We start from the raw sequence: 144,179 nt of genomic DNA, 5'->3' as shown, positions 1-144,179 counted from the left end.
AATTCATATAATACATTACATTACATTCATTTAGCAGATGCACTTATCCAGAGAGACTTGCAGCACAATAGAACATAAATTCATCCATATTATGATAAAACAGGACATTGTGATGTTTGTGTTTAATGGTGGCAGTAGTAGTAGTAGTATCTAAGATGTTTGATCTAAGACAGTTTGAGTTATATGCACGTTTTCTCTGTGTCCATGGCTTTGCCAAAGGAAATGTGCTCATCTGCTGCAAGTAACTTAAGTATTTAATTATGGAACTGCACTGCAAGCATCTGGGTTTGCATTCCACTGTGTGTGGCCCTTCCAGTCAGCCTCTGAATCCAATGCACATCCCAAGACCACCCCCAATTGAGAAAGAATGCTGGCACCTAATGACTGTAATCAATGCGCCTCCTTTAGTTCCATATGGCATAAGAACATTTCACGCCGTGTCTGGTTCAGATTGGTTCTTTGTCGTGTTTGTCTACATTGCAAAAATCTATCGGTCCTCAATCCAGCTCGAAGATTTGTGGCCCAGCACCTCATTTGGGTTTGGGCCTTGCTAGAGTCAGCCTGAGAGAAAAAAAATTCCTTCCTTGCTAATGTTAGAGTTAATGTTACATCTGTGTTGCACATGAGTGCCATTGTGGGCTCATGCGGAGCATTGCGGTGGGTAACAATCAGCGGGCTGATTTTGTTAATAGCTGGAGCTCACTGGATGCAGAACACCCAGCTGAGAGAAGGTTGTATTTCCATTCAACTGTGAATTTAAAAACCACCTTCAACACGTCTTGTGAGACACACCTGTGCGTAACAGGGTATAGATTTTGGTGGTGCACTAAAGGTCATTTTCTGCACATATGCATGCTGATTGCTTCCACATTAGGAATGCACTGGGTGCGTGCTGTTGTGGGGTCTTTCCTGTATACTGTGAGATAATGAGAATAAAGACAGGTAAGGTGAAGCTGCAATGTTTTACTCAGGACTGAAGGAACCCGAGTTTTTGGACAATAAACATCCACAAAATGAAGTGTGTGCTGTGTTGGACTGCCTTTAAAATACCTCTTCTCTGCTTCTGTGGTTAGAAAACACGTATTCCTATTTTAGTACATCTTCTGTGCTATATACTGAAACATGTTATGTGTGATTGCCAGAGCTTCAACAGACAAGAGAGGGAGAGTGAGCAGCTACATTACATACAATATTGTCATTTAGCAGATGCTCTTATTCAGGAGCAACTTACATAGGCAACAATTTTATCCATTTATACAGCTAGATATCAAGGCACATGTCTACGTGTGTTAGACAACAGACAGTACAATAAGAGATTAAGAGATGATCTGGAAAGACATGTGAGTGAAAGCAACAATTTCTCTTGTAATTATTGCCTCTCCCTCTTGTTTGCCCCTTGGTTCTTTGGCTCTTCCTTGCATTGTGCAATTTGTTGAACTACAGCAACACAACTACAACTTTTGTTCGCAAAGCATTGAAATTGAAACGACTATGCGGGATTTCTGGAATGTTCCTCGGTTAGGAAGTTCTGTTAACGAAGTCGTGGCTTCAGGAACAGGAACATTTGTCTCTGCTCCTGTAGGTGTCCCATGCTACGGCACAGTTGAGGATAACATGACGCAGGAGGTGAGGACAAAAGTAGGACAGAACAGGACAGCTGCGCATAGTGTCAGCGAAGGTCAGGTAATGGCTGGGGGGAAAGCCCTGCATTTTCTCAGGGAGACCCAGAAAATCTAATAACAAAACTTACAAGACAATATTATTAAGAGCAAAGCAAACAAGAGGTCACAACAATTGAATTAGCCGCGTACGTGTGGGGCCGTGTGGAATGGACCATCTGGCTTTAAGACCACTCAGTGTTTTTCTTAGAGGCTGGCCTCGGTGTTCTCCTGAGAGTTTGGCTTGGGCGATCGATCGGTTTGTTTTTAATAGCTCTGCTGCGGAGGGATTTGCTTTGACGTGGCTGCGTAACAGATCGACAGGAACATCGGCGGGCAGACAAAGCTGAGACCAATTAACCCTTAATAGCACACAAGCCAGAGTCGCGGTGGGGGTACCTTGTGGGTCGTGTGCCTTCTCTGACGCTTGTGTTGTACCATACATCAGCGCAGCTTTGGGGGAGACAGTTCACTGACTTGCATGTTGAGAAACAGAGTTATAAAAAAATTTGACAAATGTTCCAGGGATGTATAACTTGCATTGAGTGAAATGTAGAGCTGCTGTCCAGTGTGCTGCACAGTGAACATATACTTTTGTTTTCTCACACAACCTTGCTGCGACGTTGCAGCAAAGAGCAAAGCAATGATTTTGACACAACATTATTCTGAAGCACGGCCTCCCTCTTACTTGACCTAGATGGGTCTTCACTTTCAGGTGTGATCCTTACAATGAAAGACACTATGCACGGTCACATGGAGATGCATGTGATTGCACAGGCTGCTGCTGTCATAGTGAAAGGACTCCAGTGTGATCTTGTCCCATAATTTCAGCTTCCCCCCACACCCCAGCCCCCAATCCCCTGACCCCCCCCCCCCCCCCCCCCCCCCAGGCCCTTTAGATTCCAGGGGGCTGAAGGCACTGTGGAGCATCTCCTCCTGTCACTGAGGTCGGATTATCTTATCTCCCATGATGCATTCCTCCCCGAGGAGGTTTTGGCCCGCGTGCGTAGGTGTGAGTCAGAGGTATGTGACGGTCGCCGCCTCTCCAAGCCCCGTGCCCTTTCTCCTGGCCCCGCGTCATACCGCAGACATGTAGAACACGGAGATAAAAACAGACAGCCCTGAGTTTCCGAGATGGATTTCCGGGAGACACCGGTACCAGGGCGGGGGCTGCCACATTGCGATCGTGCCATTCGCCGGCAAGGTTGGGAGGGGCACGGTACAACATCATTGGGGTCTTATTTTATGATCGCGACTTCATGAATATTATTTATGATTTGCCGTGCACATTTTAGGCTTTTAATCAGTCCTGCAGCTTACATCATTTAGAGAGGAGAGAGTTTACTTTCAGTTTTTTCTACTCAAGTCTATCTTTAGGGGAGACTCCTGGACATTCCAGGAAACTTAGGCTGCCTGTTAACAACATACAGTTTTTGAATCTTGCAAAGCTAGTGTTAAAAAATCATATTGATAATAGTTGTTAACAACCTATAAAGCAGTCTGCTTCATAACTTCTTATGCCTTCCTTAAAAAGGCTTCTTAATCTTTAAAGTATGGTTGTCTGTCACTCAGGTGTCAGGCTTTTAGTAGATATTTGCCTATGAGAAATAGAGCAGTGCTTTTTTGCATTTAGCTTAAATATGTCTTCTTAATGAATGCGCTTGCATTCTATCCACACAGTTTGGTTATAATGCTGGGAGTGTGTGGCTTTGTGAGCAAAGTGTTTTGAATCAGCTGTCTTCCTTTTCTCATTTACTATGAATAATGGTGGGAAACATTAGTAAAGCACTGTTCAGTCACCTGTAAACCGTGAGAACATGATGTTCCTGGCATGTATACCACATACCTGGGTTACATTCAATTAATTAGTAATTGTTAAATTCAGGTTTTTTGTGTCTCAGATCATTTTATACTAAGTTTATATGCGATGGAGAGGTTAGAATCCTAATTGCCAGTGCATCCTCATGAGATCATCAGCATGTCAGCCGAAAGACTGTTGAAATCAGTAAAATGAAATTAAAATGGAATATTGATCCATCTGATTAGGTTTTTTATTTTTTTAAATTATGTTAAGGACATTATTTATTTGTCCTCTTAAGATTTTGAAGCTGTCCTGGAAGAAGGGTGTCTGCAAAATAATATAAATGAAAATAACGGTTGGTTACTGAGGAGTGACTTTTTATGGAAAGCAGTGTACAGAATTTGCATCTGTGGAACAATCTCTGAAATTTAAAGTAATAAATAGTGTGGTAATGCTAAAGAAATAATTAAATTAAAAAAGAACTCTGAAATTGCTCATTGGTTTACGTCAGCCGACGCCTCCGAGCGGAATCATCTGTGACTAATTAGTTGTAGCAGAGAAAACAAAAACAATCATCCTACAAATATGCAACTGATCCGGTTGCTGGTTGGCTGAGGATGAGCTTCCTGTCTATGCTGGTTGTGGTGCATTCCTCTCCTGGATTGTCAGTGGGGAATTGCTGATCTTTTTTCTGACTGGCTGAGACAGGAAACCACTTTTATAGTTTCCCCACATTGCACATATACTGAGAGGCATTAAAAACTGGGGATGTACTGAATCCATATTTTTGGGATTTGGCCTGATACCAAATCCAGCCCTTGAGATCCAATGGAACGCTGAACCGAATGCAGAATCTCATGCATATTTAAGAATGCAAAAGCAAGTGAAAATGAGATGGAAAAAGAAGAATAATGTGTTCATTGTTATTATTTACCAATCAGCATTTTAATTTTTCACCTGAATACTTACTTACTAGTCATTATCCCAAGTAACAAATTCGATCCTTGTTCCCTGGTGCCTGCCACCAAAAGCTTCACTTCGTAAAACTGCAATTCTGCTATTTGTTTTCTGAGGCAATTCCATAGTAGGACCTGTGGCAATTCCATGGTAGGAATAGATGAATCACGGCAACTGCTAACTGTAGCGGGCCTTTTACCAAGCAAACGTACTTTCAAACATGTTACAGATGCAGAAACTTTAGAAATGGCAAAGTTATGTTTTCTTTTGCCTGCTTCCCACCATTTGATAGTTATGCATGGTATAAAGTGTACTTTACTGTACTCAGATCACACTCTTCCACACCAAGTGACTTTTTGCCTCCCATCACAAAGCTCACTGGTTATACAGTACACTAGAATCCACAATAGGTCATGACTACATTGGGGTGAGCAAACGTCTTCCTGTAGTGCCAGGGATGTTTCCCTTTCTCTGTTCCTTCCAAGCTCTTAATCACATAATTAGATTATTCCACTAAATTAATGCAGGTGACCGTTTGCTCGAGGTAGTTGGTATTTCCGCATTCAGACTGAATCACCTGCATCATTTCAGCTTAATAACTGATCCGTGTAATGAAGATCTGTGATGAACCAAAAACCACAAACATTTTCTGCACTCCTTTGCCAGGGCCGCATTCCTCAGATCCACACCATTTCCACTGTAAAGGGTAACAAACTTTTTATTTAATTCAATTAAATTTTTCCATGAATTGATAATATTACTTTTTGTTAATTGTGCTAGTTGTGTTAATTATGTTACACATTCTTATATATATGTTTCATAAATTTATGTTACCTTTGTGTCCTTGGTAGAAGGTACATTTAGCATGAAACAAAAGTCATTAAGCAAGACAGGCAGTCTTCAATATAAGTGTTTTCTTATAAGCATAAGCATATATCTTAGCATATAAGTATAAGTACTTTACAGATCGCTTTTTACTTCTACAGTCAGTCATGTGGCTAATTTAATTACTGGGAATTCAGTAGAAATCACTTGTGAAGCTTGTTTTTCTAGTTCAGAAGTTTGATGAGTAAAATGTGACTGTTTACAATGCACAATTCATGTTTTTCAAGGTGAATAGTTTGTGCAGGTGCGGCCATGGGTGTTCAGTTCTTTTTAACAGCCTCCCCCGTGTCCCACATTAACATTACACTCTGTCTGTTAACTACAGAGTCGAGCCTGTAAAACTGAACAATTACAGAAAAAATCAAACCATGCAAATTTTGTGCAGCCCTTTGATTGGCTACTAACTTGCTACAATAACTTAACCACAGTGACAACGCCACTGGTGTAACTTGGCCAGTGGTGTTGCTCCTGTTATTCTTGCTGATATGATGTAAAATAACCACATATAGCACTGTTGTGGATGCACTGTGTGCAGCCAAGAAAATGTAAATAATTCAGTTTGACAAAAAGTAGCAAGGTGAAAAGTACTATATTTTATTTAAAATGGACTACAGTGAATGTAAAAGGTATCGTTTAAAAATACTCAAAAAATACAGATCCTGGAAAAAAACTACTTGCAATCCATTACTTTACACCGCTGCCTTAGAGGGCCTTAACTTCAACACCTAAAGTGGCATTGTCAGGGGTGTTATGGACATGAGCACAACACATTCAGAAACAAACATAAAATATCCATCAGACAGCCTTTAACCACTGAACTCCTTACTGAGGGGAAAAAGAGGCTTCTGCTCTACCATTAAGGTTTAAGCACAGGATGTGCACTTATGTGGTTTGTATTTTTTTAAGATACCCTTCATTTTGATAGATTTTTTGATGATGTGGTGGGAGGAATCAATAGAACGCAGCCAGTACCAGGAAAGTAGGGTACATTGGTGCAATGTTAGGGAGTACTGAGAAATGAGTGTTCCTCAGCTCTGCCCCCTTCCAGTACACATTGAAATCACTGCAGAAAAAAACAGAAGGATGCCAGAAAGAAATCAGACAACATTATGTAGCTTGGTGAGTGCGCATACATATGTCCATACGTATGCAGGTGTATGTAATTTTTGACCGATGCACATCTGTGACAGATGGGCTTCAAAGATTTCCCTGAAAAGAGGTTGAATTCAGCACATGCAGATCAGGGACATGTGGACTTCAGACATTTGCCACGAAAAAGGTAAGTTTCTGTCAAATTGGCTTTAACTGTACTTCTGCACTTGCAAATACTTATATGTACTTCGGGATCGGTTTTAACCGATAACTGGAAAAACACCCGATAGCTTAGTTTAATTGTTTAAGTTTCATTTACACCAAATTAAAGAAACGTGTGGTACAACATTTAACACATGCATTACAAATTTCAGTCCAAGATGTGTAGACATTAGGCAAGTTGATTGAAATTTTTTCCCCCCATTTAGATCATTAATCACAAGTTTGTTTTACAATACATAGTAACACAAGAGTGTTTGGAAATTTGGAAAGGCAGTGCCCCTTTACTTGATATGCTTCATCAGGGTTTACAGTTATAACTTTCTGATTAGCTCACATAACATTTCTCATCATGCTATACTGGTGAAGTTTTTCAATGATTGCATTCATGGAAAATGTATTGTTTTAATTTCTGAGATTTGTGTATACATTTTGTATAAATATTCCAATCGGTTTTACAGTTTTACAGAGCTGCTCCTTGAATATAATGAACAAACTAATGTTATTAATTTAGCAAAAACAGTGAAGAAAGAATGAACAAGTTTCATCTGCTCTTAGCCATTTTACTGTGTGTGAGTCACGAAATACAAGCATTCCACACTTTGAGTGAGCGATAAGTCTGGGTTATCACTGATAGGTAACATTCAATTATTGAGTTATTTAAAAGGTTTTAAATACAAAACCTAACATGTAAGTTAGTGAAGTATTAATATGAATGCACTAATAATCTCAAATTTATCATGATAGATTAGCAATGGTAATAAAAAGTAACCACATTGTTATGGACTTGGATGAGAAGTACGTATTTTAAAGGTGGATCCATTTGACCTCTTATCCACGGTGTCCGTCCATCACCTCTCTCTCATCATTCTCAGTCCTGCCTCTGGCTTCCTGCCGCTTGATTAATGCTTTCCCCAAACATCAGGTCTGCGGCTGCTTAAACTTGCACTTGGTTTTAATTTAGATAAAGGGGAAGCAAGACCCTTTGACAAGAACAAGACCAGGAAGCGTTTGAATGGTGGGACTGCGCCCCCATTGCGATGGGACTGCAGCATCGGGAGGTAGCGCTTCAGGAACTGGGCTCGGGGTTCAAGGGTTTCGGTGCAGTTTCTAATTAGATCTAAATGATCAAAACATACATATGTAACTTTATCTTTCGGAATCAAAGACAAATTGCTTTGCATCTAGATTAAATCAGAGCAAAAGTGTGACACAGGGCCTCCAATGCTTCTTTAGTGCAGATCCTTGTCCAATCATTGTCTGATGAATGGAAGAACATGCACATTAACCTTCCTACCATTCAGTTTGCCCAGGTATTCACTGAGTGCAATCTGTATATTCCCACCCTCTGCTCCGTCTCAACCTGCGTGAAAGTCCCATGTGATGGCAAAATGTGCCTTCTGGCTTTACATAGCACCGGAAAAATAAACCTATTGTGATTTCCAGCATTTGCTGGAGCTCCTTAAAAGGGCAAGGTCATTGCCACAGACCAAATCACTTTTATCACTTCAAGATCCTTTAGAAACTGGGGTGAGTATATTGTGAATATGACAATAGTATCATTGTATCAAAATTAAATAAATGAACAAGATAGGATGGACTACAGCATAATTATCGAAATTAAATAAAGTAATAAACGAATACAACCTGAGTCCGCGACAGTGACCCAGGCAGAGCGGCATTCTGAATGCACAGGAATTCTGGGATAGCTTGACTGCCAGCCATTGATGGAAGGACTGGTTGATTAATGGGCTGTTTGTAAACGAAGCCCTTGAAACAATGGAGAGCATAAAGGGAAGAGATAAGAACTCTTCCAGTCCAGTTTGGCATCATCCCTCTTCCATGAACGACCTCTACTGTCAGCGTGTGGCGCTGGGGGCATCTGCTAGGGTGAACACAAAAGCACACCCTGACATGCACATCCATTCTGTAAGTGAAAAGAGGTAATTGAAAGAAAGGGATACTGCTTTAGTCTTTGGATAACTAAAAATGTATGACCTGCCTGAAATATGGACAATGCCATCACTGATTTAATTTAAATAGCTTTGTATTATCCTGCCCTCCGGCAAACCTGTGTTGAATGTTAAGATGGCATCCAATTGTGAGCACAAAACAAAAATGGAAAAAAAAAAATGCAGAGCATCTCCCAGGAAAAAAATAATCCAACACACACTAAGGAAGTCATTGTCATGCAGCACTTATTCATTTTATTGTATTGGTTTACATATTTATTTTTTCTCTTTTGATATTTCTAGCCCCCACTTTTGGGTGGAGGGTGAATAAGTGGCTATGCCCTGCTTGACTCACTGCCACACTTCCTGTGCCCACACAGGAAACACTCAGTAAGACTTTTGAACTCCTCCAGTGCACTTGCCCATGACGCCAATGGTCATATTCCACACTATAACACTAAGCCGCACAGTGACTGTAGGAGTGGGGCATGTTTCACTGATGACAACAAGTAACGTGAAAGCATAAACTATTCAAAAACAGCTAGCCTACTGACATAAGCCCTCCATACCATAGTGGCACTACCTATATCTATCTATCTACCTATCTATCTACCTATCTATCTATCTATCTATCTGTCTATTTATCTCTCTCTTTCTCTCTCTCAGGGGAACCATTGTAAATCAAAGCCTGTGTGTTTTGAGTGGGCAGTACTGTGAAAGGGCAATCAGCACACATTTCATTTTGGAGTATATTGCTTGAGGCCCCAGGGGCCATTAGTAATATAGTCTGCTGTTTGTAAAGCTGAGAGTAAACACAGGGGATGAGGGGTATTGTTTAAATAGGTTAATAGCACTGTGTTGGCGCGTGAGCCTGTGAGTAGCGATCCATGTGTTTCAGTTGTGCTCACATACAAAGCTCACCTTAAGAGAAACAAATCAGGGATTTAACTCTAATGCCAATGAGTACCTGTGTAATAAGTCCAGTCAAATGAAACACCATATGTGTTTTCAAAGTAACTACTTCCTTATTTCCACCCTTCCATGAGTATCACTCAAAATTTAAATAGGAGCCATTAAAAATGCAAGCAGAAAGAGTAAGAAAAAATATCAGACTGACCAGGACCCGACCTCTAACCCATGACCCTCTGTGGGATGCTGTGTGCTGACAGAAAGGGTTAGAGTTGACCTGATCTCATTTAGATGTTTCCTGAACGGATCACTAATGGGGCACCCCTGCTGTCCACTGCGGTGACACAACCACTGATGGCTCTGACTGCACGGCTAACAGGTTTACACTGTGAGGCCCAGGCACACCTACACTGAGGTCTGGCAGCTGCAAGAGCCATCAGGTCTCTAACGGCACTAATGTTATTCTTACATGGATACTGTATTTTCTCTGGAATCCTTTTGTAAATGGAATGAATAAGTACGTCCATTGTTAGAAAAGAATATATGTATATACACACATATTACATATTCTTTTCCAGAGACTTCTGATGTTTCTGTAACTTTTAAACTTCTATCAGTTTTCTGCACAAATATGAATATAATTACAATTTCTATGCTATCAACACTCAGAGCATTATTTGAACCTCCAAAATGAGTATTTGCGGTATGAGTATCCTCCTTTGACCTTGATGGCACCGAGGAAATGATTCCTCAGGAGGGATCTTTGTTATGACTTCTCCAACTCAGATTCCTGGAACCTGCGTGTTAGCTGCTTTCATGAGTCAAGATGGGCGATCTTCTATCAGACTGAGGTCTTTAGATTGCAGTGGCCAGTGTTGAGGGGATAATGTGATCTTTTTGAGTTGTGTGAAGAGGCATTCATTCTGTTAACCCAGCCACGAGCAACAGGTTCACGCATGGATTGCAACATGGATTGGTATCCTGAAGATCCTGAGATTACAAAACTTTTCTTAAGAAAGCTTAAGTATGAGTTTTCCCTCTGAATCATTTTCCTCACAGCATGCTGCAGTAAAGATTTTCTTGAATCCTCTTCCTGGCAAAGTACTGATCATCTCAGTAACTTTGAACCTATTTATAATGGATTGTAGAGTGGAAACTTCAGCTTCAGGTTCCAGTTCTTAAATTTTCTTTTTTGTATAGCCATCACCCAAAGACTGTCTGAATTAAATTTTCAGACATCTCTCTGACTTGAACCACAACAATGAATGCTACTGATGGATTGCATTACCTTCTTTTATTCTTGATGGCAAGGGTTTCCAAGCTTTTATGAAAAATCTGAAATTCCAGAAGCCTCAGATAATAGGACCATGATGCAGGGTTTTACACTGAGATCATTACAAGACAAATACATTTTACTATTCTGTTTTTGACAAACATGAAATTCTTTGTGAAATATATGTTATTGCTTGACAACTTTAGTTGAGCATTTGCATTTCATTGTTTCATTAACTAATTGTTAATCACTCAATACAGGATTCTCCATTCCTGAAGTGGGTGAGAGTTCCCTTTCCTGGAAGAGGAAAATAGCTTAATGAATGTATTCTGGTTGCTAAAAATAAACAGTGATAGAAATTGACAGGAAAATGTTTGCCCACCATTTTGTCATTTTAAACATTAATCTATTTGTGTGTCCATACCAGAATTCACAAGCAAATGATTTAGCTGTTGGTGAGGTAGATAGTCCCATTTCACCTTGGTTATAGTTATAGTACCATTTCACCTTGGTAAGGACACCCTGTAAGAGCACAGCAGGATAATTTTGAAAACAAGAATTTTAAATTCTATGACTATTGTTTTAGTGCAGTGTATACTAGGGCTTATTCAGTTGTGTGAAGTATAATATTACTGAGGACAGGGTAGTAAGGATGGAACACAGATACATCTGTTAAACACACTAACATTACCCGTATTTTTATTAAATTACATGAAAGGAAAGCACTCCTACAGCCTCCCTCTCAAATATTTTTGATATGGCGAGATGGGTCTGCCTGACTCTATATCAATATCACAAGGTGTGGTGGGATTGAGAATGAACTCCTCAAAGTTCCACAGTGATGTGCTCGCTGTATTTCAATTAACATCCATCAAAATTAAATTTCAGAACATAGAGTGTTTCCAAGCACAATGTATATCAGAATACAGATGATACTACAAATGATTCTGATTAATCAAAATGGACATAGATGGATGGTCTCTCTTTAATGCTTTGCTTTATGAAAAGGAATATTCTTGCATACAACAGTTTAAATTAGTTCACTACAAAGTCCTGATGAGAAAAGATTTTTGTTAGTGACAAATGTATAATTTCAGATTTTATAATTCTTTTTATTGTATTTTTTTTATATATATTATTTTATAACATTTTTTTCAGTTGACAGGGGAACAATAGTGGCAATGCAGTAGTTAAAAAAATTAATCAGTGACACTTCGTGAATTTAGGCATTTAGCATCATATTTGCCTAGTACAAGTACAAAATTCATCTGTTTGGATCTTCGTTACTGAACTCTAATTGCTCTACCCCTTGATAAAGAGACTGGGGCTGATACCTCTCTTCCACACAAAGAAACATGCTTAAATAATGTGAAATTTTTATCCTTTTCTTTATAATTCATTTTTTAAGAATTTACATCCTAATTAAAATTGAAATCATTCTATATTGATATGACAGATTATGGCAAGTGCACTATATAACATTTCCAGTCTTGTGTCACAGACTGAAAACCCGCCTCATCAGGCTACACCTCTGCGCCCCTACCCAAGCATGATCCTTTCCTCCCCTGATGTGTAATTACATATGTGGACGTGTACTTCAGAGTTATGTATAATCATGTGGCGTTTGCTTCAGAATGTATGCAATGTATTTGCAATGGTCCCCCTATTGTGTGTATTGTTGTGCTTGCTTGTTGATCTAGGCACACACTTGCAGTTTCAGTGCTATCTTTGGCACTGACGCTTGTTCATATGTGGTTAGTGGCGACCTGTTTGTGCAACCTGTCACACCACTTTAGATGCAAGTTACAAAAAGCACATTCAATAGGATTAGGTGAGCAGCTGTATCGATAATGAATAATTAGTGCCATTTTTGGAAAAATTGCCACAAACAGAGTGAATGCTTTCATAAGGTGCTGTAATGGAGTGCATGTCTGTTACATGCAGAGGTGGACACCTCGGCTTCATAAAGTAAAAGTCCTGCCACGTATTTGTTCCACCCATGCACTACACCAACTGAATTTAATTAGCACAACTCTTCAGCCAGGTAGAGGAGCTAATTAGTGAAATCACCTTGTTTAGTGAATGGCTAGAACAAATATGTGGCAGGACTTTTACTTTCTGAAGCCAGGGTGTCCACCTCTGTTTACATGGACCTAGGTCAGCTAAGCAGAATATCTGGGACAAACATAGCATGGTACCATCTACCATCCCCATTTCATTTTACCGGCTCCTTTGTTTGCCTCCTCCCAAACACACCCAAACCACTGACTTTACAAACCAACAAGGACAGGCGGAATGTCTTAACATGCAGGGCGGCCAACTGAATGATTGAGCATTTCTAGTCATTTCTTTGTCATTTGCACCTCAACACCTCACCTTTACAGTTAAAGAAATGTTTGTAGTTTGCGGGGGGACAGGGCCTACCTGTACAACCAAGGGAACCAGCAGGACGGACTCCATCAGCCAAAGGACCCGAGGGCTGGGGGCTGATGGGACTTGTAGGTTTGGGAGAGTGCAGACAAATGGGGCTGACCAACATGGGAGGTGACTGTGGGGGAGTTTCTGGTCGTTGCTGGTTAATCTTTTATAACTGAAGCGTATTGGGTTGTAAAGAGCAAAAATACCCATGAAACATTTTAGATGTAGTAGGGTGATATTAGTATGCCAGTATTTACTTGATCATGGCTTTTGTTGAGTTGATTGATTTATTTCAATCTGCTTAGTTTAGTCCAAGATGGCTGATTGCCTTTATAAGAGCAACTTTCAGTCAGTAGGACAGAGGCTGGTGGAGAGTGTAGTGGGATTGATAATTGCAGTATAATTGATGTGGTCTCTTTTTGCCTGCTTAGGCAATTATTGTTTGTGTTTTTCTTTCTTTTTTTTCCCCCCCTTTCTTCTTCTTCATTGTTAATTTATTATTATTTGTTGTTACTTTCACTGGTCATGGCTTGGGAGAAATAAAACACCATCACCTCATCATCAACCCTTTTGACCTCATCAGTTTTTTTTTCTTTTCATCGCCTCTCAGTCATTCTACTACAGTGCACAACCACATACAACTGCCTACATTTCTATTCCACTTTTTGTGACCTGACCTGTTTCTTACCACATGCACCTTATAGCAAGGTCTCACTTTGCGATTCAGTCTTATGTTACTCCACAGCCTGAGTGTGAAAATAGGCCTGACGTTATCCTGATGCCTAATGTGCAAAAAAAATGACAAGAACCAGCACAACAAACCATTACGGGAAACTCATTCTTTTATCACAGTTTTACAGCTGGTAAGCATTACCTCATTTGCATTTACTTTAGTTTCTGTATTTCTTTCATGAATTTAATCATAAAAAGGACATATTGTAATGTGCGTGACATTTTCAGCTGTAGGGCAGTTTAAGATAAAATGAGTTACCATAAGTGACTATGTACTCTTCTCACCGAAGAGATCAGTAGTTTTCTACTTACATAACAACCTATAACTATACATATTACTTTATTTCCCAAAACTATTTTCTGCCAATTTGTCACAAAGAGCATACACTTAACACAGAATATGGGCAGTTACTAAAACTGATTATGCATGTTTTCTGCCAAACTAACCATTAATTAACTACTTACAGCATCACTAATACATAACTATGAGGACTGCTTTGCTTCTCAATGTCAACATTGCTTCATCCTGGCACTGGGGCTTTGGAAAGAGACATTTCTTTTTTGGCTGTGCAGGAGAGATTTCCCCAGACTGTTTTTCACAGTCCAAAAAGCTGTGAAAAACCCACTCTGCTGCCTCTCCCCCACAACTTAACCTCTCGCAGCCTCCTCAGCATTCATCAATACCCAGAGCGTTTTCAGGTGCGCTGGCCGAACATTGCCAGGCTTTGCCGCCTTCGCTCTCTCTGTAATGTAAGCGCGTGACCTGCGTGTCCTTCCTTCCCTCTGTGCGGTGAATGCGCTCCTCCCTGGCTGGAGGATTGCTGATGAATCATTAAGGTGGTATCGGGGTTGCGGGTTTAAGTTTCTGGTGTTGGCTGGAGGGCAGGAAGGCTGCCTGCTATTCTTTGCGTGCGGCCGCTTTTCCCTGCTCATCTTTAATTCATCCCGCGGTTCATTTATATTATATGGCGAGCGAGGTGACCGGGTGTGATGCATGGGAGGCGCTCACCTGTTTCTCCAGCTTTAAAGGGAGGAGGGAGGAGGTGAACGGTGCCTAGAGGAATCACTGTGAACCCACAGACTCAGCAGCACGGCAGGTGCCAGGCTTCATTTTGCCAAGGTAGTCAAACCTCCTGCCATGACTTAAATGGCATTTTGATTTAAAAAAGGGTATTATTTCCCGAATGTTTCATGTTTTCCTTTGAAAGGAAACCCTGAAGGTACACTGCTTCACACTCCTGTGTTATACAGGCTGGTAAATGCAGGAAAAAGTCTAGTAGCTACAACACAAACTACTTGGCAACCCACACACAAACCTTATGCGGTGTATATTATACTGCAGGGCTATCCATCCAGAGGCCTGTGGGCCAAATACAGCCCACGGTGGATGAACTGTTCGCTCTTTGATCATGTGAGGAACAGAAGATTACTTATTACTGATACGAATAAAAGATTGCAACTACTTGTAACACCAGAATATAATTATGTATGGTCAGGACACTGCACCAATAGTATATACTAATCGCCCATGTTTCTCTTATTAATATGCACTGTTATGTCTGTTGGTTTGTTTTATTAGTTGTGTTGACTGTGGATTTGACAATTTTTCCAGTATCCATTTATTAAATAAGCACTTAATTACTTCTAAATGTATCATTTACCACACATGAGGAGTGAATAGAAGGTAATAAAGCTTTATCCCGATTGTGAGAAGTAAAGAGATATTCACTCTGAAAGAATGTAGATAAGTATGTGTTAATAGATAAGTGTGTTGTTTTACACATATACATTCCAGGGGAGAGATATGATTCAGGGAACAGAAAAGAGAACCAGAAATTTTGAGAGCAGCAGAATCAAAAGCTACATGTTCTGGAAACAAAAATGTTATTTTTAGTTTCTTATTTAAGTTTTTCAGTTCTGAGGAATATTCACAAAGATTCAGAGAGCTAAGAAAGAACTGTCCACTGGCATGTGAACGGTGTCCTCTATGTTTTTGACAAACACCTGTTTAACTGTGTTTAACCAACGACGTCCCAGCCGTTCTGTCCTACAGCTCTTCAGGTGCCGTAACAAGTTGCTACTAGCAATACACCCTCCTGCAGGCTGCAGACAGAAGCTCGCCTGTGCAAATGTATAATTATGGTACAGCATTACAAGCAGGCCTATACCTAGTTTTTTTACATCTACATTCCTTTTTAATGTATTTTTTAGATGGCTTCACCTTATAAAAATGTAACAGGCCTTGCAACTGTCTGCATTAAAATTTTGCAGTTGGCTCAGTCAGTCTAAGCAGTGTGTAGACTAAAGTTTTCCCTCCCCCTCTCACTGTCATAAATGTAAGACTGTAACTACCTGCATCTTACAGAGTTACTGGTTGCTGGACAGGTAGATTGGGCAAACATTTGTGAAACAATCAGCTGTAGTATGCAGCTATATTTTAGCTGTCTTTTTTTTTTTTACCAGATAATCTGCTACTCTACTAATTTAGGGAGGAATATTGCATCTTTACTGGAATCATAAGAACATGAATGTTGACAAACTGTGTCCAAAATACGGAAAAACATGTAATGCACCTTGTACAGGTCAGGACTCCTGCCTCCTATCAGTGGTGATCAGCGGTAACAGCTTCATCATGAAATGTCTACAATGAAGGGGTGCCATAAATTACTCTTCAATACATGATACAAAGTGTTACACTGTATGTGTCACACTTTATTCTACAGCACCTGACAGACATCATATTTTCATCACATAGGCAGATTTACAGACAAAATTTAGTATTACGGTGTTACTAGAAATCAGGCTTTTGAATATTTTTATTATTAGTCGCTGGACTAGCTCTTATTGTACGCTTTCACTTTAAACATTCTTTCTTTATGTTTCATATTTGTTATGTAACTTAGAGTGATTTCATCATATTTTTTATTTTGATTTCATGAACACTGAGTGAACAGAACAGCCTGGCATTCCAATGACCCTTTATTCAGCCAGGAAGAATTTGGATTTTAGTATGTTTCTGATCAATGGGAGTGACTTAATAACAAACAGGAATAAAATTATTTATGTCCAGTATGTATGTGTTTTATAGTGCTTTTTGAGGGAGATGTTTTAGATTTGAACAGGCGGTGTGTGGTCACATGGCCCTCTTATGCCATGGTGCATTATGGGACTAATGCTAGTAACTCATCTAGCCTGCCAAAGGAGGTAAAATAGTGATGGAATTAGTAAAGGAAAATTTTTTTTGTTGGAAAAGGCCAAACCCCGGCCAACCTGCCAAAAACAAGTCAAGTTTCAACAGGTTCAAACTGTCCAAAACCGCCTTTGAGATTGTGTTCAAAGATATTTTTCAAGTTCCAAATGGAACCCATTTTTAACTCTCGCATTCTCTCTCACTCTCTTTTTTTGTTGTTGAAACAGTTGCTCCTGATTAGGGCTCTGTCACAAAGCTGTAGGAGCAAAGTGGGAGAGTGTGGTTGGGGTGGAAACATCAACGCCACAGCTAGGTTTCTTGCTCTCCCTTTTGTCTTTTTCCCTTTCTCTTTCTCTGCTTTTGCCACGTCCCCTCTCCATCTGCAGCCTGACCTCTGCTGTTCTTCCCTCTGATTTTGCTCCTTCAAAGGCCTCAGGATGTCAGTAATTGGAGGGGATGTGATGGGCTGGGGCCTCTTGTCTGGGCAGGGAGGCCCGCCATGGCAGAGAGGTCAGAGGGAGACTGTCTCACTCCGACATGCAGGCTTGAGCTATGGCTCCAGCTATAACAGGCCCTAGGCAGCTGCAGCACAGAGACACTTTCTGCAAGCCATGTGTCTCAACGAGCAACTCAATGGTAACATAACACTAATGAGTAACATTGTTTTGTGTATGCCACGGTCTGGGCTCTCTCTCTCTCACTAGCGCGTGCACACTCACACACAACAGGCATATAAATCCAGGACAACTGAGAAATGTTTCCATTTACATGCATTGATATCACAACGGTCGGGGTTAAAATACATATTTCTGAAGACTCATAACAACCTGACAAGTACGTAGCCCAAAACAGCCCTTGGGTTGATATAAACCTCTGACGTGGAGGTCTGGGGGTGGAAGGCGAATCCAGATGAGTCAACGGCCTCAGCGATTTGGCAAGAGTTAGGGAGCAGTCTCCGGTCCCCGGGGGGCGCGGGGTGGCCGCCTCATTCGCCGCTGCGCACGGCCTGACGGGTGCGGAAAGAGATGAGGAGGCGTCCGTCTGTTTCTGTTTTCTCGCTGTCCCCCCCCCCCACCCCCCTCCCCCGGCACCGGCGGGCAGAAGCGCCGCTGACAAACGGGTCACTCCAGTTCACGAGCAGCTCAGGGACAGAGGGAGCCCTCCTCCTGCACTGACTGTCGCGGCCACGGCTGGGCCCTCCGACAGGCGCGACGTGAGCCGGGAGCCGATTCTCCGACACGCGCTCGTATGCGTCACTAGCACTGAGCGAAGCGTCGCCATTTGTTCTTTAGCTCAAAGGAAAACTCCCCGAATACCTACACATTTTTTTTTTGTGAGTGCGTTGGTACAGAATGTGTCTGTAATCAGATTAAGACAAGAGGAATCCTGCCTCTCTCCCAAGATGTTCCACCAGACACTGAGGGTGATTACCGCACCTCCTCAGGCTGGCTTAAACCACAGCAGTGAGAAAAGCTGCGCTAACCGGCTCACTTGTTGGCTTAACAGCATACATAATAATGCTTACCTTAAATAAAGATGTCTGGGAAGTGCCTGACAAATATACATACATACGCATATACACACACATCCAAGCACTCACACAGGCACGCGCACACACAATCTTCTTGTCTTTAGCATATGTCACCCTCAGCAGTTTGCTTTGAAAGCTATTAATGGATTGAACAAACTTCGCATAAACCCAGCAGTGTTGTAATATGGAGCCATGTGTGCTAAGCATTACCTGGGGCTCTTTTCGTGCCAAGTGGAATTAAAGGAGGCCACATCAGCCTGTGCTCGACGCCACCCTCCCAAAGGTCTGCTGCTTTTGGCATTTAGATTAATGCCAGATCCGAAACAAGGAAAGGGCCTGACGCGTGTGATGCTGGCTCACGTCCCCCCCCCCACTCCCCCACGCCCCCACTTTCTTGTGACCATGCCGAGTGACAGTCACGCCTCTCCCTCTCTTCAGGAACAAGGTCTCCTGTCACTTCCTCCCCCACCCCAGTCACCCCTCGCAGTCTCCTGCAACCTCCCACTCCCTTTCCACATTTCCAAAAAGCTTCAAACGGCTCTCACCCTTCCTTCCGGTCTGCCCACCATTTTATTATTTGTCTCTTCCTCTGTCACCATGTCTTTGTTTCATCTGTCCTTTCTTGTTTTTTATATCCTCTGATACCTCCTTCAGACAGAGCTTAGTGGTTCATGCTGTTTCAATAGCAGCCTATGAATGGTATATAAAGGTGGAGTTTTTAAAAGGAGTTGCTCTTTTTTGCATTTTTTGGATTTGTGTATGTGCTTGTGTGTCTGTCTGTGTGTGCAAGAGTGTGGAATTTATCTCACATCTCGGTAAATTTTATGATTGTTCATTTTTGTGTAAGCTGAGTTGTTTTCCTGTGTCACTCTTACTGGTAGCTCAGTGTGTGGATGGTTCACAAGCATTTGAGAGAGCTGAGTTCATACACTATCGGGAACAAACACATATCTAGCATGTATGGAAAATGGGTTTATGGACTGCCCACCACTTTAGAAGATTACACTCAAACCAATGTAAAAACAAAGCTGCTCTGCCAGTGGTCTAACATCAAATCGCCACGTGGAGATGTATTTCAAGAACACATTTAGAATGTATGGGTTTACCAATCAGCTCCACCAGGTTAAATTGTAAGGTTTTTTAAGGACAGTATCTGATGAAGAAACGGAAACCCAGTTAGAAAGAGGGGCCAGTCACGCTACCAGGCCACCAAGTGGAGGTCAATTCCATTTCAGTTCAGTCAATTCAGGGAATTAATCGGAATTCAATTAATTAATTGAAAATATTCATAGAAAACGATGGGCAATTTTCAATTCATTAATTCAGTTTCATTTCATCCCCTGAAGTGACTCAACTGAAATGGAAATGACCCCAGCTCTTCACCAAGGGAGCTTTGTTTTCGCCAAATAACCCCGACAGCTGCATTGCTGCTGGGATGAACATTATTACATTGGTTGCAGTTGGGTCTGCAAGGGTACATAGAGTTGACTTTATCCTTTGGGGGGGCCCCACCTATCAAAACTTGGATCTGGCTAAGGCTTCAGATGCCAAACCCTCCCATGAAATATGAACAGGTCAGTGGAGCAAAGGTGAGTCAGATGTGCTGTCCATGACAGCAGAGGGCAAATCTTCAGGGTATTTTTAAACGTTTTGGTCAGTGATAGCAAGTGACATTATTTCATATGCAAATAAAACAGGAAGTCCCAGCTGACCTTTGGCATTTACACTCACACGCATTAGTTGTGAGTGTAAATGCCAAAATTGTGAGTTGTGAACCACTTAAACAGCATTGACGACTGATTGCAGCCAACGAATAATTCAGGAAATATAGAGCAAACATCAGCTTAATGCTTCATTCTGATTTGTCAAATACTCCGTTGAACTCTGGCCTTATTGGCAGAGAAGTGCTTAACAATGACTCAGTCCGTCAACGAACCGCCTGGGCTGAATCACTCATTTTGGACCCTGTTTGCAATGTCCCTGCCTCTTGGCGTGTCCCCTATTCCGAGTCTGTTCCGAGGGAACAGAGACCCGGGTCCACAGGGCAGGACCAGGCGTTCTGAGGCCTGTGTCATTAAATAACAGTGGCCCACTTTTGGCTTAAGTGAAGCATCGCTGCTCAGAGACCCCTATCCATGCACATGGGCATGAGTTGTGAAATAATAGCACACATAGCAAAGACGGGACTGGGGTGAAGCATGTCCAGGGAGAGAAATTCATCCATTGTTCCTGAGCTTCACCCCCAAACAGCACTTTTCTCCCGCTCTGTCCTAACAGTTCCCTTTCAGTTCTGTGATTGTAAAATTGCAAGGGAGAGCAACACAATCATTTAGTAGTGTTTATAAAATAAATATGCACTTAGACATGTTTTAAAAAATAACAAATCATAGATTGTTAATCACTGTCTAAATATTTGTTGTATCTTGAGGAAAATGTACAGTTCCTATCTGTATCAAAGGTAATGCTGAGAAATCAAACAAAAGTACAGTATGTCAGAGATGTCAGAGATTCCAGGAAACTAGAGCAGCAAAGAGAAAGAAAAAAATATCTACAGAGGAGGGAGGAGGGAGGAGGCAGGGGGCAGGGGGTGTACAGAGATATTGGGCAATCCACTGTACAAGACCAGAGACAGGATGCAGAGACTGAGTGTCAACACTGTGTAAGTGATGGGGTGTTTTTAAGTAACAGTGTTTGTTCGGACAGGGATAGAGCAAAAATATAAGGGGGATGCAGGAGGCAGCAAGAATGAGTGTGATGCGGGTAAGAAGAAAAGATATAAATACAATGCTGGGGACAAGCAGAGATGGAAAACATGCTGTGAAGAAGGCAAGCCAAGCCCAGATACATGAAACAAAACATACCACCAGGGACATACTGAGTCTCTCAGTGGCTATGTTGGCTTAGTGCAAGTTAGGAAAACTTTTAAACTTTTAGGAAATGTTTCTTTTCTCTTTATAAACACAATATGCAATGCTTACCAGACGTGATTACTGAGAATAGAATAGTCCATGTTATGTTTGGAGCCTTAGACCCAGAGCAGTCACAAGCCTTTGAGAGAGCAGTAATTTGCTGTCAGAAACACCCTCTCAAACTTAATCACCTGCTAAAAGGTATGGGTGTCTTTACGACTGGATCTGCAATGTTCTGGGTAGTCATGTTAAGTGGTGTTGAGTGATTTGGCGTTAGGTGTCTGTGCTGTGACCATTGATCCATATCCTCTGTTCCAGGTGTAAAAACATTTTGTACAATGTGGTCTCCCTCTTTTCTCCTTCTGTCTCCCTCGTTCCCTGTTTCCTGGTAAAAGATGCTCAGAATAAGAGAATCTATGTCTGCAGCATAGCTCCAAGGCTCATGTAATTGGTCCATTAGTGGTGATCAGGTTTCAGGTCAATACTACCACTAGAGAAATGCTAGACTTACAGTACAGAGGAGGTTTGACATGAACACAACAATCTCCCATTCCTTAGAGCCATTAATCTTAGTTGAATGGCTGCTATAGCAGAAGGTATTCTTTTCTCTTCATTGTCACATTGGTCAGCTGTTTTGAGAAGGTTGATATGCAAGTTAATCGATGATGACTATGGCAAACCATAACAAATGCAGTATGTCTGAGTCTATGCCTCTTACCCCCCCATGTGATTTCTCTCTCCTTTCCATATCTGTCTAAATGTGAATTAATGCACCTTGTACTGTAGTGAATTCTTCCAGAGAGCAATACAACGATCTAATATTAAATGCCTGTCTTATACAAAGCATGCTTCATATGAGTTTTCACCCATTTTGTTGGATGTGACAGCTGACTGAGTATCTGCAGAGTGAGACTAAATGGACCAAAGTATGTGCGTGTGTGTGCGTGTGTGCGTGTGTGTGCGTGTGTGTGTGTGTGTGTGTGTGTGAGCTGCTGTCTGACTGTATCCCATTACCACTGCTGATTAGCAGCAGCATGGCAGTGACCTGGGATAGAGCAACACAGATCTGGCCATTGGCAGAGGTCATTAAGAAAACGATGGCACTGTGGAAATGAGGAGTAACACATTCCTCATCAGCTTTCAGCAGCGGTTGACTGTTACGTCACTGCAATTGGCCAGAGGGGATGGATCGAGTCTCTATGCCTACGTCCTAGCTTTTTCTGAGACACCCTGGCCCTGCACCTTTGGCACATAACGCTTTGGATCAAATGAGCTGAAGAAACAGGCCACATTGTGCACTGGGGGAGTGGAGTTACATCAACACATTTCTGGATTGAAGAACTGCAAAAACTCATTGGCTTCTTTCCTTGCTTCAAGATTATTATATAACTCACTATGCGCATTTTTAGTTTTCAGAATCATTTTGCCATGATTTCTCACAACAGTTCCCATATTTCTCAGCTTTTTTAATTTAAAAGGGGATCTATCCTCTCAAAATGTGATTGAGGAAGATTAATTGTATACATTTGTATAAAAAAATATCAGACATTTTATTTTGAGTGAATTATGTTTACTCTATTTACTATGCAAGTCCTAGAACCAAAAACTCTCACCTCAACTAACAAATACCATTGGCTCCTGTATGTCCTTAACCTAACTGCATCTTTGGTAGGGTGACTGCATGGCTGATAGCAAGACAAAACTTAAACCAAGCAACAGCAAGCAAAGACGTTGAAGAATTTACTACAATTTATCAGCTGTTGATACCATACATTTTACATAATTGTGCAAAACCCTCTCATGTATGCATGATTGAAAATTGGTAAGAAAAACCACTCTTATATTTTGCATACATCTGGATCAACATTATGTCCTGGAGTGGAGTTTTGTTTTTCTTCTTGTGTGGTTAAATATTCTGTCCACTTTTACCATCGATTTTCACTGTTCACAAAACACATAATAAGCAATGTATTGACAAAAAAAGCCACCAAGACCAAACTGTCATGTGTGTCTGTGCAAACAGTTCATTTCCAGGTAAATGGAAAATTTGTTCCTAGCTGTTTGCTCATAGGTCGCCACTGTCAACTTCTGTGCTTTTAAAATGACCATTTCATATTTACTGTCTTAAATAATTCTTTCTGATCCCTCTCTCTGAATCCAAAATTCCCAGGGTCTGCAAACCAGGTGGAATCGTTGATTGTTTTACTGCAGCTTTACTGATCGTTTTATCAGATCTAAGCTGATAATCTCTCCAAAATGGTTCAAGCAGCACCATAACATCTACAAAGTGAGAGAAAAACCAAAAAAAAAAAAAAAAAAACGACACGCTTAAAAAATCTTTGTAGTCTTTAGCAGGAATCTTTCAGGGACAGTAATAGGTTGCAGCTTTGAGTAATCCTAGCAGCTGCTTCAAAAACCCAGAATGTGCTGCTGGTTTCAGTGAGGTTGGAAGGAGGGAGGAGGGGTACATACAGATCTTTGATTTTCCTTAGACAGAGGTCTGGATGACCCGTCATCTGTGTGGTTGCTGGCCCTCGAGTCCCCACAACTCAACCAAGATTTCTGAGCTGCTTTCAGGAGCCAGGGAGACTGTTTGGTAAATGTGTTTTTATACAAAAATAGTGTGCTGTAACAAATAAGTGCCACTACATAGTTAAATATTTTCATCAAATATGCAGCTTGCAAAAAAATATGTATTCTATTTTGATAAATGCAATTCTTTTACAAAGTATTTTACAAGCAATTTGTATTCTAACTTGTATATATATTAGTTGCATATACATACAGTATGTATCCTAAGCTATCCTAGTTCTCCTCATATCTAAAGGGAAACACTGGTGTTTCCACAGTCAAATATACTATTATGATATGTGATTGGGTCAGCTCATCTTCCAGAAATGATTATCAGAAGAACAAAACTTGAATCAGAATGACCCTGTTAGAGGTCAGTTTTGCAGCTGCATTCTGTTCGACAGGTGAGAGAGAGCTCCCAGGCATGTGTGAGTGTAATTCTTGTGGACGACCATCCATCCATCCATCCATCCAACCTTCCATCCATCTCTCTCACTGTCTCTCTCTGCCGGTCTGGTTGAATGTCATCGCCAGGGGCAGGTACTTCCAACCCCTTCACCCCACAGTCCACCACAAGCACCACGACCCTCTGGGTATTTTCCCATCAGCCAGTGAGCATTCCTATCTCAAAGGTCAGGCAGTAGAGCAAGACAAGTGTCTGACATCCATCCCTCAAGCACAAATGACATGCCCCTGTAAGCTCCTCGATATATCAAATATAAAAAAAAAATCAAATGCATTTATCAAATGCATCCGTGTGTGAAAATGCCATTTAACACAATGTGCTGTATGAAACTAGAGGCCTACAAATCCATTGAAAGTGTCTCTACTCAATGACCTGGTTCTGATCTCATAGCCCAGATACAGCATGAATGGGTTAGGTCACTGGCAAACATTCCTGATCATGTCACGGAGAAGATACATCTACTTTCTTCTTTGTGAACTATTTTGGGTACTCTGAAATTCTTTTTTTTTTTTTACTATGAAGAGATAACTAAAAAATCTAACAGGGACAGGCTTGCCTACACCTTCTTTTGGTGGATGCTATGTCTCACCTCTATCGTCTGAAGAATGGACTTTTAACAGACCTATAATCTTCATCTGTTTTTGCTGGAACGATTGTAATGAAGATTATACTTTGGCCAAGTGTGCAGTTATGACGTGATGCCTAATACAGCACACTGTTTATATATTTTAAAATGATCATGGAACGGGCTAGAGTTGAGGAGAGGAGCATTTATGTTAGCGTGCAGTGAAAAAAACGGATTGGAGTCTACTGTGTACTAACATGTGCAGAAGAACATGCTGTGTTGGCTGACACACAAGAGCATTGCTAATGATCTAGTCCCTTAGGTGCAGGAGTGTTAACCCAAGGTCAGCCCCAATGACCCAGGATGATTTTATTACATATATTCTCTATTTGCACAGATAGATTTATGGATTCCCCTTAAACTGCGATGCCAAGACAATTCAGGAGCATTTCTCCTCTGAAGGAATCGATTGATGTTAAGAGTCGTCTGGGTTAGGTTGTTTTGTTGGTCCTGCCAAGCCTTGTAAAGGCCATCAACTTGGCGCGTTATTGGTACATAAACACCTTCCCTGGGGTTCATGGGGAAACACTTACAGACTTTGTTCCTGAAAACTTAATTTCAAAGTCCAAACAGATATAAGCGGAGTGTATGTAATGTAACATGATTGTTTTGAGGTTTACGCTTGTTAATTTTGTCAGATGCAGCAGTGTGTGCCCCTTACATGAATGAAATGGTTTGCCAGATAGAGACTGAGAGGGAGAGACAGAGGGAGGAAGAAAGAGAGAGAGAGACAGAGAGAGAGAGAGAGAGAGAGAGTGTGTGTGTGTGTGTGTGTGTATGTGTGTGTGTGTGTGTGTATGTGTGAGAGGGAGAGAGAGAGAGAGTGGTAACTCCCATGTGAAATTCTCCAGCATGTCTGTATTGTTCTCAGATCCTAATTAGGACCAAAGAACCACCCCCTCCAGCCTCCCCACTGTCCCCCAACACACACATACACACTGCTCCAACTAAAGAGTGGAGATCCACTTGCAGTAAAAATCAAAGATGGTCACGTGGCAATTAATACCTTAATTGTCAGCTTCAAAAAATGTAGATGTGGGCGGGGATGGGGGAGGGGGGGGGGGGGCTACAGAAACACAAAAGGTTTTGAGCAATTAGCTACTAATTAATTGTGACAAATTTAAACTGCAATTTGCGGTTTTCCTCCAAAGCACAGCTGACCAGCTGCCTTTTTTTTTTTTTTTTTGCTTTTGAGGCACTTGAGCGCAGTAACTTCTGGGTGTTAGCCACGCATCTCTGCAAATGGCTGTGGTGTTGCAGCCAGGACTTTTCGGATGCAGGTGAAGATTTACGCAGGGTGTTAATTTAGCGTGCGCAATAACGAGCAGGGAGCCCTCGCTGTAAAAGCCTTCCTTGTCGCGTTCACCTGATCGCCTTATTTATGTCTCGCCTCGATTGCCGCGGCGTTTGAGGTGGGGAGCTGGTGGGGGGGTGGCGAGCGCGGATGCGGGGGCTGCGTGCTGCAGGAGGGGAGGTGGGGAGGAAGAGGAGGGGGGTGGTTTTCAGAACCTTAATTAGACGGGGCGACGGCTCCAGTGCAGCCCTCTTAACGAGCCCTCTCTAGGGCGACTCGGTGATGCGGGACACCATGGGGCGGCGTCAGAAAAACAGCTTTAATTGGAGCGGGGGCTATTTATAGATAGAGCACTGCTTTCAAGGTTAGCGGGGTAAGCTGGTGGAATCCTCTGTGGGAACAGATGCGACTGGTCATACTGCCCCCCCCCCCCCAAGCACACACACACACACACTCACACACACACGCATGCACGCACGCACGCACTACAGCACCTGATAAGGTCTAGATCCTTGAAATATTGACATATTGTACAATGCAATACAGTGATATATGTCAACACACGTTGGTTTTCCTTTCACAGTATAAAGCAGATGTTTATCAATATGTCAAAATAAATGACACTGGCAAATAATATTTAGTAGTTATTTTCACTGTAATTCCTGCACTTTAATTCAGATATTGTGGCATGAATTTAAGATTTAGCACCATGTTGTACAATAAATGCATCCATTTATTAGTGCAGCAATTTCTACATTTTCCATATTCTATATAATATATATGCACATAGAATATTCTATGTATATTCTATATATTCTAAAATATCTCACCATGCAGTAAATAAACAGCAAAAGACATGCAGCTGAATGAGCCCGGGCTGAAAAAGGGGCTCTAAGACCAGTGTGAGGTTCATCGAAGAGGGTGAGAAAAGGGTGCTGCAGCTCGGGTAGATCAGTCAGGCTTTTGATCTGAGGAGGAGGGGAGAGATTGCCCACGGGCCACGTCTCTCGCCGAGGCGTCTTCATCTGCTGCCCCCGTCCTGAGGGGCTCGGCCTCTCCGTTTCATTAGCTGTCAGCCTCCGTCCGAGGAGCACGCATTAGGCCTTTAATTTAGTGTATAGCCAGGGGCTGCCAGGTGCCCGCCGTGGCCGTAACGCATGCTGGAATCTAACGAGCATCGCCGGACTGTGCTTTAATTCAATGCCTGAGAAGGCTACTCTCTCCTACACGCTACGATGAGGGAGAGAGGAAGAGGGAGGGGGTGTGTGTATGTATGAGAGAGGATAAAGTATGTTATAGAGGATGAAAGATAGGACAGAAAGAGGGTGGGAGGCCCAAAATGTGAGTTAAGGAGAACATTAGCGAGAGAGGAATGGTGTGTGTGTATGTGTGTGTGCGTGCGCGTGTGTGTGACTATATTGGTAGATGTCCGATTTACATCGAAATTCGTATCCAAATCCAAGAAAGGACACTACATTTAATAGAATATCTAAAATCAAGTCCAACATACTTTTTGCTGTACAAAGGTCTTGAACCTGAGAGCTCAGCCCAAAAAATGTCCCCTTAATCAACTGGTCCTAAACCTCACTACACTGATTCACACTAACACAAACCAGCTTCTAGTCAGCACTGCCAATTAGAGTTAGACAAATTATGAAACACATTAAAACATCTTTCGTGGAATATCACAAAAAGGAAACTAAATATAAACTAAATATAAACTAAAAATAAATTATATCAATTGCTGTCAGGCCCTAAACAAGGAGCACAGACAAGTATATCTTCACTGTCAGCCATAGAAAGCAATCAGATCCTGACCTAGTACAGACTCAGTGACCAAACCCTGGCAACTAAAATGGGAGCCTGAAAAGTCATGGTTATCAAAAGACAACATATGCAGTCTGAGACAGGAAATGTAAATTCACTTCCAGAGTGAGAAAAAATATTTAAAAAAAAATAGTCTTCAATACACTTTCTCAAATTAGGAATAATATCAGTTTCATCACAAACAATGAAAGATGTCCTGATAGGGGAAGAACCAGCAGCCTGGTTAGCAGCTCAGACCATTTCAGCCTGCCGTGGCACAAGAGAATCAACTGAGTAACAACATATGAGCATATATCTTATTCTGAAATATTGTAGAATTGATGAGTGTAACTGCCTACCATTGTAGAACAAATGCATTTACTCCATATATGCTCATTTGTTTGGATGTATAGTCATTTATTTGTTGTTCATTTCTCTTTTCTTTTTTGTGTAATTTTCTCTGGTAATATTTAGAAAATATAATTCACTCCCGTAAAGCAAAATGAATTTAATTAAACTGAGTTTAGTGAGAGAGAGAATAAAGGAACCGAGATAAAGAGAGAAAGAGAGAGGGAGAGTGATAATAAAATGGCTAGGATGAATGAAGCCTAACAGAGTGAGAGAATGGGAAAGATAGATACAGAAGGTGCTTCAGACTGCAGCAAGATGAGAGAAAGAAAAAAAAGGAGGATAGAGCACATGTCAGCGCTGACATGGAAGACAATAACGGAGAAGCAGGAAACGGTGGCCTGTTAAGCTCAATGCAAAGACCCATCACTTTTTCATTTCTCCTTGAGAAGCTGAAGCAAGTGAATAACAGTGATAATGACAAAAATATGAGAAGTTGTTCACCGAGTGAATGAAAATGAAACGCAGTTAATGCTTTTAGACAATCACGTATTTGTCAATAATAATACGTTCGCTCTAATAAATGACCACTGTCGGGTGCTGAGTACTGGTAATTGGCTTCACTTGCCAATCAAACTATGAATGTTCCTTTATGGTAATGATAACGATAATAGCAATAAAGGTAAAGATAAAGAATCAAAGGCTTTGAATTAAGAAGGGAGACTTTTAGATTAGGGTAAAGGGAGGAGACAGGGAGAGGCCATACTGTGTACCTCTATAGAAAATTCATTCAGGAAGATGGCAAGCCAGACAAGACTGTTCAACCAATTTGGCTCATTTGGGCGACAGGAATGAATTAATTTGTTAATCAGCATTCTGAACACAAATACACACACAGACGTGATCACTCCTCTCCAACTGTTGTTCCGATTGGTGCTGTAAGTTCTACCCAAATGTCTTCTTGCATGGTTTCCTTGTGCCTGCATTTGCTCGTTCAGAGTGTCTCCTCCGCGTATCTGTTGCATTGCCAAAATTACATCAGCAACAGCAGATAACTGAATGAGAGGCAGATGTGGACTGTACACCTGAGGGAATCTTGCATTGAAGTGCATAAAGTACTGTAGGCTTCACACCATTAATGACGGGCTTATTGTATAAATGAAATTGCAGTTACATATTAAACACATTTATTTGTTCAACCAAAAGCTGGGGTGGAAAGTAGATACAGACAGAGTTCAATCAGAAAAGCTCAGTGAACCTGGTTATTCTTTCACTAACCAGATTCATGCAGAAGCTGCCCTGTCTTTATAAACGCAGCCTCTCAGCAGAGTCTTTTGCAAGAAACAGAGCGTGTTTGAGTGTCTCGCTGCAAGGTTGCACGGAGAACGGATGAACCATTATGTCTGCATAGAGCGACCAAATGTTGATAACTGAATTCAATTTTCAATGTGTGGTTTGTTGCTTGGTCACCAAACCCTGCTCTCCCCCCTCCCACGTCCAACCCCTCTTGGCCCCCCAGCCTTTTCTTCTCTCCTGTCGCTGTCTGGCTGTCGGTGGCTTTTTTTTTGGGGGGGGGGGGGGGGGGGGGGGGCTTTTGTTTCCTATTACAACATGCCTTTTACCAGGGGGGTGTGTGTGAGGGGGAGATGGGGGGGGGGGGTGCTGGCTTCTGACCCTGCCTGGGACGTCCAGGCTGGGCCAGGGGGTTGGGAGGGAGAGGGCCCATCTGCTGAATCCATCAGGCTACAGCCTCCTGCTGAGGGCCTGTCAGAGCGGGACCCCGACGCTGGGAGAGGAGGAGAGAGGGCAGGCTGGGGAGAGGAAAGGAGGGGGAGGGACGAAGGAAAAGGGGGATCACCGTGCTGAAAACAGAGAAAGAGGGGGGCCTTCCACATTCCTGACACAGAGAGAGAGAGGGAGAAAGAGAGGGGGAGAGAGAGAGAGAGAGCAGACAAAAGAGGAAACAAGAAAAAGAAAGGTGGATTAAGGGAGAGGATGAGAACCAAACCAAGTTACCCTGTTTATTTGTTCAGCAGATGCCTCCATCCACGGTGACTTATAGTGTTTACAGCTTTATGTTGTATACAGACTGTACCCCGGGATGTATAAATCAGTACCATGCTCACATGCACAACATCAGTGCCCCACCCAGGATTCAAACTCGCAGCACTTCAGTATTCCATGCACTGCAGCACATACTGCATCAATTATTGGTGCAAACTGCACTGAACATGGCAGTATGCATCTTATAGATCCGCTGACTACAACTGGCAGTCTGTTGTTTTAGGACCAAAAAATGTGAGACAGAATATCATCTTGTATTTTGAGCAAGATCTAGTGGGATTATAAAGGTTGTACAGCGTGGTCAAAAATTGTGTCATCGGTGAGATTTAATATGTCCGGGAATTACGAAAGAAACAAAATAGCCTTTTTTGGCAATGCTGGTAAGAATATGGGGAGATGGATTTTATTGATGCCATGAAAGCTGGTGAGGACAGAAATAGGGCATTGTTTGTTTTTTACTCCCCCCCCCCCCCCCCCCCCAAACCACACACAGTTTGTACTCCCCTTTTCCCTCACCTTCCATGTCTAACCGTTTGTAATGAAAAAAAAAAAGGGGGGGGGGGTTCTGTTTGAAGGTCAGGTTAAATACAAACACCTCTCCAAAAGCAGCTCTCCGGATGTACACAGAATTAATGTAGTTGTCAGATGCCAGCACGCCGCCGCTGATTGATTGACTTGTAAGATGTTGAAAGCGAGCGAGAGATGGGGACAGAGTGAGAGAGGGGAGAAAAAGAGGGGAGGGAGAAGGAGGGCGGTGGGGGGGGGGGGGGGGGGGGGTGGGCGGGGGGGGGTAAAGAGATGGAAACCACCCACACGTGAAAAGGAGGGCGGCAGACCCCGCAGCCCTGGCCTGGCTCTGGTCAGCCGCCCGTGGCCACAGTCAGGACTGTGGAGTCAGCCGTCATGTCGGGTGATGGATTGATACCGACGCCTTCCAATCTCCCTCGAATTTCTGCAGCCAGCTCGTGCCTGGTGGGTATTTCTTAGATGAGATTGGGGTGGTGGGGAAGAGGGGGGTGTTGGGTTAGTCTCCGTACTATCCCTGCTACATAATGGAACATATTGTCTCGTAATCATTCACTCTCACCCTTAACACTTATTGATTTACACTGCTCGATAGCCTTCATATTGCCCCCACTGTTATCACCACAATACCACAATTCTGTGAATGCATCATATTATATGTAATATTTTGACCACTTAACTGTAAGTGGGGCTGTTTTGTTTCCTTTGCTGGTCCTCACTTGATATGGTAATAAGCTAACATACTGCATTCTTACCATATTTCTGTGATGCTGTAGCAACATTACAATATTATCGTGTTGCTGCATCGTAGCAACTTGGAGGGAACATGATGTTTTAGCTGGGAAGTGACTGCTGAAAGCCAAGCAGGGGTTGTTGGCTGGAGTCTTTGATTTCTTTTTACAGTTAATTTTCTTGTTGTAAAGAAAAAACTGCAAAGCTAATTTTCCTTAACTTTTGAACTGCACTCTGTTTTGAACAGAATGTCACATTAATTAAAAACTGATTAAACATATTCGGTTTAAGTAAATAATCATGCCATAGCCTGGAAAATGAATGTTTAGCGAGCTATTTCAAGGTGAGGACACCCACATACACATACGCACACAAATTATCCAATGAAAAATTTGAACTCCTTTCTCCACAAAGCATTTTGCAGAGGGCCTAATCAAAAAATGATTACAGAACAACAAAAAAATTATTCAAAATAAATAAAATGTGATTCAACAACCGCCTGGGATGTGTGCGATAAGTAAAGTTGCCTGGGTATAGTCTAAGGGAGGGAGAGAAGATTCTATGTGTTACAGCAGCAGTTTAATGTGTGTGGACCGTTCAGTCCTCACACTTTACAAATTGTCTGGAGCATTGATGAAAAAATGTAAGTGCGTGATTATTTGTTTACAAGGAGTATGCAATGTTGTGAATGTGACGAGTAGAAGTAACACTTGCATATAGCTGCTGAACTTTTTAACGTGAAGGACAAAACCACACATTGTGGTGATTGTGTCACTGCGTCAGTTTATGTAGAAATTTGTTTTGCAATACTGCTGTACATCCGAAGGTTGTTGAAAAAATTTTAAAAATTAAGATGAAACATCAAATTATCATCAATAGTGTTCTAATGTACTAATAACATTAATGATGGTGGTGACTATGATGATGATGAGAACGAAGAAGAAAATCACGATGATGGTGATACACCACGGCTGAGGAAACAGGCTCTCAAAGGAGAGTCACAACAAGCAGTGTAGCATCTATGGGGAACTGTGGGAAGAATGGGAGTGAACTGGGAGAGAGACACATTTTCTTAAGTGAGGGAGCGATTCTGGCTAATTAAGCCTCTCTATGACAACACTGTCAAGGCTGACTGATCTTTCAAACGGTGCTTCTCAGGACTGACAGGCAAGCAAATGCTGAAGGTGTTTGAGGATGGGGATGTTATTTACTGATATTCTCCTTTTTTGTATATTATTATAATTTTAGTGCATGTAATTGGATGTCCCATGGCATAACAGATTAGGATAAGACCAGCAACTGAGAATTATACGAAGCGTTTGTCTGCATGTTTGAACAGCTGAATTTGACATGCACGGTATTACAAATTGTGAAAAGTGGAAACTTTCAGCACGTTGTGAATCCACATTACATTTGGCTGTTTGTCTCCACTCAGACCGCAAGTCAATAGCATACACTGAGCTTGGACCAGTGTACCCCTGTGTATTTCAGTGATAATGATGATTCCTTTATGGTTTTGGGAATGCATTTGAAATGACTGTCATGAGAGCTTTAGAGGCAATGTGCGTATATTATATTTTTGTGCCTATGGTATTGAGGGCAACAGGTTTGCATGAGTCTACACGTTAACTTCCCAAATCCTTAAGTTATCAGATGTAAATCCCATATCTATCTGGGAGGTTAAAAAGCTTCTTCAAAATGAAAGAGTATTATTGAATCGAGTCAACCCCATTTTCAATAATAACATAGTTTCAGCTCTGAACAGGCAACAAACTCCCAAATGAATATTGCATAATGCTTCATTTTATATCAATCCATCAATCACGTTTTATCTGTTGTAGTGCATTTTTACAATCAAGATAAAAATGTATTTGTTAAAGAGTATTGTATTATAATCAGTGCTTTGTGACGATCCAGTATAATACGTGCTTATTGGTCACCATGAACCCTACAATAACCCTACAATATGCTTATTTTATGCACATTTGGAAAAACACAGGACAGGGTCCCTTATGGATGCATCTGGCTCTCCAGTAGTTCCTAACCGCAGCGCTAACAGTCTGTTTCGCTCTCTGGGCAGGAAAGTGTTGCCCTGGGGGCATTAGCCTCGTTCCCTCCCCCAACAGCAAATGAATGGAGTGTCTGAGGAGTCTTTACAGCAGCCTGTGTATGTCGTGCTCCGCTAGCGGCCTTCCTCACCCGGATATCACACTGCCTCTCTCAGGAAAATGTCCCACCTTTATCTCACTGCTGTTTATCTTATCTACCTATCATCCAGCCTGTCTCCCATCTACTTAGCAGTCCATTATTGCCTCTTTCCATTTTTCCTCTTTCCTGGCCTCAAATAAAAAATGGTTGGGGGTCAACAGATGCCACGACGCTGAAAACGTGGTCGAATATTTGCACTGTTTGGGAAACCAACCGTAGAAAATATGTCAGCAGTGCTTATCACACATGTTCTCTTTCTCTGCATTCAGGCAGGGTCATTTTATTCAAAACTGACAATCCCTCTTACCTACATGAAACTAAATAATGTAATGTAAGCGCTAAAGTTAGTAACAGATAAATTAATTTACTGCCGGGCCATGCTTTGCTTTGACACATTGAAAACAGTCAATGTGTCTATTTTATGCTCCCTAAACGCACTTCGAATGCATCTGCAAAGACACTCCCGATGACTGAATCCGTAGAAAAAACAAAATTGTTTAGGGAGTGGGACACCAGCCTCTACATTTCAACAAAGCATTCCCTTGCATTTAATTAAACCTCTGATTTGGGATGTCACATGTTTGAGGGTAGGCTGTTTCATAAGAAAAGAATGACCTGGAGTCACAGTGACAGAACACAACTGGCTTCGGTCCTGTGGTGGGAGGATGGGTTAGGTTGTCCAAGGTCCCCTAATGTCACCACTCATCAGTGCCCCCAAGCAACTTGTGATGCGCATTCGAGTTGCTCAGATGAGGTCGATGGAGATGGCGCTATCCTTCAGCTTGCCTAGGTGTTGTCGGACTCGTGGTGCAAAAAATAGCTATTGACTGTATTGGAGTATTGGAGTACTCTATATTACAGTATTGGAGAGCACTGCATTTTTATGCTTCAGAGCTGCTGCAGAGCTTAATGGACACTTGGCTGTTCCAAAAGGATTCAGAGGAGAAAACATAGAAATACAGTGCTAAAACTCTATGTGTAACAACGATAAGGGAATACTAAGCAGCACTATGCCTCTTAACAACACCCCTCACATTACAAGAGGGACGTTATTGGTAGCTCTACCTGAGAATCAGCTAATTCATGCCATTGGGATAGACCACCACTGCCCTTTCATTGTGCTGGGAAGTTTTCTCCCTGGTGAAGTACATTAAAAACAAAAACGCTAAGCAGATCATGCAGGCATGCTTTTTTTAGAGCTGCAAGACATTATGCGCTCTGTGAGCTGTGATTTCTATACTTTGAAGCAATACAAGTGTAAATGCTCTGTAGATCACACAGATAGTCTCAAAAAGGAGCTGGCTGGGAGGATCAGAGGAGATCACATGACTACAGACTGTGAGCTGAGTTGAAAAGATAAACTCATTAAAGAACTGCCTCACTCACCACCCTTGTTCTGACAGTAGCTTACATTTCCGGTGGTCCAATTAAGTTCATACACGCTTTCATATCTATTGGATTGAATACAACTTTTCACAACATTTTGCTCTTTAATGCATCATTATACACACTGACTATGGTATGTGATTAAGCTAGTCATGCTCCAAGCAAGTACTGAATGTGGGTGTTAACACAGTTTTATTTATTTATTTTTTTCGCTGGCTTAGCTGTGGGTACGTGCAGGTGTGTAAGAACTGAGGGGGCTGAGGATTTGCGTGGGTGCACGAACTGAACCCGCAATTAGGTGTGGCTTATGTGACCACTAATGCGGTTATCGTGTTAATGGCTGTGTGGATGTACAAAGCAACATCAATGTTTTCAATTGAAGCATTTAATGTGCCGTGGCATTCTGTGTCTTGTAATCTTACAGCTCTTGTGATGCGTATTTAATTTAAGTAAACACATGCGAGTGTGTACCAACACAGACTTACACAGCAAATACAGCTACTTAACACATAATTTAGCCTGAAAGCTGTATGTATGCGCATAAACTAAACTGGGTATTGTGGTCCAATTGGTTGATGGCTTTCAGCAGTCATACTGTGCACTGCAGTCTGTTGCTGTTATGACAGTGTGAGGTTAGCGTGAGCAGGATCACCATGTGCATTTTTCGCAATCTTACTGCCAAACTGTAATGGCTTTTGCCACCCCACTGATAAATAGAAATGCATGTTATCTTCGCCACTGGCACATATTTGCTGTTCACATGCAATATTTGTCATGTCACACATACAGCATGACACCTGTGTGACTATATGATGGAGCTAGGGCCGAGTGGAATGTGCTCTGACTTTAATGTGTCTCTGTTGACAGCTCTTTGCATTTCGATGTCCTCCTTTAGGGAATATGAGCTGAAAGTTGAGCATAGGCCCATGGGAGACTTCCAGACATCCAGACAGGGCTGTCCACAGTATCCATAAGGTCTGCAATCGATCCCCCTCGCCACCGCGAGGGTGATCCGGTAGGAGATGAGGCTCTCCCACAACCACGTCTATAAAAGTCTTGTTTGTGTTGCTGGGCTGGGTAAGTGTCTCAACATTGCGCTTTGCCTTCTGTCTCTCTTAAACCAAACAGCAATTTGGATTGCTAGTGTTTTGTGCATTCCTGCATATATGTGGAAGGCAAGCTATGAACTGCTGTTCATCAGTGGCTGAAAGGGTGATGTAAAGCACGAAAAGTATAAGTATAAAGCATGAATAAATGTCATGAAAATGCACAGGTGAGGTAACATCATCATTAATATTTGTAACAACAGACAGATCCTTATTCAATATCTGTATGAAAACAGTAATGCACCTTTTTGCTCACCCCACTGACAGTCAAGATCAAAACCTAGCAGGGGAGATGCCTACCATTGGGACATTGATGGACTGTAGCGTGAAGAGAATGTGAACAGAATGAGATTCAGAGTTGAATAGAGTATTGCCATGAAAGTAACACTATACAATCTCTCTCTCTCTCTTCCTCTCTCTCCATTCACAAACACCTTCTTCCCCCTGATCCTCAGGGCTGCCATAAATGCATTAGCCCCCAGCCATTAAAATTTACAGGCCATCATAAAGTAGAACACAGAACAGCCAGCTCTCCAAGCTCAAGTTTAATACTGCAAAGGTACAAGTTGTGCTGGTGATTGAAAGACCAAAACAGCCTTAGTTCTGCGGCTCGCACCACTGGAAGGCCAATGTGTGTCACCAGCCTGTGTCCCCACACTGAGGCAGTGACGTCAACTGGAGGACTCACTCAAGGTGCTCTGACATGTTCCCTTTTCCCCCATTTCACTCAGGAGATTGATTGGCAGCCCAGTTTGCGTGTTCTGGGAAAAGTAGAGCCAACACTGGATCACAGATCGACAAACCCTGGAGTGCTTGGATGAGGTGGTCCAGAGTCCAGGCTAAGATAGCTTGTGCAATTTGATACCAGGTGGGAAGACTTCCAACACCTCGAGATGGATGTGCAAAGGGCCGTGGGCCTTCTACTGTTAGCAAAAGCCATACATTTGTTTTACATTTTCATAGCTGAGAGAGAAGGTGCTGCTTGTTTGAGTGTAAGAAATTAGTGAAGCAGGCTGGGGAGTCAAACAGAAATGGAATGCCTTCAGCTATTTGGGGAGATGAAAGGCCGCTTGACAGGTGTGCACAGAAACATTATGCAAGGCCAAGTAAACAACTGAACATGCACTTCCAGGGACATAAAATGAATGCACACAAGTTTCACGCAACACAAATGGACAGAAATCTTGCCAATTTGTAACCTCTGGAATCAAACTAGTCTCCTGCACCGTAAAGCTGTAACGTGAAAGCACCCTCAATTTTCCTGCTTCCTCCTTCTCTCATCGGTCCCAGATGAAGTACTGTGCAAACAAAATTTTTAATGAGTGCTCTTTTTCCTTTCAGTGTTGTTAGCATAGAACTGTGTCCATGCAACTTCATGAGATTATTTTATGCTTACATACAGCTCCAATCCCTCATATAATAATTGTCATTATGTAATCAATATTTCCCACAAAAAAGGGTTAGGCTTATAGTCAGAAACCATGTTATGCAATTATACTGACACAGATGGCTAGCTTAAGAAACATATATCTTGTCAATGATGGAACTGAAGGCTGGGTGCAAGTCTTGGGTCTATTAAAGTCTGCCATGCAACAGCGTAAGCCCTGCCCTATAGGGGGTATGTCAAAGTGAAGCGAGTCAATATCAGCCTCTTTGAAGCAACATGACACTCACAATCACTGCAAACACAGTGCTCCCTCACACTGGCATACATAGTCACATGCACACAGACACAAACATTGGTCAGACGCTAAATATAATCCTGCCCACAAAGTTTTAAACACTCTGTAAAATTTTCCACTAAGTAGAACCCCTTAACCTTACACATAAAGCCACGATGAAACAAGCATATTCAACAAAATTACTTTTACATTTACATTTATTCATTTGGCAGATTCTTTTATCCAAAGCAACTTACAAGTGAGTGAGAATGTCGTTAGTGCGGCACGTAATAATAATAATCATAATCATAATAATAATAATAATAATAATAATAACAGACTTTCTTTTTCCAGTTATCCAAGTATAAAATCAATACATTGCAGTAGATTATAACTACATATGCACAGGGTAGCTGGCCTTGTAATTTCATTGATCAGTGAACGTTAGGATAAGTGAGGCTTATTGGCTAAGCCTCTTGCAGCACAGCAAGGCCGGTCTGTACTCATGGTCATTTCTCAGTCACAGGACACCATTCGGTTGCCCTGAGTATGATCCACTCTTCCCAGAATAGCTCACGGTACAGGAACCCCAGGCCACGACCCTGGTGTGTGTTCTAGTTGGCAGCTTAGCAGTTGTTGGGTCAGTGATGATATTTGGGTGGGTGAGTGGGGGTGGTGGTGATGCAATGTGGCCAGATTAACCACAGGCACCCCCCTCACTCCCCTGCAGGCCCGTATAAGGGGAGAGACGGGAGACAGACATGTTTTGGACAAGCTTTCCCCCCATCTTTGTCTCTCCTTCCCTCTCCCATTCACTCAGCCTCAGTCTGGCTGTCTCCCGTCCATCTGATTGGCCATGTCCAAAACCACATGACCCCTTTTTGCAGCCTGAATTTTCCGTGTCCCTCTCCCTCTTCACTTTCCAAGCGGGACCAAAATATCCCTGCAAATCCCAGTCATGAAAATACCCGCAGCGTTTGTGAGGTGCGTGCTTTGGATAGCTTCCACTGGGAATAAAGGTGCTAAAATAAAGGTTATTCAGAGCCCCCAGACTTGGGATCACACGGAAGGCAGGGGCTTTAGGAGGTGGCCCCTGGTGATCAGCAAGGAGATAGAGAGAATATAAGGGCTAGGGAATGGTCTTGTAAGGCCTTGTACTTGCTTTGTGCATCCTGCTAAACATTTTCCTGTATCATGTTAGATAAATATGTCAAATATTGTTACTGGGTATTTTGCAATAGTAACATTATGTATGAGTCTGTGGTTGAAATGAACCATGAACCATTGTTGAGATACAGCAACAGAGTCTGACCACTGTTCAATAAGACCGCAACGCAAAGGCCCCAACTGCAATGGAAAATGGAGACTATCTTTCTGGGCAGGCAGTAAAAACACAGCATTAGTCACTCAGACAGCACCGGGTCTGCCAATCTGCAGGCCTAGCCTATAAGGTCAAGAGAAAGAAGCGAGGATGTGAGATTGATTACATCCTGTTTTAGCAGTTCTGCAAGACGGGTCGTACATGTGTGAACATACATTTGGCACCACGTTTGATGTATCAGTGTGTGCGTGACTGATTAAGATGTGGACTTCCATCAATTTCAACATCTCAGAGTAACGCTACACACAGTTTTATATATCACCAAGGAAGTAACTGGATGTAAGTTTCAATTACAAAAGCATTAACGTACCATATATGTATCTGCAAAAATCAACAATAATACTGAACATCAGCAGCAACACACTACTGCATAATCCCCCCCATGCTGATTAATTTTAGTTTCAAGTCATCCCCTAAAAATAGTGCACCAATAAATGGATCCATGGGCTTAAATTTACGTGTTGCTGCAGTGTTTTCCAGTGAGTCATGTACATTTTGCATACGTACACATCAACACATTGATGGTCACTGAAATGAATGGAAAACATGTTGGCAAAATACTTTTAAACAATGCAATTTAATTTTTAAACAAAGTGAGCATTTTGATCACTGTGGTTTAAATTTAAAGAGCACTGAGGTTAGACTGAACAGAAGCCCATGTGTGCTTTACTTTACTTAACCCACACACTTAGATGTGAAAAAGGACCGGAGCTGAAAAACAGTGGCTCTTAGAAATCCTTTCCATCGTATTCGCTGTCAGACACAAAGACAGTGAAATCGCAGATGCCAATCAGTAACATACCTTTCAGCTTTCAGCAGCCTCGGGGAGAGCAGAACAAATGTGTTTGGAGATAGGGTGCGTATGTCCCATGTGATTTCCAGAAACATGCATGTAGTGTGCGTAATATAGACACATGCCTGTAGATCCAATGGGAGCATGCCTATCTGTGTTGATATGGAGTTTTCAAATACAACGCGGATATGCAGTGTGCATGGTGGTGTGACCGTATCACACACCCTCTGGGACAGTATGTAAAGCGAGCAGAGCATCTGCCCTCTGCACGGTGGCTTGTGGCCACTGGTAGTCCTCTCCTGTGCCTGCCTTTTATTTTTAACACCCGGGTCCCAGGCGGTGACAAGCCAGCGCTAAGTGAGGTAATAGCCAATTGATTTTGTTCCCTTTTTCGTGGCGGCCGCACATAAATCACAGGGCCTGTCAAGAGTGGGGGACTCTGCTGTTTGCACTGGGAGTGTGTCAACAATTAATCCACACTACAAGCCCAAGGCCACCATCACACTGACCCTCCCGTCCCCCTGTGCCACCCCCCCGCCCCCCCCAGCATGCTCACCCACACACACACACACACACACTTCTCCAACTTCTGTGCGGGGCTTTTTGACGCCACCATTTCCCCCTCTTTAACAGGCTTGTTAAGCCGTTTGTGGGTTGTTTTTTTTCTTCCTGCCTCGTAATTGTTTCTTTGGGTTTGCTTTTGTTCTGTGGCAGGCCCAACCACCACCACTCCCCCCCTTCCCCCCCACATGCTGGTCTCACACAGTGGCCCTGAGAAGGCAGAGCCCAGCGAGAACCATCTTCCTTTTTACTCAGGCAGTTTTGAGGACAGACTCATTGCATGCTGACGTACAGGAATAAAGTGGGTGCAGTTCTGGATGGATTGGAAATAAGGGAATAAAGACGGAGGAAGTGGGTGGCACTGGCTGGCAATTTGCCTCGCTCTCTGACGTAAAGACAGAAATACAGACACAAAATGAGTCACCAATCATGCAAATCATCTTCCTGAATCAGTTTTTTAGCCAGTTGAAGCTATTAAAAAGAGATATTGGGCTCTTTTAATGTTATCTAGGATAACATACAGAACCATGCATTTTGTTTCAAATAATAACCCTTTAGAGCCTGTGACAATTGAGAATGGTCACTGCATTAATTATCCACTAGCAAGTACCTAACTATGTCTAGCTTTGATAATGAGAATATCTAACAAGAAGGCTGTTTTAGTAGCCTGGATCACTGCCACAAACCTAGCTAAATGATTTGTGAGGATACTAGCCAATGCCTCTCACAAAAACATGAACATAAAGTGCAAACTTACAAAAAAAGACAATAACTTACAACAATAATAAAAAAATCCACAAACAAAAGAACCAGCCTGGGCACACCATAACCTGCAGAAAAAGGTGATCTCTCATGTTCAGTAGCCACACACCTATATTTAATAGGCAGGTGTGGCTTGTTAACCAATAGCTGGTTCACACACAGACAATGACAAACGCTCATTAAACAATGAACTTCTTTGCAATGGTACTGATCTGCCTATTGCTGGATTTGAATGGGATGGAAGACAAAGAGGGCCCTTAAACACTTAACATTTTGACAATTCACCCAAACAATTACACAGTTTTGGGAGACAGGTGTGGTAGGATTCTCCTTCACGTGGCTGAATATTATTCAGCCATAATAATATTATATTATTATGGACAACAATAACAAATGTATGCAAGCTAGCTAGTTACGCGGTATAGAAATGAAATTATTAGCTATCCAGATAGCGCATAATGAGTACTTTTGTAAGTAGCAAATATCCAAACTTTATGTTAAAGAAAAGTTAATCTTCTTTAAAGTACATATAATTGCTGTTATACACTACATTTGGTTTGTTCCTTTCTTTATTTCTATTTTAATGAAATATTTGTGAAATCTCTGCTTCTCTTAAAATTTTCTATTGTAAGGTTCAATTACATTCTAAAAGGTTAATGGTAGTGCCACTTATTTTGTTATCCATGAGTACTTTCATTTAGAAAAAAATGTCTTTTTGACTCGCATTTTTATGTTTTACAGTTTTTATTTCTTATTTCCATTTTGATCTTCATTTATGGAATAGCAAAAAGAGTGTGAAAAAGTGATCTTGAACAATACATTGGAATTGATTCCATAACTGTTTTGTATTGACACAGTTTATCCACCTGACACAGTGGGTATTGGAATTGTGGGTATATGTTTGGCCTGACCAATGCAAGCCAATGAAATTTTTTGTGAATGCGAGTCAATGCATTTTCTTTTTTTTTTTTTTTGTTGACTGTCTGTGTAAAGGAAACAAAGCAAAGAGAGATAGAAAACACAGATGCGAGCAACACAGGGCCGTGTTAATCCCATTAATTCCATTATGGTACACACAGACGGGCTCCCCTCCAAACAACAAAAAAAGCAGGAATCCAGTGGTCAGCTGGGAGAGGGACCTCTCTGATGTGGGGGTCAGGGTGGTGGGAGGTTCAGGAGATCTGTGTTGTCCAAGCCTCCCTCCCCCCACACCCCCCATGGGGCCCATCTCATTCCCAGACACCCCACAGCTCTACACCCCCCCAAGAGCAGTTTTGGTAACTTTACAATGGGGCACAATGAGCAGGGCACATGGCAAGCTGCGTCCAGCTGTGTCCATTCCAGAGCAACCGGTCCAGGGCGGGGCGGGGCAGGTGTGACTTACACCCATCTGCGCTTGAGGGGGAAGGGGGCCCACGAGGGTGGCACTGGACTCAAGTTTTTATTTGTGTCTGCCAGAGCACCCCAGCGGCTGCAATCGGGCCAAAACAACTCGAGGTGGCGGTGGTGGGTGCGCCAACCTGCGCCGAACCCATCCCCTCATGAAAGGGGTGCCTGTTCCCCCAGACGGAGACAGGGTGTAGGAGTGTGTTTTTACAGCGGTTAGACAATCTGTTTGGATTAAGGGGCTGGGGGAGCGGCGGGGATATGATGGGCAGCTTGGACGGGTGGGAGAGAGGGAGACGGTTGAGGGGAGGGGGGAGGGGGGGTGGGGTCGGGGTTAAAGTGTGGTATTCTGAGGGGGGGATGGAATCCCAGGATCTTATGTTCTTTCAGGGCCTGATGATTCCCAGATGCTAGCGCCTGCCTCCCCTCTCCCTCTCGGAGGCTAGAATCTGCGAAATGCAAGCCCATTAAGCTTCCTGTGGATAACTGAGAAATGGAAGGTGTCTCCTTCCCCGGCAGCATCCCCTTCCCGGGAACATGAGACAGTATTTTTAAGTGTTCTGTTTAGGTCTTCCAGTCCTTCAGAGCTATAGATATCATAGGTACCATACACATCCAATGATTATTATGATTATTAATGATTATTAACACAGGTTGTGGTCAATAAATTAATTGATACGTGAGAGCACCACATGCTGCCTACCACACAGACTTGCAAGCCTCCTACCAAAACGATAAAAAATCTCTGTGCATTAGTGTGCTCTCAAGCGTGTATATGCATTTCATTTTGTTGGCCATGTGTAAATGTGTGTGAGGTCCCAATCTCACTGTGACATTATGTGCACGGATAGGACCTGTCACTTCCGACACACGTCAGCTGGCCGGTCCCGGCGCTGAGAAGCCTGCGCAGGGGACACCATTCCACCCTACCTGCTTGCGAAAGCGCTTTCACTCAGCATATCACTCCCTGCACCAGACAGGTTGCTGCTATATATTAACAACTTGTTGACTGCTTCCAGAGGTGCACATTCGTCAACATATTACAGTGTGTCAACACTCAAACAACAGGTCCCCTTCATCTTGTATCCCAGCAGAGAGAGAGAGAGAGAGAGGGAGAGAGAAAGAGAGACTGTGTGAGAGAGAAGTGATAGAGATATATTGCAGGCAACTTCGCAGATGCATCAGGAATCTTGAACAGCAATATCTACCAAAACCGCCTTGTAAAGAGACCGTATATCTAAATATAGTGAATAGCAATTATAAAAGGTCTTTCTCACAGAAAGCTGGAGTCAGGAGTAATTTATTTCAATTTTCCCCACTGGTAGTACTTAACAAAATGGAACTGAGTGTCACTATTGATAAAACTAAAATAAGGTACATTATAGATCATATATTTGAGTCCTGTTGACAATCCAAGTCTTATCAAACTGTAACTGTGATTTATTTCACAGTTTTTTGTTTGTTTTTTTGCATGGTTTAGCATATAGTATTTTTTATTTGAAACAGATTTTGTAATGTTCAGAAAGGAAAAAAAAATTAAGGGACATGAAATGTTCTTGAGCTTGAGAAAATGATTCCCACACAACAACAATATTTTCACAATGAAAAAACACTGAGGAATAATCCTATAAATAAATAATCTTCAACATTAAAATTTCAGAATAACCTAGTAATGGGAACATATTCGTGTAATAACATTTTTTCACAGCGCATTTGCTGCGCTTTCAGCATTTATGCTCGCATTTCTAGTTGCGCCACGTCCCTGCAAATCGAATGCAGATGGGAGTAATGTTTGCAAATGGAAGGGATGCGGCTAGGACGAGGGAGAGCTGCATGTGGTAAAATGTTGAAATAAATTAAATCTGTTTAAAGTCTGTGTTTAATTACGAGTTACAAGAAAAGCAAACCAGTGTGCCGCCGGTGCTCCTTTGATGCATTTCCTCCTTCGTGTGTACTGTGGTTGCTTTCGCATCACAGTTGTGGCGTGTGAGGTTTCATTAGTAAATTTATTGAAGGCTTGTCGTCACCACTAACGTGAGGAAATTTTACATCAGTGTTTTACACAACAAAACTTGTAGTGCGATTTCACCAAAACTTGTATTTACAACATGAGCCATAATTGCCGTGACAGATGCTCACAAAGGGTACATTTGGGTTGTCCAGTGGAACGGTATTAATTCTTCATCTTATTAATAGCATTTAGCATAGACGGTATCTATAGTTTCAGTGTAACTTTACATGGATTTTGTTTTCTGACAAAAGTCAATAGGTATTTGTTAATGCTACACCCAGCCAAAGTGGCTTATATACTGTAAATGTGCTATGTAAAGTGCTGAATGAAATGATGGCCCTTAGAATACTGACTAATGTGTGTTTGGGGACAATTCTATTACAGCACTGCCCTGTGTTGTTCTCCCTAAAGGACAGAAAAAGAATTGCTATAGCAAAGTTCAAACAACTGTGATACTGTTCTGGATTTGATAGCGGCATTTCATTTTGACAATGAATGTCTGAACTTGAGTTTTGGCTACTTTGTGTGCTTGCTTACCCTTTTCATATTCTATATTTATAGTTGAATTATTTATAATATGGTACACAGGCAGCCTGTGCTTGCATTCTGTGGTATTCATACATTTATTCAGTTGGACCCTGCATCCATTATTATTGTGTGACTCACCTTTTACTGCAGTGAATGACAGAGCCGATCTGTTACTGAATGGCTTAAAGCAAAAGGCACTTGCATCAGAGTGGCCCACTCTTTCCCATTTCCATGCTTCATAAACAGGGCTGTTTAAATGCCCATAATGATTAACATCACTTGTAGAGCACTCTTAAAAATAAACTCCACTCCTCGTTCTCTCAGAGGGGTTGTGTTTGGTTTTCAAATGCCTTTTACGATAATTGCTGCTGTTGAAATTTTGAATGGAGAACGAAAAACCCCACTTGATTCACATTAGAACATTTATAGCATGCTTGAAAACAGCATATCTGTACATACATCAAGTGCTGAACCTGATCAGAATTTGACCTTAACATCAAAAATAAAGCCTACAATTACTCTGAGTGTGGATGATTAAGTCATCAATAACTGGCGCTTTTTTACGGTTTTTACAAATATGTGACTGTTAGTGACATTAGAGATGAAGGTCAACAAGCTGTTATCCTAAATATCAATGCCTGTGGATATTCTGAGATAGTAACATGCTTGTAAATTGTGCCTTGTGGTCACAGCTCACCTATTCCTCCTTGTCACTTTGCCACACAATGGGGATATTTTACGGCTTCACTAATTTGTTGTTGCAAGGAACAGATTTGAGGGAAGACATCTAATGTCACTCGGGAGATATGCAAGGCTGAGAAGAGAAGTGAGGCATTCCTTGGCTGGATAGTGTCATCCTGACCTCAGTCAAAAAAAAGGGTCCCCCACTGCATTAGTCATTGCATGTTTTATACACAGACAGCGGAGATGACCCCCAACCCCAGAGATGCATTATTACCAAACTGAATGAATCTCACAAAACTCTTGCACATTGTCACAAGTCCCTGGATATAGCAATAACATTTGGCATTTCGAATGACATCTATCCCAACAAAAAGTAATTATCACGATACCTGTGAAGTTAGCTGCATTAGTCATTGTTTATTCCTGATGAACTGTCACGCAAACACCCCAACCGAGAACTGCCCGCATAATCACAGCCGCTAACGATCGTTAGCGCGAAGATGACTTTGTAGAACAGGGTCGTCCTAGTCGTCCAAATGGTCGAGGCCTCGTGCAGCCACATGTTAAACACACAGACAGCCTTTTAATGACCTCATTACCGACATCAAAGCATGGGTGCTGCAGCTCACAGCTCACGGCCACACCACACCACACCACACACGACACACGCACAGCCGTCCTGGGAGAGGGATAAATTACAGACGATGGCTTTGAAGTCCGCTCGCCAGTGACACCAACAAACGCAACTCAGCCCCTGCCTCCCTGGCACTAAATTACACAATTATTCCCCCAGACTGACTTTACCATACGTATGATCATTAGACCAGACACAAGGTGTGGTGCTGGCTCAGAAATCTTGTGAGTGTAGGATGGCTCAGAGAAAAGGATAAAGAATATGGGAGCTAACTGAAATTTTTGAGGAAGGTGTAGTATGTACACCACCCCCCCTAAACCCCCCCCCACCGCTCCCAGTCTTAATCTTAATGCTTGGGTTTTTTTTTTTAATTTTACCACCATAATACTTAGCTTCACTTTGTACAGCAGTGAGCGAAATATGTCTGACCCTGCTATTCATTTTAAAAGCATTTTTGTTCAAAGCCAGTTTTCCAAAATATGATGGTAAAATGTGGATCCCAATTTCTGCGTGCCTGTTCACATCACAGTTAAACGGGAACTGAAGTGCAGTACTGCTCTGATCCCTTGCGCCACTTGCGTGAGTTAAATGTTTTTGATGTATACGGCTGCGCTCCAAGCTAAGGTAACAAGCTGTAATATGTGCTTGAACAATGTCTGCTGACCAAGGCTACTGCTGAAAATGAGAGGTAAGCATGTTAGACCAGCTCAGGTATTCAGCTGACAGGTAGCTTGATGGTATTGGTTAGAATGAAATTCATTCACCCTGGCGAAACATTAATTTTCAAGTCAGCATTACACATAGATATTTATTTAGTTATTGTTCCTAGGCTACATTTTGTGGTTAAATAAATATATAATTTTTTCAAGGTAAGGACAAAGGGCCATATAAAATGAAGAATGCTCAAAGCCCAAGGAGAGAACCTGCCATCTGATAAATGAACACTGCATGATTACACAGTGCAGACATTTTTAAGGTATGTGGTGTACTGGGCCTGGCTGTGGAGATGTTAAGATGTTGTGGAACGATAAGACATAGTGGGAAAGTGATTACTCCTCCAACTACATGAGAAAGCAGTTAAGACATGTGCATAGATCATTATACGTTCTCTCTCTCACCTCAGAGAATGTCCTGAAAGCAGTTGCAGTAAGTATTCTCAGTTCAGCACGTGTGTTTTGTTATGTAGCCCCGGGTCTATGGTCAAACAGTAATCATCAAAGCTGCAAGATGTACATTCCGGGCACAAGATTTTCATGTGCAGATTCATATCAAAACACTTCAGTCACTATTTCAGAGCCCTATAATGGTGAAGTTAATTTTAGAAAATGCTGTATTGTGAGTTACACTTTAAAGCATTTCACAAGCTTTGTTAGATCTTATAGAAATTAATCAGCAGCACAGATATTTTGACAGACAGAGCGCTCTTCCTTCCACAACACTGGCACATCTGAGCAAAAAAGAGGTGCGGAGATGCAGGCAGCCTCCGAAGGCCTAATGACTCAGTTGGTGTTTAATAAGCACCACCTCATTTGTGTTAAACACACAGCACCTCATTTAAAGCTGTGTGTTTAACGTGGCGATTAAGTGGCGGTAATTGTCAGCAGCTGGGGCCCTACGAGCGGCGGGGGCCATTTGTTCCAGGGGAGGCTTACCATCCATCCCGGTGGGAAATCTAGGTTTGGACACCATCAAGGGCAGCGGAGCATGCGTACATGATGCGTTGTTTTAGGTCTCAATTAATAGGGCTCCAAAGCCCTGGACCCAGAGGGCCAGATCTTGCAGCCTCTCTCTCTAATTCAGCCCTCTTCACTCCAAAGCATTGTTGATGATGTTGACCAGTTTGCTCTGTTGCTTTGATGCATCGGCCAGTGGTATATTTTCCGTTTCCACGGTAGTTCTGTTCGTCCCCAGTCTAATGCAGTTTGCATTGCACTTATTACTGCTGCCATTGTCTGTATGACTTTTTATTACAGTGTTATAGTGACAATATAACAATGCTCTTGTGGATGCTTGTCAGTAGTGATGAATCACACTTACCCGTAAATAAAACTACAATGTGCAATTAGATTTTTTTCTCACTTGATTCACTGGATTATATTTACATTCTTGGGCTTACAATGAGGAGCATTTAGCTCTGGGTCTCCCCCGAAGAATGAAATGCCACACTTGGGTAGTTGTTTATGGCTATAAGAAGTAATATGTGAAAACATGAAATGAATGAAAAAACAAGGAAAATACCCTTGGGGCCAAAAGGGTTAAGCAATAAAGTGGCTGGTTATATGTAAGGAAATCCAATTTCTTAAGGCCACTGGCTTAGTGTGTCCCTGGGGCTAATTTGTAAGCACTTTCCCAATTCATACATCTCTTTAAGCACCTATTTGATGCACATTATATACTTCTCCCTCTAAGGCACACTGCAAGTAATTTTTCAGAGAACAACCACAGCTGTCCTTTAAACTCCTTTCACTCTTAAATGCAAAAGATCATTGTTGAATCCTGATGATGACTGGTTGAATGATTGGCTCCAGCTCTGTGTTGTGGGCGTAGCATGGATCCCGTGAAAGATGCACAAGCAAAGGAGAGCAGGTTACATTTACATTACATTTTACATTTATTCATTTGGCAGATGCTTTCATCCCAAGCAATTTACAAGTGAGGCAGAGTACAACATAATAATGACATGGTGATGTCATGACATAATGGCATCATGACATAGGTATTATGGTGTAACCCTGGCAACGTTTATAGGCTTTTATGGGCATTTTAACAAATCAAGGCACCCCATACGAGATTCCGTTAACGACAATATCCTTATGCTGTGCTTTAACGTTGCTGGTTTTTCTCTGCTCTCTTCTCAACCTAACTCCAGAGATCTTATTTCCAACGAATGCCTGACCAGCTATTTGTGGACCGAATGTACTGGCAGAGCTCATTGGAACCCTTAAACTGAAGTGAGGGAAGTTGGATTGTTTTTAAGAAATGCTCTTTAAAGTGTGGCCAAAGTTTCCTCCGGCCTTGCAGAAACACTGCATAAGGGAAAAGCTCTCACCTTGCGCTGGCAGCAGGGGATCGTATAACCAGAGTGTGTAAAATACGCCTTTTACAACGCTGTAAAGATTTACAATGACAGTAAATAAGAGTGGGAGACTGGGCCTTTAAAAATAGAGCACAATCAATGTTTCAGGATTGCCCACGGTGGACGTTCCACATAGGTGAACTGAGAGTGACAAAGGCTTAGGAATTCTATGATAAATGTTTCCATAAATCTTCTGCTGAAGGGATTCTGCAACTTGTTGCTTATTCTACAGTTTCTACATACATACTTTGAACTGTGACCCCACGAAGACCAATGCACTACAGCAAAATAATTTTCTCATTTAAAAATAATTTCAACCTGGCAGACTTCAGCTGATCCTGATTTTATTGGGATTGACGTAATCAGCTGCCAAATTTTGGCATGGACACCACCTTAAAGGAGCTCTTGCCTGGTGAGGATTAGAAATAGACCAATGTATGCCAGAGGCACAAAGTTTGTTGAGATGTAGTTGAAGGAAAATCTGCGATTAGAGCATTGAAATAGTCTATATGTTATGAAATGAAAAAATTGTATATTTTAGAGAACTAGGGTACAATGTGGGCTATATCTGAAATTATAAGAGGTGGCCGTAGCAATGTTGTGATGTTAGCGTTTAATTTTGGAATCCCCCAAGGTTTTAAGCCACATAGAAGGAGCAAATTAGTCTGTCATTCAAAGCTAAAACCTCCTTTTTTAAGAAGTAAGGGAAACCAAGTCAAAGGACTGCAGTCTTGCTGCACTTCAGCTGAAGAAAGTCATGAGTCATCAAGGATTTGATATTGGACAGACAGCATGTGAGAGAGGAAGGTGCAGAATTACTGTCAGGGGGCTCTGGATGTTTATTTAAGTGTCATTGGCACAGCAGTGAAATTTCAACCCATGTATTCAGAAAATGTGCACCAAAGGAAGCATATATATAGAAAAAGGTCCCAAGACAGAACCCTGTGGAACACCAGCTAAAACACGAGGGGAGATTTAAAATCAGTCATAAAACAAATCAATCCCTGTTTGAAAAGTAGGAACGGAACCAGCGCAGTGCAGACGTCAGTGGAACCTGAGACATCAATATATTCTTTAAGCAGGAGAGAATGATCTCACAATCAATTGCTATCTTATGTTATGCTCAGGTGTGGTGGACTAGGTGTGGTTAAAGAGCCTGAGTCAGCAGAGTTTGAGATGTTTAGCCTTCTTCTAAGATTAATTATCTTTTCATAGGTTGTCTCCTGTGGAGGGCTTGAAAACTAAGCTGGTTCTCTATTTCAACAACATTAAAACTCCATCTTTATATTATAAGCGTGCCTAAGGGCTTATGCTGATAAAATAGTGAAAATATAAGTGCCTGTCTTTAGAGTTATTTTTGAGTAACACTCTCTGCATAAATTTAAAAATACCTCATTGATCAATCATTCCCAACAGGGAGCTGCTCCCGAATAGATGAACCTTAACCACCGGTATCGTCAGAATGGTTGGCCATCTGGGTCAAAGATTCTCTATTGGCCCAATCTCTCCCATATATGAGATATCTTGAAATTCATAATAAAAATGTGAAGTCAAACAGTACCGATTCAATAGAGAACAACTCTGTACAACTTTAGTCACCTGTATGTAGTGCACCGTGTGAAATGTAACTGAGGAAAAAGGAGAGGGATTATTATTAATGAGCTGGAGATCTGCTAATTGTAGGGGGGATCTTTCACTGCTCTTTTGTGCTATATTGATTAGTTGTGATAGATTCAGGAGAATGGACTCAAACCCTTCATTTTCAGTCACTTGCAGCTCATGTGTTCATAAGGATAAAATATAATTTTTCCCACAACCCACTAACACCTTCTTGAAAAAGCACAATGAAAGGTATGCCAATAAATGTTTCCACACTGTGGCACAGAGACTTCCAGAATCAGCACACTGGAGACAATCAATGGAGGAAGGTAGAGAAGGAGGAAGAGCAGCAGGCAGAGATACAAAAATCAATCAGGAACTCCATCGCTTTTGCGGAAGGGTTGAGAAAATCCATTGCATTTCACAGTCATTTCCTGGATGAAGACTGAGACATCCCCCCCCCCCCCCCCCCTCAACTTCCCTCTTTTTCACTCGGTGGTTCTGCCTCCCAGGGAAAGCTCCTTTGAAAAAATAATTTCGTCAATGATCGAAATTCACTCACCAGTTTGCCTTAGCCTCTAAAGGAGCAGTGGGTGTAAGCACCGAGGGGGAGCAAGAAAGAGGTTGGGAGGAAAGAAAGGTAAGGAGGGCGGCATCTGAGAGTTCACCATTTGAACCACCATCAGAGGGTCCTTTGCCCTTTGGTGCATATGCAAAATGATGGACCGCGTTGATTAGTTAACAGAAGGTAAAAGTGCAACAGGACCAGAGTTTGAGCTGTCAGGAGCCACGCGCAGCCTCTGGAACTCTAGGGGCAATCATCATCAAATCTCCTCGGTTTTTAGGAGCTCATCTCTCTTCAGTAATCTATATCAGGGTGATCTACAGTGTGATCTGCTAATGGGTTTAAGCCTCCTAGTTTGATCAATTGAATTTCACCACATAGATTCTGAAATACTAAACTAGAGTGAGGGGAGTCCAGAGGGAAAATGATTTTTAACAGCATTGAATCTGAAATCATGTAGTAGTACATGTTACGATAATGACAAATCAACTTGAAGTACTTATTGATGCTTTGAAAACATGAGACAACAAACAACAAAAACAACAAATTTTGAATAAAATATAGTTTTATCCTTTATTGCCATTGTTAGTGGCAAAGAAAATAATATTGTGCTGCTCTGTCTTCAAAGTCAAATATTTAGTCACATGGAAATAAAAAAGACACAACATAATAGAGGGAGATTCAACATCTAATATCATGTAACACCATTTGTTGTTCCATAAAAATGGATAGAAGGGGGATTTCCAGCAACTTTGCCATTTTCTGTTACCACAGTCAAAATATCTCTACTCCTAGTCTGAATGTCATTAAAATGATCCATAAACAGACATTACAACTGGCCATGACTGGTTTGAAGCAGGGGGGGGGGGATTGGGGGGGGATTAAAAATATATAATCCAATGAGTATCAATATGACTGGACTGGTGTGTTACTAAATGTTGATTTTCAAGATAACTGGTCACTTGAAAATACTAATACATATAAAAGAATATAAAACAAATAATGATATGTTGCCACTGCATAGGGCATGAAGCATGGGGAGCTGCTGGTATCTGCTGGTTTCTGTTGTTGATAGTTCCACTGCTTTTGGTTTTACCAGTACTGGTGATTTCTAGTGGTTCAAGATCAGTGTACTATGACATATATTGATATGTCTCATATTAAATAGATTGCTTTATATCATTACCACCACATGCTGTGTTTTCCATTACCATAAAAGAGTCATTACCATCATTGTGAATATTATGGTATAATGTATTTAAAAAACATTTGATAATGTCTTTCAAAAGTGACTTGCTTAACACACATACAGACATCAATGTTTGTTTCTTATATTTTTGTTCACATGATTATAATTGTAAAACTATATCAAATATGTCAAATATTTCAAATGTCATTGCATATATTCAAACAATATTATAATAATAAAAGCACATATTTTAAAAGACATAATTTAATGTATTATAATAAATTATACAATTCTTTGAAAACATTTAGTTCATAGTTCCTTAAAAAAAAACAGTAAGATTTCTCAGAACACACGATGGTCAAATGAGATTGTGGCTGAATAGTCATCCATTTAAAGTTTGAATGTGGCAGGCTTTTGTGGTATATTTTTTCATACAAGGAAAATATGATCCTTTCTTTTGGACATTATATTTTACACATGGCATTTTAACTAGTGGGAGTTCCCAGTGATTACCCACTAACATTGGAGGATAACTTCAAATATTGTATGATTGTAAGGCATGACTTGGCACAACAGGACGCTGTAAATTTGACACACTCTGGCAAACTACAGACTGATGCTGCTGCTTATGTGTCCTTGTCTGTTCCTATGTCTGAGTTGATCGTCCTCCCAGAGGACAGGATAGCACTAAGTCAATAGCATTCAATGTAATTATAACTTCATACTATGTTCATACAATGTTACAAGAGTATTACACAACATTTGAGTAATGGATGAAGCAGTCAGGGTGTTGGTCCGTTGTAAAATATACTGTGTGCTTGGAGGGTATGTCCTGTCAGTGATGAAAATATGGAGGCCTCTCTTCATGTATTTGGAGTGAGGGGGCGAGACGCCACATCTCTGTCTAGGAGATACGTTTTCCCAAGACAAGTCTATCCCCAGGAGGCCCGAAAGGTCAAAGGTGAGGCTGAGGGACTGGGGAGAGAAAGGACAACTCAGGAAATAAATAAACGGCGAGGAAACAGTTGATCTGGGGCCCGGCTGCAGTGTTGGGTCGACACTATTGAGTTGGCAGCCTTCTGCCAGTAAAATGACTGACAGCACATAGCTGCAGGATCGAAGCTATAGATCCTTCATTGAAAAAAAAGAGAGAATGAAGCTAAGGGAAACACTGCCCTCAAAATGAGCTCCACACAGGAAGGAAGCAATTAGAAGGGCAGGGAATTAATTGAAAATTGCGAACAGTGACAGGCAGAGGAAGCACACAGACAAACAATCTGGAAAGGCAAATCCATTTATTGTTTTTTTGTCACTCTCTCAGATACTCTCTTCAGATCCTCGATGGTGCACCTCCCCTGTGCACAAATCCCATGCAAATCTGAATCTGTGTGTGTGTGTGTGTGTGTGTGTGTGTGTGTGTGTGTGTGGTAGGGGTATGGGAGAGATCAGTGAAGTGGAACAGTTTGATTTCTGTAAACTGAGGTGCTTGCTTGAAACTTAGCAACCGGACCTACGGGCTTCTCTCCCTTGAGACCCTGGCTCAGACACACTCATTGTGAGCAGAGAGTCTCGGGCTGGATTTGAAATGCATGCTGTTCACTAGAACAAAAGCCTCCATTAAAGAATACAAATCCATTCAGTCCCTGGCCCTGTTCCAGCGTTAGCAACTCTTGGACTCTTTCAGTGGACAGCATATGTGCGCAAATGGAGGCCTGTTTAAAACAGATGCAGTTCTATCATTAAACGCAGGCAGAGACATCAATGAAAATTGGTGGGCCTTTCTCTGTTTGGTTTAGCTGTGTGTGCGTGTGCATACTCATGCATGGGTCTGTGTTTGTTTATGTTTGCATGTGTGTGTTGGGTGGATCATTGCCATTGAGAAGAACTTAAGGACCTTATTGCATGGTTAACACAGCTTGGCATATCTTAATTAGCCCTGGACCTTTTAGCACACACAACAAGGAAGCAGGGGTATTCATTATCCAGCTAGGGACACACTGTCCTAGGACAGATTTGTGAAGAGCTGAAAAGCACATTGTAAATAAACCACTGGGGCATTCACAACCCTCTCTGGTGTGAATCCTATATTCCTTCAAGTGGCACTTAAATATTAGTGCTAATTGTTACCAATAAATCCAGGGTCCAATTTTGCTAATTATACTATACCTGTTGGGAACAGCCCAGTGCTTGTTGCATGAATTTGACATACTAAGTGTTCATTTAATTTGTAATTGTTTTATGTGAAGTTATTTCAGATTACCAATAATCTTGAAAATCCACGGCCTATACAAATCACGTTTATATTTGTCTGATGCTTTTTATTCACCTTCCACTTGCATAAATCCACCATTGTCTGCTTCAGTGATAATAATGTGTTTGGTGCATCACTTCATTACATGCAAATCAGGAATCAAGGGTTTTTTTTTTTTTTATCAGCCGTATTGTCTTTGTCAGCAAATGCCAAGTGGCTAGGAAACCTCCAGGTATACACTTTCACGCATCACTAAGCCAGAGTACCTGCGTTTTATTGTGGCAGGTTTAGCATCACATGAAATTGTGTTGCATGCATCCAAAAATATATTATACATGTGCAACAGCTACAATTCATGCTTTGATTTATGAGCAATGTTTATGTACACTGCAATTCGGAATAAGGATGCATATATTGATAGCAAATTAAACAAATAAACATTCAAACATACGTAACTTTATATATAGTTAACAATCATAATAATAATAATAATAATAACAACAACCTGTGTGTTTTGTCACATTTTTTGTATGTCAGTGGACACAATGGTGCCATTTGGAAGCCGATGTTGGAGTTTCATGCTGATATCTGCATCAGCCTGTGTCCTCTATCCTTTGTTGTCCGGTGGGTCCCTCTGCTTTCATCCACTCATCAATGGATGTGTCTGCGCTGTTGATTTGCTGGGGTAGGGACTCTGTTTATGTATTTTTTCAGCGTTAATTAGCAGGCTCTGCTCAGTTCATCGATAAGGGTTCCCGTGGTAACAACTGATTGCTAGCTCCCTGGAGATGGACGAGGCTTTACATAGCAGCCTCATAGAAGGGGGAGTGTGCACCATCATCATCATCATCATCATTGCCAAACATTGCCACTTTATACTATCCCTCTGTGTCTCCGTGTAACACATACACACACATGTTCAAATACACACACTCAGTTTAGTTGTCAAAATGAGCAGAACAGGTGTGAGGAGCAGTCCTGCTGTATCCATTGTGTAAACAGAACCTCTTTCTGACAGAGGTCAGGAAGGTCATTTGGGATGTTCTGTGGAGACAAGCTCTTGGCAGCGCTAACCACGGTCACAGAAGGAGCAAAGGATGGCCCGATGTTGCTGGAGCAGCCGCTGCTGGTGTGTTCATGTTTGGACGCAAGAAAATGATAGGCGTCTGATTTCAGGCTTGATTTATAGGTTATAAATATGATTGAACTTACACTATTGATTATTGCTGATCATTTTTAATAAATGTGAATGAAACATAAACAGTGAAATCCAAACAATTTCCAACTGCACACATTGCATGGGATGCGTAATTTAGGGGGAACAAATCCAGCTAGACGGATTTGTTTTGATGGTGTTGCCATTATACCACAGGTCCCTTCCCATATCTGCGACTGAGATATGCTATATGAGATATGAGAGCCAGCTGAAAGCTCTATCAGGGGCCCCTTGTTGTGTCGTCTCACCATCATCATGTTTGCTCCTTTGCCTGGCTTCTCATTATTCAGTGTCTCTCAAGAAATATATTTAAATGCTACTTGTATATCCTGTTTTATTGTTTTGATTTTATTCATCCCCTTTGGCTGTGTTTTTGTGAACCTACCACAGCATCTGGTCAAAACAACCATGCTGAGGATTTCAAATCAGCAGCCAAAAAATGTGCCCCAAACTGTCCTACGCACTCTTTAGAGGCTGTGTTTGCAGCTCAAAGACACTGACAAGGAGGTGCGATGAGCTCTGGAGGGCTACATGAAGGCTTCCAAAGCCACCTCATCACTCTGTGCAGGCTGGCTTCCTGCTGTGCTGTGTACTGCATCCTGTTTTGAATCTTCCACTCGTTCCCAGCAGTTCTTGTTTTTTTTTTTTTTTTTATTATTTTGTCAAGGTAATTCTACTTCTCGTCAAAATGACAGCCCCAGACATACACAGAGAAATCAGGGGGAATTATTTCCAGACAATGCAACTAGCATCTTTATTAAGGAAAACAAATTATCAAGGTAAGCTGATGGGTAGAAGAGAAGCAAGTGTATGTTTGGCTTGAACTTTGTGGACATGATTGCCACAGGCTATTAAAGTTAACAACTAGCTGGCATCATGGAAAAGGAAAATATATGAGCACTAGGAGAAGGAGGGGTGCAGAACACAGCATGGATAGAATAACGTGGTATTTTTCTGGGTCTGCATAACGGCTCTCCCATATCGTCATTTAAAAGTCCAATGGCCAAATATACAAATCAAGCATGTACTAAACCAAAACAACAGTACTGTTCAGTACTTCCATACAGTACCAAGCCTACTGCAGCTGTGTTATCTGTATATGGTGTGTAATGTACTGTCGGCTCATTTTATGATTTGTGACAATTTGGCTGAAAAAGCAAGAATTAGCAGCTACTTGTAATGGTGAGACCTTGCCCTGACCTGGCTCAGCTGCTGCGAGTGGGAGAGGATGCACATTATTGGATTGAAGTTCATTAGCTGACACAGGGTCATCCTGGCCACCGAACACATATCCTTGCCTGGCACTGAGCAATAAATCCAAATGATACAAACTTCTGTTCATTCGTTGGAAGATCTACTGTACTTCACAGCTGTCTTGACATTACTAAGCCTGTCTTTGCTGAGAAACACTTGATAATGCTAATTCAAATGTTTACCCAAAGAGAGGCTCAAGAACATGACTGGGGGAGGATGCGTATTGTGTAAGGTGTTTTTAATGGCATGGCTCACATGTAATAATTATGGCTGTAAGTGTCAGCCCATTACAGATATCTGACCCATAACACCCGGTACTTGTATCACTTGCTGTTTATTGTATGTGTAGTATCACGATGTGTTATCGATGCTGTGATCTAGTGATGCATAGTAGTGTATGTATGCACTTGGCTTTCCTTAGTTTCTAGGCTAGTTTCAGTTTAGCACAAGTTAACTTGTGGTAATTCTTGAATAGTGTTGTGCTCACACTCACTGGTCTGGAAGAGTTGTTTGCCTGGTCTGACACTGTTGCTCATTTAACATGTATGAACGCGCTTCTGTTCACTTGTGCTGGAAGTTACTCTGGATAAGAGCGTCTGCTAAATGGATATAATGTAATTTGGCATGTGATCCGCACGCACCACGCAGTTGCGCATGCCCTGCATCGGAAGCCTGCGGTACTGCTTGTAGAGCTGGACGTGTGACCAGGTTCAAGTCCAAAGCGGGGCACAGCTGATCATGCCACTTTGGCCCAAATTCCAGTGGTAACGGTGAGTAGTACGTAACATGTAAGACGTGTAATCGTCCATGGATAATGGCATCGGCTAAGCAAATAAATGGCGCACTGTAAACGTAATCCTGTGTTCCAGTGTCCAGCACTCTCACTGCTACACCACAGCGCTGCCTTCGCTAGCCGTCAGTTTGTATAATACAGTTGTCACAGTGCGCTGTACAGAGGCTTAACAGTCACAGAAACCCCTCCACTCTCAATGGCAAGCATCTGCTGCTCAGCTCCAGGGGTCTCTGATCCGCAGTGTGAAAATTATGATTTTTTTTTTTTTTACAGTTGAATATGTGGCTGCGCTAATCTAACACGGCACTTAGAATTACACTTCCCGCCAGCCATCAAAGGCGTTAAGAAGGAGCTTGTAGCCTATCCATCACGATGTCATGGCTAAAAGTGCTCGGTCATGGTGTGCTGTTATCACTCCCCACATGAGGTGCAGAGCAGGATTAGGATGTGACCGAGCGCGAGGGGCCAGCCTCGAGCAGTGCGCCCTCTGTAGGTGTAAGGAAAAAAAAGAAAGTGTGCTCTCTCAGTGAAGAACAATGTAATAGTAGGAAACCAATTCCCATCAGTTCCAGTTTGTGCGAGCTATGCAACAGTTTCCAGCAGGTATTCAGTCTGTGCGTCCCTGACCAGGGGTCAGGTCCTTCTTTTCATATTCACAACAAAATAAAAAGTGCTTCCAAAAAATGCAAGACTCCCTGCTCATTCTTCTTTGCATTGAATTAGACTTATCAATAGACTCATCTGCCCTGAAAACTTAATGACTAATATGAAACTGAAGATTTTTTTTTTTTTTTCATTAATGCATTGGATTTTACAATGTATTGCATACTATGTATAAAATTCCAAAATAATATATATATATATATATATATATATATATATATATATATATATATATATGTATTTTTTTAATTGCCAGTATAATGTGACCTTTTATGATTTGCTGCAGTCATACATTTTGTAAGGGAATACAGGACCCTAACTAAGGTAGAGAGGGAGAGGGAGTAGAGGCATTGCAGTCCCAAGCAAATAATGTAGTATTGATTACTGCAAAACTTATTGCCACTAACAGAGGAAAGCAGGACTAATTTGCTCACTGCTTCCAGCACCATTAGACCTAAATCTCAGCTCCAGGGTCCTAGGGCCCCACCTCCTTTTTGCAGCCAACATTCCTTGACAGTGGCACAAATACGTCTGCCAAACTTGCCCGTGAAGCCAAGCTGAGAGAAAGAGAATCTTTCCTGCCTTTCCTCCATCCACCATGCCTTGCAGCAAAGGCTTAATCAACGCAGCTGTTTAAGTTGCTATTTGAAAAAAAAAAACGCTAAAGAGATAATAGGCATGCCGAGCTATTTCAGGGCCCAACGGCAACAACAATTAAAACCAGATAAATGTTTGCATTGTGTGAGTGTGGTTGTGTTAATCTCTGTTTGTGACCGTGGGTGTCATGTTTGAAAAGAACTGGAAAGCTGAAGCACAGACAGATCTGTATATGCATCCCTAACTTGTTCCACTTTTTCCTCACCATGACATAAACACAAAGATGGATTAGTGAATGATGCCAGTGGTTTCCAACTGTGTTGTGCGGTGGAAAACACGATGTGTAAGTATTCACTGATCAAAATATATTGTAAATTATGTTTCTTTATGTCAAATTGGGACACACATGCAATGCAATAATAATATGACATGCTTTATGTTTATAAATGACAATGATTCCCATTTGGCTATCTTATGTATCACCTTGAGGGCATTATGTTGTGCTTATAAAGGTCCAATAACGTGTTATGACACTCCCTAATGCCCTGCTTCCCACCCCTGCTCCTGGAGTGCCCTTTTTTCAATTCAAAATGTGCTTTATAAATTCAAAATCATGGTACTTTTAATGTAATATTTACCTAGAGTTAAGAACAGTTCAGAAAGTTGTGAGTGTTTCTCAGCATTTAGTGATACAGGTTACTGTCAAGGTAATTAAGATTAATAAATTGTACATTTAATTAGCTGTTGAGCTTGTCCAATTAAAGCAGTGTCCTTATTTGTTGATATCAGTAATAACATCAGCTGAAGAAATGCCATTATCTTTTCATTAGCACAGACATACCTTCAGCAACACATACCTCAGACAATGCACTGCCGATAACAAATCCAGATCAATATTCAATTAAAACTTCAAACAAATGAAATTAAAACTTACATACACAGCAGTCCCCTAGGCAAAAAATGTCCTAATATGACGTTAATGAACATTAAATCATTAAAAAAATTAAAACTAGCACTATCGAATGATAAACACAGAGATTAACAGCAGCAGTAAATGCTCATAACTTTAGATTATTTGCCTGGAGTTCAGAATAGTGATAAAGACTTCTTTGTCCAGCTGCTGTAAATCTAAAAGGTTTGTCTCCCCCCCCCCCCCCCCCCCCCCCCCCCCCCCCCCCCCCCCCCCCCCCCCCCCCCCCCCCCCCCCCCCCCCCCCCCCCCCCCCCCCCCCCCCCCCCCCCCCCCCCCCCCCCCCCCCCCCCCCCCCCCCCCCCCCCCCCCCCCCCCTTCAGCTGTCAGAGTGATTTGCACCACGGACACAAGAACTTAGCTCCCAGAATAAAGATATGAAGGGCCTCATCTCATATTAGCCCTGCAAATAGAGTGTGTTTGTGAGGAGTGTGCAGGGAGGGATACCTCACACTTACAAAGCCCATAACCAAACAAACCCTTTCAGTCTGGGGCGGAGACTCCCCTATAACATTTTACAGCCGCTCTCTTCCTCTTTTTTTTGTGTGTTCCACCCACTGCCGAAACCTTCTCCATCTTGCAGCTCCTTCTGATTTTATGGGCTGCGTTCAGGGGCAGCCTGCGAAACCCACGCTTTCAGGGTGCTTCCCTCTTTTACAAGCCCTCCATCCCCTCATTAATGTCCAGTCTACATGTTGTAGCAGTGACGTGGGCTGGCCAGCGCTAATGAGCCGCTAATTTTAATGTCTGTGTGCCACAGCCCACAAGCCCCCCTGTGCTTGCTGGCTGTTCCTCACATAAATGGTTACCGAATATGCCATTAATCATAAAATGCTTGCATTTTGTGAAATGATGCAAATATTCTAGAATACATCTGATTCTACAATAAATGCTTACTGTTATGAAAGTAGCATTACAGTAATTGATATAATTTTCAAATATTTCAATATATTTCATGAATGCATATGTACGAATCTAGAATGCCGTATTCTGTGTTGATAGGAACAGCGTTAACATTTGCAGCAATATATGCGCAAAGACAAACATACACTCATGTAAACATACATTTACAAACTTCCCTTCCTGTTGTACTTTACTGAAAGTACTATTTCTGCTTTCACCAGCTTCCTGGTAACCTAAGTCTGAATGATTTCTGTTTGGAAACACTTCTGTAAGGGCCTGCTCTTCTTGGACATGTTTGCAAAGCTGAGATTCTGTGGTGTGCGTGAGGGTGTGGACCCAGGGGTTGATTTACGCTCGTAGAGGAAAGGGTTAAATCGGTGCATTCCGTAGTTTATAGCCTGTGACTAATGTTGCACTTTATTAGTGGGGGGAGCAGGAGTTTGAGGACTGCTGAGGTATTCCCATGTGGAGGAGTCTGTGTCGGCCTGCTTATCTGAATAGCCCTTGCACACCTGCACATGGAGACCGCCCCCCTTCCCAAATTCGGCCTCTTTTTCTCTCTTTCCCTGCACCTCGTTCACACTGCCTATCTGTATCTCCAACTGTGTGTCATTCATTCATTGTTAATTTAACAGCTATCTTCATCCAAAAGTCAAGATCTGTTTGCATATTGTGCAGGCCATTAACACAGGTGTCTCATCAAGAAAGACTCTGCAACAGGCTAACACATTGCAGGGGCTCTGGTTCGGACAAGAGTTATAACCTCTGCTCATTAACCATTGCACACCCAGTGGGTCCTGTCCAAAAACTCCCTCCTCTCATTCAATGTGTCTACATGGGTGGCCAATTCATAGAGAGAGAAGGAGACAGAGGGAACCATCGAGGCCAAGTAGAGCTCAGTCTGCCTGCTGTGGTGCATTCTTTTTTATTTTAATTGACAACAAAAAATTCTCACAATGCATTTAGCTTTGCTTGAGTAATCTGTAATGTAAAATACTACTACAACTCTGACATGATGTGCAAACCTTTGAATAACAACAAGCCTCTGAAAGCTCACACTGATTTATTTACTCCAAAATATGTATCCACATATTTTAAAATCAGTGTGATGAAATTATGCAAAGTGAAGCCCAACAGTTTATTTGAAACTCTTACATAGCACTTGACATGCATCTTGGCCAGTTAAGTTCCCATGTCTTGACTGATGTAAAGGAGGCAATCAGACGCAGTACCAGGTTTAACATGTACACGATAAAACCCAGTTAGACACCCACAATGCTGCCCTGTCACTCACGTAAGGAGTTTCTTAGCCTCCTCATACTCTCTCCTTTGTCATTCGGAGAAGTAGAGGGGTGGTGTGGAATTTGACTTTAGACTTTAGGGAGCAGAAGGTCACAAGTCTGTTACTTCTCCCTCCCTTGCCGGAACATTCTTTATCAGGAGTCAAATGGACCAAAGGCCTCAGGCCTCACCTTTGACCTTTAGACACCTGTACTGTAGCAAGGGCTGTGGAATCCAGCAGTGAAGACAACCTGCTGCTAATCTTCCTCCCTGAACTCGTGTAGCAAGACTAATGAGACACTACATTAATAATGCCTACTTAATCATTAAGGTCTAAATCAAATATTGGTGTAAAAACTTGGTATGAGGCAACAGTTGTGTTCAACATGTTGAAGTGCTCCTTAAGTCTTTAGACAGGCAAAATTATTTAAGCACATTGACTAACTTAAAGGTAGTGTTATGATTTTCTTTAGCTTTCATTTCTTTGCTTTCATTTTCTTTAGTTTTCATTAGCTTTTTAAAATAATGTTATTTACTTTTGAGGCACTTCAGTCAGAAGTTCTGGATGGCACATCATATCCTCTTTGCTTGCTCTCAATCCATCTAGGTAATGAAAGAATCAATGGATCCATGCAGGTCTTCTACAGACTTATGTTGCTTCTGGAAGACACAAACTTTTTCAGGGTATGATTCTGTTCTGGATTACCTGGTTTCACTTGTGGCATGGAAGAAAAAGAACAGTTATTTTAAATATAAAGAACAGCATATCAGATTTTTGATGGAGTTCCACCTTAAGTGGCTCTGCTTTTGAGAGGGTCCTGAACACGGCTTCTGTTACTTCCTTCCCCACATTGTGAGAAACAGCCAAGGCTGCTCTGCCAGTTAAGTCAGCAAAACCACCGAAGGCACCACCATTTGCCCTCTGGCCTTTACATTACCAGCATGTTTAATACCCATATTACCAACTAATTAGCATCAATTTGCACTGCTTATGCAATCAACTACCTGCACCTAAATACAGTTCTGCAGTTCTGCTTCTCTTCAGTTCAAAACCCTTTAAGGAATCTTTGAAAATTTGTAAAAAAAAAAAAAATTGAAAATTTGTAATTACAACATGCTGCAGACCTTTCTGAAAAAGTTGAATATGATAGTGAATATATTTTTTAAAATCTGGAAAATATGGAATATATTTTGCATATTAAAAATATATTGCCTGTCTGATTAAATAATTTTACAGGTTTGAAACAATACTAAGTGAAATCAGGAATGTTCCTAAATCTTTTTATGACAGGCACAGGTTTTGCTAGTTTTAAAATTCCTGGCTGTTAACAGAAAGGTATGCTGTACTTAATCCAGCCTTCAACAGACCGATGTCTTAAAAGCATTGCTTTCTTGTTACAAAGGATACAAGGCTGATTTTAATCAGCCTTGACATTCAATAGGTAAAACATTCTCATCACCTGTTCCCAGCCACCTCTCGGGATAATGAGGTGCTGCAGTGCTTATGCAACACTCAACGCCACTCGAACATATTACGGTCAAGCTTGAATGATAAATCGATCAAAAATGATGGCAAAAACAGTGAATAAGGAAAAACATACATACAAAAAATAGAACAGGTTTCCTCCGTCAATTTATCCATAACTTGCTGATCAAATCCCACAACCTGTGCATAAATCTGGTCTACTGTACATACAGAAAAAGCTGCAAACCTGATTTCGTAATCCAAGCTTCATCATCCACTTGGTTTCATCATTCCATGTACTCAAACAGCTACAGGGTGAGGATAAATCAATCCCACTGTGGATCTAAGGGGGAGTGCAGAGGAGTTTTATCGCAGACTCATAAAACATTTCTGTTACAGCCACTTAGTGATCATAACTGCACTCGGGCCATAACCTGGAAGTGGACTTAGCAAAGGTATGCTTAAGTGGCAAGTAATTTGTAGTCAAAGAAACAAATAAGAACAACAAAAAATCTGAAAAATATATAATTTCTTAAAGTGTTAATGAACAATTTATAGCTAACATAATAACTCTGGTTTTGTGTACCTGGTTTGTTACACAGAGCATCAGAGATGCAACTGTTGACTGATAACATCCTGTGGTACTTGTTTCAAAATAATGTGCTGCCTTCTCCGCAGTTCAAAGGTCTTTCCCTCTCACTGAACCAGATGTTAATAACGCATAAGAGAATTGTACTTGGAAAATTACAGAATATTTTTTTGTGCAAGCTTAATATATACAGCTGTCTGTGTGGTAACGCGACAGAAAACAAATGGTTTCCTCTCTGGTTGTTTGTGGTTGCAGTTCTATTGTTTAAACATTATATAATGTACATAATGTTATAACAATTGTCACTATATAAATATAGTTAAGTATGTCTTCACTATATTTAAAACATTTTAAGGCATTGTTCCATTGTTCCATTAAATCCTAAATCATGATGAAGACTGGTAATTTCCCTGGGTGTGTTAAGATTTATTTGCAGCTCCATCTAACTCTTGCTAGAGCAAGTTCTCTGCACCAATATAATAGGAGTGCTGCAATAAAACAATAGAGAAGTCCAGTTATGGATGCATGTGGGAATGAAAACATAATTTTCTAAAAGAATACATGGAGATCTCTTTCTTCTCTGCCACCAAGTTCAGACTCACAGAGAGTGGTATGCCAAGTTATACCTGGGGTGACAAACACCCTGTCCATTATTGTATATAGCTGAATCAGGGCTGCAGCAAATGTCCCTGTGCTCTTAAAAAGGGTAATATCCATTACATGTACAGTATTCATAGCCAGGTGCACCAAAAACCACTACTTAATTAGACAACACAGTCTAAAATGCATTCAGCTCAAATGTATATGAAAATGTAGCAGATTATTAATATTTCAAACACATACTCACGCACACACACTCTCTCTCTCTCTCACACATACACATACACACACACACACACACAAGTTTAGTTTTTCGGTGATGATGATCATTTTGAACCTTTTCTTCCCCTCCCCATCAATGGCTGCGTTTGGCAGCCTGCATGCAAATGGCATGAATAATGAGGAGTGAGAGGGCGAGGTGGAGAGGGAGAGAGAGAGAGAGAGAAAAAAAAGAGACATTCCTGTATCTTTCCCGCACAATCAAAAGAGCAGCCTCGTTCTTTGTACTCTCCTGCATCTGCAGGAGCGGAGAGGGGAAGAGACGGCGCTGTCATGTGAGTGACAGATATTGAAGATAATTGTCTTGCTTTCTTCGCGGCTGCCTGTATTATTCCACCGCAGTAACTAACACGCAGCCCACCTGAGCGATTGCGGAGCCTCACGGATGAGGGGCGGTGAGATGGAGAGTGGGGGGGGGGGGTGATCTTCGGAGGATGTCTGAGCATTTGGAAATGGAGTGTCTCTTAGATTCAATACCTTTGACACTGTCTTACTCTATTACATCTGGTTTTCAATTTAGTGTGACAGGTATAAGTAAATTTAAGTTACAATTTTTTATGTACTAGTATGAAGTTGGTGGTCAGTGAAGTGAAAAAAGTAAAACTTTTTAGTAAAGTAAAATTTTTCTTACTCCAAGACAGAGTGCCTTGCGGCTAGAATAGAGAAAAGAGACTGAACTTATTGCAGATGACTTGATGTCTAAATAAATAAGGCAACTTGTTAATATGACAAAAACATTTTCTTCAGTGGCTGCAGAAAAATAATTTTATGAAGAAAATACATTTATATCCCATATGTTCATTAAATAAAATGTTGTTCCATGTACCCGCTTGTCACATTACAGTTTTCTATTTGTCTTAAAGTTTACGAAATGATGAGTGAGGTGACATGAACATATGCTTGCAGCAGTCCTGCCGCGCAAAGGGGAGATCGGTCAAAAGAAAGTATATGAGGGGAAAAGTTTTCTCTGGAAAAAAACATTAACCCAGTGTTCATATATGAGGCAGTTGATGTCAGCCAAGCCCAGCATTCACTGGCTAAGATAGAGCTAGAAAGAAATTCAAATGAATCCAGATGCCAGAACGGGGCTTCTTGTCTTTCAGGAATAAATCTGAATGACAAAATCCACGGGGGGTGCTGTAGAAGTATCGGGGCATGAAATATTAATGAGTGAATGAATTCAGATTTCCCACTCACCTCCAAACAGCTCCTGGCAGCATGGGAGTCATGTGGCATTCAAAGCCAAGGCAGGAAGAGAAGCTGGATGAGATAAAGGTTTCTGGTCAGGTTTTGAACAGGAACCTCACCTTGCAATTTTGATAAAGTGCAGGGTAACCTCAGAAATACAGACCTCACACTCCAGCATCACCGACCTTTGCTCATGAAAGTACATCAACCAAAGCAACCTTTGCAGGTAATCTCAAAGCTCTTCCTTCCTATCAGTGCAATACACTTCCTTGTTACCCTCCTCATTGGGCTCACCAGTTTTGGAGAGCAGTGTGGTCCTTTTGTCTGATCATTCACTGGCCAATAACAGTCATCACTTTCACAGATTATTCTGAAGTTAGGCCTCGTTTGGTCAACACTGGGTGAAGAAAAACATATTTAAACCTGTTTTATCCTGAACACAACTTTTATTTTAACTAGCGTCTCTGCTACATACCATAGCTTTTTAACATTGTACAACACTCATTCAGTAGGGATTACTTGGGACATGGATGGATGGGGCCGAGGACGTGGGGGATCATAAGCATGGGGTGTCTCACTGACTGGCACTATTCAGTCTGGAGACATTACACATCAGGCTGGCAACTCCCAATGAAACACTTAAAGGGAACTGACAAACCACTGTACACAGGTAATTGGGAGAATGAATGGGAGATGTTGGGGCCAAATTTGCCAAGATTGTATATGTAAATTCCTGAAGATCTCCAGACATCTATGAGCCAATCAGATATACGACAGACAAAGAGGGTACCAATAACATACATAAGGAGTGGGGATGTCAGCACTGGTAAGTAAATAGACAGTAACAGTATTACGGTATTCACCTCACCAAATGACTGATTTGAGAGGACTTTGTTCTTTGAGATAAAGAAACATCTCCACAGTGGTTAAGGAAGAGGAGCTAGTGTACCTGGTTGAAACTCCTGTGTGAATCTCCAGTGTTATAAAAGAGAATTCTGGAAAAGCTACATGGATAGAATCACGTGAGGGATTGAAGAATGTCTTGGAGTAAGTGGTCATTACATTTGTTCGGCTCTGCAAAAATGGAAAAGAATCAACAACTGGACTAATTTCAAAAATTGTTCTTATTCTTCCGGAGCATTCAGCTGGAGTTGCCCAGACTAAGTGTGAGGACCTGTTGGAGCTGTGTGGGTAGATGTAGTCATTCCATCCTGAGGAATCCTGAACTAAGAAGCTAATTTGTTTCAATGAATGGACAGTTGGGTTTTCATTAGTCTGGACACACTGGCTTGACGTATAGGACCCTTACAGGCACAAACCTAAGCTGCACATCTTTTCCGTGTTAAACTGAGCTGAGCTAGTATCCCACTTTGATGATCTGTTTACCTGGATTGTCAACAAAGATGATCACTATCTAGCATCATTCCCTCTGCCTTTCTGTAACCCTTTTGCAATCTTATCATGGCTGGAGTGTTGCAGCCATGTTTTGAGCATTTTAATATATGCCCTGAATGAAATCCCTGTAAGGAGACTGTCCTGTATGTGGAAACCTCTTTCAAAGCATTAATTGTTAGTCAGCAAAGCAGCTAAGGGAACGAGAACAAAGTCGACCAGTGTGAGAAGAAGCAGCACACCCAATGGGGCTGGGTGTCGGCGGAGGCCCACGTTCCAGATTCCAGCAGGGGAAAGGGTGGAAAACCAGGCCGGCCCTTCCTCCCCCTCCCGAGGTCAACTGGCTGCTACTCCCTCCAACCGTTTTTGTCTTTCTGGGCAAAAGAGAAAACCACTGGTGGGCTGCCAAAACAAACAATAGGCCTTCCCATTGCTGAGCAGTGTCTAGAAAGACCGGGCCACGTTCCAGGCCCCAGTTCCCTGGAAACACTGGTCTAAGCTGGGCCCCTGCAGGAGTAAATCCCCTCCTCCCTCCAACTGTCCATCTGTATGGCAACAGCTCCATGCAGGGAAACGTTTAACAAAGCAGGGCTCCAACCCCGGTCCCGGAGTCTTCACCATGTCTCCTGCTCTATTGTTCTTACTTCCAGGACATCAGCAAACCCAGGTGAATCCAAGAGGCCGTGTCCAAGTCCTGTTGAACAGCAGATTATTAACTGTTGCCTCACCAGAACATATAAAACTTTCACTACGCTGCCAACCAACGTTAAGACATTGGTCCACCCCAATGCGTCCATAGTTTGTTGGATCTAAACTGTTGCTTGTTCAGGTTGGCCCACAGGAAAGAAAAAAATATTAGTTACAGAGGCCAACTAAAATATTTCCACATTTATGTGTATATGTCTGTGTGTATATACAGTATACATTTTGGCAGCTAATTGCAGGTGAACCCTGGCCTTTTGGGGGAGACATATCATGCAAATAGAACTCACATGTGTCAATATTTATTTCATTGCAAGTCAAAGAAACTAATTCTATAGGTAAATGTAAAAAATGGGAACAGCAACATACTGTATACTCTTATACAACTTTTTATAATAACTGTAATCATATTAATTATTCAAAGTGGGGGCTTTGTGCCTTATATTATGTATGCAATTCATCTATGTAATGTAAAAACAAGTATCTCTTTTGGCATTTACTTGCAGAACTGTTTTCTATACAGTTTGTATAGTTATATAGGGGGTTGTATTGATTGTTGTGTTAAGTTAAAAGCTGGGTTAGGTACAAGGTTATGAACATGATTGGTAGTTAAAGTGAGGGGGTTAGAGTAAACTGCAAATGTTAGGCCAGGGTTACTTAGCTAATGCCTGTAATTACTTTGAACAGTAAATTTCAATTCAATGTACCTTAAATACTCTGTAGTCTGTAAATACAACAGGTATTTATGGGCAAAACTGGAAAACTGGTATGCGTGAAGAGGCCGAGAGATCTCCAGTAAGTAACAAACAAGGTGGGAGAGAGGGTCAGGATTGCCCCTTTCTACAGAGCAACAGAACAGCATCGCCTGTGCCATGGCTCAATCAACAGGCCACAAGTTCATCCACTAATTACTGCCACACAGCTACTTTACTGCACGGCAACTTATCAATACCACCCTTCCACTCTTCCCACCTGCCTCATAAATCTTCGCCCAGCACCACTGCTTTCCAGCAAACCACAAAGAGGAAGCCTGAACATATTTCTGCAAACCACGGCAAACAGTTTGTGTCCATTCTGTGCCAGCAGAAATCTACACGTTTTTTGCAATGATTAAATTGTCACTTATGTAATCTGCACATTACTCTTGACAAGCATTCATCTCTTTTCATACTTGTTGAACAACTGCCTAAATTGCTATACACCCATGCAGAACCTAGATGTATTGTAATATACTGAAAAAATTTGTTGTTCAGCGCATGAATATATTGACAATACAATTAAAATGTATTGAGCTTAAAATGAACTTGAGCTAAGTTTTAAAAAAAATCAAACTTCAAGAAAACTTTCTCTGTGGCACATAAATATATGAAATTTCAGCCAATTTGATAAACAAATTAAACAGAAAGAATAACCCTCAAAATCATCTTTAGTATACAAATCATCTGCAACTCCAAGCTATGGTAATAAGATTAGGTGGATCAAAAACAAATACACAGACACATACTGTGGAAACATTGATGTGTTTTATCTACATAGTTTAATACCAATGTGACAAGGTACTGTACCTGATATTGGTAATACTGTACAACGGCTGATTTAACCTCAGAATACCAGTTTGGGTTCCATTATTTGGTGAAATTTTCATATCTTTCCTTGGAGATAAGAGGACATTTTTTCTTTTCCTATACAGTTATCGCAGGTGTTATCATATTGAAGAAGGCAAATCTGTTCCAGGTCAGAGCAGGTCACAGAATGATGGGTTCTGGAAGTGGACAGCAATGCTATCAGATGCAGACAGATTACCCAACTTGATTTAAATCCCTATCTTAACATGAAGTGTGTGCAGGCTGCTAGTGTAGGCCGATTACCAGCCTATTGTCCTGGTACCATATAGATGGGTAGAGCCAGAGCTTAACCTGCCCAGACACCTCTTCTATCTATGTGGCACATCTCTGAAATACTTGGAATGCCATGGGTGTCCACTGTAAAATTCAGTTTTAAGCACACATTTGGCATCCTGGAAGAATCTTGGCAGTTCATGAAAATCTTGAATCTTCAGCCTATGGGCTGTTTCATTAAAAAATGCATTTCAGGTACACCCAAGAGCCTGAGATAAAATATTTGTCTTATCCACTGACAAACTCAGTTTTCCAAGACTTTTTTCCAGCTGTATGAGAATGCGCTTGAGCTCTTATGTATTTTTTTAGTATTAGATAAAGCAGATACTTCCTAAAATGATGCAACAGAGTGAAATAAAACCAACAAGGCAAAAACGTAGAATACCCTGATGCATTAACGTAATCGAAAACGTATTTTTCAAAATGTGTTTCAGATTGCATTGAGGTGACTGTAGGTAATGATGTGGGTATGTCAGGTTGGCTACCAGCATTCTCCAGGGTCTCTCTGTTTTGAAACATACATAATTAATGGAAAATTTAATGTGATTTTTGACATTGTTCAAATGCTGAATTACCATGCTTGGCTTGATAATCATATCATCCTTAAAAAATCATGAATTCAAATAAAAGCTGCAGAGTTATTATTCTAACATGGTTATTATATTAAATGTAGCCATAGCTCAGAGTCAGACCCAAAGCGTATGCTATACCTATTTCATCACAATAACTGTGTTTGTTCCCTTAGCATAATCAGCTTCTATTTCCCTTTTCTTTATTTATTTTCCTAACCTTCATCACAAACTCTGATCAGTACTTCCAATTACTACAGAGCCTCAGGCTTTCTATATTGCCAACATATACTAATGTGAACTGTAAAAAAAAATTATGGGAAGCTGACAATATAACTGATCTTTTTTCAGTGTTATTTATTTGTCTGGATTACATCTTTAAAATCAAATTCATCGACTTATGCAGTGTTTGTTTACAAGGCGCTGCATGCCTGTTGTAGCAACCCAAAAAGTAGTTCTCCAGTTCTTGGAGTGAAGTTGTTCAAATAAACGTACGAGTGCAATGGAAATGTGTAACAGATTAAAACTTGGCTGCTACTCTGCAGACATACTTTGATTCATGAATACTATCGTTCTCAAGGAGGCCAGGGCTTCTCTGACTGTCAAATAACACAACGGACCCAGGATCCGGACCACTTTAAAAACACTCTGCTCATCTCGATTCAGATACTCCTTAATAGGAGGAGTATTCCCATGGAAGAGATGGAGGCAGCACTCTGCTGGAATCCGGGAGTGGAAAACTCAGGTTTTAAGATTCAGGCCACATTCTGGTCGCCTGCTGTTGGATATATATCCGCGTGCACTTAATTAGGCGGATTAAGTGTTTGATGGGAAGTGGGCCCACGCACTGGGCTCTGAGTCGTTAACACATCCGCAAACGCAGCTCACTTCCTGCGTGTGCCACATTCCGGCTGCACAACTGTGTGTCTGGGAACAGAGCTTGCAACAGGACTGGCCCTAACCTGACCTCTGACCCGAATGAGCTACAGATAAGGAAAAAGGAAATGTGCTCTGATGAAAGAGGTAGTACATGTTAGAATGTACAGTACGGTTAGGACAATTTTTTAAGTGTGTATTATATACTTCCTCTTTTAAGGAATATATACCTAATGTATGTCAAAATATACTTCTTATTTTAGAAAATGTCTGAATTCTTTTCAAAGTCATGCATGCATATTTGTCCATTTGTTGCAAAAAATTGATCTTAAAATGTAATATACTGTAGGACATGCTACATTATAGAATACATCATATGTGTACAATTGTAATTGGATGTGGTGATAATTTATATGTATTTGTGTAGTCTCCATGTAATGCTTTTAATTAACACAAATACACAAGCAGGTCACACACCAAGGGCTGTGTTGCTCAAGTGCTGTCAAGAGTGAAATGAAGAAATATCCCATAGTGCACGTTACCTTCCCATCCAATCTTTATTGAGGCTGTTCTATTGATCATTGATATCCAGTTATGCATTGGGGGATTATTAGTGTACAGTAATGAGAGAATGCATGATGGGAGCACACATTAAATGCACATCACAGGAGTTAGACCAAGAAGCCAACAGGTACAGATCAGTGAGAAGCAGTAAACCAAGCATCAAGCTGATAGACGGTGCTACAGTACAAGCATTCCGTTTTAATTGTTTGTGTAATCATACAGGTAGAACTTAGTAGGTATCCCTAAGAGCAACATAGCATGGTGGCATCATTCTAACGTAGATAGAGAACTATAAGAGCACCATTACTCTATATAGAAGCATTGTGCCATACTTCCACTTCTTTTCTCAGTGTACTCTGGTGATGTTGCTGCTGTGTGTTTAGAAACAGCATTCCTGAGATAAGAAAATGTGGTGACAGTGACACTCTGTGATCTCTTTTATTATGGAGAGCAGATTATCAATTGGTATGTTCTTTTGTCTACAGTTTTTCAGAAAGCCGTTTTACCCTCAAGGTGTCCATTAGCTCAGTGAGATGTATATATGTCATTGCAGATGCCACATTTTGGGAACAGTTAAAGGCATACGGGACTCTGAGCTGATGAAACTCTGCACATACCTCTTTGATCCGTTTAAGTGTTATTTGTTTGTAATTTGAGTTTGAAAAAGAAGAAGGAGGAGGTTTTATGCGGCTGTCCAATGTTGCCGCGGAAACCAGCCTTATTCCCTTTACTGGGGCCCAGAAGCCTGGCCCGCATACTTCAGGCTTGGAATGCAAAAAAAAAAAAAAAAAAACTCAACAGATCCCAGTCTGAGCTCTTTTCGAGCCACGGCCCGCCTCGTTGTCAATGCGCATCATTGTTGCTCACACAGACGACTAAAAGGAGTCACTTCACTGACCCCTCAAGTTATGCATGGATGTGGATGTCAGGTCCAACCGTTGGTGGCTGCCTCTTGGCAGAGGTGTCAGCATCTTGAAGCCTGGCATATTGGCATCTGGGGCAGGGGGAGAAAGATGGCAGGGGTTGTGTCCATGCAAAGCAGCATGGTGTTTCCTCTCTCTGCTTAAATGTAAACATAATTGTACCGGCACTGGCACCCCATCGTTCTCCATTCATTCTCACATATTTGAATCCAGTTTCCTTCGCCTCTTTTTTATTGAAATTTTAACTTATTCATTGGAATGTTATAATTGGCCTCTTACTGAGGCTTACAGCTCCCTCTGCACTCTGTAAATGAATTAGGGAGTAAGGTAAATGTTTTTGCACTTCGGATCCATTCTGCATTAAGCACACAGATTAGATAAAGACTGGAAGAGGTGATTCCAAAACTGGCACGGGATCGATTTCTGCGCCCCCTCGCGGTTTGTGCAGGCTACTGTTGCGGTTGGTTACACAAATGACTTCATGGTATAGTGGTCTGAGAGGTGTGAAGTGAAACTCCTCTACAGACATGAGCTCATTTCCAGATGGAGAAGTCTCTGTTTGGGAAAGCTGCACAGAGATCTCTAGTGTGAGGTTGTGTTGCACTACGCAGTCTCAATGGATTTGTTAACTATGCAGCCAAACAAAACAGCATGTTCTGTATTGTAAAGAAGCTAGCGTAAACTAATGTGTTGAAGTCCCAACTAATTTCACATTAGGCAAATAGTATTATTACATGTAATAATAATTCAGTTACACATAGTCCCACGCACACGCACACACACACATACACAGAGTAATAGGCTGGATTACAAACTAAGGCTCTGTGTGTACCTTTGCACAGGGCTCTGGCTTGATGATAGCTGATACCTGTACTTTAAAAGGTACACATTCAAGTTAGCGTTGAATTCCCTCAGCTGGTGGACAGGGGGTGTATGATGGGTGTGGGAACACAAGTAAAGAACATTACCATTTCCTCATTGTCAGCCTTGCTGCTTGCATCTGATCCTCAAGTTTAATGTCCCTCAAAGTCGGCAAGAAAAAAAAAAAAGTCATATGTCGCAAAAACAAGGACTTGTGCGATTTATGGTGGTGCATCATTTTCTTTCAAGTGGTGCTACAGGGAGAAACACAGTGGGGTCATTAGTCATCACTTCTCTCGCCCCCTCTCAGCCCACTGTAACACAGTTTAAACTGTCTCATTAATGCCCAAGTTAAACTTCCCAGAGAGCATTTCAAGTTGAAGTGTAAGCACCCCTCCCTTCCCCTCCCCACTTACTCCTCCCTGTCCCATGTAAAACACAGACAAACCAGGTCACAGGGATTGACCTTAAAAAGCAGGCACGCCTGAACAGAGGGACTTCTAAAATTGTATTAATGTTTAATCGTCCAGAAATGTGACTCTGACAAGTTTCAGGGAAAGTCTCTGTCAGCTTGTCCTCTTGGCTCGCTGCCAAGATAAGACCCTTGGTCAGGAGTCTCATCTGTGTTGACATACAGTACAGCAGGCCATCATTGCTGAATGCCCAATTCATTTTCTCACATTTCACTATATTGTGGATGTAATATGTGGTGTTATGCCAGAACACAATGCTGTGAGAATTGACTTCCCGTACTTGCTGAGAGAAAAAGCGCTCTGCTGTATTTCAAAAGGAAAGAAATGTAGAAAAAATGGCAGGGATTCTGTATATATTCAGCTGCCACCTGTACTGGCTTTTCTTAACCAATTTGACATACAGTGAGCAAAAAGATATTTGATGAATTTCGAGTGAAAATTGTTAGCCCAGGATTTGTATATAAACAGGATTTAAGAAATAATTTCTGGTCCTATGTTTTGAAATATGCATTCATATTTTCCCTCATCCCTACCCAGATTTCAGCAGTTATACCCTTCATGCTCCTGGTGTTAGGCTTTGATCTGAATCAGTACCCCATGGAGCAAACAGCTCACATATTGCTGTGCCCCTACATTTTTCTTCTTTCTCTTTGTAGTGATCCTATGATGCAATGCACAGTTTCTAGAGTGACCACTTCCTGAGAAGTTTGCAAATTCAGAGAGAAGATGTAGGGGATGGCTACATTAACGCCCTCCAAACCCACTGCTCAAAAGGTCTTTGGGCAGGAAGTGAGGCTGGTTAAAAAGCATTGATTTGAATGCCTGGAAAATACATTTGATGACTTGCAATTTTGAGGCTGCAATGTCAATGCACTATTTTGTTCATCTTGCTCTCATTATAGTAATGTGTCTTCTCATCATTATTTCTCATTGTTATCATCCTCATCCATATTTATATATACATATATATACACTGCAGACACCTGCCTTTTGATATGTAGGTGCTGACTATTAACAGAGGGCTGTCTTGTATTTATTCAGTACAGTATTGAACACCTAATCAGCAGCCAGGACCCAGGCCAGAAACGGAGGAAAGGAAGGCGAAGTATGCTGTTGGGAATGTGGTGAAAAGGTGATGACCTTCCCTTCTGCAGTGTTTAAGGTCATTGCTTTGCAAGTAGCAACTCTTTCCTCAAGACATTGGGAATTCAACTGTTCAATGCCTCCCACTTCAAAGTTTATTGAAAATTTTCAATGCTTTAAACTCACCTGTTCAGAGTTAAGATTCTTTCCTGCATTATGATGCATTGTGGTGCACTGTGATACATTCATATTTTACCCCATAAAAGTTTGGGTGCTAATTGTGTGTTGTATAGAACCAAACCATGATGACCCGTATGTACTCTTCATACATATGCATGCACAGGTGTGGTTATGTGGGCCTATATATACGTATAGAGAATGAATGTTTGTGTGCCTGCTTCGGGGCTTGAATTTGAAATGGGATTCAGTATTGATTGGGACAGAACAGAAGCTATACATCATTCATGCTCTCTATCAATCTCTCTTGACCAGATTTAGTTAATTACAAAAAGTAGTTCCACATAAAGCAATTTACAAAGGGCAGGAGTCTGAAAGTAACGTAAAGCTGTAACAGGTTTATCCATCAAAGACAATATCTGTAGAATTAATTGGTTAACATGAAACTGATTGAAGACAATGCTTCAGTTTATTTTGTGCAGTGCCTGCCATGTTTGGCTTTAGATATATATGTTCAGCTTTTAGTCAATGCGCTTATGTCATGGGTTTAAGCTTTGGAAATGCACAAAGGCACAGGAGAATATAGGATATTGGGATGTGAAACATTACACTGCTTATTCAGTGCCCCTTTCTCGAATCTTAATTGTGATTCAATCATGCTTTTGCACCTTGAATGCAAAGTGACCTTTAAAAAAATTAAATGAAAGAGAGAAACTAAATGCGGGGCGTTATTTTACAGAAACATGACAGCTGTGTGCATTGCTTTCAGAGAGCAATGGCAAGTGGCTCCCATCCATGTTATCGGATGCTGTGATGATCGACATCACACATGGACACACACGCACGCACATACACAAACACACACACACACACACACACGCACGCACGCACACACGTGTGCGCACACACACGCTCACACACACACGCGCACACACGCACACACAGGCCTCAAAGCTTACTGATTAACTCTTAGAGAGAACACTGAGCTGTACAATCTAGGTTAAGTGTGAACATGTTTAGTTACTAATTGTATTTCACCATCAACCTTTCCATGCACATGCATGCCACACTCTTTTATGTATATTCAAGCAGCTGTGAAACCCAGGGTGCTCAGGATGGCATAAACAGTACATTTGAATAAGGTCCTGGCTTCAAGGTGAGGGTTCCTGTATGTGTACCTTTCTCCAACTGACACAGTATCCAGTATTTTCCTTTTGTTCCAATGAAATCTGCAGTAATGAGTGGTAGACTTTTATTATGAATTAACATTATGGACAGGCATTATATCTACTCTGAAGCCAACATGGGATATATAATAATACATGGGCACAGTACATAAAGGAAAGGAATTTGTAAGATGTCCTTCTAACACATTCTAGGTATCCATATGTATTTTTGTTTAATTTCCTTGCACCTATCAATATTGTCCCTTACCTTATTATTTCACTGTTCAACAATACATAGATTTAGTCACAATTGTTTCATTCATTAACCAACCACTCCAAGAAATCACAATGTTTGTTACAAGGTACCACTACTGGCAATAATTTGCACACAAATACTATGTACGAGCAAACTATAGTTAAAGGCAGGCCAAGATATTTTGTCTTAAATTGATGTTGTGCTTTACACTGTGTGTTCACATCTCAGGGCCATGGGTGTGCAATTTTATTATCATTCTGTCTTAACAGGTGAGCAATTCCACAGTTCTGTGTTACAGGCTCTTCATTCCACTACCGGGGATTAGGAATGAGGAATATATGGCAAGTTTGGGATATGCGGCCACAGAGGGAAGGAAAACCAGAGAACCAGAGGTTCCTGAGCAGAGAGTTTGCCTAGTAAACTTGGACCAGCATCCTGAATTCAGTGTGAGCGGTGTTTGGAAGCCAGCAAAAGGAGACAAGGAGAAACATGGGCATACATGAGCAAGAGATTGAAGATCAGCCTAGCAGTGGTGTTCTGTGTAAGTTACTCTGGGAGCACAGATACTGTATGAAGATTAGCTGAGAGTCGCAGCGGTGCAATTTGGAATCTCAGAGAGAGAGTAGGTGTTGAAAGTAGGTGTTGAAAAATGGACTTGTTCTTCTAGTATAAAGATTTCAGCAAGGTCACAGACTTGCAAGTCAGAGTAAGGGAAAAGAAAAAAAGAGTTGAATATAATTGGCATGATAGGAGTTGTAAAAAATCACATTTAGAATAACAGATACAGGTAATCTAACGTAAGGGGGGCAGAACTGATCCCTTGGCATTCCTGAATACCTGAAAAATCAAGAGTCATCTAGCTGGGCGTTAGTTAATGTGGGTCTGAGTGAAGGCTGAGACCTACAGTCCCAACTTGAGTTTGAGGTTGGGCAGTACCATTAGCTGACACTGTCCAGGTGTTCACAGAAGTGGAACACAGTTGGCTTTATTCCACTGGATGTAGGGTGGGTTACTAACCTCGTCCTGCCAATCATTTACAACTGGTTGTGAGGCACCTATGAGTCATACAGCTGATGTCAGTGCAGATGCTTCTATCCTTCAACAGCCATTGGCTCTACTGCAGTGCACTGTGGGATGTGTAGTGTAAACAAATAGCCACTGGTTGCACTCTGTATCAGAAGATTGCATGCCTCATGCCTCAGTGCTCCTGTGCATATATGGAGGGCACTGTGGAGAGGTGAGCTTTATGTAAACTTCTGATTCAAAAAGGGAGAAAAGGATGGGAAAGGCATGAGGGAAAATACAAATAAAAGCCACCCCTTCCAGGTGACTTGGTAGTTACAATTTGAGAGGTACTAGACAAACCAGCTTGGGGTGGTGCCTGACGTTCCAATCCCTGCATAAGTAGACAGGAGTTTCTGGAGGTTTTACTGTTTGGAGTGCTGCAGAGAGGTCCAGAAGGATCACGGCAGAAGAAAAAAAAGCTGCTTTTATGGAGCTGAGTAATAATGTCTCAAGCTCATCATAGACTTAGGGCTGCTCCCACTAGGGAACTTCATGTTTAACCAATTTAGCTGTTCAATCTCTGCTAAGTCTGATGTACCGCTTCAGTGAAAAGGAATGGCAGTCCTCCACCGCACTTATCTGAATGGTACTTTTACAGGATTTTCTACTGAAGTCTGTACTGTGACCAGGAACCTGAGGCACCTACAGTGACTTCTGCAGATCTGTGTTTCCTTTAAAACAGGAAACTGAATAATGCTGAAATCATATTTCTCTTTGATACAAAAAGCAAAAAAAAATGAACAAAAAAATCCCTCTTCAGAGCAGTGGCTCACACGGACACACAAAATCCGTGCCACTGAAAGGAAGAAGATAATTTGTCACAGTTTGAGGTGGCGATCATTTTTCTGGTCAGGAGCCCAGAACAGGTGGTGAGACTTGGCATTTTAAAGAGCCCCCCTGTAATCAGACCTATGCTGGGGTGCGAGAGGAGTCCAGTGCTGGTCCAGGCAGTGACAACAGCAGCAGGCCGAGGATACTGCACCTGCTCCTGGGCAGTGCTAATGACCACCGTAGGTTTTCACTTACCTCCTAATGACCCCTTTGAAGTGATGCTGTACCTTCACTGTATGACCCCCCATATACTCAGCCCCTTCACTTCTCTCTTATATTCTATTCAGGTGGAGTGTCGTACTGCCACAGATAATTCCCATAACTATTATTACATTTCATTCAAAAACAAAAGCAACACATTTCACTTTTTCCGACTTCCCCGTCAAACTATTCTCATTTATGTATGAACTGGCACCAGCAGCTATGTTTTTTCTTGTATTTTACACCAAAAAGGGTGGATTCCCTCAATCCTGTCTTTCTCTCACTCTTATCCTCCCTCCCGTTCTCTCTCTTATTCCCTCCCTTTCCCTCTTTTGTGGTCACAATAGATGGTATTTTCCTCATTCATGTATATTGTATTGTAATACTGGTGGGGGGTTGCCGTGGTAACTAGGAGTCAGGCGATCTCATTACTGACCTCCAGTCACATTATTTTCTCTAAGGAATTATTCGCTTTCATTGTAATTTTTTTCCCCCTACAAAGGTCAGATAATCTCTGATGCGGCTGGGGTGGGGGGCGGTCTGTGAAAGAGGGTTTGCGGCCAATTCATCCCAGCACGCACAAGTAATTAGTTATTTTCTTTATGAAATTAAAGAGCCAAAAAAAAAATGGAAGGGGAGACCCCATTCTATGTTTCTTTTATTCATACTTGTTCAGCTCTCCCACTTCACTTTTGTGAAAAATACTCTAGGAACCTTGAAAGTGGCACAATAACTTTTTTTTGCATTATACGTTTTTAACACCCCCCCCCTTCCCAATCTGCTCTGTGTTGATTGGCTCTGACCTTACGTGTGCTCAACCTTCATTCCCATCGATTTAATCTGCGTTTGCATGGGAGACGTGGTGTGGCCTGGCAGACGCTCGCCTCCGTGTCTCATGCAAATGACATCCTGGGAGCAATTTGCTGTCTGACAGGCCTTCACTGGGGATAGGAGGCAATCAGCTCCACAGCGTTTCGCGCTGGGGATGGGCGGGGCGCAAACAAACCAGGGACTCGAGGGGTTTGCCCTGCTCTACCACTGAGATAAGCAGAGCGATCCATTCCGGGATCCGCTGAATTATTCCACGCGCAAACACGGATTTTGCAAAATTCACTGTACCAGATATTTCACTCTGTCTACATGCGGTAGATACCAGTGCAGGGCATTTTTTGGTAATACTTTTGACTGTATTAGATCAGCATTGGATTAGGTGGGAATTTAAGAAAAATGTTCAGCAATTGTTTGAATAGGAGACTGGTTGTGTGAGATTGAATAACTGGCTACAGAAAGTGTCTTGCATTTTAGTCATTGTCATTTAAATGGTGCAAATTGTACAGTGTTTATTGTAATTTCTGTACATTTTTTATTCTGTTTCATACTGAATTATACATCTGCTGTGAGTTTAAATGAATTATAAAAAAAAAAAAAAACTCACGTATCTTATTTTATTACAGACTGTAAAATAAAATTACAAGGTCAAATCGACTTTTATGTTCTGTTTATATATAATTAAAAGGTATATTTATGAGAAAATCATGGAGGGAAACTGTTTTGCTGAATGTACCAGGCATTGCTTCACAAATTCAAATAGATCCTTTTGCAATGCCTGAACAGATGTGTTGTTAAATGGAATTATGAGGTCAACTGCTAACATTTTTTTTTCTCGGAAAACAGCTCCAGGTCCCCATTGCAGTAGTTTGATAAGTATTCTGAAATCTCTCATCTGTCGGTTCCTGCAGTGCTGACAGTATACATATGAATATACATGTTTCCACTTCACTGGTGGGAGGTGGCGTGTGACTGCTCACTAGTGTTCAGCTCATGTATGCTGTTTAGCTGTGATCACATGTGTGCTCTCTGTCACCTTCATAGCTAATGTGCTCCAAGGGCACTCCAAAGAGGCACGCAAAAAAAAAAAAAAAAACAGCTTTGCAAACACAGGGAGCCCTCTGCTAAACGCATCTCATTACAGCTTTTAATTATCCTAACGAGCCGTGATCTGTATGTATTTTTTTAAGATCTTCCACAATTGGACGCATAATCGATTAAGGCCATGCAAATCTGGTTCCTGTCTTTGGGAAATTGGAGGAAGGTGACATAAATATGGAGAAGGAAATACTGAGCGAAAGCGAAAAAGTTTGCCGCTCTGTGACCTTGCTACACCAGCAAATTGGTCACGAAACTTCCAAATTGTGGTGCGCTGGGGGTTGAGAGCGAGCCAGAATGACTGCAGAGCGTCGGGTGAGATTTAGACCACTGTGTAAAATCACAGGGAATTGATTCCGCGGTGTGAAGCTCAGTCTAGCAGAATAAGTGCTCCCAGCATATGGTTTACTTTATTAAGACCACTAGGAGAGGGAAGGCAGGCAAATAATAGAATTGTATGTGTGTGTGTGTGTGTGTGTGTGTGTGTGTGTGAGTCTGAGGGAGACAGAGAGAGAGAAAGAGAGAGAGATGCATTTGAATGTAGAAAGAAGGAAGGGGAGGCTGTGAAATTGGTTCTCATGAGGAATGCAGTTTTCTTCAGTGCATGTTTATGTAGGCCTCCAGATGAAGACAGAGGACGATCACTCAATGCTCGGTAAGGTTTGAGGTAGACCAGAGGGCTACAGCACCCTTGCAGATGCTACACCCCTTGCCACGGCCCACTGGGGACTGCTTTGATCTGCCCATTGTCTGGTGGAGACGCGAGTCGGGCGGATTTGCTAACGCGTGCCTCAGCGCTCAAATCTCCCCAGACGATCCTGCCGGCAATCATCATGCGATCAGCCTTATAATAACGACAAAGGCTCATTAAATTTTCATCTTCGCGTCAGTCCTGTCAGAAATCATATAAATGAAATACCGGAGACCCGTGGGGAAATGGTTCGTTACATCGTGCAGCGGTGCTTGTTCTTCTGAAAGACAGACAAGAAGCTCGCTTGCAAATGCTTGATGTTTCTGCTGTTATACTACACCGGTCACCTTTCAGTGTTCACCATTGGTTAAGTCTATGTTGCCATGGTTGGATAACTAAAAACAAAAAAAAAAAAGCCATGTTAATATGATATTTTTGCTGTAGGCTTTCAACGTCAGGTGCCCAAAGAGATAATCCGTTTATACCTGAATAATTCAAATGCAAAAAAAAAGATGATATGATGATGATATGCTGTTGGGACATCAGGACCACTGAGAATCCCTGTGACCCATGAGCAGAACTGAGCAGGATTTGAGAGAGAAGGACGTTGCCCAGGTAGCATTAAACCTGGAGTGTCACACTCACTTCCTGGAGTGTATTCTGGGTTTAGCTGGTCCACTGTCCTGTACTGTCACTCATTCAGTTTGACTTTTATTTTGATTTCTTTCAAACTGAAAATCACAGCTGAAGTACTGTACTATTCTTAGTAACTGATCAAACCAACTAAGCCAGGGGACTGGATTTCAACAAAGACAACTCCAACCAGCAACCCCCTCCCAGGAAGTGAGATTGACACTGTCACCAAACATTTATATCGTCATATACCTTTCCATGACATCTACCACCCATCGTACCATTCATAGGTGTACACTTTACACCATGGGGTCAAAATTCAGGCATGAATAAGCAATTACAAATATATTCACATGACAGTCAGAGGCGTCCCCCTAACCCCACCCCATCCTGAATCCCCAGCCTAAACCCTTAGCTGTCCATGTGTCTAGCCCAGCTTGATAAAGATATCACGGCTAGCTGTGTGATGCTAAACAATGTTACAGCCTACTCCCCCATCCCATCTCCCAATGGATCTCTCCTTCTCCCTTTGTCCCCCCTCTTTCACACTAATGTGGCTTTTTTTCCACTTCACATGTGCTTGAAAGCAGTCAGCAGCGAGAGGGAGAAAACGTTTGATATCGATAGCCACACATTGCCCCCGGGGGGGGGGGGGGGGGGGGGGGGGGGTTCCTGTAAGACATCTTTCATGTGGAGGTAATGGGATGGTGGGAGGGAGCGAGGGAGGGGAGGTGAGAGGAGGAAGAGGGGGCGGCGGACGCCGGGCTGCGCTCGCCTGCCGAGTGTAAATTGAAAAAGACGTGGCTGGTTAAGATAAGGGCTCATCTGAATTCATTGAAATGGCTGAGACGGGCCCACCGGCGGACAGAATTAGATTGAACAGTGGAGCCGCTTTGGAGGCCTGCTGCTATTTTTGGAACCCCCCCCCTCTCCGTAAAACCCCGAACATCTCCACCATCCCCCATCCTGGTCCAGACGATAAGGCCACAGGTTGTCACTCATGCGGCAATGACCCTTGCGCTGCCAGGCAGTGATAAAACGCACCCCCCACCCCACTCACCTCTGTCCCAAGCCAAATTGGCCATCATCTCTCTCACTGCCTCTAGTGAAATCCTGCAACAGAAAATCTCAGTGTTCCCAACTCCACACATTCCAAGTAGGGATCACCAGTGTTTGCCCATGTATTTATTTATACCTTCACCATACTGGGCTAATTTGACTACATAAACAATACTAAGAGTCAATAAGAGTTATCTGGGACTGGACAGGTTTCAAAACTTTTGTTTTCTATGTTAAAATTGTTTTGAAGCACATCATCCTGGGTGGGATCCATCATTAGTCAAGCATCTGAAACAAATGAGCTCCTCTCTCATTTGAATGACTTCACAGAGGAAGTGTGGGAAAATCTGCTGCTAGGTGGGAGCTAAGCACTTATTGAAGTGTCAAGAATGAAATTCCGGTTAATTAAGGACGTTCGTCAATCGGAACATGAGCTAAGAGGGAGAGAAAGACAGATAATTACGCGAACAATGTGTCATATTAGGAAGAAGTCAATTAATCTGCGCTTTTTTGAATATGGCCATCACATATGTAGGATATGATTACATGCAGGAGACTTTAGCCACCTGTGAATCTGTGATTTTCAATTCCGAACATTTGCATCAGGCAAAACTCCGTCTTCTTAACCCATTAATATGTAAACTTTAGCGTTAGGGTTAGGTTTAGAGTTGCTTTTGGGTATGAAGCAAACTCCAAAGCACTGGTACAGTGCAGTACTTGTGGATTGCTTCATTTGTGGGGGTCTGTAAAAATGTATTCCCACACATGGCATGTGTCTCCATTATATACAATATAAACTGCATATGATGTTGTGATGTGTCAACGGGACAAATGATTTAATTCATGCATTGTTCCATCCTAATGCATCACCTGCATGAATGATGACCTGAGAATTCTGTGGCATAAAGTCCTTTAAGGCATTAATGCTTTACTCACCCTGCGGAATATATCTGGACTGGTGGCTGAGGCATATCGCAATCAGTGTAGTAGGAGATGCAGTTAAGCTATCCAATGATTGTGGAGAAGCTGTGGGTCTCTGCGCAAACAGGAGAACAATGACAAAGCAAGGGCATTTTATTTTTTAATTGAAACTGGGATACTGTACTGCTTTCCGCGGTTTCCATGGTTACTTATTCTATGGACGGAGACAAATGCTTGTCTAGGTTTGGAATGCGTGTTTAGGTTTTAGAAAAAGGAACATGAAATGATATATTTATTTCAAGTAGTTTTAGTTAAAAAATTTGACATCAGAAAAAAACTGCCATATGAAAAGAAGCAAGTTAAAAACTGACCCTGCAAAAAACAGGACAGAATCGATGAAGAGCATATGAGCACCCATGCTTATTCAATATCAATATGTGTCCTTTCTCAATTAGGAAAGTAAAGCTTTCTGTTTAATGAAACAAGAAATATACCAACCATTTCCAAAGAGTAAGACTGAACTCCAAATATTAATTTAATATGCATTCTTAAATTTACAAATGTAATCTACACAAGGAAAATAACTTGGTGTGGTAATTACTAGAGCGTTATGAAATAGATTCTGTGACACATGCACATATTTGTATATGTAAATCTCTCTAACAGTTGTGTATGTTGTAATGTTCAAATGTACGTTATACATTAGAAATGTACCACTTGATGTCAAGATAGCTGGCCACTGATGTAGAAAAGCTAGTTTTTATTCCTCTGCGGTGCGACTGTGTGAGTGCAAGACTTTGTGTGGAGGCCAGTGATCGCTGTGGCCAGTGCAAGTCTTGGATCATTTTGGCAGGACCTACTCCAGCTCCCCACCCCCTCCTACCGCTCAGATACAAGCTCAGTCAAACAGAATCCTCTCAGCCCCAGCCTGGGAGAGAGAACCACCTTCAAGCCTCTTAGCTGTGTAAATGCTCTAAATCAATTATGAATGATGCGCTGGGAGAGGCTCCTGCATGGTAGTGAAGTGGAGAGAGGCGGTAAACGGCGGGAGAGAGGGGGAATCATCTCAGAAAAGTGTGCAGATTACGAAGTTAGGATTCAATTCAAGGATTCGAGTTTGCAAGAGACTTTCTGTGGTGGCTTGTGTAGGACAGAAGGTTAAACCAGAGCAAAAAAGAAATGTGAGGGGGCTTTCTGAACCAGCATGAAAACTGCCTTACACCATCTATTTTGTCTTTTGCTCCCAGACTAGAGAAGTATCAACATTATGACAAAAATATAACATACAATATACAGTTCAGTTTGTGTTATGTCTAAACGGTGAATTACAATTACAGCTGTTTTGAAATAAAACCCAGCTATTTCCTGCTAAATGCTGCTGTTTATCAGTACACTATTGATTATGCAACTGCTTTCTTACCAACAACTGGAAAATTACAGTCCATACAGAAGCACAGAACACTGTAGATCAATGTAAATTCTTCCATTAACATCTGATAGCATATAAAAAGTACAATAACACTAAAACAATGTATATGATTCTCAAATGAACACATCTGGATTATTCACAATGTCCTGCGTTTACCTTTTACTTCTATTTTGTTGTCTGTCTGTATCTGATGATGCCCCTTCCAAGACAATTAAGGGATCCAAGAGGGGGTTAATATGATGCTGTTTTTAAGTCCTTGAAAACCTAGTGTCTGGGCAGAACATCATTGTGGAGTATTTCCTGAGTTCTTTACTTTCTTACTTTCTCTGGAGGAAGACTGGGGGAAGGGGGGTGGCTTTTGCCAGCCACATTACGTGCTGATTACACACCTATATCTCTACATTAATGTGAAATTAAAAGGACGTTCAGTTTCAGTGGTGTAAAAGAAGAATCTCTTGGAGGGAGCAAGAGAAAGCGACAGGATGAATTTTGAGGATGGACAGGGTGTGTAGGATGGGGTGGGGGGTGGGGGGTTGGTTGCACAGGGAGAGCGAATCTGTTGAAGAATGGTGTGGGAGAGTGTTACTGCGCTGCACTGATAAGAGACTCTCGCCATAATAGAAGGGGGAGGACTTGTCTATCAGCCCATTTAAGGCCATCCCAACTAGTTTCCTCCTTTCATTAAAACCTGCCGTGAATAGGAGGCTGAATGAGAATTGCTACTTACCCCGCGATTACCGGATTGAAAGGTAGCTGTCACAGGATGGATGGATGGGGCGGACAAAAAAAAAGAAAGGGGGGGGGGGGTCTGGGTCTGTTGCCCCGCTAGGGAACGTGTTTCTCAGAGATTACACCAGGAGTATGCGTTTATAAAAGCCATTTAGAGGAAAAGTGGAGAATTTGATTGAGGGATGAGGGGGAGGCCTTACAGAGAAAAGAGAAAAGAAAGAAAGAATGCAGCTACATCAGAAGAAATAATGGATGGAGTACGGAGACCGCCCCTCTTCATGTTGGTAAATGGGGTTTTAGTTTTGGATGAGGGCTTGATTCATGTAATAGCTCCATAGATGTTTACTTAGCAGGTGGCCAACATGGCAGTTGCCACTTTAAGACTGCACCACTCTGGGAACTGTGCCCTGAGAAACAGTTGTTAGATTCCTTTTTATTTTGAGAGCAGACAGAAGAAGCAGTACCAGGACTCAATATAATACTTAATGAGTATTTATTGCGCATATCCCAGGCTAATCAATAAACTCAAGACACTTAGATAGAAATAATATTACCATAATTTTACCTCTGAGGCACCAACTGAACAGGATTATTCTCTTTCAGCTTATATAACCTATCATTGGCCTACACAAAAAAAATGAGTAAACAAAGACCTTTATACAGAACCAGGGCAGACAACACAATATTCATGGAAGGGATCCCTAGAGATCACCTTTACCTTCACTACATGGCAAGTTTTAGTCATGTATCAGTTCAAGCATTTCACTGCAAACACTTCCTCCGGCTCATTATCCTTACAAGGCTGTGCATTCCTCATCATCTACACTCCATAAAGACAACCAGTTTTTGGGAACCGGTTCTTTTCGTTCCCATCCTGGATCCACGGGCAATGCTCCCTCCTCCTTTCCCCCAGCACGGTGGTACAGTCAGATTAAGCTCTGGCACCAAGTGGAGCCACATTCATAACACTACTTAAGAGCCCCGCGGGGGCCAATAAGGGCATGGTGTAAAAGACTTTATAAGTCCTATTATTAGTGTTTATGCACTGGATCTGTTAGGCACTCAGCCTTTACGTCTCCAGTGTGAGGTAAACACCGTATGTGTGTGTTTTAGGTTGCAACTGCTCTCCAGAAAGACTATCATTAGTTCTGTGTAATTTTTTTGAAGAAAAACAACTCTGAGAATAATATCACTGCTTCTCCCTCCATCAACCAGATTGTATGGCACAAGAGAGACAGGTGAGGAAAAAAGGTGACACACCCTGAAGGTCAAAGGTTTGTGATCACATTACCTCATACCGTGTGCATTTCAGACTGTGGACACCAGATACACCCACAATTGTTATTCAAAATCACTGTCTGGGAGTGCAGCTGTGGGTGGGATGGGTGGTAATGGAGGCAGGGGGGAAAGGGGGAGTGGGAGGTCGGGTGTTGGAAGAGGAAAAACTGTTGCAGTTTTACATCCCAAGCAGTCAACACTATAACCATTAAGTGTGGCATAATCCTTTAGGAATTTGGCTTGTAACGAAGAGTTACAGGTTCAGATCCTGACAGAAAACTGCTGCTGTATGCTTGATCTACTGTATTTAACCTGGATTCCTTCAGTAGGAATACAGTATTTATATATGGATAATGTAAAAATGTTAAATGCAACCTATGCACAGAATTGCAAGTAAACTTGGTTATGGGTGCCTGCAAAGCAAATAAGTAACTAAGGAAATAACCAACACTGGTGACCATATTCTATTGTGTTATTCCATGCTTGTCAAACAGAAATTACCTGGGAAGTTGTGGTGTCCTGTATTTCGTTGTAGGAGCACTAAATGTCATTCACAAGTGCTACTCATAATTTAAAGTATCATTGCGTGAACCTTGCCCACAGGGCCTTCAGACATTCAGATAATCAAGTTTGAATGGAGGAACTCAACAATATATTGTTTCAGTTTAATTCAATTCAGATTGCCTCATCGGTGTGGCTTTTGTGCTGCCAAAGCATCAAAGGAGCAAGCAAAGGGTGCAATTAAACGCTAATTATGCTATGGCCGAAGTAATGTGAAATCATGACCCCTGTTTGAGATTCCCAGTCAGGACCAAATACATCATAATAGCTTTTGATGATGAATCGATAATTCACACTGTAACAGGTCCCACTCTTTGCTGAATTTGCATTTTCACAGCGTTGCTGCAACATACTTGTGGTAACATGATAACAAAAGAACACATGGATTAATTGATAACTGCAGCATGTTTTGCAATGTCTTATTTAGAAATCTACATTCTTCTGACCATACGCTAATTGAATATGGAGAGATACAGGGTCACAATTGCCTTTTGGCTCTGTATGACCTCTCTGCTCCCATCACTACTGATTTATTGTCAGTGTAAAAATAGCTGGACCCTGAGCATTGCTTGCGATTTACCTCAGGGCATAGGGCATGACACACCTCTTACACCTCGTATCTCACGTGTGCAGAGTGGCAAAAACTATCCCTTTTTTATTGAAGCCCACAAATTCAGTCTTCCTTTCAAATTTCTTGCACCTCGTGGAGATGCTGTGTGCTCTCTTCAAACTGAAGGACTGGCCCATTGAGATACTGAAGGAGTCTAGAATATGCATAATAACATCTTCTTCTATTCTTTGCTTGATAAACATCATTTAGGTTCAGTGATGAAAATGCAGAATGTGTAACTCAAATAAAAAAAGAGAAAGGGAATAACTGCACCCTAATGAAAGGTGTCATCTGTGACAGCCAAATGCATTTTCAAGAGATTACATTTGATCAATAAGTGTTGTGTACGTGTTCAACCAGTCTGAATAACTGTGTGCATTCTGAAACAGCTTATTATATTTTCCATATCTTTTTTTTTTATTTTTTGAGCAGATGCACAGTGATCTGATCTGATTACAGTTTCTAGGGGCTTCATTTATCAACCGTGTGTATGAGCGTGTTTCATTGTGTGTGTGTGGTGTGCATATTTTTGTGCATGTTTTGGGATTTATCAGCACTGAATGTTGCAAGGAAATGTTTTTTTCAAACATTTCTGTGTGGTAGAATTATAGCATGGTATGTTAGAATTGAAATTTTACAGTAAGCTACATTTTGTGCACAATTCAATTTTTAGGGCTAGTAGAAAGACTATACAATGTATAAAATTATGAATATACATTTTAGTACTACTACACTCAAATATAATGACTCACAGCTCAGTTAACCAATCTAATGTGAAATAGCTAAGCTAACAACATTAATATTACGGTAACATCTATAATACATATAGCTTATAGTGACAATGTTACAGCATGCCACACTGTCCCCTTTGCCTGTGATGGTCTACAACATGGTTACCCTGATGAGCTTCTAGTCTGAGCGGGATTGGGACCATCTGCATAATCAGATTTGACAACAGAATGTAATGTTCATGTAACACTGAACAGCTGTAAGAAAGCCTAATTTGTATGGTAGCATGGAGTATGGCTAGCAGGTATCAGCACTGACACCAGCACCAAAAGAGTCTCATGCGCCTCTCATTCTCATGCGCCTAGGTATGCCTGTATTGAGAATTTAAACATTTCTGCATCCCTAACCACTCTTACAGAAACACCTAGACTACCACCTCTCCTGACTCCCAAGGTTAATAATCCAAGGAACATTTCCAGTGTTGACTCCTGCTCCATCAGGATATATGTCACCGTTCATGGCTAACTGGGAACCCTGCCAGCAGACGCTATCACCTTTTTTCCTTCACTTTGTTTTTCAAGGTTAATTGTCATCCCATTTTTCTTTTATGCATTTAAAAATAGTAAAAATGCTGATTAAATGAATTTCTTAGTCATCTTTACTGCCTCTCTATGGTTGTGTGTTTCTAAGAAACGTAACAAGTACATCATACTTATGGTTTATTGCTTTCTGAGGTGCACATTATATCATTTAATAATATCTCTTTTTCCAATATCACTTTTATTCACTTTTATCAGTTTCATCTTCGTGGTTGCAATGATAGTAATATGATGATGGCAGCACAAATTTCATTTTCAGCACATAAAGTGCCCGGACATGTTCAGGACCAATTTTACATGTGATGTGACTATGACCATACCTTTGTTAAACTACAGTTTGTTACAAGCTTTAAAATTATTTTCCTGAAATTAAACTTATACTTTATGTCATTGGTAAAAAGTACAACTTGCCATGGTACAATAATAACAATCGCAAAAGCCTGAAAAAGCTATTCCAAGTATTCTTGTAAGATACGCTCAAATGCACACACACCAAAATGCACATCAAATATTTTTCCCCCACATAGGATTGAAAGGATAGATAAACTGTGGAGGTTTACCCAAATAAGTATGGAATAAAGCACATGGGGTGTAAAAGACTGTGGTTCACCCAGCTGGTTACCTGACTGCCTTGTTTCCAGCACTCTTTGCAGGGAGCTGCAGGTGCACACAGTTTCCTGTACTGATAGATGACCTGTGGACACAGGGGATCTGACCTCGCAGGCCAAATGCCAGGGAGCAAGCACCTTCATTACAACCAGAGACAGAGGTCTTCTGCAAGAGCCAAATTTCATTTTAGAGTACTTCTGTCCATGTCACTGTTCACCACATGATTTATTTTCCTGTAGTATCTGTGTAGGATTAAGACATTCTTACCTTACTATTTTCTAACATGTTTATTTTTTTATCTTTGTTTTCTTTTATACACCTTATTTACCCTCTTTAAATGAAGGTAACCAGTATCTTTTACTGGCAGCAGGCTAAATGTACATACACACATGCATTCAAGTGTTCTTTTGGATGTGTTTCCAGTGATTCATCTCTCTGACTTAAGGACAATGAAACTGCCTCTCAGTCCTGTTCTGGTGAATTCAACTTTCTCTCAGGCAGTCTGTGTACTTATTGGTTGAAGTAATGAGGTTAAATCACCTTTGGTGGGCAGAGACTGAAAAAAATATATTTAAAAAATATGTGCTTACATGTAGCCAAGGCAAAAAAGCTGCTTTGAATGTAATACAAGATAATAAATTAGATGAAACGGAACAGAAATGCCAAGGCTGTGATGTTGTGCCATATGCCACACTGCTATCCTCTGGGAACAGACTAAGCAACACCTTGTTGGGGTTCAGAACTGACCATGAGCGATGTTTGCTCATTTGCTCATCACTTCCTGCTTTCCTTTGAAAAGCCTCCCATGAGCACATGGGGCCCGTGGCGGTCAGAGACAGTACAGCGCGTGGGCGTCTCATCCGCATGAACCCTCCGCCAGCCACCGCTGACTCTGCTGCTACGAGAGGATACTCGCCCTGGCCATTTGCATGGGAACGCAATTACAAATCAGAGAGACTCTCTCTTTCTGAGGGATGTGCGCGAGAGGAATGCAAGTGAGGCGATGCTATCCTTTCCTATCCAGCACTCCCCTTCACCTGTCATCCACTCCTCTTGTTTTCGGCTGGTCTGTCAGACACGCGCGTGCTCTTCCAGGACCTGTTGTCAGACGGGTCAAGCTTGAGGGGCTACAAAAGGCTTGCTGTTGTTGTCTCACGATGAAAGGGTGCATTACTCATCTCTTTGCTATATTTTTGATGTGAAGGTTAAGGTTAGAAACCTCAAGCAGTTTTGGGGTTCCTCGTTGAAATGTGGGACTGAATCGCATGGAGGACTGTTCCTGCAATGTGTCTCTGTGATTGCTGTTGGGCCCTGCAAGGTTAATTGTCCGGCGGATTCGCAGACAAACCCATAAGTTAGGATTCCACGATTAGAGGAGACTTTGTCGATAACATTGCAGAGGTGGGGAGGGGGGAGGGGGAGAAGACACAGCAGGATTCTGCAGTCTGTAAGCACTTTGTCTGAATTGTAGAAAATTCTGCTAATACAGAATGATGATTGCCATTAACATTCAAGCGTAGGAGACCTGAGCACCAGCGAGGAGCTCAGCCCCCCACTGAGATCCATAACAGAAGGCTGAGCTCATTAAAGTGTGTAAAAAAATAAATTAGAAAGATAAATAATTAACTGAAGATGTTTCTGACAAGTTCAGACCCTGATAAAAAAAGAAAGAAAAAAAGAGCTGAAGCACTTTTCCCTCTACTCTTCCCCCAACTGTTAAGAGTGAGAAGGTGTGTGCTGAGTACAAAATCAAGCGGGTATTGGACTTGCATGGAGAGAATAATGATTGTGCTCAATCGGCTTGACCAGGACTACATACAAGTAAACATGGTTTTCACTGCTGTTTTAGTTTATCCCTCCATTTGAAGGACTCAGTATTTTTGTATGAACATGTTGTGCTGCAATGGAAATGGAAGTCGAGATAGATACACATGTGAAGACTTCAGAGGAAGAAAATGCATTGGCGTGTCTGTTTATTTAAGTTGTGTTTGTATTTTCCTGTCAAATGTGTCCAGAAATACTCCTTTGCTATATATGAAATATGAAAGCCCATCTCCATTCATTATTTAATTTTCATACTCTCTGAAAAATCTCTGTACAGTACTTTGTGACAACACTGGTTGCAAAATCCGCTATATTAAATAAATGTTATTGTTGTTGTCATCAGTCCCACTTTACCCCATAGTTGTCAATACAAAAAGAGGACAGCAGTTCATGATTTTTCTTTTAATTAATTTTAGAAATACACTTTGTACTGTCTTGAATATGTGGGCACGACTGACTCTTTGCAATTCTATGCAATTTGTTACATATCAACCTTTTATGATTATGTTTTTTTTCACCCCAGCTACTCCAGCAGGAAAGGATTAAGAAAAATGGACAAGGGCACTTAATTTAGTCTGCTTTTATCATATGAGTAAATGGACATGTGATATTTAGACACTTAAGTTATGTATCTTGTTCAAGGCTCTATCTTGCTACTTCTGATTGCACCAGTTCTTTACCATCTTGCAACCAAAACTAATTGCACAGTTGATTGTGGTTGCACAGTTGTAATAGTGGTGGTAGACCAAGGCTTCTTGAACACCATAATGGGTGGGGCTACAGTGCCATCCACTGTCAAACACTGACTCACACAAACCATGAAATGACTGTCTCCATAACCAAGCAACGTGATTGATTTGCTGCTGCTACGATGACTACTTGCTGTAGTCAGAGTGTCATTGGTAGCACACAATAACTCTGTACCTCACAATACACAAGACCCCGTTTTGGGGTCCTTGAAACCTCATCTTCTGATCACCATTGATATGAAAAAAAAGAAGAACATGTTTCAGGTGGTTCAAAACACAGAAAACCAGTTTTCATAATGAGTCACTGAACAGTTAAAATGTTCCAGTGCTGCTCCCGAGGAAGCCAGGGAGGCTTCACTGAAAGGAGCTATCTGCTAATTAAACCTGTCCCTGACTGATCCCAGTTTCCCCCCTGTGAGACACTGCAGAGCTTCTCTGACCTAGTCCTGTACTTGCTCAGAGGGAGACTCTACTGTCTGCTGCTCCATGTCATTTCTCAGTCTCATACCCGGCTCAAGTGAAAGTCACATGGCCCTCGAAGGCGTCCAGTCGTCAAGTCTTCTGAGTCCATCGTTACCTTGAGGGCTGGAGGGCCTTTGACAAAGCCCAGAGGCCGGGAGTAAGACACCGAGAACCTCTTCCGTCTGATTTTAATCTGACTCAGGGGTTGCATGCATATGGCCTATTTTTGAATTACTTCATTCCCAACCAAGCATTTGCTCTCGCGGATGAACGTTTTGCTTGTTTATACAAATGACTACATTTTTTGGCATCTCGAATAGCCTGGGAATCTGCTGGCTTTCTTCAGGATTTGGGACAAAAAGGGTTGAGGAAGCCAGATGTGGGGCCTAGATGGAGACAAAGAGATGGGGCGGGCGGGCAGTGGAGTAGACAGCTACGTCTGTTGACAATTACTCCTCATTTGGACTGTGAAGGGTTGGTTAGGGAAGATGAACATGAAAGAACTGTGGAGGGGGATGACCATGCAGCGCAATTACAGGGAGGCAGAAAGCACCACTGGAAAGATGATGAGGCTTTGAAACAGCCTCCAAGTTGATGCTTGTCATGCACCTTTCTGCAGTTTAAAGAACTAATATTCTCTCTTTAGGTCTGTGAATTTTGTCAGTTTCCTGTGTATTGTTTTAATTGTTGGGTGGGCATGCAGCATCACTTTAGAAAACGACCTAGCTTTGGAGTTTATCAGTAAATGGAATATTCAATTCCCAAGATAGCAACGTGGCTAACAAGGGCATACGTTTTAGGTGCACCAATGATGTTCTGTGCTTTAGATGTACCGTGGTGTAGATTCAATGGTTCCCAGAGATAATGAACAGAAAGAAAAGCAACAGGTTAAGAACTGAGCCATGTGGTACACCCACTGAGAGAGACTGTGGGGTGACACTTCCCTAGAAGCCCTGGTAGGACTGGTGCACCAGATGACAGGAGAACCAGCACAGGGCTTTGTCAGTGATCTCAAGCTCAGCAAGACTGAACATAAAAACAACAACCTCTGGGGATATTTATTTAGTGTGGAGCACATTGGTAGGTCTTGCACATTGGGAGGTCTTTATCTAAGGAGTGACAGGTGAAAGTTGTTTACGAATAGTCCAGTCTTTTGTACTGGGGAAGAAGGTGAGAAAAGAGAAGAAAGAGGAAAGAAGAAACATCCAGTACTGAAAAGGGATTTGATGAAGGAGGAGATGGAGAGAGGACAGTGAGGGGATATAGCATGGTGACAGATAAGTGGAGTGGAGACTTAACTTGGTAGATTGTACTTTTTTGTTTGTTTTGAATAGAAAAGAATATTTTCATGAGCATGTGTTTTATAGTATACATTATTGAGGAAAAGTACAATGTTATATAAAGGGTAGCTGAATTCTTGTGCTTCCAGATATGTCGCTAGCAATGTTCTATTGAAGCTTATTAGGTTTAGATATATACCCTTTAATCTCCTCCATTGCTAAAAATCTCCCAATCATCCCCATATAGAATTTCACAAGATTAAAAGCACTTTTCCGCTCTTTCCCTTTAAAGCTACCGACAATGTGCATGGGCTTCATATCTTTGAGCATTTTATCTTACTCCAAAGAAGAGGTGGGATGTTGGCCAGGGAGACAGACTGATTTAAAGCAAATGGTTCATATTTAGTTCTGTAATATGACTGATTTCTTTGGAAGTTAAGACGGTGGGACCTTGGCCACAGGAATTTCGTCAACTTATCAAAGGTTTTGATCCACAGGGATCATGTTGCAGGCAAGCATCAGTGTCTCCCTTCTTTGAAACAATATGCCTGTGTCCAATCGCAATGATCCTCTCACTCTGACCTTTGACCGTCAACATGCTGCTGAGATGGGGAGGAAGAAAAGGAGCAGTCATGGTGGTGGTGGGGGCAGGGGTTTTTAAGTAGCCTCTAACATAGTCCTACAAGGCTCCCTATGCCTATTTTTTTGAATGAGATTTAATTCAAATGTGCAGTGATTCTCTTTTATCATTTATTCTTGTGTAAATTACACACAACTGACAAAACAGACACAAACACATGCACTCACACTCACACACTCAGTAAGAGCATAGAAGTTTAATGAAGAGAACAGGCCATTTATCCTAGCTAGGCTGCTCATTTTATCTACAGTCAATGGTGTGTCAAGCCTTGTGTTTCTGCTTCCACCACAAATCCTGGCAAGCTATTCCATGCATAACTCTTTGGAAAGAAGAAAATGCTTTCTATAACCAATATGAACGTAATTTTACCTATGTGCTCTTACTCTGTTAACAATACAAGCAAATATTTTTAATTGTCCGATATATATTTTTGAACCTTGCATGCAGTGGACGGACACCACTCCTCAGCTATTCAGGAGTTCCGTTAAAGCCACAACACCCACAGTAATCACTGAAACAAGAAGGGAAATTCAAATGAATCTACTTTCCTGTATCTGACCAGGATGCAATCAATGAGCCACCACAATGGTAGGCAGAGAAGCTCCCTTTAAAGTGGTCATAGTTATGCACGTGTTTTCATTACTTAAAAGCTCGCCAATTCTGGTAACAATGACCTATAAACAGCTAATTCTTGGATTCCTTTTTCCTTGTGTTTAATGTGATAGTGGCACCTTTGTGGTTAAGTTAGATTAAATATTTTGACTATAATGAACATATCAGAGATTTTGCAACTGATTATAAATGAGCAAAAAAAGTTGCAAAGACTTTTGCATTGATGTCGTTGTTGTTTTTTCTGGATAAGGCGATCTGATCACCCAAATAGCTCTGATTACCCTGGCTCACATTTAAATGCCTCATTACATCAGATAACTTAAGGTGTCCAGTATAGTGGAAGTGGGTTAAGGATCTTAGATAGCTCACATCCAGCTTATACCATTGAGATCATACGAAACAAAAGCAGGTGTACCCTATCGCCTTAAATAGTAAGCATGTTCAGCGTGCGTGTAGGTATTTATATACCATGTGTTCTTAGAACCCAGGATATTCTTAGAACCTGTGTGCTCTAACACATCTTAACTGTAAAGACAAACAGCACAGACCCAGTTCTTTCAGAGTTTTCCTTCTTTTATGGAAGGATAAAGACTTGATCTGCTCTAAATGCTCTAAGTACCAGGAAACACAATTCTGTGTACATACTAGGTAAGTAAGCTTAACTGTTGGAACGGATGAGTCCCTCATTTTGATTTGGACCCACTCATCTAGCCTCATGCCAACTAATTTAAATACTGTTGTCACAAGATTGAATTTACTGGTTGCAAGTAAGCTGGGTGATTACTTCTAATATGAAAGGTTTCTTTAGGGAAACACAATTGGAGGGTATCAAAAGCTCTGTGTTCATTATAAATGGCAATAAAATAATAATTAGGCAAAACTGAGAAGAGAATAACATAGTTAAAACAATGACTAAAACAAGCAGCAAAAAATCTCTATACATCTCCCTCTTCTACCCTTGTTCTCCCTTCTCCCAATCCACTCATGCCACCAGGTCTTTCTAAAGGGAAGGTATGGCTAATTAACCAATTATATAATTGTCCAACTGTCTACACGGACACTCAAATTCTCATGCACACAAACAGTGGCTGAGGTGAAACCAATAAAGGAAACTTAGCTATTGCATGGTTATTGTTGACAATTATTGCATATTTGTGCATAGGTGGAAGAGTACAAAGACACTGTTTCCCACATCAAAAGTCCCGTTTTTAGGAAGTTTTGGTAGCCAGGTGCAGATGTAATAATGCATCTAATAATGTGCGATTTTTTTTTTTTTTTTTGTTGGAACACATTTTCCTTGACAGTGAACTTTCAGGTTATATATTGATTCACCTACAATCTTGTGCATAGGAGCAGTTGATAAATAGTGTTTCACCTTACCTAACCCCTTTTAGCTCCACTTGACAGTTTTCTTCCAATTTATTATTTTTGCTTACTCACTGCCTCTCTTTAATTTGATAATATTCTTCTTTAAGACACAAGAGAATACTCTCAGTACTATTTTGAATATCTAATGAGATAAACAAACCCTTGCACAGCAAATCTGTAATCTGATCTACAGTCCAGCAGGAGGTTATATTCTGGATATCCTCCAATAGGTTTATAGATTTCATATAAAAACTCTTTAAAATGCTGAACCAAAAGATACTGTACTGCTCATTTAGGATATAATGTTAACAGGACCCTACCTTGAATATCAAACGGAGTAGTATAGCTACAATCAAAATCTAAACACCTGGACAGGGGAATAGGGGTTTAAACAATGTGTTTGTGAATGTGGGATGGAGTTAGAAGTTAGTGGTGTGGGCAGGAGCAGGTAGGAACTGTCTAATTTGGTTTTAACTAAATGATTTTCATGACATCTGGCTTTTGTAGTCCTAATAAGTAGGGGTGCCATGACGGCATATAACATTTACAGCACTTACTGGTCAAGACCGGTCAAGCTGTTAAAATTCACATATGTTAGCTAGGCAATTCCATTTCATTAATGACAGCAATTCACAACTCATTTTCTAAAGTGCAGTTCAAGTTTAGCAATGGTTAGCTAATTTAGCATTCCTTGCTGGCACATGAAGTCAGTGGCCTATCTCAGCAATGCTTATAGCTAATTAGGAACTCTTTGGATTCATAGCTTTAAGGCTGTGGGTAACTTTGTAATTCAAAGACTTTATAGAATAGAAACAGGTTGCAGGACTTCAGCCAGAGTACAAAAGTATCGTCAGAAGTCATTGACTACATCAGCTAACAGAAAAACAAGAATGAAAGGCTCACTACCTTACCTTCATTCCCCCAGCTGCTTGTGAAAACCAATCATGTAAGTTAATATTAAAGAAATAAAAATATTCTCTCATAAAAATAGTTACTGTAATATCGCATGGAAATTGTTTTACAGGATTGTTCACTAACATGAAATGCTTTCACATGTAGACTGAAATAGTTTTTGCCGCTCTTTTAACTGTAATCCTACAGTAGTGTGACTGGAATGATTCTATGTTGCTGCTTGAACTGAAGTACATACATCATACATTATTCACAATTTGGGATGTAGAATGATCTCATTTTATTTTCTGTAAACACATACAGACATGCATGCATGCACACACACAGCTGTTGTAAATTTGGAGTTTCAATTGATTGTATGCATATTTCAAACAAACCACAAACTATGGACTGTTTATATTACAGCCCTGCATTAGAGGGGACTTCTGAAATCTTGTCCAGGCTAGCATAAACAAACCATTTCTTTTCAGAAGATGGAAATGCTGCCAGGAAGAAAACAGCCTGTTCTGCAGTGATTTTAACCATTTGACGTTGTTTTCCATCTTTAGTTTGTGGACTCACAAAGTACTACATCTCCCATCAGCCCTCACAAATACTCCCTACAAATAGTACAAATATTCAGCCTATCTAGGTAGGTAACCTGTGAGTATCTGGCTGCTTGGGTCTGTAATCCGACCTTTTCCATTGCATAGATACACCGAAACACACATACACACACAGCCCATAGCAGTGTTTTTCTATATCCAGACATAAAATATCCAGAAATAAAAAGCAAAGAGGGTGTATACTGTATATATAAATTTAACCACCTGAATCTGTTTGCACTAAACAGTTGGGTTGTTATCAATTGCATATTTGGGTTGCACGGTGGCTGTAATCACAGTCTAATAATTCAATGGTCCCTGGATTTATTTTGTTTATAGTATAGACATGTGACTGTCCCATCAGTCTGTTTATTACTGGCTTTTCCATTTATTTACAACTACTGGGCACATGTCCCCTAATTGCAGAGAACCACTCAGCAATTACACTACTACAGATTAGACGATTGGGGGTTGGGGTGGAGTCGTTGGGGCTTATCCTTCAGTTGGCAGCCAGGGAAAAGGCAAAGGGGGTTGATGGAGATTGAAAAATGAGTCCTGTTGGAGAAATAAGTTATCCCTTTCATTAGTCGTCCCCCCCCCTACGCACATACACACACACACACACACACACGCAAGATTTAATTCATTGTGGCCGCTACTGCCAGGCAAGCCAATGCTATTTCTATATGCCCTTATCCCATTCTTAATTAGAACATGGTCACCTCTACATGCGTTCACCATTAACAACAATTTAGTTAATTAGTTCACAGAGCTTTGCATTCTAATGGCTAATTCCTTAAGTGGCTGTCAGGCATATGTGCGATGTCTATGTCTAATTGAACACTCCTGAATTGTGGAAAGGTCTAGCTGTTTCAAATCAATAAATAAATAAATAAATAGTATTTTAATGTATGTATTTCAAGAAGTAATGCCTACTGCAAGACACTGAAAATGAAACAAAACCTCTATATAGTGCTTTTTGCTATGGATACACAGAAGTTGAATACAAATTTGTCGCAACTCAATAAATTACAAAGGTGGAGATCGTCTGCACACAGATCAGATTTTCATATAACTTTCTGTGCTTTATCTAGAAAGTTCTCTGTCTGTCATTGTTCTGATTTGCTGGCTTGTTATGGCCGTTCTTTGAAGGGGCATGTTCTAAAACATCAATAGCAAGTGGAGTAACACACGGTAACGGAACCTTCTAGATGAGTAGGCATGGAGGATGGAAGGAATATTGGAACTGAATACCTGGTCACAATGTAGAATGTCCGGGGCATAAGCCTGCTTAGCTTCCCACTGACGCATGATTCCACAAAGACTGACAGTGCTATGTGTTATTGTATGCTATCATCTTTGATGTTAATGCCTTTCATTGAGTTATTGGTTATAATGTCCTCTCTGCAATGTCAATCGTTCCGTTTGTGCAAAACGGCATTATTGGTGATACAGGGTCATACATTCAGGACAGGACAGCAGGTTTCAATATGCATGTGTGTCACATTAGATACCACCCAACAAGGGGTCTCCAAGGATTTCTGCAGCAATGCTAGGGATAAATCAACCTTTGGTACAGTGGTGATTTTCAACCAATGTAAAACGATAAGAAATAAATATTATATGATAATGATGTTGGTAATAAAAATGCAAATTCTAAGATTAAGCGTAATTTAAAAGCAATTACTGTACGTAGGTGCTAACCTTTTCAATCCGCCATGCACCTGGAGTAGCTGTCATCTGCAACACTGAACCATAATCAAATGTTTAATCAGCTAATTCGATCATGTTGAGGGAGATAATACTGACATCAGGCAGCAGTTTATACTACAAATAGTTCTGCATGGCATTGCATTCTCCAGATATTACATTGCATTCCTGCAATTTATTATAATATAGATATTTAACAGCCTCTCTGTCCTTTGGAACAATGAGAGCCACGTACAATTTCCGTATCCTGACATAAAATTGAAAAACTGGTTTAGTACACCTCATGTTATGAATGTAAGGAATGTATTTGAATTCACAGGTTATGACAGTGATGTGTATAGTAAACAGCTTTTTTTATGTGTCCAGCATTACTGATATGAACTTACTTTAAGAAGTGTACACCAATGTGGCAGAAAATTTATTTTCTTTGAAATATACACCATTAAATGTAATTAAAAGTAATAATGGGTAGAATGGCATTTTAGAGGGTGTAAATGTAAGAATCCATTTCAAAACCATATTAAGCTGAACAATAAAATGACATTTCAGGTCATTTAGTAAATAAATACAGAGAAAACACTGGGGTTAGCAACCCTACATGCTAGCCTCAATACCAGCCTGATAGCAAACACTGAATAATAAAAACTACAATAGGTTTTCAGCTATTTCAGTTAGGGTAGATAGTGCCCTTTTATTTGGTTTGTGTCACTTAGTAAAGGCTATAGGAATGGATAGTATTTTGTGTATGGCAGAAAGAAACATCCGAACAGTTTTCTATAGTTTTTCCATGTTCCACATGCAGATGCAGAGGTAAGCTCTCAGCAGAGGGAAATTAATGAATAAACCATTTGCGTTTTGACTACCCAAGCACTTTTTCACATTTCACCAAAGTAATTTTCAAGAGTGGAGTCTTTTACGGAGTTGCTCTCCCTCTCTCTCTCTAATTACCGTACTTTGACTCTGAGTAGAATATTAGATTTCTTTACCACCACTGTTGTGGGATGTGACACAGGGTTGCAGTTTCCCAGCTGTTTCAGCCCCAGCGCAGGTCAAATTAGTCGATTAGCCAACCAAAGGGCGCCAGGCGGGATACCAGTAATTACTGTCCGGTTGGCGGTAGGTCTGCAATTAACAGGTTGGAGGCTCGTTTCAAGAAGAAAGAAGAAAAACATCATGGTGCTTGCTTGGCAAAGCCTCTCCGTGGTCCCGGAGCCGTGTGCAAGTTCATTTAATTGTGCTGCAGCTTTCGATCTTGCCGGGCCGCCTCTTTCAGCTAATGAAGGAGACATTCTCTCACAGTAGTGAGGGATGGACGCTCTGAAAGGCTGTAACTGCGGGGTGCCAGTCACTGTGGCGTAGGATGCGTGTACAAAGGAGCTCTATCGGTGCTCTGATACTGCCATCGCTGTGGCACACTGATAGACGGACAATGTGTTCCAGGGGTTACGGGAGCAACCCCAGAATGCCAGTGGGTACGCATCAGATCACAGCAGCTATTTAGGAGCTCTTGTTGTCCTCTCCTTCCCTGTTCCTTCACACTAATGCTCCTATCGATCACATGTCTGACATGCTGACACACCAGCGCCATAGGTGGCAAGGGCTGTTGTGTTGCTCTGTGGTATGACTTCCAAGGGCCAGGTTAAAAGTGTTAAAAGTTAGGGCACACAATTGCCCTTGGGCCAGTGGACTGGTGTGGACTTTCTACAGGTGGACTGATACAGTCAGTTGTGACTTCATCGCTATAGTGGCAACAAGTATAAAACTTGAAAATGTTGCTTTTGCACCCAGGGCAGACACTATACAGGACTGCCTAGTTGTACATGTATTGTATGATCAGCAATATGATTCCAGTACGGATGGGAAACACTGTAGAGCACTGGTTACAGAGTTTGACTTGAAAGTATGGTTTCAGGCAATATACTGATACTGTGCCTTTATGCCAGACACTTATGTTATGCCTTCCCAATGGAATCCCACATCTGTGGATAACAAAATGTGAAACATGTAAAAACATGCAAAATAAACAAAAGACAGAAATTCTGGCTCTGAGCTTATGGATATCAGACATTTGTGGATCTCAGCTTCTCAACTTCATAACAGACCTTTAGGATAAGGGTTTCAGTGAATCATGTAAAATATGCAATGCTGCTAAATTGCCCCCCTCCCCCTCCAAGTCCCTAAGCAATCAGATAGTAACAGGAAATAGTAAACCCTCATTTTCTGTACAAATAAGTGCTGAACGTGTGGACATGGTTTAAATGGATAATTTAATCAGCAGATTGCGGCTACTGTTGTAGATTTAAATGGAGGAAATTCAATTAAAATGAATGAAAACCTTGCTCAGTGTCAGTCAGATAGGATCGCATTCGCCATTCTGTTTCCCATTAGAGTGACTCTTGCCAAAGCCACCCTAATCCCATTTCTAGTGTAAACTGTGACCCAGACCAAGCTGAAGATAATCTCCCATCCCACTCCAGCCTTGTCTTTGTGCCCCTGTGTTTCATCCTTGGTTCCCCTAATAGAGTGGTTATAACGCTTGGGTGAGATAAGGCCGGTGTGCTCACAGACTAGAATAGCTTTGTCTCACATCAGAGACCATCAGAAGAAGAGTCAGGGATCTAGCCTCTCTTTGTTCTGTTAATAACTTTTTTCAGTGGTGAAAAAAACAGGAGGGAGTCGATAATATATTGTCAGCCTTGCCAACTTTATTGGCTGTCAAAAGGGCTATGCTGAAACATACTGTAGGCCTGAAATAGGAAACTAAGGGTGTTGAGTTGGGGCATTTCACAGCATCCTTTCACTTAAACTGGGAGCCAGCTATATTCTGACTGCTGCATGCCAGAGGTCTGGCCAGGGTTAGAGCTCTTTATAGGTGTTTTACAAAATATAGATATTGCAGTGAATGACTGAACAAAGGTTTTACAATCAAAAGTGGTGCAACACTTACTTTTTTTAGTTTTGAGCAATAGAAATTAAAGTAAAACAGATTTGATGGGACCGAGTTTCCTTTGGTGATACAAGTCAAGATTTTTCAACTAAGACAAGGAAATTAATTTAATGTGCTCTTATTTTTGTTTTTATACCAACTAAAATTGATGGCCCATTTCACATAAGCAACATACTTTTACTGAGTAATTGCTTGGCAAAAGCTCTCTGCTCACTGTTTGCTCCATGTAAAAAACATTTTTGCCTGAAATTAGTATTGCATGTATTGCATGTATTGCATTATTGCATTATTGTATGGCATTAACATGTAAATTGAAAATTGGGAGGTGTCAATTTCATTTGTCAAATACTTCCCCATTTCTGGATGTTATTCAAATATTCCTTTACTATTTTAATTTCCTGTTTTAAACTGTTCCCCTTTCTAGTCTGAGTCTGAGTTGGTAAATGTAACTGTTTTGCATTTATATAATGACATTATGAAGGTCATTTATATATTCCAAAAAAACCAAACATCTGAACATCTATGCGTGAGGTACTGCTCTTTTGTGGATGCCATTTTCGGATATGAGTCCTCTTATTTTCGTTATTTGTATTCTAAGCTGAACCCCATTTTGAATCTACTGGGAAAAAAAACGCCTTTTAGTTTAACAGTCAGCCTTATGTGTTGTACTTTGTGCCATGTGCCTGATTTCTTCCAAAATATTTTATAACTTGTGAATTTGTTAAGCACAATCTGCCTGCAGAATTCAAGCTGCCCCAATAAAGGCATTTTCTCGACTGTTGTTCTGACATCATTGCAACCTTTTGTTATGCCCCTTTGACTTGAGGGGGAAGTGCTCAGAGTGGGGTTTCACAGTGCATACTTAGGTTTCCGCAACAATTCTGTCTGGAGTCAACCTGAAGTTAATTGTGATTTTCACTTTTTCTGCCAAGCGCCAAGAGTGCCAATTTGAATTGCATGCACCATTAATTATCAGACTTGAATATTAAACCTTGAAGTGTGTTTTGTTTTATTTGTAATAAAATGGTTAGACATAGCATTGAACAAAATATGGTGCTTTTCAAATTTCTCTATCATTAAAAGGAAGGCATATATTTTCTCAACAATGTAAATTTAGCTGGCCTTATGTACTGTAAGCATGGATTGCATGGGTGTGCAAGGTGGTAGCTTTTTCGATGTGGTATGCTTGTGAATAACATTGGCAGGGCAAATGACGAGGCAGATTATTAAACTCACAAAAGTCTATAATTTCTACAGACATCAGTAAAAAAACAGCCTCAGGTAATACTATTCCTGTGTGAATAGTACTTACCACCAGTTTCATCATATATAAAATCAGAGCTTATTCTCTAAAACTGATGTGAAGTGTTGAAAGTTTCAAAAAACAAATATATATACACAATGAAGGAGGAATACCATTTTAGATACATAACAATACATAATACCATTTTAGATACATAAATGTAAGCCGCACATAACTATAACATATTGAGTGTTTATATACAGAATGTCATACATTGACATATTATCTTCTCATTGTGTATTTCCTGTATTATTTTAATTAATACATATCACTGCAAGATTTTGCATATTTTTGCATAGACGGGTGATGGCCACCTGGTAGTTCTGCTATTTACCCACGGTGTATAAGGGAACAGATAACTGACTACAGCCTCAGTGTTGTGTTAGATTACAATCATTTTTGTGGGAACTCTTAAGGGAAAGCAAAGAGACTGGTTTTCATGCAATTGTTGAGTAATAACTTTGTTTGAGTCATGGATTTTGTTTGAATGCGACTTCTGCACTAAAGTAAGTAAATAAGAGCAAGTAAATAAGAGCAAATGTTTGTACATGTTAAGAGCTATACATAATAGGTCTGTAACATTATATCTAAAAATATCCGTCTGCAAGAAATTCATTGAATTTTAATATAAATTAGAATGCTACCTCAGAATGCTTTAGCTTGGTAGGGAATTGGAACTTCTTGCAATGCATATTAAACAAAGCTCAGATGGTATAACTTGTGAAGTACCTGTTCATGTTTACAGCATAATGGATTTGTAACATATCATCAATGTTTTTTATTAACTGTCAAAGAATTTAAGATGCCGAGGAATGAACGACTCAGTGAATCTAATACCTTAACTAAAAATATATTTGGATTTTGAATAAATCACAATAAATAATTATTTTACATACACATTTAATTATTTTAGTTCTGAGGCATTATAAACCACAGTGGATGTAACTCTTTACTTCAATAAAATGATTTGCAAATGCTGTCTTTCATTAAATCAAATAGTCAAATTTATGTCCCTTTATGACCCTCCTGCAGCAACTTTATTGTGTGGAGCAGCCAGCCTCTCCACTGTCAGAATTTTGGACACATTTAATTCAAAACATGAATTTTGCAAAGCAATTTTATCCTAATCTTTGACGTTGATTAATTTTTATTAAAGAAAGGTCATTTAATTAATTTTTATGGTAAAATTTGTTATCGTGGTCATTTGAGCAAGGTCTTCTCAGTTTGGTTTATTATATTCAGCATTTTCCACAGTGCATGTTTTGTACTGCAGTGTGCAATGCATCAACTCATGACACAAGGTGTCTGAGGATCTCAGCTTAAATTACGTACATTTATTGACAAAGTATTACATTTTAGCGCAAGACTAATCTTAAAAGCACATTCTTGCACAGTGAGTCCATTGCTGGGGTGCAAAGTAGCTCCACAGACAGGATTCCAGGGTTCTCTGGCTGAGCCTATTAGGGCACCTGGTCACACTTCACTAGCTAACCTTGGACCAACATCAGACATCACAATCCCCCTTGAACTGAGAAGTTACCTGGAGGAGAGGAGAGAGCAGAAGTAGTTGGAATTGAATTGGCTTTTATGGTCTATAAATATTAAGCATGGAAATACCAAAAATGTCGCATAGAGACAGATGAAGTGTGCCTATGGATATATCATTTTAGCCATACTATTAGAGAGTGCATATGTTTGTATGTCTTGCATGCTGTACTAAGTCTTTGGGTGTGTCTGCAAGTGTATGCTATACAAAGTATATTTTTGTCTGTGGATGTGTAGCATAAAAAAGTGTGTAGGCAATGTGTGTGTGTGTGTGTGTGTGTGTTGGTGTTGGTGTGTGCATGCGCTTGAGAGAGTGAGTGTATGTGTATCTATTATGTATTTACTTTTATGTCATATGAAATGTGCAGCCTGAAGGTCAGTTTTCTGAATGCTCTGAATACTGTAAACTAAGTAAAATACCAAAACAAGACACAGCTGACAACAGGTCTAGGGTATATCTGAACATATGATGGAACAAAAAACAGCCATATCTCCAGATCAACAATAAGCCTTTATCCCAAGTGTTGAAATTGCATTCTTATTGCAAATTATCAAACTTTGGTGGTAATTTCCTGTCAGCCTACATTTTTAAATAAACACAAGGGCCTGCAGGAGAGGCACTAGGGGGTGGGGGGCAGGATGCCTTCTCCTTGTGGAGCAGGGCACAGCCAGGACGGCCGCCACACAAAGCTGGCATTGTGTGAGATAAGTGGTGGGTACCAGGAGGCCCCGGTCGCACTGTTTTCACAATCACTCTTAGTTTGTTTTCATTAGGCCTCAATGTCAGGCTCGGGAGCGGAACAGGCCCAGAGGTAGGGGTTTATGAGGAGGCGTGTGTGTGTGTGTGTGTGTGTGTGTGTGTGTGTGTGTGTATGGGTTGACACAGCAAGCAGGCTATTTTGGGTACTATTCCGTATTTTGGGTACGATTTTCTAGTCATACGTATCTCCATTCCACACTTTCCTGTTTGTGTGTAGTTTTTTACACAATGTGTTGCCATTCATACCGTCCACTCAAAGGGAAAGAAATCATAGCTTTGTGACTATGAGTTGCATAGAACTTCTGTTTATCATTGTTATGGATAACATTTATTTTAAAATAGATTTCATACATGATTAATATATTTATGCTATCCTTTTATGTAAGTATGGTTACATTTAAGAATATATTTACTTTTTTGGCATTATTCTCCCATCAACACATTGCAGTCAGCCCAAGATAAAATAAGGGTTTCATAGTTTAGGGCATTCTGACAATGACACATACATGTAGCTGAGAGCAGCTGAGGCTTCTCTGTCTTGCAGACATGGATGCACTCTCTGCGCCCTGGTTTTTATTTTGCGCACTTATTTTTCCAATTTAACAGAAAGCACAAATGAGGGCTTCCCTTTTACAGAGTCAACCTAGGAAACAAGGATGATAGGGAAGGCTTGGCATTGCACAGGCAACTTGAAGAAGGATGATGGGTAGATTGGGAATTTGGCCAGAACATTGGGGTTAATACCCTTAGCCTTCCGATAAGTCCCATGTGATCCACAATGACCACAGCGAGCGAGCAGCCCTGGGCTTAACAGCTTCCCAACTGTTGATTTTGCTCAGTTCAGAGGGAAGAGTACCCCCTACTGGCCTACCAACAACACCTTAAGCAGCATCCAGGTTTTCCCTGGGGGTCTCCCATCAAGACCAAATTGCATTTCACTTCAGTTGTTTGGTATGAGAAGGCTACTGGCTGGTATGGGAAGCTTTGACTCTCTGGCACTTTGACAGAGGTCTACTTGTGAGCATTTCCCTTGGTCACATGTCAGCTACAGCGTCTCTTTAGCTACTTTAGCTCCTTTACTACTACACGTTATTAGTAGTAGAACGTTTTGCTACATGAAAAAGTATGCACAAGTTTTCTACACTAGTAAATGGCTGCATATTGGTGAAAAGTCAATTTGATGTTTAAAAAATGACTTTCCCCTTCTTTTCCTCTAAGATTAATGTCAATGGATCTGGGATGACTATATCTTCTTTGAGAGTATTTAATTAAAACTGAGCAGTGACTATAATTTTAGTACAGTGTATTTATTGATAGTCATAAATCTGTGTTGTTGACACTGAATTCATTTTACTGATTAAACTTGTATTTGAGCACAGATTAACCTTGAGGACCAGGCTTTATTATTACATTATATACAATAACAATAATAGAAGTTAATAGCATTTATAATGTATTTTGGTATTTATAATACAATACATTTATAATGTATTGTGGTACTCTAGTTATAATTTTCAAATAGCTGTAATTTGCCTACACATTTCATAAAGTTTTGTGAATGGAATTTGCCAGAGAGATACTGTAGCTGTAAGACAGCTGACACTCTCTCTGTAGAAACGTGTTAAAGAATGCTGACATGACGGCATTTCCTTTTTCCCAAATCCCCTCCTGTGATTTCGTCTGTCTGTGGCCCAGGGGGGCTGCACCCTTTACTTCACAGCCTTACTGCGCTTTGCTGAAGAGAGGATTAACCAAGGAGGATTAAATAAGCAGACAACCCAACACCCTCTCGCCTACAGATTAGTATCAGTTCTGTTTGTTGACAGTCTTTTTTCAGCATTCAGTGATCTGTACCCCTGTCCTTTGGTGAAAAAAAAAAACACACACACACACACACTACAGTAACTCTTGCAAGCAGCACTTGGGAGAGTTCAGTTCACACTCTGCTTATGTAGTTCAACAGCTTTAGAAGTGGTTGTGTGTGTGTGTGTGTTTAGAAGAGATTCATGTTCCTTTATTCTATATTTACAAACAACAGTAATGAAAAGGATAGGTATTTGCATGAAAATGTGTCCATTAACTAAATAAAGCTGCAATGCCACAGAGCAGAGGGCAGGGGCACAGTCATTATCACTCCCCTTTGAAAGGCTAGTTGGTGTCAGGGAAGGGTGGTAAGTGAATTTAATTGCTTTAGCAATCATGGAAATGGTCATAGCAACAAGGGAACACTTTGAATATATGTGTTTTCCACAATCAATTGATAATGAATTAACTGGGCTCAGAGTTTAATACTGGTGATGGTCAAGATGTTCCTAGAAGAAGACGGAATTTTCTTTTTTATTTTATGATTTTAGTCTTTTGAATAAGATATATTCATATTTCATGTTATGATTTTTCCCTTTGATCCTCCAGCTTATGTCTTGGTAACATAAAGTTCCTGTTATAATCAGCAAATCTTCCACACCACAGAGTGGAAGCAAGAGTAACATGTTGACTTTGTTTTTTATGTTTAATGAGCAATATTACCTTTAGCCAAAATATCTAAAAGCAGCTTTACCCACAGCTATCTTTCATAGCCAGCCGATATAGCGCACTTTAAAATAGGAAAAACCCCCATCATTGCCTATCTGACCCTACTAGAGGCTTCATGGTTAAAGATTTCTCTCATGCGTGCTTTGTGTTGTTTACTGTAACTTTCATTCCTCAATAAATTTGCAGATAATTTGTTCAACTATCAAGGTCCACTAGTCATGCTACCGCTACTTTGTGACAAATGAAAAACATTTAATGACCACAGTATGTCAGGACCTCAGTGTAACGTCTCAGCCAAAACGCAGCGTTCTCATCACTGTGCAGGGGCATGTGTTCTGCATAATACAGAGGGCAGAATGCTGGAATAATGTAATACGACAATGAGTAGCTGTTGGTATAGAAGTCCTTGTTATCTTAGCTTTTGGTTAGAGAAGGCTGTGGATAAGCATGATTGCTTGCAGATACACCCTAATGGCCAGTAGAGCTCGAAAAACAACTGTATGTGGTCAAAACATGCAGACAGTTTATGCTTTAACCTTGAATAATGTTTTTATTTTATTTTAGGCAAAAAAAATATTAATTCAGTGCAAGAGTCTCCAGTCTTGTCTCAGGTGGACAGAGATGCCTGTTCAGGGCAATCCAGCACAGTGTGCAGTGCATGTGGTCAGATGTTTGATGGAACCGCTCTGGATTTGAAAACGGGGCCCTGTGGATGCAAACGTGTTTTCATAGTTCACCAAAGGGAAAACCACAATTGAGACAATAATACATTTCCTGGTCTGACTTCACAAAATAGTGTGGTCTTCATTTTCTCACTTTTCTCACCATGATTTTTTTTTTTCTTCTTTGCTCCTTTCTAATGTAAATCACAGCTGGGTCTCATCTTTACTCTCCCTTTTCTCTTCTTTTTTCTTTGTTCCACAAGGATGTTTTAATCTATAGAGCATTTTTTCAGTTTGCTTTCATCAATTTTTTTTCTGGGTTGGATATAATGTGTTCAAGAGCTTTGTATGTATATGATTAGCACATTGGTCCAGTCTTCAACAACCAGTGACTTCGAAGAGTATTACAGCAGCTTCCAGATGTGTCAAAAAGGTATATTATTATTGAATTTGAACAGGGAATCTTTGAAATATACATGTACAATTTATAGTCAGATTTTGGATGTATAAGTCACAAATTGATAATATAATCTGTTATTGTTCTCCCAACCTTTTCTTTCAGCCGATGCCCAAATGCACATCAGATTTACCAGTCATCTTCCAGTAAAGCTTATTCTACCTTTCCCTTCCCCTACATCTCTGTGTAATTCCTTGGTTAAACTAGCAGAGAAATTTATACCAGACAGGCTCCTTACATCTTCCTCCATGTAACTCTCTGTATGTACATTTCAGTTTCATGCTACTGAAGGACACCTAACTCTTACACTCATTTAATTGATGAACTGTTTTTCTATCACTTTTTCAGATACCCCTGTTGTGTCATGAGGTGGTTGTGAAACTCTCACCTTTTCTCACTCTGTTCCTTCCTCTTGCTGTCCCCTGTCTAAATTCTTCTGTAAGCATATATATATATTTTTTACCCTTAATTTAATTTGTCCTATCAAACCTTTCTCTAATTTTTATTCTTTTGTATCCTGTCCTTCAGTCACGGACTGTCTTTACCATGTTGCTTTATCGCCATAGCCCTGGTCATCTTCTGCATTCCAGTCAACAAGCCAAGCTGCATTCCTCTAGAAACCATCTTCCTCAATGGCTCAGTAATTTCTCATCTTATGATTCTCTTCATCACCAACTTCTATTAAGTCTTTTCAGCCTGCTATAAAGGTCCTAATAGCCCAGATGAAATGGATACTTTTCCCTCCATCCTCCTCTTCAGGCTCTGTCCCTTTGTTGATGAGTTCCGTCACCACTAAAATCACCATCGTCTTTTCTTTGAAAAATTCCTCTTTCCAACTTTCTTCGTTCTCTTTGAATGACTCATGTAACTGGCCTTCGCAATTTTCCCTGATTCTGAGGTCTGATCCTTGCTCTGGCTTCATATGCCCATCAGCTTCAGGACCCTGAACCCTTCTAATTCTTTCCAGTCCGTTTCCTCTCAGTTCATGTCCTTCCTTTATCTTATTTATTTTTGTTTCATTCAGGTTGTTTCCTTTTGGAATTGCTTCCATTGTGCTGCCCCTCAATGTACATTAAAACGCAAAAACTGCAACACTGCCCTTTTCAATCCAGAAAATGAAGAGAACTGACTTTGACATCGAATGATGGTTAAAAATGTGAAATAAAATGCACAGCAGCCACAGCTGTAAAGTTTGCCATTTCACATTACATTTCAATTTGTGTGTCTGATTTATGGGCATAATATATATTAATTTCAAATTCAATTAAAAAAAAGACTTTACTGGAATAAATCCCATGTCTGTACACAGAGCCAAACAAGAGGGGGTCCATAAAAAGGGTGGTCCATATGAATAAATGAATGCTTCTCTCCAGCTGGTACTTTTACTCTTTTAGGGTGAATGGCATACTGTCCAAAAATGACATTTTAAATAAGAAAAAAAAAAGAAAAAACAGGTTGAGTGTAACGTATGCAGCTGGTTCTACACTCATGAAGAAATTGTTTTGTTAAAAAAGGGGGAAAAAAAAAAAACATCAGTTTTGCAGTACTGAAGAGCACATTGGAAACCAACCAGAATAAGGGAATTGAAAGTGTTATGCACATTGAATTGAGTGTACTGTTTTACACATATGAATATACCTTTGTCTCTCACACACACACACGCACAACACACACACACACTCCTGCAATGTCCTGCCCTGGGTTTATGTAATGCTATCTGGAGGGACGCCACCATAGAGAGGGCCCCTCGGGCGAGACACTTGCAGTCACTTGGGGCCTGCTGACACCCTCTTAGGCTTCTCTGAGCCTAGCCTGAACCGTTCATTAATACCTATCCCGTCTGCTGGCAGACATGCCAAACTAAACAAGGGCAGGCTCTGCCAGCCCATGGGAGTACACCTTGAGAAATAAAACAAGCTGTTTTCCCCTCCTCTTCCCCTCCCTGAAAGCCCCGATCCCCTCATGTATCTCCTTTACACTTTTCTCCAAGGTGGGCCGGGGGTTATTCAATACGGACCAGGCTGTAAAAATAGTTTCAGAGCAGTGGCCAGTCTGGGCCCCATGATGCTTTGCACACACACATACACACACAGGCTGGCTTTTTTTTTTTTGGAGATACTAGGAAATTTGATTCCCAGCACCATTTACCTCTTCCACCCTCACCCTGAGAGAGAGAGAGGGGCTGGAAAGAGAGTCCTGGCCATCAAAGAGGCATCACCAAAAAAAAAAAAATTATCCTGAACATCCAAGAAGTGACATGTTTGGAAGTCAGTCAATACCTGCTGCTGACCTTCTCCCATTACATAAAGAGCAAAAGAGTTAAAAATAGTATGGATGCAGGCTGACACTTATCTGAGACCAGCTTCTTTTAAAGGAGGGAAAAAATGAGAATAACTGAGCCAGATCTGAGCATCAGAACACAGATGGAAACTGACATGACACCCAGAGTTGAGGTGTTTAAAGATTTTTATTGGATGATGGTGTTATTTCAGTTGCTCAACCAGTTTTTATGATGCCACATTTTTTATCGATTATAATTTTGTATTAAACATGATTCTTCTTCTAACACGATTATTCCCGGAACAATATCTCTAAACATTCTGACATGATTGGTCCACAGGCTATGAAATAGCATGACTTGGCCCTGTTTCTAGTGGGCATGAATCTGCTTCTCTTCCCTCTGTTCTACTGAGAGAGCATGCCACCAGAGACCTTAAATACAGATCAGCCTCAACGAAATTGAAATGTATACCATATTATCTTCCCTCCATAAGTGATGAAGCACATGCCTGATGAATAATTGATAAGGCGTCAAATATTTATATGGATGCAAAACAAAGGAGGGAGAAACATGAGGATAAAGTCACAAGTTTTTCTATGCAATAAGATAAATAATACAACAATACGACCCAGAATCCCGGTGGTCCAATTAATGCTCCAGTCCATAAAATGGAAAGCTGAGCCCACAGTAAGTGTGGAGTATGGAGGCCAGCAGAGGATGCAGGCTCTGATTTCTCCATACTCACAATCTAGCCTACCAGTCTCCCGGCCATTGTATCCATTCATTGTGAAAATTTGAATGCTTTTTTTGGAGGTTCATGGCTGACAGTGGAGTTGTCTTTACTAGGCTGTTGAGGTGTATACCAGAGCAAGCCTGGGTCTAGGTCTTCTCATGGCCTCAGGTGTCAACAGTGCAGTACAAACAGTACAAACTTTGATTCACCTCTTGTATGCAGTAGCACCTTTGAGGTCATCATATGAGAGCAAAATTAAATGACTTATTTTTTTTGTTTATAGTGTAAATGGATAATTAAATGACAATATTCAAGATGGTTACCCCTCAGTTTGGCCACATTTGGCCTGTCGTGACCGTGGGGCCATCAACTATGTTTATAATAAATGAAATTCACCAGTTTCTATGTTACTCATTGGCAGCGGTCATTTTGGTGTGTTTGTGCACGCAGTACCTTTATCTATGTTTCATGTACTGTGTGAAGGGGCCTTGGTAATCATAGATGAGAGCTCAACAATCTGTACAGTGAAACACTGGGCTTTGCATTTCAAATGACAAATTGTGGTCTACCCCCTGCTATGTAATCAGTGGCTCAAACTAGAGCAAACCATTCATAAACTTCAATCATCCTTTTAACTTTAATGGTAATGAGAAATAACACAGCAATAGAAATAGTAATAACAACAGTGAGTGATCCTTAAGTCACGTGCTTCCTCACTAGTCTGCACAGACTGCAATGTAGGTATCCACACTAGCACAGGTATCCAGTGCTAGAGAATGGACCACAGGCCAGACTCTGTGTGAAATTTCCCTTTCTACTGGATGTATATAGTAGCAGTAGGTAATGAATGCATCACCGTAGGGTCTGAGATTGCAGAAGAAAAGATGGGAATATCATTTGATTAAAAACAGTGAATCATTCAGACAGGTTGCACTTATCTGGCTGGGTCATATTCTCTCTCCTTTTTGTATTCCTGGATATTTTCCAATTTTTGGTTTCCAGTGATGTGCTGCCTCTATCATGATAACACTGCATGTAACAAATATTGGTATGAATGAACATAGATGCTGAATGTTTGGTAACAAATATCAATTTAACTATGAAATACAACAATGAGCTTGTTTTTTTTAGGTACTTTGGTTCATAATATTTCAAAGCTTTTATTGTTCAGATGGAAGTAACATCTAATTAAATGTTTCCTGAAACTGTGTGGGGGTCCGGGGCATAATCTTCCTCAGGGCATCCAAAACACAAGTACATCTAATGCATTCAAATCTGGATGAATCTAATTTGGATTTTTACAGAGATGAAAATCATCTCATGAAGATCAGATGGTAGTTACACTTAATAGCATTGGGTAGGTTAAGTTAATAATTGACCTTTTTATATTATATGTAATAACCACTTTCAAAGAGTAAGTCTACCTTATATACAATATGGCAATACACAAGCTCAGATCAACCTTTTCCAGACTAATGATACAGTTCGACCTTCAGCAAAGGGAGCTTTTCAATGAATACCTTGTATTGAAACATTAACAATGGAATAACTGTCCTGTTGTTAAACTGAAATGGGTAATGTTTGTTATTGTTGTTAGTAATTGCATAGGATTAATATGCCATATTGCTAGGGTAGCATTAAATTATTCAAAAATGGAGTTTTTCTGCATTTCAGCATGTATATTCCACAGCTTGGGCTACAATTTGCAAATTACCTAGCATACACAACAATCATTGGTTGTGTGTAAGCAACTTTCATAACTGTGTTACATACTGTATGTTTCTTTTGGGTGTCATTTGTATTTCCATACACATTACAACACTCACTTCATTAAGTTCAATTCAGCCTGTCTTTACACAATTCAAAATCTTTAGAGGTGTGCATGTGTGAGAATGTGCATACATGAAGGCTTGTAAACCTACTCTGTGGTCATCTTTGTGTTTGATTATTACATCAAACCCTATTTTCCTGCTTGTTATCTCTGTAAATATTTCCTGTTATGTTTTTTGCTGCTGAAAACTTCAGAGGTTGTTTGCAAAGGACATAATTGGTGTAGAAGCCTAACAATAATAACATTGCTAAATAAGATAGATGTAGTCCAACTATAACCCCCTGAAGTACGGAGAAAGCTTCAGAAATCTCATCAATATTTTTGACAAAATTGCAAGCTGGACCAAAATTGCTCACTGCAAAGCATCTGGAAGAGGCAGGAATATTCATCAATCATGCATATGCAGATCATCGTATGTATTTACAGTAAACCTCAGTGCTCTCACAGGATACGATTTTTTGGTGTTTGAAAATCCGATGAGATTTTTGGATGTTTCAAAACCAACTTTAACCTGAGGTTTCATTGACCCTGCATTTTAACTTTTTAAAACTATAGCAGTGTTGGACCCAGCTGTGTTTCTGTAAAACAGGAAGGATACAGTTTGCCGAAACTGAGAGGGGGGACAAAAGAGAGACACTGGTGAAAGCTGTTTATTTGCCATCAGGATGTCCACTGGGGAGATGGTTATGTTAGTGACATGAAACCATAGAGAATGTAATCATGCCAACCCGCACAGCAGCCAGCGTCATCTCTTTAGCACCAGCCTCCTCCATGAAGCTGAGCTCAAATGACGATCAGCCCAGCAGGTCTTTCAATGTAATCGTTCACACAGGCGCCTGCCTTGCCCATTTCACCGTAAGAGTAAAAGAAACTCAGTGGCAGACAGGCATCCACATATTTTTTGGCTATCGTACGCGCTGTATTATTCCGAAGCCTTGATGCCCTCCGACTTCATACAGTAGAATGCACAGCAAGGACAGCAAGCGACAGAAAATTGTTGTGACAGCATTTAAGAAAACCGAGAAGCGGTCCCTCTCTTTTGTGCATTAATTTGCTGCCTGGGGAATTACAGACACAGTTCACACAACAGGGAAAAATCTGATGCGGGGGGATGGAGTCGTGGAGTGAAGGTGGTGTCTTTTGTTCTCAAAAACATCGATTTCAACATTTTATTTATTTATTTATTTATTTTTTCCCCCAAGAACGCAGCGGGTGTTTTCCCCCCTCTGTTCGATCAACACTCTGTCATCATTTGTATTTGTTTGTCTTTCTTCCATGTTTTGCCATTTAATTTGATTTTTTTCTCCTCCCCAGGGAAAGGAAATGGAGGAACCAATCTAAACTAAATCAGTAACCCCCCCTACATACAATCCCACCCCCATTACTAATTTTCATGTTGTGCCCGTCTGGAAATTAAATGAGCTCTAGGTTTCACTGGCCTTGCCAGAATGAATTGTACTTCCCTCCACCTGTAAAGGTCAAGCCCGACATCTCCACAAAGTGCACCGCTCTGTTGAGAAATGCTTTTGGCCATTTAGGAGACAATGGTAGGCAGGATGGGGCGGGGATGAGCCAGCCCCACAGGGTCCAGCAAAGGAGCTCTAATTCTCATTGTTTCCCCATCAACCAGAGCTAGCCGTGCTTTATCATTAAATAATGAAAGCAGCAGGACAACACAGGAAAATTATTCGTTTTGGGTGCAACATCACTCTCACGTCTTGATAAAAAAAAAACTCTGTTTCTTGCAGCGCTTGCTCTGTTTGCAGAAGAATAAAATATTTTAACAGTGGAAAGCCAGTGGGACCCACGTATCATGAATCTTCACACATCCTTTAAGAAAATGGAAGCCCTTCCATCAGACTTGTCCTCTGTAGCAACATGTATTGAAGCAAAGATTTCAGAGATCTCTTGTTCTTTTTCTCCAAATGTGAGCATTACAGGCAGGTAGCTGGACATGGAAATTGAAGAAAAAATATTTTTGGAGGGAGTGTTTCAAAAAGTTCCTGGACAGACTCATTAGACACACACAGCAGCAGACTGCTCACTTAAACCCTTTAACACATATGCCAAGCACACCTTTAATTTTGTCATCAGTATCCACTGGCATCAAGGTAAGCTATTAAAAATGAAGGCATACTTAATATCAGGTTAATGAATACCTGACCTGGCCATCAGCACCGTGATGACAATATCTTAATCACTGGCAAACCAAAAGTCATTATGTCTCTGAAAGAGGAGTTATCACCATTGATATATCCAGTTTTATTACTCTGGCTACCTGGCAAGGACCCGTATTATATGGAAAGGGCGTGCTTTTCTTGAGAAGTGTTTGAAGAGTTTAACTGTGCTTCTGTTCTCCTCTCATGATCACTTTCATGACATGCTTTGATTCAGAGGTACCAGAATTGAAGGATACACACAGCATATGAATTATATACAGTGGGTGTGTGTACATAATTTATAAACCTGACATTATAAAATGTTAGATTACCTAATGCTAACTTGCTAACTTTTCACATAGGTGAATGAAATGAAACACAGAGGATGAAAAACCATTTCAAAACCATTTCAACGGGAACTTTGGGTATGTACAGTAAACCCATTTGTCTGTCTGCATTCTAAGGTGAGCTGTGGGTTTAAGCGCTTAAGGACGGAGAAAAAAGAATTACATTCTATGAAATGTCTGAAGGGCAACACACAAGTATCAAGGTTGGGCAGTTTCAAAAGTCACAATTCTGTGGCTCACAGTTTCTGTTTATCACACTGAAATGACACAAGATACAGATAACAGATCATTTGGTAATTGTGCCCACTGTAGGCACCCAAAAATGCTGTCTTAAATGCACTTACAGTTATGTGGCTGTATCTAAAACTGCTGTGTTATTTGTGTTCTGACATTAGAATGCCAATCACATCCATGCCTTTTACCAGTTCTTGCACCTCCCATGAGACTTCACTTGAATCAATTCAGGCAAATCAAAAGCCACTAGATTCCCTCTGAATGACGTATGGTATATTGAGAAGCTGACATTTGTGGTGACCTGCCTGAATGTAGTAGGCTTTCCCAAACTGACTGTTTTGGCTGTGATACATTTTTAAGGGCAGGCAAAAGTTTTACCTTAACTGCAAATCCCATTTGTTTGATTCTGAACACACTGATGGGGTGCAGAGGCAGGGTGAGGTCACTGAAATGTTAGAGGACAATGAGGCTTCTCCACACAAGCACCCAGAACCTCCCATCTCCCACCTGTCTTCCTTTTCTCATGGTTGCATCTCTGCTGTGCTAGCCTGTCAGGTACCCATCACCACCTACAACACATACAAGGTCTGCAGAGGTCATTACAGGAGTAAAGCTGGAGTGGAAGTGCTAACAGACAGCAAGACAGCGCAGAGGGAGTCTTCTCCAACATCCCTCCAGAAATGAGATGCCCCAGTCTATCGGTCTGTGAGGAACATGTGTGTAGCTATATGTATGTTGCAAGAAATCTGCGCACAGCCGTGGGTACTGTACACAACACAATGCCATGATGGATTTGTGAATAAAGATTGCAGTGCTTCTCAGAAATCCAGCTCTTAATAAATTCCAGCTCTACCCTGTGGGAATCTACCTTCATATCTGCATACACTTTTACATTTACATATGAGAGATCACACTTGGCTCAAAAGAGAGTAGTAGATTTTCAGTACCCAAAATATACCTAAAGTAGAATCCATCTGACACCTGCTGTTGAGGAAACTGGCTTAAAATGATGAATCATCTTTTTTAACAGCAGCCTTTGCCGCTACTCCTGAAACAAGGCCAGTAAGTGTGCGCCCGCAGACTAAACTCAGCCACCATCATTTGTACATTTATTTGAACCTTACAAGAAAAATGACATGGGGAATTGAATTGGGAAAATGTAAAAATATTTTATTTTGACAGAAAGAAACTAAATGGTTCAAATGTTCGAATGGATTATATATATAAAGTCATAGAAATGCCAGATGAAAAACAATTAAAAAGGAATCTTTTATATTAAGTATTTCATATCTTGAGTATTTCATATCCATGTCAATTTTAAATACCCATATGTTTCCGCTATAAAGGACATTTTAAAATCTTCACTTTAATGTGAGTTTCTAAGGCAACATGAGAGATCTAACAGATTCTGAAAGAGATCAAATAGTTGGTACCCGATTCACAACTGTGTCAGTTATTTACATATTAACAGGAATACAGCTGAATAACATGAAAGCTATTTTAGATAACCAAGTACACCCTATAGTGCAAACATTGTTTCCTCAAGATATTCCCACATTCAAAGATGATAATCCCTCCACAAATGCTACTAAATGAATTGAAGTGGTTTTATGAACACCAGGCCAGGCCAACCACATTTCATGGCCTCTTCAATCACCAGAACTAAATCATTGAACCTTTGTGGGAACAGAGTTCAGAGTAGATATCCACCCTCTTCATCTCTCAAAAAACTGGAGGCTCTCCTTTTTGAAGAAAGAATGGGATGATTGTCCATGCACAAAAAAGTTATCATAATTTTCAAGTAATCAGAATGTCTGGTGTGTTTCAGCACTACATAGGAACATAAAGCAGTAGCCAGCGATATATTGTATCATCATCAAGACTTACAATTTGTCACAAAGATTAAAAACCATATTGGATTTGACTTTGTCTAACTGGACATGTTAGGATTGTCTTCTCACACACACATACATATACAGAATGTCCACTTTTTACAATGTTCTAGTTTACAACATTGGTGTTTATGACATTTATAAAAACCTTTAAGGGTTTTAAAACACAAAATCCAGATTTACCATACATCTTCCAAACAAAGACACGGTCATTTGGGTTCTCTCACACATGACAGGCTCATTTTCAAGCATGGCAGGTTTGAAGTGACACACAATATAACTCAATTGAGTATTCCTGAACCATCACACAGTGCATGTACAATGACTACATATTTGTATTATGCTTTATATGTATAAGTGTATTTATACTTAAGTATATACTGTATTAATCTGTACAAAATTTAAGTAAATCCCAATTACATACAACAGTGTTATGCACTCAGATTAAAAATGATTTAGTTACAGTGTGGAATGGATACGTTTTAAAATGTTCTTCCTTTAAGCTCTAATAATGACAAAGGTTTCGGGAGTCAGTGAGAGCTTACACAATTCCCCACTCTGAAATTAGCTCCCGCAGCTCTGATGCATAATGATTTAAAAAGCGTATTTTAAAACATGTCTTTGGAGTACTCTGTTCTCACTGCAAAAAATTTGTATTCGTTAAAAGAATGCTATTGTCTCCTTTAATTGTTTCTATTTTAATCATAATTGAACATCAATCAAATTCAATTTGTATGCCAGACAATGAATTCTATTTATAGAACTAATTAATCACCATGTTAGATGAGACTGATGAAGTGAAATAAAAGCACAACCCCCCTTCCCCCACCCTCTTTCAGTGCTCTGAACAGCACCTAGGCATAGATTCAAACTTCAATCACAGAATCTGTGTTTAAAATTATTATTAACACACCATAAACAGCAAATACCCACAGCTCCAGACCCCCCCCCCCCCCCCCCACCCACCCAGGGCCCATATTAAATTGATAAATGAATTAATGTTTTGTCCTTCTATAATCAAGGTGATGACACGCTTGAGCCTTGCCATTTATCCAGCTCAGTCTGGAGCTCTTCAGAAGACGGGCCTCACGAAAGGCCATAATTCCGGTGCAATCCTGAGGCAGTTGCCGCACCCACAGCTGCACATGTCCTTAGTTCGGGATGCGGTCCACAGGGCCGAACCGGATCGGTCCGGCCCGTGCCCTCCTGGTCGGGACAGCTTTAAGTGTGAACCCTCTCACGCCTTTGTGTGGTCAACAGCAGGAGGGCAGCCCCTCAGCCCTGGAATGCCAGGAATGCAAGTTCAAGTTGAGCCGTCTCTCTCTTGCTCTCTCCCTCTCTCACTCTCTCTCTCGGGCTGCAGCAGAACACTTTAATTTACCCCCCGGAGACATGAGTTTCCTCTCCAAGTCTGAGTGTCTTGTGCTTTGCCTCAACTTTCTCTTGACCCTGTGGTTGTACACAGCTGATTTATTGCTCCTGCGCACCCCTCCCCATGCACAAGATCTCAGTGGTGCACCGGGGAAACAGGCCTCACCTCCAGTGTGAGGAACTACTTTGTGAAGCAGCTCAGCTTTGTGTACGGAAGAGGAAGAAATGAACAAGAGAAAGAGAGCTGTCTATGTAAAGACAGGCTGTGCATTTTAGATACTTATAACTTGTGTAAAAAAGTGACATGGGAAATCTGTGGTCTGGAGGTGTGTGGTTGAGCTGCTGATCATGGGCGTCAGTTTGTTTTGAAAACTGCTGGGGACAACGATGGGTTCGACGTGTTCACACCCTTTTAAAGTGTTGGGGACGAAATGGGCCACGACAAAAAGTGGTGGGGACATGTCCCCAGCATCCCCAGCATCCCCAGCGTAAATGACACTTATCCTCCTGATATAGAACCCTGATTTGACGGAATGCTTTGATGCAGTCTTTCAAAGGGGATCCAAAATACATCAGCTTCTGGGCATCTCTGGCCATCAGCTGCGATACACCTCTGTAATAAAGCCATTTAGTGCAGATAGAGTCAATTGACCAACTTTAGAATTTTAATTTCTATAGCAACAACATATTTGTATATTTGCTTGTGAAACTACCTGAATCAGGAAGTAACTACATTACTTTTTTCCAGAGGAAATTTAAACCCACAACCACCCATAGTAAAACTTTGTGTACAGACTCTTATCCTTCACTGAAGCCAAATGTTTTTCATCAGTTACAACATTTTGCCAGTCATATGGGGCAATGTTACTTTTGTGTAAGAGAAATTGATTAATTGTCTGAAATCCTTCGTCTGAAATCCTTAGTCTGAAATGGAGTTGGAAACCAGTAATAGCCATTTAATGTTAAAATAGCTTGTGAACCAAGACCAATACAGGGTGGGAATGTAGTTTTTTTGTCACAATCAGGGAAAAGAAACTGGTATGTTCAGAAGCATTCATTTTGTGTTTCTGTTCCTTATGGTGTGGGCACCTAATACATGTCCTAATTGTCCAGACAGATTACAATCAAAATTAACAGTTTTTATGCACCCAAAATGATAAATACAACTATTAAGCTTACCTCATCTAATTTTAGCAACTCTTACAATTCAATTTTTCAGATTTCAAGTCTTCCCAAGAACATGACATGATATTACTGACATGTCAGTAATGTACGAAGCTAACTCTGTTTCTTGAATTTGTGGATCAGTCGCTGGTTTTAACATATTATTGGGAAAGACCAGCGATAAACATGCACTGCAATAAAAAATGTTTCTTTTTCCAGAATATAATTAACTAGTCATTATCTTTTGACAGGCTCCGCACTGAAAACCTTGCTTTGTCTGTGTTTTGTCAGCCTTTATGTTTGTTTCCATTCCTTGCACCAGTTTTATTCCTTGGTGGCAATTACTGTGTGGTGTTTTGTTATGGTCTATGCATTGAATTTACGATAGAGGCATTGTTATGCTGACCATTAAAACACTTATTAAGATTCTTAATGATAACCTGTTTAATATCGTGAAGGTTTTGTGTACTTCTAGGGACATGCATTTTTGACTGTAGTGGCGGAAAAAAATTCAATGGAGCATGGCATTATTCGTGTGTGTGTGTGTGTGTGTGTGTGTGTGCGTGTGTGTGCGCATGCATGATGTCAGGCTGGAAAAAGATGATGATGAAATTTATTATTCAGGGCCTGGCAGAGGGGGCCGCAGTGATTCCACTGGAGGCCGTGAGCATCGATCTGTTCCAGCATTTGACTTTCAACCATGACAAAACTGTGGGCAAATTAATTGTTCTCCAGGATATTAGGCATCAGAGTCCATTAATCCTCTCTGGAGCTGCACGCACCATGAATACTAATTGTCTTTCCAGGCTGCAGTCTCCTCCTCCCTCCATCCTCTCTCTGATTTACTCATATTTTCTCTTGTTTCTCCCCTTTTCATTTGTTGAAATGAACAACAGTCAGGTTCACTTATATGCTTTTTGCCTTTCATTTACATACTGCATACTGCCGACCCCGAAAAGAATAAGCTGTTCTTTTTTTTTGTTTTGTTTTTTGGCAGAAAATATCTGACAGTGCCTTTTGTTCTTTGTTGTAAGTGAAACATGAAGAGGGGAGCAGCAAAATTTCCATGTCAGGAAGGTTTCAGCTTCAAAGAGATACATTTGAATACAAACACACACACACACACACATTATGTGATTAATTCAGTTATAATTGTAAATGTTATTCTTTCATAGACAAAAAAGAAAAAGGTATCCTTTTTGGGCTCTTGTCAATGGTCCATCTAATGGCTATACAGACCGAATACAATACCATCTGTCTTAAGCACAGCACAAGCAGAAAGAACCAGAAAGCATTTTTCATGGTTTCAGATGAATGTTTTGATAAGTGTAATAAGTATTAGAATAGGAACTACACACACATTTTATACAGTAAAGTCCTCTGATTCCACTGAACATCCACATAATGCAAATAATTCTTGCATTTTCTTGTTTGTACTCCAAGGATATAAAAGATTCATAGAATAAGACACCAGTAATAAATGACTGTGCTCCTTCAAAATGCTTGGACTAACAAAAGAATCAACACTCTGCAATATAAATTCAACACTTTGAATATGAATATCATTTTCCAGTTTGAAATGTATAATACATAATGTACATTATCATGAGCAAGATCTATTTATATTATATTATTTTTAGGTGAAATTTAAAAAAGAACTCCAATATTCCACCTAGTGCATTTCTTTCATGTCTGTAATCAAACATAGCATTCAAGAACTGAAGCATATTTTCAAAGTATCTATGTCACATGGCAGCAAAGCAGTGCAGATTCAATGATCTTCATTTAATTTGCATGTCTCATCTTATGCTGAGTTCAGATGATATATGGGCCAATTGATCTTTTCAGATTTTGCCAGGCTTTGTTTCTTAGACAGCACCTAGGATGGTTCCACACCACAGCATCTCCATCCATGTTGAGATGTTGGATGGCAGAAGACATTTCTCCCTTTTGCAGTTCCGGAACACTTGTACAATATAACCTGCACTCCACCAAAACTTCAGTCAACCCCACTAACCCCCAGACCAAAACACAGATTGTCCACAGCTTGAATTGAAGTAGTTGTTTTTATTGTTGTTGCTATCTTGTTGTTGCTATTTTTAGCAACTTCTGAACTTCTGAATGTGCAATTAAAAAGCAACAGTCACACACCATTTTGTTTTTCAAAGTTAAGGGCAAATCACGCTGCAGTAGATGGAATCTGGACCTAAATGAACATTGCTCACCACAATCAGGTCACTGAAGGGTGCAGCTGACGTGCTGATGGTTATATCAACCACTGTATTTCTCCAGTTCATCTCTGTATTCCAGGAATAAAACTATTCCGAATACCTTTATCCGTGCAGTTTGTCTTCAAAGCATATTTACACTTGTATGTTAACGGCAGGTTAGAAAAAAAAAAGAAAGGAAGGAGACAGAATGTGTAATGAGTGAGAATGAGAAAAAAAAAGTCAATGGCGGAGGCTTCACCGCTCAGTCTCCAGCCTGATCTCGGCGTTCCCGTTTTACTCCCGATGCTAATTAATTGGGTGAGAGAATCATGACTCTTCATCTTCAATCTGCTCTCTAATTGAGCAGTTCTCTCTGCTGGCGCCAGCACAGCACGCTGCCTCTGGATGATTTGCAGCTAAACGCACTGTCACTTCATTAGCGCCCAAGTAGCCCATAAAGAGCCATTATACCCATCATATAGACCACACACATTAGCATGCCGACGGAGCGCCCCTTAAAATAACATTCAAAGAGGAAATGTCAAGTTTTGTATCTTCGTATGCTGATGTATCCTCGTGTCAGTATACGAAACAAAACCACAAATTAACCCTTTTTTTTAAATCTTTTTCAGTACAGAAACACAAAGAAGAAATAAGATATATGTATATGGTAAACCATGATTTCTGAGATTCCAAGGTAAACTCCAGATCGGTTTTACCCATACTTGCCAAGCCATAATTCATTATCACTCGAAGAAAACAGAAGTAGAACAGTCAGAGAGCTAAGCATTTTGCTTTGTATTTTTAGCTTGATGAACCCTCCATGCTGGCAGTGTAATTCCCTACAGCTAATTAATAGGCTCCCTGAGTTCTCCTCTCCATGACCCCTCTTCTCACACATACAGAACTGTGACTGCTCTCTCTCCTGTTCTACAGGAGAGTTATTTCTGAATGACCAAAAATTAGTAAGATTTTGAAACATTATCGAAATTTAGGCTGGGAAAATGCAGCAAAATGCGAACATCTGTTTTGAAGAGGCTTCATTTGATTGCTTGCAGGGACCCTTTTGCGCTTTTATCTTTTTCAGCACAATTGACAGAGAATGTGATTGGACTAAATTTCTCTAAAATTCTAGTCAAGCTGTTGACATCATTTGCAATTAATGTCCAATATGGCTTCCGATCCATTTGAAATATGAGATATTACATAAAGGTAGGACATACTGTATACACACAAGTACTTTAGGAAAGGGAAATAGGAGCCCCTGTTTGTTATATGACTAAATGTTAAACAAATTAACATAAATAAATAAATACATACGAATCCAATGCACTGGCTATACAGTGTGACCAAAAATTACATGGACATTATTAAAAACATCAACATTAACAACATCAACATCTGTGGATACCACATTTTTTACATTACTATAATACATTTTTGATTTTTTAGGATATATCAAAAACACCAAATTTCAGCTCATAGTGAGAAGACAAGTTTATGACTCCAGTTAGATAAAATCAAAACCAATATGGTTTTAAATCTTTGCGACCAATCACAAGTCTTATATAGTCACAGTATATTGCTGGCTACTGCTGTACATTCCTGTGTAATGTTGAAACACACCATGCATTCTGATTATATGAGAATTATCATAACTTTTTTGAAAATGGCATGATCACAATTTAGATAATAGCGGCTACAAGGATTGTACATGTAAAAATTCATTCCAGTAAGGATAAAGGTTAATAGGAAGTTCATCTTTATTTGCACTAGTTTATGGGATTTTACACAAACTCCTTATAAATAATAAATTATTATTTAGTACTTTGCGTTCCATAATGTTCTTTATGTACTCTTTATGGTTTTGGAACAGATGTGCATGAAGTAAATTATGACATACTTAAAGCTTAACACTCATGAGTTTGTGGGCACTTTGAACAGCTTCTTTAAATCTTTCAGTGTTTCTACAACCGACTGGGGTTTGTAGTCATGTTGTTCATCAGAAGCATAAAAATGTAAATGTAAAAAAAAAAAAAAAACTCGAACAAAAACAGCAGGGCACAAGAGGGTAAGGAAGCATCCAGCAAGGCTGCAGTGGAATGTTTATCATCCTGGCCTTCTGATCAACCTACGCCAGGCCGCAGTGTGTGCTTGATCCAGACAGATCTCAGATATGGCTGGAAACCTTTGTGTCTGCTGCCTGGTGGAAGAGAGTACTGGAGACGAGGTCTGAAGCAGGGGGAGACGATGGGACGAGTTGACAGAGGTATGGTTATTTTGGCCTACCGGTTGAAGGGAAGTGGGAGTGGGAGAGGAGGAGCGGGAATGAGGTATGAGGGTTGCATCATTTATTTAGTTTGGCAATGGAAAGTCTAATGATATTGCAGGCAGATCATAGTCATTATTATGGAGGATGTTTGGCAACTGACGGAGAGAAGGAGCGGTGCCTCTATATGTTAAGCATGTGGTGCATTCTGCATCATTCACTGTGTGTGTACATTGTGTAATTTTAAATGCTTGTGTATTTCTGTGGAGCAGAAGAGGACCAGTTTGACATCTCCTTCACGACTGGGATATGAAGGCTGTTTCTCCTTGGGAGAGTACATTATTTTTGGGGTCAAGTCATCCAAAAATATACCTTGATATTGTGGTTCAAAACTCTGCTCAAAACTACACCTCCTTTTTGAAACTATGACCACAGTTGATTTTTTGTCTGCTAGGGCCGTATTCACCCATTCCTATGTAAGTTCTTTTTTGCGCGCCTCTAGTTACGCGCATTTCAGTTACGCATATTCTCCCCCACGCGCTTCGATCATGCCCACAGCGCTTAACTTCAGAATGAAGGCGGGCTCATGAAAGAGGCGTGATTTATTTAAAATAGAAGTAGACTGATTCACAACCTCGTTTATTTTGGCTGTCGGGAAAACATGGAACGTGGACTTTTACCATGTGAATGTCATTGAAATCCATTCAAACCATAAACCAGACTCTGATTTTAAAAATGAATGCGAAGGGGAAGCTATATTACGAATCGCCTCAAAGGAAAACATTTGTTTCTATGTATGACATAAACCCAAAAATGAAGCAAATATACCAAACGACATATGCTGGGCCTATGTATAAAGACATGTTTGACGTGTGGAGATTCATTAATAAAAACGCACTATTGAGGAAAAGGTGCAACAAAATGCATGTTCCAATGTGCATGCAGAGCAGGCATTTTGGTGTAGGATGGTTAAGACATACCAGAAGATTGGTCCAATTTATACTCATCTTAATTGATATTTCTGTTTTATTCTAATTGAACTACCAGGCTTGCTCACAACGCCATGTGATGTAAAACGTTTTTTTTTTTTTTTTCTGTTTAACAATATAATATAGAGTTACAAGAAATGTTCTTGTAGTTTAAAAATAATGACACACAAATATCGAAAATTTTGAACTTTATTTGTACATGTATAATAATGTTAAAAGTAGGCCTACCGCCAACTTAAAAGGCAATATGGTGTTTTGCCATGTAGTGGCGCTTGACTTTTTACAGCCCTCAGAAGCGCGTAGCTGAAAAGTGCGGAAGTCAAGGGCGGAATACGCGTAAATAGTGTTTACATCAGAAACGCCCAAATTTTGGGGTTGCTCAGCCTGAAGCACGTAACTGCCTTCACGGCGCGCAAATCATAGCCTTAAGTAAAGGGAAGAATATGCGTAGGCTGAAAAGTGCGTAGCTGTGCGCTTTTTTTGACTTACGCACATGGGAGAATACAGCCTTTAGTGCTTGCAAGAAGACTGTGCTAAGATCTGAAAAGACTGATCAAAATCATATCCAGCAGACAGAAGTAATGTTTCACTCATGGAGCTCTCAGTATCACTAATTTTTGTATTGATTGCCTTATTTATTTTATCATGTATTTTTTGGTGCTTTTGTTCTTTTTAGTTCATTTGAGAATGATGTAACATAAATGACATGGTTTCATCCATACTTTTCAAATGCTATCATTGGAAGCAATGTGAAGTTTCTGCACCTTTGAATCGGCAGTGTAAAGACAAACCTTTTCAATGTCAATGCATAATGGATTACATCTGCCCTGGCAGCAAAAAGGTACCAGTTTTCTGATTTGGTCCTTGTGGAGAGGGCTGTGGGAGTCAGCTGTTCTACTACTGTTCTACTGTATCTAACGTATAGTACAAAATCAATCCCAATCCTCACACACTCACATTCTCCTGAATATAAGAATGCAAAACCCCATAATGTAAACATTTTTTTTATTATACCAAGTTATATTATTCCATTTTATTATATCAAGACAGATGTCAGATTAGTGGATACAGGATCTAATGTCTGTTTTACTTTATCTTTAACTTTGAATTACAAACCAAAGTAAAGATTACATTTTAATTTATTTTGTTGATACACACACATCACATGAACTTAAGCAGTGTAATTTAAAAGTTGTGTACAAATAAAAAATTATTAGCGCTAAATGATTTTTTCACTTGATGCATACATTTTCACTTGGAGATGAGGGCAAAGTTCCACAGAGGTTAGCATGACTGCCTGCTTAGCTTTGAGTGTAATGTCTGTATGATGAATTGCATAAATGAGATAACTGTAGAAGTGAGTGGTAAACATTGCACTCCATCAGTTACATTCACTTAAGACTGTCATGATTTGAAGACAGAGCAAAAGGTCTTTGGAAACTTTGCATCTGCTACTATTTGTGCCTGTCAGTCTCACTTAATGTTGGCAAATGGGAATTAAGACTCCCCTCAGGTCCTTGAGGTCTAAACGGGCAGGCACTACTGGAAACTGTAGCGAGCTCAGGCAAATGCAGGAAAAAACATGCATTACGCTAATGATATTCTGGTGTATTGAATGGAATCATAAGAAAAAGCCACAAATGTAATGGAGCGTATGGGGTTCCCACTTACGCATGCATTATAATTAGCTGATTGGTTATGTGCCGGATGTGATGCAATCCTACTCTTGAGTATAAAGCTCTCATATCGCTCCCTCTCCTTGTCCCTGCCTGCATTGCAGAAGCCTTGTTAACAAAAATACATTATTGCAATAAAGTTGAATGATTACACTTGTCAATCAAGAATCAGTATTTTTTTTAATATTATTGTTTTTGAACCCAGTGTCCATCAGGACACTATACATATGAAGGCATTTTTGGGAAGACATTTTAGTGAACGAGAAAATGCCTGTTCAGTAGATTCACACATTTCTAATGCTCTTAGGTCGTGTTTGTAAGCACCTTGCACAATATTCATAAATATGAAATAGATGTTGATTAGACCTGATGTTTCAGTATTAGCATGTGCAAGAGTAATTATTGTACACAAAGTATAATGTAATCATTTTTAAATACCAGAGGGATGGTTTAGTGTTCCATATATTAATTCTAATCACCGTTATATAATCATGGATATCAATTAACAATTAAACTTGTTTGGTAATACTCAGCAGTATACAATATACATCCAGTCTGGTTAAATACTTGCTGAGTTCCAAAAGGACTGTAGGGTATGGTCTAACTTATGATTTACTAGGAAACAGGCTGTGCTTTATAATGATGCTACAGTGCACCACTAAATTTTGTATTGTTATTTACTACTAGCAAAATACCATTTGTATGCTATTAGATTCACACTGAGGGCTTTTTAAATACTGTATGTTTAAACAAAATGTCTTCAATATTGTTGGAACCTGCGGATATGATTTTATTTTGTTTCACTGCGCCTACTTAATTTTGTTCAGTACTTTTGCAGACAATATATCCAAGGGTTCTAGGTGCTGTTTATAAGCATTTTGTGCAGCATTCATAAACATGTGGTAGATGTTGATTAGAGCTGATGTTAGAGTATTGACACGCACAAGAGTAATCATCATTCTCAAAGTATAATGTAATCATTTTAATACCACAGAGATGATTTAATAGAATTCCCATGGTACATTAATCAGAATCACCCTCCTATAGTGGGTTCTGGTATGGTTTTAATGTAATGACAAAGGTTTTTCATGGAACTTGAGGGGAAAAAGTGATGAGGAAAATCAGAGGGGGGAGAAAGAGAGAGGGGGGTATGTTTAATTTGCAGCATATAAAAGTATTTTAAAAATGAATGAAATATGGTTTCAGTTTAAGATCTTTTCCTTTTTTTGCGTTCTGTCGGTTGCCATGACAGCGGGCCTAAATTTTCAAAGTGTATAAACATGCATTTTGGAATGGAGTATAATGACTTTCTTGTGTGTGCAATATGAACATCTGGGAAGGGTCCCCATGTAGCCATGCACCCCCACCCCCCATGCCCCCCCACATACTCCTGCCACACTTTGAAGCTCTGGCTGTGGAGTGATGTCATCGTACCCTCAGGGCAAATAGGGGGTTCGCAGTTACCCAGGGGTCAATGGGGCTGTTGAACCTTGGATTCCTAACTTTATTCCTTCTTTTTTCATGCCATTCTCCCATTTGTATGTTTTCATATGGACATTTCTCTTTTTACCCCCTCAAAAGAACAACATTAAAGACCTGCTCAATTTTTTTGTTTAAGTCTTATTGCTACTCTCCTCTTACACTGAATAGCTTGTGTGAATGAGAGGATATTTCTGATGCATATGTATGCAATGCACTGCAGCAGAGTTACATTTTATTAAGTGGATAACAATAGAAAATGTCAATAATAAAATAAACATGAGCAGCTCTGTAACAATCATTTTAAAGAAAAAACAAAATGTCTTTTTTAAGTCCATTTTAGGGAGAAACATAAGCATATTCACTTGAGCGGGGATCTTTCTTATGTTATGATATTCCTGCTGTGGCAATGGGCTTGCTTGCAGCAATATGTCAATAGAGTGTGACGTCAGCACTGCCCCTGGACCCAAGCCAAATGTTTGATGGGATGAACGAATGATCAATATTAAGCCCATTAAAAGGAATCTGCAATTATTGTATTCAGAGTGCAACAGCTGCAATTAAGAAAGAGATCAGGGGGAGGGAGAGAGGGTTAGGACAGTGATGCTGCAACTGCAGTTTCTATCTGCTGTGTTCATTGAGGCAGAAAACCCATAGGGTCTGTTCCACTACAATGTGCGCGCTGTCATACCCTGTCATACACAAACCCAGACCACCCAGCATGGCCCCAGCTTGTAAGCATGGAAGGGGACGTTGGATGGCATCGGGGCAGGGGGGTTGTGGTTGGTGACAGTTGGTGGCACAGGGTTGTTGGGTATTGTACCGCCTTTCCCTTATGCATCCCCCTGCAAACGAGCAGCATGGGTTTGATGGTCCCAGCTGTGTAAATGTTTTCAGTTGCTGCGCGACCGAACCAGGGCTTTTTTTGATCAGCCGCCAAGACAAGCCTAGTTTCAGTTGTTCTTGGCAGCCGAGGGGTCGAAAGAATGTCAGCGTGACTTCAAAAATATGGCAGTTTGTGATTTGGACCGCAGCGTGAAAACTGAGACCCTGGTACATTTTGTGATTGTTTAATTAACAGGCTCCCTTTCATACCCATCCAGGAATGAAGCTGTTAAGCCCGTTTGTCCCCTGTGGGCTATTTCCAGAGCTACAGCAATGAGCCATGATCATTTCTGTGCTTTATATGAAAGGTAGTTAAGCGTCCATACTCCAGCACAGTAGTGCAGGTTTCTCCCATTTGCTGTAATTGAACATGCCAACAACAAATTGCTTTTTAGCATTGAAAGTGATTACTACTGTTGCATGCAAGACGACCCACATTTTTCTACCACTGTGAATACAGCATTCTAATCAATAGCTTCTATAATGATGTCACAAGGCCCTGGCCACCCAGTGACAACTTTTCCCCCACCACAGGACTAACCTCAGCCCACCACACAGTCAGGGTGACAGGTTAGGCAGGTGTGCCTTATTTGCAGTCAGTGCACCTATGGCCACGCCTCTTTCCTCAACTATCCAGCTACTCACCTAGTTGCTAACAATGACATAACACAAAAAAATTAAATCACGACTAAACATGTAATAGGAAGTATTAAAGACAAAACTGATTTACCAAATTCACATTGGTAATTCATTGGTAACACTTTACTTCGCTTTCCATCATAACGCATGCATCACTGTCATTCATATGACATGAGACTGACATAATATGTGTGGTAAATGACACAAATCTGTCATAAATCCTGACTTTTATTTGGCTGTTAAAAAGGACACCTCCATGTCCAAGAAATCCAAGAATAACAAGCGGAGTAAATGAGATAAGGATCATGAAGGTACACAAGCATCCCCACCTTTCTGTCTCCCTTTTGACTGGCTGCAGCTATTATGGTGACATAACGTTTTTCCGTGTCAGGTTTTTTGTCAGATTTTCGGACAGGTTTATGTCCGATACCGCAGGTATTTGTGTCAGCTGACATAAGCTGTCGTGACATGAATATGTTCTGGCTTATGTTACTCTTATGATAGAGTTATGCAGACATTATGACATGCACTTCAAGTAAATTGTTACCCTTATTTCTTGTGTGTTAGTGCTTAACAATTAGGTTATACTGTGCCTTAAACACCCTCGGAAATTTAACTTTCCAGCAAAACTGAACACAAAACATTATTCATTACATGAATTTATTGTCAATCAATGTCCAGTTGTACTAAACATTGTCCTTGTGATTAATCGCACAGGAAATATATCCTAGTAATCTATAATACGGATAGAGTATTGTTGTAGAGTATTATTGTAAAATACTGATTGTTTACCAGCAGCTGAAGAAAAAGGACGTATCAGAATTCAGAGCTGCTGAATCCACAAGGGTGAGCACACTTTCAGCCATTGAATTCACTAAGGCTCAGATTCAATGGGAAGGTATGCGCTTTATCCTCGAATCACTAATTTAAGATATGAATGAGATGTCATTCATTGCATTCGCCATACAAATAGATTTTGCTTTTGGATTGCAAATCTTGCATCAGATATCCCTCATGCCTTTTTTTCCTGTGGAGGAGGAGAAATGGATGAGATTATAAGGTTTATCAGCCTTAAACTGTGAATTCTGACACATTTTAGACTGGCAGGTTTCACAGGGCGCATCGATTACTTTTTCCACAAAGGGTTTCAGCATGGTAAAATGAATGTGAATTCACTGGGGTTGCAGGGGGGGCTGAGCTAGTTGAAATAGTCGAGACTCTGGCAGGAACTTGCAGTGTAACTCAAGTTCAGCTGAGAGTTACAAAGGAGACCTCAGTGTTACATCACCTTCCTCGCTGCACTGGCTATGCTCACATCACTTTGTGTGAAATATTTCTTCAAAATGTTCTGCTACCTTGAGGCTGTTTTTCTGGCTATGCTGCGCTCTGCCTCCTCCTACAGAACCTAATGACTTCACGGTTTTTATTGAAAAACCTTATTGAGCAACCCTCTCAATTTGTTCTTTTGACTAATCTGCCACTTTTACATTGTAGTCTGTGTTCAGTTATTATGTCAACTGTCAACAAGTATAACCCCTGACTTAAAATCTAGGGACACTAATTTTCCCATTTACTTTTTATGTTTTCCTTCTATTTTCTGCATCCTTGCTACAGAGCAAAAATAGCAATTTGTCTGCAATGGAGTCCCTCTCTGAGATACAGATGTCCATAAGGGGGCCAATATGACAGTATCTTGCCTCTAAATGAACCTTTAGATGTGGCTAATTTTGTCACATTTGCACTTCATTCATTGGAGGCTCTTCCTTTTTTACCACCAATCAGTTTAGATGAATCACAGGTCTGTGCCTTTTCTTGACTGCATCATCCAAAAATCCCAGGCTAAAGGCACAAGAAAGTCTGCAGCATTCCAATGTTACAATCCCAGATAAAATGTATACTAACATTCAATTTCTTCATGCCTTGGGGGTGAACATTATATTCTTTTTTCCTTTTATAGCATGTTTATGTTTCTTACGGTATATAGTCAGGGGTATGAATAAAGATGGAGGGCACTGAATACACAATAAACATGCGTGCACGCGCGCGCACACACACACACACACACACACACACACACACACACACACACACACACACACACACACAATTTGTACTAAGTGCCAGGTCCCATGTCCTCACTGATTTATGGTGGGAGACATGCAGGACTTCAGTCCAGCACAGGCTTCTAGTGCTATTTTCACAGTCTTAATCACAGTTCCGACAAGACAGGATCCCCCCCCCCAGCCCATCACACCCCCACCTAAGATCTTCCAATGAAGTGAAAGATCATAGAGATTGGGGACTGCTATCTGCATGGGTAGTGACCAGTTCAACCTCACAATCCCAGACAGAAATGGTTGTTGAAAATCAATCGATCAATACGATTTACAGCTGGTGACGTCTGTACCTCCATGGGAATACTCACTAACTTACTATGGATGGGTGAGGGTTAACAGGACAGATTTAGGAGTCAGACATTTGGTTTTGCACCATGTCCCTTCATGGGGTCCCCTTTTGTCATCTAACACTTTGTCACCTCCCCTGCAGCCAATAAAATGAGCAGGTACTTTTGGCTGCCCTGGGCATTGATTGGGATAGTAAGGAGAGATTAGTAAGTATGGTGAAGTTGGCAACAGAATTGGACAATAAAACTGTGCCAAAGTGGAGATTATGGATCACAATTTAGCAGGCACAAATAAGACAACTGGATGATGATGATGGAAAATGTAAAAAGAAAAAGACTTTTACAAAAATCTTAGATTTATTCATAAAAAAATTACACAAAATAAACATTTTAAGTTGATATTTAAGGCATTTTCAAAGTGAAAGTAACTATTGAATTTGATCTTTTCTCCTTTATGTTAAGCAGTTCTGTCCAAAATGGCCACTTTTAGATCATTTACTTTCTTATGCTTCGTTCTTTGCTCTGCCAATGGTAAGGACATGAGAAAAAGGTGCTCCCACTCCTTTCTTCCTCTTCCTGTCGACCCCACTTTTGTCTGTGGTTACCCCTTGTTATCTGATGTTGCTTGCATCAATAAATCCCTTTGAATATACACGTCTTCCAAATGAACAAATGTAAAATGTACATGTCTTCCTCTGCTCTCCCATGCAGTACATTATCAGCTCTCTATGAGATTATAGATTAGCATGTGAAATATGGAATGGAATGTAGGGTGTGGTGAATATTGGAATGAATTACTGTACATTAGGTCACCTCATGTACATGCCTTCAGCTGTTCTCAGTTTTCAGGATTGTTCCTATTCCTCTAGCATGATAACCTTCTTTGTGGGACACAAGTATGCGCAGAGTAAATATGAGTATCCCACCTGAGGGATGAATCTGATCCTTCCAATATGATGTTATCCTTTTGACAAATCTGTTTTATGTGCTCCATCCCCTACATACTTTTGCAATGTCTGTTCTCTTTAAGATTTCCCCAGTCAATACCCACGATGGATCACACCATCTCTATAGTCACTCAAAGAGGATTGGTCAAATGAGGAAATTTTTTTACAAGCTCCTGAAACTCTTTATTTTGTTGGGAATGGCTTGTGACTTGTACAACCTCTGACCTTTTGAGAATGACCTTGCATGGGCAAATGATGCTATTCTAAAGGTTGCAAACCCTGAATTTAACCAGGCTCAACTTTTCACAGCAGTAAACTTAGTGGTAACAGAACTGTGAGCTCGAACTGAAAGGTTGAAAGTTTGATTCCATGATGGGGTACAGCTGTTGTACCTTCGAGCAGTGTAATTAACGTGAAATATCCTGCTATACAAACACATAATATTTAAATTCAAGTTGCCCAAATAAGTGTGCCGAGCAAATTAATGTTAATAAGTGACAGTATAGCATAGTAGTGAGGTGAGACACTGCTGTTGTACCCTTGAGCAAGGTACTTATCTTAAATTGCTTTAATAAATATCCAGCTTTAAATGAATAATGTGTAAAAAATAAACTTAGATGCCATGGATAAGGATATCTACTTATAATGTAATAGAAATAACACAGACCTTTGATGTGTAGTCTGGTTAATAAACATTAAAAAATATATCAAACTTGCACCTTAAACAAGTTTTGATCTGATATAACTAAAAATTAACTAAGTTAAGAAATCCACTCATTAAGAAAAACACCAGGCAGAGTTCCAAAACCCAGTGTGGAGATGCTTAATTAGTACACACTGCCTGTCGATTAAAGATGAATGGAAAAATAAGCCAGCAAAAACAGTGAAAAATGTTACCTAGAATGAAAAAAGTTCACAAATTGGTGCAGATATCTAATAAACACAGTGATATTTTTCAATCTGTCTTATTTACTTAAATATCCACCAGAGGACTTTACTTTGAGGACTGTTTAAATAGGAAAATATTACAGAGCAGGGAAGTAAGGGAGAGGAAAAACTAAACCTGGCAGAACTGTGACTGCCACAGACATCCATGCCGAATTTGCATATTCATGGTTCAATTTGCACTTGGTTATGCAAATGTATGCAAACATCATTTCAGAGAATATCAAAAATAGAAACCGGCATTCAGACCTGCTCCTTGCTTGTTAATATACAAGAAAACCAAAGGCAAGTCACTGGCCAGCTGTTTCCCCCCTTCCCATAAATCCAGCCATCTCACCCATTTTCCCAGGAGATGAATGCTAGTTTATTGAGTCTTGATTCATTATTTCAGTGAATTAGCTTGAAATATCAATTTTGGCTGGACATAAATGCATTTGGTCTTTAGTGCATGCAAAACTGATTGCAAACAATACATGTTGTTCTACTTTATGTTATTTCCACATTTTTGATTAACAAAACTCATTACAAGATGAATTCTTTTCCATCGTGGTAAATTAAAGTCCATCGGACGCAGTTGGTTACTAGTATTGATGAAAGTTATTGGAGGATACACACAATATGAAAAGTTTCCATTGAAAATACCTCTTCCCTATCATGGCTTTTGTTTCTGGACAATTTAGATAAGCTGGTATTTTATCCCACATTAATCCTATACAAACTACCAATTTTGTGTTCTGAATAAAAACATATAGCAAAACTAGTGTTGCCTTAATCATTGTTTATACAGCCTCAAGCAAGGCCCTATTCTGCTTCACAGGTCCTTTTGTCTCTTTCTCCTCTCTTTTTTCCACTGTTTCCTTAGATATCCAATGAAATCACTACAAAAGGGCAGTAATATGGAATGAAACATTTAGACATTTAAAGCTGTATAATAATACTGTACAAACATAGAGCGGTTGACTTGTTCATTGTGATATATTTACAGGGTTCTGGGGACTGGTCAAACTGTCAAAGGTGTGAAGACAGCAGGTTTCTGTGACCACAAAACAGAGTTAAGTGACATTGGAAAATGTGACTGGTGGAGGGTTGAATTAGAATTCAAGGCTAAATGTTAAGTTTAACATAAGACACCATCTTAAAACGCTTATGATATGACCTCAAAACTTTTAGAATAACCACTAGGGGGAGTCACATCTGTGTTTGAGTTTCTATCCAAATTAACAGCTTGGTATGTTTTTTATTGTTGTCTCTTTTTATTTTGAGGCAGTCTGAATGTTTGCCATGTGTTCCAACCAAGCTGAGTTTAAAATCAAAGTACCATTTCCCATAAATATTTCCCATTTTAAATAACTTCTCAGAACACCATCCTGCACCGTGACCTTTCAACCATGGCCATACCTTTCACATCCAGGGGAAGAGGCTGAACGTTCAAGAACAGCTTTCATTAAAATTCCAAAAAAGGGGGAAAGGGGACTTGGTGGGTCAGAGAGTGGCTGCTGCTTCTTTATGATGGACTTAAGTGATCATAATTTCATGCAAGGATGCCATTGGTGGTGTAATGTTACGCTTTAGGAGTTGCTTAATGGTTGCCATGTGTGAGCAGCAGTGGGGAGGGGTTGGAGAATGAGAGGGTGCGGGGCGTGGAGAGTTTTCTGAGCTGAGAGGAGGGGGAGGGTTCAGAAAGGGCAACTATATAAGATTACAGCATACTTAAGATATGTTCTGGTTTAGACAGTTTATGTATTTTGGGAAGAGCTCCAAACTTTCCAACAGCTATTTGTTATTTCTTTCTTTCCCCTGCTCTCTGTTCTTTTTTTTTCCTTTGGTTTAGGCTAATTGTAGTTTAGTGCAGACAGGCCATGATGACAGAATGAGAATGTGTTCTTGAACACTTTTCTTCCCTCACTTTTTAACAATGCTTTGTGAAAAGTGCACATTTTAAAATGTAAAAAGGTGAATATATACGCTTGCTTACCAATCACAAGTTGCTGCAGTTTTGGGTGAGGTATTTCTAAGAATCAGCCTTACCTGAAATAGGAATGTCCAGATTTATGCAACTATTGCTTCCTAATTCTATGATCAGGGCCTTGAAAGCACCCAGTTGGGTAGAAGTGACAACATTTCACATTCTCAGAGGACTGTGAGAAATATTTCATATCAGAAATGTGTAAAAGGTTTGTCATTGGCATTCTGAATAACTCCCTGAGATTTGAGCTACTTGCAATGCTATGTTAAATTGTCAATTTGTTTATTGATATCTATTTTCTCATCTATTTTTTGTCTGGATATTGTTAAAAAGGGGCCACCATTTTATCTGTTGTAGGTACCTGTCAGAGGTATCATAGGAAGTTTACAGAACTACACATGCCTAACAGATGTGTTTAGGCTAAATACGAATCTAAAACATAGATATATTTTTGGCCAGGAATGAAGTGTTACCATTACCGATATCATTACCAATATCAAGTGTTACTATTATTTTATAAATGTGACTTTTATATCACTAATTCAATTTAATCAAAGTTCCCAAACCAACATTTATGGGTGTTCCTTCTTACGAATTTCATTTACATACATATGAAATGCTTTAGTTTTAATCCAGCTGAGAGAAACCCTGGAGGACTGGTACCATCTTTTTTTAGTTACTCAGCAATAACATTTGTATGCTCTACTGTAGTTTATTGTAGAGGAGATTATAACAACATTTGACCTCAATAAATGTATCAAATATTATAGGTCAAGCAATTAATCAGGGTTGACTGATGTGATCTATAAAAACTAATAATGCATTCATTTAACATGTTCTAATTACAACCGTTTTATTATGCTTCACCTAATGCACAGCAGTATTTCTGACAGTGAAGGCTGGCTGTGCTGGCTACACAGCAGGACTGAACAGAGGCAGAAAAATACAGCTGAGGGAGAAAAGTTCTCAAAGTGTAGTAGAACTGCATGCCACCTGTGTATTTTAATACTGTTTGATAATACAATGACGCTCATGGTAGATTGTGATAGATTGCCAAGATTTTTTTTATATATATAATCACAAGATTTTGGTCCTGAAGACCTGAACTCACTGTTTGTTTTCTAATACTTTGATACTTTTTTCCCAAAGAAAATGCATATCAGACAGAAGCTGCTAAATGTACCTGATTCTGATACCGACATCTTTCAGTGCATCAGAATCTGACACAGAAATCAAGTCCACATTTTATACTGCATCAGTGTGATTGGAGAGTAGTGTCTGCAAGTAGCCAATCAGAAGCAGCCTGCGAGGAATTGACCATCCCCTCCTTGCAATGCACTTATCTTTCTAGCTTATCCACCATTTGTAGCGAACTTGGCCTTCTCCCTCTGATAACTATCAGAGTTTACAGACATTGATTCTCACTTTATCGCATATGAACAGGAGCTTGCAACACATGTGCCCCTGCACCATAAATCCCATTACGTTTATCCTTCAGTAATACTGGGGCTTTTCTGACTCTGGTTTTGCAATTTCACGGAACCCCTGTTAGCTCTACTGAAAGGAGGGCCTGTTGGCAGAGCTTTGAAATGAAAAACAACTTAAGCTTGCCCAAGTGAATACTAGTTCAGAGCAGCCGCATGAGATCACAGTGCCCTTTCTGTAATAATGTTTTTTTTTTTTCATTTTCATTATAATAAGGCAGAGCCTGTTGCACGTGTCCAGATTGTGTTTATATGTCACTTCTCTGACCAAGGAGGTGTTTGAGGTGAGGAGAGGACCACGGGTCTGTTGTGCTATAATTATGTTATGGAGTTACGCAGATGAGTTGCAGGCCAGAAAGTTTGTTGAGTGCCATCAGTGGGTCCTTCCACAATGACTCCTGACTGGGTGATCTAGAGCAGGTCCCTGACCTGTATATATCAGCGGATGGCTGGGGTGTAGAGGAGGAGCAATGGGAAACAACAGTGCTGCCCTCCTCTCGTGTCAGGACCTGTTGAGTTTGCTCAGGGCCTCCCTTTGCCTTGCTGACCCCTGCGACCCCGCACATTCCTCTCCTCTGTGATTGGCAGCCTTTGCAAACGGTGCTCTCCAGTGACTGGCAGGAGGAGTCACTGTGTGCCCTTCCCACAATGCCCCAGCCCCTCCCCGTCAGAGGATACAAAAAGTTGCCAGCTTTGTCGGCATAAACGATGACCCCCTGACCTCTCTCGGCTTTGTTTCATGGGAGCTAGTTTTTGCCTTGCTCTTTTTGCAAAGCTAGCTTGGGAAGCTAAAAAAAATATATATATATATATACACGCTCTCCGTCTCTCTTTAGCTGTGGACGCCCCTGTGTGGGAATGGTTCTTCAGCCCGAAGATAATAGTTCATTAGCATCACTTTTGTCATGCTTCTCTCTGTCTTTCTGATGTCACAGCTAGGTATCTGTGTTATTGGATGGCGGTGCAAACTCTTTAGTGCTGTCTTTTTGAAGCTCCATTCTGTGAGATGGAACTGACGGAGACACCGAAGGAACAAGTATGGCTTGATCCTTGTTTGCCTGTAGGCCTCACCTCCAGAGCAGTGACAAACAGATAATAAACAAATAGCGAACATAAACATAAAAATATGGTGAATAAATTGTATTGCATTTTACAGGCCTGCTTGCTTTTGTTTTGTCAGGGCTCTGATTTGCTGTATCTACATTTTATTTTTTAAGTTTTCAGTTTTCATCAATGAGGCTGCTGTCTCTCTCCCGTTTGTCCTTCTTATATACTTATCAGAATCATGAAGGAAATGGTCCAGAGAAAAGGAATGACAGGCCCAGATCTCTCTTGAGTTTCAGCTGTCTTTTAGGCGTGTTAAGTTTGATAGGACATTCTTTGTTCATTAAGGCGCCCTTGAGCAATGTACTTAAAGTCAATTACTCAAGCAAAAATTCATTTTTAGAAAGGGGTTAAAAAATATACATGATTGAGAAAATGAGAGGAATATAGGCTGGCCTAGATAACCGAATGTTGGATACCCAGCAAACGATGTAGAGGCATAATTTCCCCACATATGTTTAGCGCCTAAGGGTAAAT

The sequence above is a fragment of the Megalops cyprinoides genome, chromosome 5, assembly GCF_013368585.1.
Source record: "Megalops cyprinoides isolate fMegCyp1 chromosome 5, fMegCyp1.pri, whole genome shotgun sequence".
Lineage (NCBI taxonomy): Eukaryota > Metazoa > Chordata > Actinopteri > Elopiformes > Megalopidae > Megalops > Megalops cyprinoides.
This window is presented reverse-complemented; position numbering follows the sequence as displayed.